Here is a 144,179-nt window from a genome sequence, read left to right as displayed (position 1 = left end):
CAATTCTTGCTCATATAAACCCTCCTCTTTCTCGCTAATTGGACTCCCAGAGCTCCACCCGGGGCCCAGCCATGGATCTCTGCATCCAGATCCCTCAGTCGTTGGATGGGGTTTCTAGCACGACAATTAGGGTGTTTGGCCATCCCATCACCAGAGTAGGTCAGTTCGGGCTGTCTCTCGACCATTGCCAGCAGTCTATAGTGGGGGTATCTTTGTGGATTTTTGTGGGCCTCTCTAGCACTTTGCTTCTTCCTATTCTTTTTTTTTTTTTTTTTTTTTTGGTTTTTTTCGAGACAGGGTTTCTCTGTGTAGCTTTGCGCCTTTCCTGGAACTCGCTTTGGAGACCAGGCTGGCCTCGAACTCACAGAGATCTGCCTGGCTCTGCCTCCCGAGTGCTGGGATTAAAGGCGTGCACCACCACCGCCCGGCTTCTTCCTATTCTCATGCGGTCTTCATTTACCATGGTCTCCTATTCCTTGTTCTCCCTCTCTGTTGTTGATCCAGCTGGGATCTCCTGCTCCCCCAAACTCTCTTTCCCTCGACCCTCGCCCTTCATTACCCCGACTCATGTCCAGGCTGTTCATGCAGATCTCTTCCATTTCTCCATCATTGGGCTTGACATAAGCTGGAGGCATCAGAGAGAAAGGAGCCTCAACTGAGAAAATGCCTCCATAAGATCCAGCTGTAAGGCACTTTCTTAGTTAGTGATCAATGGGGGAGGGCCCAGCTCATGTGAGTGGTGCCATCCCTGGGCTGGTGGTCCTGGGTTCTATAAGAAAGCAGGCTGAAGCTGGCAGTTATGGCACACACTTTTAATCCCAGCACTCAGCAGACAGAAGCATGCTGATCTCTGTGAGTTGGAGGCCAGCCTGGTCTACAAAGTGAGGTCCAGAATAGCCAGGACTGTTACACAGAGAAACCCTGTCAAAAAAAGAAAAGAAGAAAGAAGAAAGGAGAAGAAGAAGAAGAAGAAGAAGAAGAAGAAGAAGAAGAAGAAGAAGAAGAAGAAGAAGAAGAAAGAGAGAAAGAGAGAGGAAGGAAGGAAGGGAGGGAGGGAGGAAGGGAGGAAGGAATGAAAAGAAAAGAAAAGAAAAGAAGAAAGAAAAGAAAAAAGAAGAGAAAGCAGGCTGAGCAAGCCATGTGAAGCAAGCCAGTAAGCCGCACTCCTCCATGGCCCCTGCATCGGCTCCTGCTTCCAGATTTCTGCTCTGCTTGAGTTCCTGTCCTGACATCCTTTGTTGATGAACAGCAATGTGGAAGTATAAACTGAAAAAATCCTTTCCTCCCCAACCTGATTTTGGTTACGGTGTTTTATTGCAGCAGTAGAAACCCTAACTAAGATGACATTTGACATGAACTTCTGGTCTTCACATCACACACACACACACACACACACACACACACACACACACACACACATATATATATATACAGAACATTTGTCCCCTCTATAAGATTAAATAAGACTGAGAATGGATGAACAGAAAGCAGAGAATAACCATCACAACAGAAAATTAGGATCTCTTGCTGTTTCCAGATCTGAGCCATTCCTTAGGTTCAGAATCCACTGCATAAAAAAGAGGTTGGCTTGTCCCATTTAACAAAGTGCTGAAGCATCATGGCAAATATCTTGACATGGTTCATTTAGTTCTTCACCAATGGAAGCCATAGGGTTTTTACAAAGATAACTATATCCTGAGGAAAGAGGCATCTCCATCCTTCCAAGAACTATTGGATTCAAATCAAAGATTATCCAGATTTGTGTGAGTGCCACCAGGTAGGAAGTGGAGTTCTGAGAATGTCTTAGAACTGTAGGGAATCCACGGATGCACACAACTGTGACTGGAAGGGTTGAGGAATTCCTCTTGCACCCATTGTTCCACACAGAATAACAAACGACTCTGTCCACAGGCAATGGCTGCTTGCCTTGTAGACATACATTATGTAGGGGAGGTCACACTCAAAAACGCCATAGAGTTTATCAGAGTGGCTCATGGAAAGCTAAATGTTTAGGGGGATCAGTACACTGCTGTAAATTTAGCCAAGTAGTACCCCCAGCTATCACTGATTTTTCACTAGAGAAAATAAATACATCCCCATATATAGAGAATTTATCTAAATAACCAATATACTTGCCTAGCATGGGTTTGTCCTCAGTACCATAAAACAAACAATCAACCCCCCCCCAAAAAAAAATCACAAAACCAACCAAACAACAAACAAACAAAAACTAAAACAAAACAAAAGAACCTCAGAAGGAGCTGGAATTTTCGACATTGCAGATGTGATGAACGACGTACATATTTGTAGTGTTGTCTCAGGGATGCATTTGTTTCCCCTTTCTGTGTAAGCCTTAAAGATCTAACCTACATAGTGTTGGTGGTAGACCATTACAGTGATCCATTGCATGATAGTGAGGCCAGATGAGAAAGTGGCATATTTTCTGGATGCTTTGGCAAAGTACACATGCTTCAAAGAGTAGGAGATAAAAGCTGCTGCACTGTGACCCACTTAGGAGTCCAGTCAACTGGAACATATGGAATTGTTTTAAGAAGTCTCTGGACCTGTATCTTATGCAACTAAAAAAGAAACATAATGAACTGTGGGGTGCTGACAGGACATCTGTATCAACTCCCTTGCCAAGGACGAGGGTTCATTTGAGAAGAGAAAGCACAAAGAATGTAAGATCTGGAAGATGGGGAGGAGGGCTATGAAATGATGTCTTTTGGACCTGACATGAGCATTCCACTCACGAACCCACTACAACTATTGTTACACGTCCAACATCAAACCACAAAATCTGCTAGCATTCCAGTGGGCAGCACTGATTGGACTCAGTGGGTTATGTAAAAACAAGGAAAAGACAGGAAGGTGGAAGGAGATGTGTTGAGGGAGGAGTGTCAGGGGAAGAGAGGGAAGGGGGGAGGGGTGGATATGTTCAAGATGCATTGTATACACATATGAGATTGTCAAATAATAAAAAAATTTCTAAAAACTTCAACTAAAATAAAATTAAAAAAGAAAAGGAAGACACAATGTTTGGTAGACAGCTCTGGGTTTAAGAAGTAGAATGGCCCATGCTGGAGCATTAGTCTTTTTATGAACTGACATAGAAGAATCCTATGGATTTAATGGAGAGTGAATCATAATATTCACTCCATTAAATCTAAGTTATCATTTTCTTCATATGCTCTGCTTCTAGGTGCTGACCTGAGATGGATGCCTCAGAAGAGGCAGGTTGTTCTGAGCCAGGGGATAGGACACCTGGATCTTAGCTCTGAATTTCTTCCACCTGGGAAATCCAGGCATGTTCTGTTTCCTCTCCGGGCCTCCGTGTTCTCAATTGTAAAACATGGGGTTTGTGCTGGTTCAGCACTTCTTAACCTTCTCCCATCAGATAGCAGACATGACAGATAAGATTTACACGTATGACACACTTCCAAGGGTGTGCACCTTGGCAGCCACGAGAGAGGCTGCATGTTACGTACAATTCCCAGCAGGCAGTCGATAACCCCACCTCTCCCTCTCAGTCAAGAGAAGGTACTGGCGTGCAGAGGATAAAAGTGGGATGCTATGGTAGGGGTCTCCCACCTGCTCTTCTGACTTGTTAAAGCATTGTTCAAATCTGTTGTGCTTGGATGTGCTTTTAGAGATTTACTTTGAGCAGACCTCACAATGGGCATCTCTCGACCCGGTTCAGAATCTGTAGTTTAAACGTTCTTTGGAAGAACGATTTCTGTTTCTAATGTTTGAAGCCCTAAAAATAAGTTCCTCAGAAAGAAATTCTGGAATCTTTGTATAATGTCAGTGTCTCTGTGATACTTGACACAGGAACACTTTGCATAAATGTTTGAGTGGAAGCTAGCTACAGAACTGACAGGCGCTACATCCAGTCATTCGCTCCCTGTGGCTGAGAGCCCGCTGTCCTGCTCTTTTGGAGATTCTAGAGTTCACAGGTGCTGTGATGTGACTTTGTTGAGTGTTTTGGCTTTTTTTTTTTTGTTTTGTTTTTTGTTTTTTTTTCGAGACAGGGTTTCTCTGTGTAGCTTTGCGCCTTTCCTGGAACTCACTCTGTAGCCCAGGCTGGCCTCGAACTCACAGAGATCCGCCTGGCTCTGCCTCCCGAGTGCTGGGATTAAAGGCATGCACCACCACCGCCCGTGTAGTACTTTGAAAAGTTCAGGGTAATAAGGATCAAAGAAGAGAGGGCTTCTGTAATCAAAGTTTGGAGTGATTAAGCCTCCTTAGATTTCTGGGTTACACAGTTTCTCAGGTCTTTTAATCCAACTGGTTGCTAAGGCTGCAAATCTCCAGCAGAGAAATTAAGTTCACAATGTTTTCCCAAGATTTTGAATATGGGACCAATGTGTAAAAGACATGCTTTAGAAAAATTATCCTTACGGTAAACTGCTTCTGTGTGAGTTCAATGGTTCATGAGTAGGTTGAGATAATTCTGTGATTATCTATCTATGCTTGCCTACCCACCAGCAGGAGAATTGCGGCATCTAGTAAATCCTCTCCCTGCCCCTCCTCATTACCTCCTTCCAGATTATTCCAGAAAAGTCAGTGACTGCACCCCTCTGAGGTACTAACAGCTTATTTGTGGGCTTAATAGACCAACTATCAAAAGTTCCATCTTTGGGCCTTCCTTCAAGTAGTAAGGTAGCATGAAGAATTGTGTTAATGAGATTCAATAATTAAGAGAAAACCAGTTATGTTTGTGACCTGAGATGATGCTTTCAAATGTTGCTTAGTCATGGCTGGCAAGATGCCTCAGCAGGCAGAGGCAGTTGCCGCCTATCCTGACCAATGGAGTTTGGTCCCCAGGACCCTCATGGTAGAAGGAAAGAAGCAAAGAGTTGACTCCCAAAAGTTATCCTCTGACCTCCACATTCATGCCATGGCAATTGCCCATGCCCACACCCCCATGCCTACAATACATACATACATACATAAATGTAAATTAAAAATTTAAAAATAAAACAGAATACTGCTTAGAGATAACATTTGAAGAATAAAAGAAAGCACCTCCCATAGTTCCAAGCACCCATTAATACCTTGAAGTTGAGAACCTGGAAAGTAACATAGATGCCCCACTTACTAGGCAGTCAGATCTTTGCTGATATGCCTCCTGCTCAAAGATAACTTTTATGATTGTCCTATTGCAAATAAGCTCCCTGTTACCCTCTGTACCCTAAGTAGGCTTTACGAATTTTAGAATTTGTCACCACTCAGCATCACTCTAGTCTTTTGCTGGTTTTTGTCTGTTTTACCCACTGGAATTTAAGTTCCGTGTAATCAGAGCTTTGTATGTTTTTTTTTTCTAAGCTGTATCCCTACCATCTAGACCAGTGTACACAACATACAGGTCCTTGGTAAAGTATTTTATACAAGGGAGAAGTAAGTGGGTGATCTCAGGGGATTCTAAACGCCCTGTGAGCAAAGTCCTGTTATTATCTCCATTTGGCAGTTGAGGAGACCAGGCCACAACAAGGTTAAGTCACCTGCTCAAGGACATGATGCCCAATTAGGGAGACAGCGCTAATTAGGTTCCTTTTGAATCAGCAAATCTGCCAGTAAAAAGAGACGCAGCCTTGGCCCAGATTCTGGAATTGTCAGAGAAGGCAGAGGGAATCTCAGGCATGGGACCGCAACAGAGAGAGTGAACCACCAAAAAAAAAGCAAAAACCAAAACCAAACAAGCAACCCCCACAAAAAAACCAAACAAAAAAACCAGGGCTGAAAGCCCTGTGGGACATCATCTGGGCACTTGCAGAAAGCCTTGCAGGGTAGGCAGAGTTTGCCAGGGTGGAACTCCTATTTTCAAGCAAGCCTGGTGCTAGCTGCTGACATTTGAATTGTTTATAATCATTCTTTTTCTCCCCTTGCCAGGCCCCTGTTCTCCTTGTCTTTTTGGGTCTGTCTTTCTGCTCCCTGCGGTCATGCTGATTTACTGAGCTCACATCCAAAAGGTGAGCTAGAAGGCAAGACCTAAGACCTAAGTGCAGCATTTATCTTTCATCTTTTCTCAATTCCTGAGGCAGTGTGTGTGTGTGTGTGTGTGTGTGGTTTTGGTTTTGTTTGGGGGCAGCGTGGGGGAGAAGGAGGGCTGGAATAATTACTCCACAGGCATATTCAGAATTAGCTGTAAAGTTCCACATTCTGATGTCCCATCTCTCTGGACATGGATGACCACCAGAAAGAGAAAAGAGTCCCTTGTCTTTCTGTTGATCCAAGTTAAGCACCTAGTGTCCCAGGACCTAGGGGAAGCTTTCTTGAGGTCCCTCTGGTCTCACCCAGCCACTCCTTTATTTATATATTGGTTAAGTGAAGAACACCCACTCTGATTGTGAAATGCCATTCATTGTTTTTAGTGAGTTGCTGTTTAGGTGTGGTCAAGAGGTCTTCATTCTGAGGGCTTCGAAAGTGTTTCACAGCAATACCAATCTTGTAGATGTGCCCCTAAGTAAAACCACTGACCTGAAAATACTCACAATAGGTGAAGTAAGTAATTAAAGAAGGGGCTGTGTTTCATTATACAAATCACACGACATTTACTGTGAGCTAAACCCCCATTAGCCCCTCTATAGTCCCCACACAGAATGACTTAATCGCTAAGAGTAGGTTCCAGGACTGTGGAGCAGAACAGAACATGTCTGTCCTTTACATGCCATTGGGAAACAGAAACTAGATTACATTGGGAAAAGGCAGCTTTCCCAGTCTCTAGTCATTGGAAGCTTGGCTTGGCTTCAGGGCTGGAATTCTGGTTTTCCCCCCAAAACTCCCTAGCACTGGGTTATGCAAATCTTAGGTGTAGCAAGAATTGGGCATGAACTCAATTGCAGGTTTTAGATGGTTTGTGGCTTACCTGTGACTTGGTAGAGCATAGTAATGTTTTCCTCTCACCTGGCTGTTTTCCTCATTTCTCTGGAAAGGAGAAGAGTATAAGTATGGCTTCAGCTTCCCAGGTTTACAGAATTCCAGTGCACATCATGCAAATGGACGCTCAATGTCTTCCCCTAGAGGTGGGTAAAACATCTACTTGATTACCCCATCATAAGGCCAACTCTATATGCATACATACGTATGTTTATATTCCTGCCAAAACTGATGACTACGTCCAGGTCAGATATTCCATGCAGACATTCTTTTCCCAGAACCTGGGAAAAACCTTTCTTCAGCCTCAGTGTCATGAATAATGATAATGACAAGCAATGTCTCACCCAGCGAGCCTCTAAGTGACTTCAAAATGCTAGAACAATTATCTTGACGAAGATGTAAGAACTAGCTTTGTGACCATATAAGTTTATTATATTTAATACGTATTTAGTTGTTGTTGTTGTTGTTGTTTGAAACCAAGTCTTGCTGTGTAGGCCAGGCAGGCCTTGGATTCAGAATCTTCCTTATCAGCCCCTCCACTGCTGGGATGACGGGTAATTTACCACTGTACCCAACCAGAAAATAGGATTTTAGATCCCAGTCTCGGTGTCTGGAGTTGAGGCAAAATGAGGGCATGGTGTTCTTGGCAAGTGATGAGAACGGGTAATGTGTCCCCCACACTCTTCAGCCTAAATAGGTTTGTTTGTTCTTGTAACAGGCCTTTACTTAAAAAGACGGCTGGTTCCCTTAAGAAGTATGTATCCAACTAATCCCCCACATAGATTCTTGGCTTCAGCAAAAACAATGAGTTTGCCATATTCAGCATAAAACTTGATTGCACTTGCCTCCAGGCCTTTGAGCAAGCAGGCCTGCCTTACCTGTGATCATGGCTCTACAGGAATAGTGCCTAGGTAAAGGCCCAACAGTGTTTCAAGCCCCAGGGGGAAAGGAAACAAAAAAATGCTTAGTTTTCATTGAACATTGTGATATATGAACTTAAAAATATGTAGAGACATCAACTCCATTAGTTATTAAATTTAATATTCACAAACATCTCATTATAGTAAAAACAATTTGTGGATGAGTTTTTTTTTTTAACTTAAAATCTCTCATGAGTGCCCAGTGATTGCTGAAAGAAATCATTAGCCAATTATAAAATAATTAAAATAATTTCATTATTTAGAAATATAATTATATAAAAATTGTAACCAATTATGAATCAAAGGAGTTACTAACATAAGATTCATTTCAAAAGCCAAATTAGAAAATATTTTGCCCCAGAGTTATGTTGGATGTGGGTACATTCCAGTATGTTTGGTAAGATTGTGGGTGAAGCTACCCAAGATTCAGGGATCTCCAAGGAGCCCCTGATGGGAGTTGTTTGCCCTTTCTGGAATACTCTCTTGAGTGATTTCTGCCATCTACGTGCTTTCTCTACCTGACATCTGTAGTAGGGAGTCTCCCAAGAACTCTTCTTTAAGTCTACTCTACTTCTCTTCCTCTGTATTTCTTTAGCAATCAGACATAGACTTTGTATTTGCTTATGTTATAGACAACACACATTCTTATCATTTTTTTTTTTTGGAGACCTTTCTTAACTCTATTTTGCATATTTATGTTATATTTCAACTAAAATCAGGGCCTTAAGAAGGAAAGTCTTTATTTATTCCTTGAACAAAACTGTCATATGCCAGCTGCTGAGATTTGGACCAGTCTTCTGAGACATCCAAGGGCTAAGAAAACAGAGAAGTAGAGTGACAGCCGAACAGGGTCCAACTGCCTCCTGGAGGTGACTCTGTCGCTGAGCCTGGCACTGGGCTGGCTCAACATGTTTAGATTAAGTTTACAGGAACATTCTGTGTGTCTGGTGCTATTTTAGCACAGGCACTGTTTAATGCCTTTACAAATATTAGCTCATTTAATTCTAAAAGTGGTCCTCCTGGGAGTTCCTGCTAACCCATTTTACAGCTGAGGATCCTGATGTCCCAGGTCAGTCACAAGGCAAATAAATAACAGGAGCGAGATTTGAGTCCAGTTGAGCTGGCTTCAAAGCCCTCACCTGACTTGTAGAGTCTGGCTGGAGCCATTGAGGTTGGTAGGGAATGCTGCACAGCTGACTGAGGCCGGAAGGAGGATGACCAGCAGAGAAGCCTCACACAGAGGGACTGGATCGATTGCTTTGTATGACATACAAACTTGCTCAACAGACACGTTGCGGGTTCAAGACTGAAAAGGTATTCCAGGCAGAAAGGACGGCCTGTGTCGTAGTCTGTGTAGGCCAAGCAGAAAAATTCTGTCATTTTTCCTAGCAGATGCAGTCACTTATATGATGGGAATTTGGTTTGCTTAGAGAGGATAGACAGAGACAGGACTTGAAAGAGAACCAAGGATGACAGAACACTGTTGATCATGATGAGGTCTTCAGCTTTCGATCAGTTTTGACTTTGGCACGCTGACTGTTCTCTCTCTCTCTCTCTCTCTCCCTCTCTCTCTCTCTTTGTGTGTGTGTGTGTGTGTGTCTGTCTCTCTCTCTCTCTCTCTGTCTCTCTTTCTCTCTCAATTTCTATGTGAGAATTACAAAGGACTATCTTTATAAAGGCAGCTATGTGAATAAATAAATAATGAAACAAAAATTTAAAAATGAGACTTAATTTCCAGGAAATGTTATGCATCCATATGGGAGAAATACAGATGAAAACATTAAAGTGAGAGACCATTGTCACCCTAGGTTTGGCCACGTTCAAAGAGTTGGGAACACACTGGCCTGGACAGTGTTTGGGGACCTAGCTCCTCTCTAACCTTGCTGTGCTGAGAGTAATCAGCACAGCTCCTATGAAAGCTTTTGCTATCAAAATCATGCGTGTTTCTAATACAGCAATCCCACCCCAGGTATACTCAAATATGGAGGTGTCTTTGTGTTTACAAAGATATCCATAGCACAGCATTTTAGTGAAAGATTGAGGGGAAATCTAAAAGTACCTGTTCTTTGAAGCATTATTTTTAGTATTTATTCTGTCTTCATTATGCAGATGTGTCTGTGGGGGTATTTGTATATGGCTGCAGGTACTCACAGAGTCCTAGTTGTGGGATTCACCTGAAGCTAGAGTGACAGGCAATTGTGAACTGCATGGCATGGGTGCCAGGAAGTGAACCTGCATCCTCTGCAAGAGGAGTACACACTCTGAACCACTAAACCATCCCTCTGGCCCCCTAAATGTCCCCATTGGGGAACCGGTGCAGGTCCTCTGCAGTGTATCTGTAACCTGAAATTCTTTGCTGTCTTATAAAAACAAGTCTACCTTATGTACTTCAGACTAGTCGGCTCTCAAAAAAATGATTAAAAAAAAAAAAGAACAATGGGCTGGGTTTGTCACTGTGTATATATGTGTGTGTGTGCATTTAAGGAAGCTATACACATGGGATGAAGCAATTCTTAACCTGTGGGTCACGATCCTTTTGGGGGTCTCCTATCAGATATCCTGCATATCAGATATTTGCACAATGGATTAATAACAGTAGCAAAATTATGCTTATGAAGTGGCATTAGGAAGCTTGAGAACTACTGAGCTAAAGAATGTATTTAATAGGTGAGGGCCCTCCACAGAAGAGGAGGCAGAAAGAGTGTAAGAGCCAGAGGGGATGGAGGACAGCAAAAAAAAAAAACAAAATCCTCTAAAACAACATGACCAAAGCTCATAGGAATTCACAGAGACTGTGGCAGCATGCACAGGTCCTGCATGGGTCTGCACCAGGGACAGAGAGGGACAGAAAGGGAGTGAGCTGGATGGGAGGGGAGGTGGAGAGAAACAGGCAGGCGTAGAGGGCGTAGAGGGCGGGGAAACTATCAGGCTATATTATGTGAGACAAGAATCTATTTTCAGTAAAAGGGAAAACAAAGGCTAGGAGAGTAGTTCAGAGGTAGTGCGCTTGCCTAGTTTGTAGAAAGCACTGCAAAATAAATAAATAAATACATCAATTAATTAATCATTAAATACTTCCGGAAGACTCATTAAACAAAAAACAAAAAGCCAATGACCTCTAGGGTCAGAAACCTTGTCACTGAACAGAGAGGGATAAAGGACATTGACTTATTGTGTAATTTGAGCTTGTTTTTTTTTATTTTAATTTAGTTTTTTTTTGCTGCATATTATCTATCTTTGGTTCTTTTTTCTTTTGTGCTACATGGTCTGGATTGAAATCTCTATTAAAATGGTGGCTAAGCCTCGTTTCACTGTTCTTCCTTCGGTAGGCAGGTCAATCAATCTGTGTCTCACGGATTGAACTGTCCATAAAACTCTCAGAAAAGTTAGCTTCCCACGAGAGGGAGAAGGGCAAAGAGCTTGAACACAGTCTGCAAGACTTACAGGCAGACGTTGGCTTTGGGGAACGGCTGCTTTTGTGTACTGCCTGGTGGCTTTCTGAGTCTCCGGCCTTCCTATGGCACAGGCAGGTGACAGACACAGTGTGTCTCAGGCAAGGTGCTCAGCAGGGCTCCTGGGAAGACTTTTGTTTAAGCACTCTTCAAACACTGGCTGTTTTAGCACTTAAACTCAGAGATGGAGGCTGTGAACCTTCTCCCTGGCCTCCCTTGGTGGTTTGGGTGACAGCCCTGTGTGTGTGTGCTCCTTGACACATTCCAGCACAGAAGTAATTCTTTTTTCCGTTGACCTTCGTCAGTGTGAAGTTCGGGCTTGCTGAAAGGGATGAATTTTTGGCAAGTATGTGATATCAGTCTGCTCTGGTTTAAGAGGCACATGCGTGCTCACTGAAGGACTGGAGGGATGAGTCCAGAACAACCAAGAGCCCCAGAGAACGCACTGTGCTATCAGTCACAGCTAATAAAGGAAACCAAGGGTCAGAGACTGTGTCAACTGACAAGACCAGGCCCTTCTCCTCAGTGCAAACTGCCCGGTTGCTGCCGTGTGGTGTTTTCTCTGCCAGAAGACAACTCCTATCTGAAATGTCGAAGCGACTTCTTGCTGAGCTGGTTCTGGGATTAAGCTGTGTAATTTCATCTCTCTCAGGTGTGGGACACTTGTGTGTACAGTAATATGATTCTGTACCGTCAGGCAAACAGTGTACCTTGGTCAGCACTGTTGGCTGTCGAACCCCTGAATCATGAGCTCGCTCCCAGGCAATCCCTCTGCTGGCCTAAGGCCCTTGTGGTTGCTGCTTCCCCTTCTGCTGGGAGGTGCAGCGCGTTGGCTCCCTGCACATGGTCACGTCACTCAGCACAGTGAAGCTGACGTGTGTCACCAGCCAAGCTGGACCTCAGAAAGGCTTTCCCTTCTAATCCTTTGGAGTCAGCTCCTTGGCACTAAGCAGTTGGTAAAACTACAATGTTTGTAAGGAAGGGGGAGGAGACAAATATTAATAATCTGCATTTGTTTTAGTTGGTAGCTATGTCAGTTGCATTTCTGATGCTTTTCTTTCCTCCTGAATGCTTGCATCTCTGAAGTGCTACGTGTGCTCTAGAATATAACAGTCAAGCTAGAATCGGCAATCCCAACAACGAACATTCATCATGTTCTAAACAAGAGCCATGTACCATTCTTCATACTTCCATAGGCAGTTTATTTATTATTGCCATTGTTGTTGAATACTAGGGATCAGCTTAAGGTCTTAGCCACACTAGGCAAGTGCTATGCAATTGAGCTATAATTTTCAACCCTTTATAAGTATTATTGCCCTTAATACAAGATGCTATCTCATTCCCACTTTACAGAATGGAAAATGAAATATGAGTGAAGTTAAGTAACTTGAATAAGGTATCCATTCAAGCAAGCAGGCAAACAATTAATAATAATAATAATAATAATAATAATAATAATAATAATAATAACATATTCCTATTCTTTATTTTACAGATTGAGGTCATCTGTTCTTAGGTACCAGGACTTCAGTTTCTTTATCATAAAGCTGTATAGACAACCTGAGCCAGATACAACTGCTACTTTTTTCTAGACAAAATCTGAATATCATCAGTTTCTTGGGATTTTACCTGGTGTGTGTGTGTGTGTGTGTGTGTGTGTGTGTGTGTGTGTGTGGTCAAAGAACAAGCTTGTGTATCATGGGTATTTAAGCACTGTGCACCTTTTCCCTCATACTACACCTTGAGCTCTTAGTAGTGTCTACCATATAGTAGGCATGTTCAACAAACATGGTATACCACTGAATGAACAGCAGACTCAGAACAAAATGCAATAACTATGGATTCCTGTGTTCCTCATTCGGCGAAGGCAGTGTAGGCGTATTTTCTGTATATTTAAATTCAAGTAGAGATATGTAGAAGAAACCTATTTTACTGCTTCTAGGGGAGCCAACCAAAAGCCTATACCAGGTAGTAATGTTTGCAAGAGTGCCAAGAGTCCTTGAAATTTCTTTGTATGGTTGCCAAGCTAGTATGTAGACTAACTTAAAATATGTGTATCAAGCTTTAGCAGGGAGAGGGTTGGGGCTTTAAAATCCATCAGCAACATAGCATTACAAGTATGCAAACTAAGCTATCTGCCTGCCGGACAAACACACAAACACGCTAACACCTCTAACCTCTCTGGCCAGCACACACAGCAAGGGAGAGCCCTGTGGTAGATGTGGTCATGTGGATACTTCCTGATGGGGCCTTTTTCTTAGGCAACAGGTGCAGGAGTTAGAGACAGACTTTTATGAGATCCTCAGTTCATAGGACTTTAAGGTGTTGGTTGGTACAGGTTGGGTGAGATCTGGGACCAGCTGGGCACAGTAGAGGGCATGCTGGGACAGATTGAGGATATTAAGATTTTTAAGTCAAATTAGACTATCTCTACTGTCACTGACCAGTTTATAAATCAGAGGAAATGAGTTGACCCTAAAGTTAACCCAAAGGCTAACTTTACAAATATTAGCCCAGAGGCCTCCCTCCCTACATCTCGGAGCAGATTCTGACATCATACTCTATGTCTTTGTAGAGACTGTGACTTCTAGTGACTTCTGTATTTGCATAAGCTAATGCACAGAGTGCTTTTTTCTACACCTGGGACCAGGACAGGGTGACCTGACACTTTAACTGCTCTCTGCTGCCTAACAAAGATCATTATCTGCAGGTGGGGTGTGATACAAAGAAGAGTCTGTCCCACTGACATTGCATGGAGATTGGCATGTTCTGCTTACGTACGGCACACGAGAAAACCACGCTCTGGGAAATAGCTGAGGTGGATCGCTTGTTTGGTAAACCAGCTCATCAAACAGGATGTGGTTTAAATAAATGGTCTAAGCTAAGCTTGAGTTAGTGGTGGCATAGCCAGAAAGCTTTGGCTCCATCTTCACGACGCACTTCTTCAAGGAATGGCTTAGGCATATTCTTTAAGGTGGTATATCTTGTTAGTCCTCTGACATCAGGTCCTCTCTGCTGCTGGGTCCGAGTTGGCTGCTACTTTCTATAATTGTGCTCACTGTTTCCCAAATGGCTCCTGCTGCTGTCCTCATTGCTGCAGTCCAAGGAAAGGCAGGAAGCAGTGAGTTTGTAGCCTTTTAACTCGAGGCAAAGCACTGTTCTTCTACTACAGGGACTGAAAGAGAGTGCTCCTCAAGGTCAAGTTCAGAGTCTCAAGACCTGAGATGTCTGCTCTGTTTAAATGTCCATCTGTGTGGCTGACCACATTGCTCAGCTAAGAGGGTACAGCATCCGAACAACAGCAACAACAAAAATTGAGGCCCTAAATTCTTATCAGGAGAGCCCCCTTTCACTATCCCTCCCCCACTTCTTATCAGAGGGTGCAGAGTGGAAGACTGTAGGTATAGATTGTACAGGCATTGGATGGATGATTCTATAAGACAGAGCATGTTGGATTTTAAAGTTTCCAGACTTTCAACAAGTGTCCCTTAGCAATTATTGGGCTCCTCCCCCGTACTTCATATTCTTTTGATTATTTAGCTGGCTATGACGTTCAACCTTCCACCCCTTTTACAATTCTCATATATTAAAGATTTGTTTCCTTTTTTTTATTTATGTGCTCCCATGTGAATCTGTGTATGTGTATACCTAATGTGTGCAGGTGCCAATGGAAGCCAAAAGAGTCAGATCCTTTGGAGCTACAGATGGTTGTGAGTCACCAGATGTGGATGTTGGAGATGGAACTCTGGTACTCTGCAAGAGCAGAAAGTGCTCTTAACTGCTGAGCCATCTCTCTGGCCCCAGAGATTCCTATATCTTAAACTGAACACATTACTCTTCTGGTTTCCCATATGACCTCTTTCTCCATTTCTGTAACTGATTCCTTAGTAGGCTCCCCACTACACACACCAACTTAGGGTTTCTCTAGATCAGTGGTTATCAAACTGTGGGTTGCAACCCCCTTGGGGGGTTGTCGAATGATCCTTTCACAAGGGTCTCCTAAGACCATCAGAAAACACAGATATTTGCATTATGATTCACAACAGTAGTGAAATTATAGTTATGAATAGCAATGAAAATAATTTTATGGTTGTGGGGGTCACCACAACATGAGGAACTGTACTAAAGGGCCACAGCGTTAGGGAGGCTGAGAACCACTGTTCTGTATCGTTGGAGAAATCATCCTCACTCACAGCCTCAGTCATCTCTTTCCAAATTCTAGAACAACAGACACCCAATTTCTCTTTCTTTCTGCCAAAACACTAGTATCTCGAAGAGTGCCTGACAGATGTTCAATAAATATTACTGAGTGAGCAAGTGCATAAACTCTCAAGTGAATCACTGGTATGCTGACAATTCTCACTCTTGCCCCCACGTCCAGACCCTTACTTCTGGAAGCTGTTAGATAGTGCCCACCATTGGTGTGAGGTGGTACTAAGAATTTAGTAGAACGTTGAAGTTTTCAGTAGTTTTCTGGGCTGCAGCATTAGTTGGGCCCTCTTGTGTACTGGAGTAGCAAGTTGGGGTAAGGTCTTCCTTACTGGGGAATAGCAGCTTGATTTGTCCAATGATATAGATCTGAGATCTTTTGATGGGGAGGGAGGTCCCCAAGAAGCAAGCTGTATGACATTCTTGCTAAGCAGACATCAAAGGAGAATAGTAGGCACATCTGAAACATCTGGTTGCTCATTTGAGGTGACACTATCACCACATTCATTTGGGCAAATGTGTCCTTGTATTGACTGAGCAGGGGAAGTGTAATTCCAGGTCAAGTTTAGACACGGGAGAATAATGAGCCTGCAGCCATGCAGTCTCAGTCCTGTCAGAGCTTCCAGATCTGTCTCTTGGTTGCCTCCTCTTGCTGCTCAGGCAAATTCTTTATATGCCCATAAAACCTGGCTGTGAATATCAAAATTGGAGGCTGTCCTCAGTTCCTAGGGGTGCGGTCCATTGAGGATTTGTGTGGCTTGAAATAATTAATTAAAGGAAGGATTATCAGACAGAGGTTTAGAGACTGCATGGCATCTCCTGGCTGACTCATCCTGTCCACCTAATTGCTTCATACCTGTTCTGTAGTATGTGCCCTGTGTTACAACAATTCCAAGAGCTTCAGCACTCTGTGTCTATGATGTGTCTGTTCTCCATGTTTCTGTAGCATGCTGGTTTGGTCTCAGTGTTCTCAAGGAAGAACATAGCACAGCTTCAGTCCACTTTGGGCTTGCATACCTACACCAAATTGCTCCTCTCATAAACAAAGCCCAGGTTTGCTCATCCTCCATCAGCCAGTTGTAAGAATCCCCCCCCACCCAAGTGGCCGTAAGGAGCTAAGAGAAGGGTGTTGGTGTAACGGTGACCAATGATGTGAAACCCCAGACTATCTGCTTTTTCAGCTTGCTCGTGACCTCTGGACTAGCTCATGACTGACACCATGTATCCACTTCTGGGTGGATATCTAAATGAACCACCACTTGGTGGGTCTGATAAAACTCAGCTCTTAGCAATGAGTATTTCAGATGCATGGGCGCTTGGTAGATTAGGATACACCAAAGAAACAGAAAATAAATAGATAAGTATCTTAATGAATACAGGTGGTACTTAGAATGGCTCTACATAATGACTGTTTAACTTTATGCTGGTATGAAAGTGGATATGCATTTAGTAGCAACTATACTTCAAACTTTGATCTTTCCCCAGACTATTAATAAGTTGTCTGATGCCTTCTTGTGATGTAGGGCAGCAGCACTGAACCACAGAAACCTGCACAATCACGAGAATAAATAACCAATACTAAATTCTATGGTATACTGCATTTGATAAGCAGCGTAAGATATTCAGTACCTTATTAAAAAGCATTCTGTTAGTTGATTTTGCCTAGCTATAGGGCAATGAAAGTGTTTGCAACACATTTCAGTTAGGCTAGGCTAATATATGATGTTCAGCAAGTTAGGGGTATTGAATGCATTTTCAAACTGAAATATTTTTGTCTGTTTATGATGGATTTATCATGCACAATCTCATCACAAGTTAAGAAGCATCTCTGTACACACACACACACACACACACACACACACACACACACAAGAGAGGGAGGGAGGGAAAGGAAGAGAGATGGAGATAAAGGGAGGGAGGGAGAGAGGGTGTGTTTCAGTGAATTGGTCCATACCACTGCAGTCTGGCACACCCCCAGTTTGCAGGCATTAGGCATCAGGTCAGGCTGGAGCAAGCCAGGGAAAGCTGATGCTTCAAGTTGTGGTCCAAAGGCAGTGTGGAAGCAGAGGTCTTGCCTCCTCAAGGGATGTTGGTTGTTTTCTTTAAGTCCTATTGTCCTGTGTCATGGAGGGGAATTTGTTTTACTCAGAGTCTTCTGATTTACATATTAATCAGATTTATACTTTTAGAGTAGCATCTAGACTGATGCTTGACCAAACATCTGACCACCAAAGCTTCCTTGGTGTCTCTTAGGCAGGTTCTTCCTGCCACGGTCCAACAGCACACTTTTTCAAAAGACAAGTAATTCTCCCCTGTAGATAATATGGCCTTGATCAGACGCCTAGGGACCTGCATAGTGACTGTCACTGGGACGAGTTGTAAGCTACACATCACATCGTTTCCCCTTATAAACTCTCAAATATTACGGGACCTTCATTCATCTCTAATGTCAGGGAGCTATTACAGAACTCTTTCTTGCTCTGGGTCCTACTGGAAGCCAGTTGACTCTTAAGACACTCAATATGTGAATCATATCAGGGTCCCCATATGTGAAATATGCTCAGTTCAGAAAAATGAAACTGTAACACTTGCAGAAAAATGGGTGAACCTAGAAATCATTAAGTGAAATATTGCAGACTCAGACAGACGCCACATAGTCCCCTCACGTAAGCAATCTAGACTTAAGGAGAGGCGGGGCGACGATCTAATGAGGGTGGAGGGTGATAGAATTTGTGTGACATAAAGCAGAAGGGAGGATCATTTGAGGTGGGGCGGGGAGAGAACCAGCAGGAGGGGGCTGGTGGAGGGCAGGAGAGGAGGAGGGGATCGAGAAAGAACAAAGTCAACAACACACACTTGGAGCTGACACAAGGAGACCCATCTTTGGTATAGTAACTTAAAAGACTAAACACCAACCACCCACAAAAATAACTACCCCTCAAAACAACAAAACACCCCAAATTAGATTAATGTGTGGAAAATTTCTAAAAATAAAGCCTTTTCAAAAAAAGAGTGAAATAAAATCAGAATATCACTGGAAGCATGAACAGGAACCAATATAAAAAGAGGGGACACTCAGAAGGCAGAGGGGAGATTGGCCAATGAGGAAGAAATGCATAAACAGTATTAAATGAACATATGAAAGGTAAAGAAAACTGCTACTACTGTACTACTGTATAGGGGAAATGAGAGAGCTGTGTGTGTGTGTGTGTGTGTGTGTGTGTGTGTGTGTTTCTCCAGCTCTTGAAACTTGAAGACTGCTGGGATGGGCTGGTGACCAGAGTGTGAACTGAATTCGGGCCTCTATCTTTTGTGTGTGACGTGCCGGTGCTGCTGAGCCTGAGCGGGGAAGGTTTCTGAGGTCTGCAGAGACATCTTCACTTCAATGGCTTCCCCTTTTGCAAGCCAGCGGGTGTGAGCTGCGCAGATTCTCCCACTCTCTGAAGTCTTCCCAGTTCATAGCAACCAAGAGTTAATCACCCTGCTGGAGACATGTGGGCTTCAAGTAGTCCGCTGGATGGTCAGTGCTTCCAGACTCCACAGCAATGAACTCCATGCAGACAGAGGGTTCCAAAGGATGAGTGGGCCACCTGCTTACTTCATGCTTAGGGAGGACATCTACTCCCAGGTTCCGAGCGTGGGTCTACCTTCCCCCACATAATTTATACTGGTCCAAGCCTCCTGTTGCCTGCATTCTTTGTCTTGTTAGTGTCCAGTCCTCCCATTCTCCAGAACTGACTCCCAAGGCTGTCTCTCACTCTTGGTTGTGTGAGGTTGAATCCAGACTTTCTGACTTACGTTGGTTCCCTGTTCTCAGGCCCGCAAGGTAGCTGAGTTTTTTAAACATTAGATTTCCTCTCAAGACAGAAGCAGTCACAGCCCTCTGCATAAGGGAAATCCTCCTCACTGTTTACCTACTCATCGGAGAATTCACTGTTCATCAAGACCCATAGCTGAATTTGATGTTTGTGGGGGTAGTGGATTTGTCCTGTGGGTTGGACGCCGGTCTCCACCAGGGCTTTCTAGTGTATTTTTGGATGACCTGTCAACTTCGCTCCTCGAACAGGGAAGCCTGAAGACTAGAGCTGTGTTGTGATTGACTTTCTTCCTTTTAGCTTGTTGCCCTTCTGGGTTTCTGTGCTGGCTGCTGTCCTAACACTCCTCGTGTCTGGATGCTTCTTCACCAGGTCACCTAGAGGCTGCTTCTAGCCACCCTACCCAGCACTCCCTGCAGCTCTGTTAATGAGATAGGTAACATTACTTAATTCTGCTGAATTTGTTGCCTTATTTCTCAGTCTAATATGTATGAATTGAATAGGAATACTAACAAGCCATTTTTTAATGAGACTTGCCTCATTTCAATATAAGGTCCAGATAGGTATATTTACCAAGACAGCTTTCCAGCACTGATTTGTGTCTTTCTTAGTCCTGCCCCTCAACTTTAATATCCATGTTTCTGTGTCCTCATGTTGTCATGTACATGATTTTTACATGGCTCCCAATCCTATTGGGGTTTAATACATGTACATATTAATGTGATATAAATACTCTAATGTCACATATATTCCTGAAATACTCATGTAAAACAAAAATTCATCTGAAAATTACAAAGCAAATGGGATAGACAGGGTTAAGGAAGACACAAAAACATTATAGACCCATGTGACCAGAACACTAGTACAGATAACAAGCAGGGCTAGCTCTCTCTGTCAGTCATCCACACTGTCAATCATTGCCTTCCTTATAACTCCTTGAGGAGGCACTTCCTCCTTTAGGATGTAGGTGTAGGAGAGCTTTTGCTTCTGAAAGTCTCTACTTTCATCAGATTTTAAAATGCAGCCACGTCTGTAGCTGTCTTAGAGTCTTGATTCTGGGGCAGGTGTCTTCTACGTACCACAGGTAGTTAACAGAGGACTCTGAAGCTGTGGAATCAGCTTTTCTTCTTTGCTACAAAGAATGAATTAATACAGATTTTTTTTCTTAAAAGTTTCTCATATATTTCTAATTCTTTCTTGTTAGTTGCAAGAAATCCTGTTCGATTTCTTCAAAGCAATGTGCCAAACAAAATTCTCTACGAACAACTTAAGGCCCATGTCACACCATCTTACAAATATCATTCTTCTGGTCACAGTTCTGTAACAGAATGCATACAAAAGTCCATTCTCTATGATAGGAAGGTAAGGAAGGCTTTTACTTCATACAGTTGCATGGCATTTGGTTTGCCACGTAACCAAGCACCGAATTAGTTAATGTTTCATAATGGTTAATTAGGCACTAACTAATATTGTCACAGTAGTTATGAGAATGTTGGTAACCATGAAAAGTGAAGTCCTCTTATGAAAGAAGCCATTTCAAAACAAGTTTGAAAAAGAAGCGAACTTGAACACCACTGTTGCCTTAAGAGATTGCAGAGGTAGCTGGGCGGTGGTGGCGCACGCCTTTAATCCCAGCACTCGGGAGGCAGAGCCAGGCGGATCTCTGTGAGTTCGAGGCCAGCCTGGTCTCCAAAGCGAGTTCCAGGAAAGGCGCAAAGCTACACAGAGAAACCCTGTCTCGAAAAACTAAAAAAAAAAAAGAGATTGCAGAGGCGAATCCAAGGGGTCTCCAAATCCAAGTACTGACACGATGTAGTTACAACTCCAGAGCAGAGGACACGACTCCGTCAGTGAAGTGTTTGCCGTACAAGAGGACCTGAGTTCGACCCCCAGAACCCACATTTTGTAGTGTGCTTGGAATCCCAGGACTGGAGAGGTGGAGATAGGCAGATCCCTGGAGCATGCTGGCCAGTCAGCATAGCATATTTAGTAAGTTCCCGGCCCTGTCTCAAAATAAGGCACTTGAATCAGCACAGGGGATGGATCTCTGGTTCCCACACATACTCACACACATGCACTTTAAAAATAATGTCCTTTAAATCCCCTCTTTTCTAGCAATTACTGCTGTTAATTCTATGACAGCATTCACTGGTGATCTTATCACACAATAGAATCCATTAGCTCATTTCAATAAGCATTAATCAATGTCATACACCAGCAGTCAATATGTCTCCTTGAAATATTTCAAAGAACTCCTTCCCTCTTTCTAAATTCCATGGCCTATTTGGTTTTTCTACTTTGCCTCCTTTTCCCCAGAAGTCAGAATTGAACTCCTGCTTTGAGTTGCTGATTGCCCTTCTGCCCCAGAAATGGCATATCTTGCTGATTGTAGCTAACATTCGGAAGCATATTGCTTTGCTTCAGGTAGTTTGATGAGAATGCCACTTAGCATAAGTAGTGACTCTGGCTCATCACACAAAAAGTGTGATTTGAAATAAATGCTTTAGGGGCTGCTGTTAACCTTGAAAGACTCAATGCCACTCACTCCAAGCATTCTTCTTACTTAAGAAGCAAATCACTGCCAATAGTTCTGATATGAAATAAGATGATTTACCTTAAAACAGACCTATAATAATACATCTCTCACCACTCATAACCTTCTTAATGCTATCGCACCTGGAAACTCAAGTTCCTACTTCTTTTCCTTGTTCCCAATTTCCTCCTCTCATTTATATTTAATAAGGGAAATTGTATTCATTGCCGTATTACTTTTTTCTTTTTTCTCTTCTTTTTTTAAACTTTCTAGACACATACCTCTTTTTAAATTCTTTCATTGTTCTGTATGGACTTTTATTTCTTACCTTGTTTTTCAGTAATGTAATAATTTTTTCATACTTTTACAATGACCTTGAGCAGAATCACTTCTCTTTCTTCTACTGGCATTTTCTAAGGGTCTTTGCCCACTCGTTCCAGCCAATCTTCTGTAATGCTCAGCACTTCTTCAGTACGTGGGAGTTGATGTGTGCTATGGTAACCATTGTTAGTGACCAGCCAGCTTTCATCTACTCCGTACCCAGCCTCTGGCTTCAGGTATAAGCATGTGACCCAGGCCTGCAGATTGTAATATTCTTTTCTCTGGCCATGGAGATTGTTCCAAATACTAGATTTCTGACTCAGCTACCAAGGCTCCCTCTTCCCTTCCAGAGATAGAAAATTTGACTGTGGCCAAAGATAATTGGACCAACACACAAAGAGAAGCATAGAAAAAAGAGCCAAGATTTGGAAATCAAGGTTTTGGAGTGTGTGTGTGTGTGTGTGTGTGTGTGTGTGTGTGTGTGTGTGTGTGTAGGGAGTACATGTATATGCATATGTAGAACTGTGGAGGGAAAGCCAGGTGTGATGGCACACACCTTTAATCCAAGCACCCTGGAAGCAGAGGCAGGCAGATCTCTGTGTGTTTGAGGCCAGCCTGCTCACTGTAGTAAGATCCTGTCTCAAAAAGTAAACAGACAAAATCTGTAGGGGGAGATAGGGAAATAGTTGCTTATTTGATAGCATCCTAGAGTTCTAATATTGTCATATTAGTCATCTTTATGAATATCATTTAAATATGTATGCACTTTTACTGAAATGTCACAGAGAGTATGCCTGACCTTTATACAAGTAATGAGAAGAGGCAAGTCAACCTGAATATGTCTCTACGTGTATGCTATCTTGAATAATTAAAAAAAAAACCCACTAATAAAATGCCTGTGCATTTGTTGAGATTTGTTTACTCAGGCTGAGCAAATGCCAGGGAATTGAGAAGCTTAAAACAAATTCCCAGGCCTGTGGTTTACAAGTTTCAAGCAAATTAACCCTCCCAATCCTTTGTAACATGAGTGTTTATGCAAAAACAAAATATTTTTAAATAGTCAACAATGGATGGACTCAAGGTATGAAAACAGATAGAACCCAGCCCTAAGTCACAGAAGTTTGTGTTCATTGGAGGATAGTGATGCCACCTAAACCAGATGATTCTTTTTTTTTTTCAAGCTGGACTTTTTAAAATTAATTTATTGACTTTACATCCTGACCACAGCCTCCCCTCCCCCCTCTCTTCCCACTCCTTCCTCCCCATCCCCAATCCAGGCCTCCCATGGGCATCAACAATATGCAAGCTGCCTTAAGACCAAGCACCTCGTCCAGTATTCAGGCTGGGCAAGGCAATCCAGCATGAGGAATAGGTTCCCAAGAGCCAGCCAAAGCACTAGGGACAGCTAGCTCCTGTTCCCATGCCGGGAGTCCCACATGTAGACCAACCTACACAACTGTCACATATATGCAGAGGGCCTAGGTTGGTTTCATGAAGGCTCCCTGGTTGTTGGTTCAGACTCTGGATCACGTGATTTTTAAAAAGATGGCCTGAGAAGTAAAAGTGCTTGATAAACTATGTGATTTTGTGCAATTATTATTATAGTTATTATTGTATTAAATGATTCATGGTGGCTAATGGGAAGACTCTTAAAAATTAAAGACATCTAACAAAGATATCAGATAAGCTTTATTGGGTCAATAAGATTTTATAACCCTATCCCTCCAAATTTCTTCCTTTGACTTGTAATAGTTTATTGATTTATTTATAATCTCCCCCCTAATTCTGTCCCAACCAAGCATTAAAGACTTTTCCAGTCTATTCCATTAGCCACAATGGCCAATTATGCCATCATCTATAGTGACAATATTTCATTTTGTCTACATAAAAGTTAACATGACATGCATTTTTTTTTCCCTAAGCTCAATTCTCTCACAGTAAAATTTGGAGCAGGTGAGGCTGACATTTTATTTGATTCTTCCTTCTTTCATATTGCTGGAGGGCCAAGAGTCATCTATTCAATATTTATTGGCATCTGCTTTCAAATTTGATTCTTGAGGAAGGTGATGTAGGTTTACCAAGTTCACAGCAATGCCATTTGCACCCAGTCCTGGGCAGGAACATTAGGTGCTGAGGATGTCTCCTGCCATGGTCTTGCCCGCTGTGCACTCTTGGGGGTATTTTTAGGTCAGTTACATCAGACAGATGAGCTTACAGATGGCCATCAAGGCTTTGATCTGGACTCTTTCATTTGACATTAGCTTTGACTTACATATTGCATTTTCTTGGTCTAGAGTATTTTTAGAAAATAATTCAAGCATAAATGAGCAAAAATCATATACATCTACAATCAGTTTTACATTCAAAGCATGAGGAGAAGTATGTATGAACAGGAAAGTTTATGCACAAAGAAAGAGGAGGGGGACAAGTTAGCTAGTGAGTACTAAGTAGAATAGTATTGAATCACTTAACATTTGTGTAAAGGGACTGCGTACCAGGGCTGTATCTCCTTTGCGGTATGCATATTGAAAGCAGTGCATGGAATTAATCCTGAAACCGTGAGTATTTGTGAAACCAATGGGAAAATTGGTGAATGATCTAAAAACACATTAAATAGGCAAATAGTGGTGATGGCTTGATAAACATCTTCAAGGGAGCATAAATGACCATCTGTCAATAGCTCATGCCTATAACCATAGTACTTGTGAAGCTAAAGCGGGAGAAATATGGCTTTTGAGACTAGCCTGGGGTACACAGCAAGATCGCACTTAAGAAAGAGAAAGAGGGGGGGAGGGAGGGAGGGAGAGAGGCAGGTTGGTTGAGGAGGAGATGGTTCAGTCAGTGAAGTGCTTGTCACACAAATGTGAGGGCTTCGACTCGATTCCTAGAACCCAGGTAAAGCCATTGTGGTGGTACACACTCTAATCCCAGCACTGGGAGAAAGAGACAGGCAGATCTGGCTGGCCAACTCAGTGAGCTCCAGGCCAATGAGACACCTTGTCTCAAAAGATCAAGATGGATGGTTCCTAATACACAATATCTAAGGCTGACTCTGGTCACCACGCTCATATACACCTGCTCACTCGTGCACACCCGCATAAACATCCACACTTTCAGACACACAACTGAAAAAGAAAGAAAAAAAAAAGAAAAAAAGAAGGGAAGAGTTGGAGAGGAGAGAGGAAGAGAATTTCATTTGAAATGATAGGAACCTTTATTGCAAAAATAAGTAGGATGAATATGAATAAGTATAAAGTAGGTACTCAGAAGAAGTATATATAAAAAAAGAGAGGTAAGAAGCCACTACATTTATATTGAACAGGTTAAAATCAGTCACACAATTGAATAATAAATGAAAACCCAAAGCACCTTTAGTAAACAGTTTTTGAAGTAGTTAGTTTTGGGAACTGTTAGGTTCATAGTGCCAACATGCTTCTTTGTGAAAACCTATAAAACATTCTGTTGAGTCATAAGTCCCTAGTACCTATGTTTAGAAGCTGAATAAGATTTTAGAGCATATTTGAGTTTACAACTTACAATCACAAAGAACTACTTATTTTAGTGGCCATCACCAAAGCCTGACAACTAGCCCCTTACAGATCCTGATAGTAAAATGGTGCCATGTCCAACTTCTGTTGCTCTGACAAATACCCAAGAGAGCTGGGCATAGTGGTGTACAACTTTAATCCCAGCACCAAGGAGGCAGAGGCAGGTGGATCTTCATGAGTTCCAGGCTAGCCTGGTCTACACAGTGAGTTCCAGGCCAGCCAGGGCCATGTAGTGAAACCCTGTGTCAAACAAACAGAACATACCTGAAAGAGATCAATTTAAAAGAAGGAGAAGTTTCTTTTGGCTCCAGCTTTCCGCAGTTCCCTCCTGTGGTTGGCTGTTTTCAGCACCGTGGGCCTGAGATGAGAATGAACCTCATAGACAGCAGCGAGCAGCAGAGCTGCTCAGCACTTTCTGGACAGGAAGCAGAAAGGAACAAACAGGAAGGACCAGGCCCAGACACCCTTCAAAGACACACTCCATGCAGGCCTCCTACCAAGACTTACCTTACCACCACCTGCCAATTGTTCGTCAAATCTTGAGTCCAGCAATTTATTAATCCATTAATGGAGGCTGGGCCAATGATCCAACCACTTCCCTGAAGCTCCATGTCTGAACACTGACTGCATCAGGGGCCAAGCCCTTAAGGCAGGAGCTCCTTTGGGGGACTCCTCAACCACAACAAAGAGGAAATCAAATTTCTTTTTCTTATTGTTTCATTTTAAAGAGGTTTGATGAGGAAACGTCACTCACTTCTTGAAGTGATACAAATATCCTATCAGCCCACACTGGCAGGAGCTGCTGCTGAGACCCTGGCAGTTTTCTTTCTTGAATGGGAACTATTTACATTGAACATAAGGCAAGTTGTTTCGTAAGATTCAAAACAGTGCAGTAGGATTAAAGGGCTCTAAAATAATTTGAGAAACACACGACAATCTTTTGACTAAAATGTTTGTCTGATTCAATTGGAAGGCGAATGTAGGCACTACCCTTCATTTAATACAACCTGGTTTTCTGTAGAGCGCTCATCAGCTTTGTCTTTCACTGGTCACCAACCTTTGCCATCTTATTTGAAGAGGTAGTGGGAGAATAAGAGCTCAAGGACATGAGGACTGTCACGGGGAAGAATGCCTGTCACCTCCTCGAATCACAGAACACTGCCATGCCGAGCACTGGGAACCAGTCCTCCTGGGCTGTAATTTCATTCATCAAAAATGGGCCCTATTATTTCAAAGTGAAGGGCTAAAATGATGGACATCCACCAGTGCTCCAGTCCCCAAATCAGATTTCCTGGCAATGTGCTGCTGCAGTATAGTTTTCAAGGTTTATCTGAATGTCAATGACCTTGAGGAGAGCTAGGCTAGGGGTCCCTGGGAAGGAAGCTAATATTTGAAGTGCACACCATATATCTGATAGGTATTATGCTAAGATGTTTACATACATCCCTTTGTTTAAATTCTGTATATTTATTTCCTAAGCTTCAATTTCATGTAAGAACAGAGGAATACCTATCTTGAAAGATGATGATCCCAAACTCTTCAGAAACTAGTCTTAAAAAAATAAACTATTCTGTATTCATTGGGACTTACAGAAAGGAAGATAATTAACTCAACACCTACTATGGATCAAGCATTATGTCTTTCATTCATGTTACCTCATCCTTAGTCCCACTTTAAAAATAAGACAAGTGAAATTAGGCAGAAGTGATCCAAGCTATGTTTCCCCAGTGGAGAAATCTCCATCAAGAATTCAGAAAATAGGCAGGCAGTGGTGGTACATGCCTTTAATCCCAGCACTCAGGAGGCAGAGGTAGGCTTGAGTTTGAGGCTGGCCTGGTCTACAGAGGGAGTTCCAGGACAGCCAGGGCTACACAGGGAAATCCTGTCTCAGAAAACGAAACAGAACAAAAAGAATTTAGAAAATATTTAGTGAGTAATTATGATATGGCAGGCATTTTTCTTGCTTATAATGAATAAAATAGATTCTACCTTAAAAAGAATTTTGCCCCAAGTTTCTAGAAAAAAAATGTCTGGAGATGAAGTGAGGTAATGGAGTATAGAGAAGAAAAGTCAATGGTACTGTGGGGTCATGGTAGGTAGGGTTAAGATGCTAGTATTAGCTAGCCAAAGGATGATGCTGAGTTGGAGCGAGAGGATAACTGTCTGGAATGTACAGGAGGGTTGAGGCTAGTGATAAAATAGCACATGTTCAACAGCTAGGCACTCTTTAAAGCTATGCTTGAAGGAGGTTGTCTAGGAGAAAAGAATAGAAGGGAGAGACGATTAAGAACAGAATTCTAATGGTGAGTGAGAGGGCAGTGGGTTGCGGGGGACACACCTCAGGAGCCTAGAGGATTGACTCAAGAGGTAGGTAGGACATCTCAGGCATCTGGCATTGTGGAAGGCTAGAGAAACATCCCCAAGAAGAAGCCACCACTAGTAATTCTGCTAACTAGTAAAATACAGAACGCTGGCCTCAAATTTTGGTAGAATGATGGTTCCATTCTACAAATATTTATTATCAACTATTTACTAAATATTGCTTCAGCAAGCAGGGGTACACGGTGGAACAAAAGTGAAGATTCCTACCTCTAGGGGATTCAAATTCTAGTGGAAGGAAAACACCAAATAATTCAATAACAGCATATTAACTGGTTATAAGCACTTCATAGGAAATCAAAGCAAGGAAGGATAGCCAGGAGGCAGCCCATACTTGTCATCCCAGCACTGGGGAGGCTAAGGAAGGAGGATTGTGAGTTTGAGGCTGGCCTGGGCTCGTGCATTCTAGACCAGCACGGACTACAGAGGAGATAATATTGAAAAAATAAAAACAAAATAAAAGCTAACAAAAAGAAGGAGGTAGAGTTCTACGTGAGGAGAGATAAGATACAGTTCCAAGTATGGCAGCCAGGTGACATTTAAAGACATGAATGAGTAGAGGGGGTCAAGTACATGTGTGGAACAGACATACATAAAGAAGTACATAAGCACATAAAGAAGAAAATATGTAAGTGCCTTGAAAATGCAAAGGTCTCCAGTGATTGGAGAAGGGTGTGTGAAAAGGATCACCAAATGGGTTTAGAGGGGAGTGGGCAAAGTATGTGGAACTGTTGTCCAAAGACAGGGTTTGGAGCAGGAGACCCTAGCTGACTGACCTCCATGATAGCGGGATGATAGGAGCTAGTGTTGATTACTGTTAGACTTCTGGGATGAGAGGCAGAAGCAGGCAGATCTGTTAAGGCATATCTCTGGTACATTGGGTAAAAGAAATCAGTGGGTGCTGAGCCAGGAGCAATGGAGAAGCAGTGAAAGGTTGGACTCAAATACTTCTTGAGTGTGGAGCTGGTGAGATGTGCTGATCAACTCGACATTGTCTGAGACTGGTTAGTTCACCATCAGTGTCAGCCTGAGCAACTGGAAGGAACTGGTGGAAAATCAGGGAATGGGGGCTCATTCTGAATATATCAGGAGGTATAGAGAAATTCCTGGGGCAACATCAGAAGCAAGGGAAGAGTTTGGAGATAGAAAAACAGATGGCTAAAGATGCAAATGTGTGATCTGCTGGGTGCAAGCGATGTTTGAATCCGTGAAAACAGATGAGATCAGTGAGTTGTGAAAAAAGTTGTCCAAGGGATGCTGCAGCGGGCAGCTGAGACTCCAGAGCTGAAGAGGGAGGGGCCAGCACTGTGTGGAGTTTAGCAATCTGAAGGGCTGAGAAGGCCAATGCTGATGGGAAAGCTATCACAGAGTTTAACTGTGTAACTATGGGAGGTTATAATGGCACCTCCAGTCGAGTGGTATAGACAAAAGCCCAGCCAAACTCAAGCCTGGGAGAGAAGAGGGACTGGCCTATGAGAGCACCAGAAATTCTAAAGCAAAAAAGCAAAGAAACCGGGGAGCATCCCAAGCACAGGGGGTATGAGATATTCGTAAGCCCTAACAGGCATCTCATGTACTGAAGGTAGAGAATTAGTAGAGAGCAAAACTGATGATACAGGTGACGGGAAATTGCTCAGCGATGACCTTGAACACACACCAGTGGGAGATCTGGTCTCTGTGGGCATCAGGGCTAGCTTACCTGTACCGTGTGGAACATGCAGGGGCGAAAAGCCTATGGATGTTCTCTCTTGATGGTGTCTTTTCTTTTCAGTAAACTAGCAGTCAAGGTCATTAGCACAGCGTGAGTATGCAGAGACATGTTTGAACTTTGAGAAGAAAGAGCTGTCTGGAAGTGGGTGGTGAATGGATGAGGATAATAAAATTCCCCAGCAGCACCCCAAGTCCACTTGACAGTAACACAGCAGTGTTCCTTCTGCCTTGCTAAGATGCACACACAGAGGATGACTGGAACTATTAGTGAACGTTTGCTGGAGCAAGGAAAAGAAACAGAGATTTGATGTTCAAGGAGTTCATTCATCCTACCCGCAGGCCCAACGATGAGGCAGCAGAAAGCATCACTTCAGCTTCAAGGGCAAGCGTCTTCAAGGCTAGACTGGTTTCATTTACAGCATGGCAGGGAAAACAGCATTCAGAGGGGAGCACACAGGGAGATCCGGCTCTTGGTGAGGCCTGTTTCAAGAGTGGTGGGGGCTGCCTGGTCTGAGTGGGAGAACAGAAGCCAGGCTGAACAGTAGATAGGGGCTATCCCTGGATGAAGGCCGAAGGCAAGGTCGCAAGCATATACCTGTACGTGGTGCATGTGTTTTAAGAATCCTGGCAAAAGCAAAGGCCATGGGAAGGTCAGGGGATGACTATGACGGGTCCAAAGCACAGTGGGAAGATGAGACTTAGATCACCCAGTTGAAGGAAGTGGTAAAGATGGCTACAGCCACAGAGGCTGACTGGCCTGTGCAGTGGAATAATCAGATATTTCTCTCATGGGTTTACCTATTTGCTCTCTCCTGGAGTGAGGTGAGAGTTGGTAATGTTGGAGATCTGGCAAACAGAAGGAAGAGTGGGCAAGGGGACCAGTGATGAGGTTGGAACAATGCTAGGGACTTGTAAGCGGCCTGTTTGTCAGTCTCCAGTACTCACCTGAGATATGTGGTCCTAAGTCTGAGATGACATCACTCAACATGGTTGTTCATTTGTCCCCACCAGGCCTTGTTGTTCAGGTGCAGGTACCATGTAAGTGGCTTAACCAAGACTGAGGTCTTTCCCAGGTGACTCTGACTAAGGTCAAGGGGTTAGGATGCTTCCCGTGAAGTAGTAAAAATACTGGCCCATGCACTCTTCCTTCTTTTTGAAGGAAGGATGTAAAGAAGAATGGGTAGAGACAGAGTCTGGATGTCTGGGTAAGGTGAATGAGTGGATAAAGGACATGATCTGGGATAAATAAGCTGAAGAAGGTGGAAGATGATAACCTAAGAGGTAGGATGATGGTGGTGACCATCTTTTCTCTCATTAGAAGTAGGGCTGGGGTATACCTCAGCAGTAGAGTACTTGCCTAGTCCATTGGAAACCCTGAAATGACTATCATTTAATTTGAATCTTATAACTGATAGCAATGTACAGTAAGTGCTCTATATCATGTTATAGGTTGACTGTCTCTCATTTTATGCTTGGGACCAGCAGTATTTAGATTTGGGGATATTTGCATATACATACAATGAGATATCTTGGGGATGGAAACCAAGGGTAAACACAGACTTCATTTGTTTCACATACAACTTAGATTGGAGGGAATTTCATACAATGCTTTCAATGTGTCTGCTCCTTCACTAGGACCGGCCATGCGGAGTGAGGCGTGGAGTCCATCTGTGACACCATGACTGCACTCAAACTTTTGGACTCTGGCCTTTTAGATTATAGGTACTTAGCCTGGATAGGCAAGTACTACAGTCTGATTATAAGAGAAATCTATATGATTATTTTTATAACAAGTGTGAAGGATACACTACTCTTAATAGTTCATATAAATTTTATGCATCTAATTAAAATAAGAAAGTATTCATTCCACAATTAAGTGGAAAATACCCAGTGAATTCTACTCTTACCAGTGTTTTAAAGATGAAAAAGAATTTTCGAAGAGTGTATACAAAAGGAATGAACTGAAAGGCAAATATTTTGCTGTTACATGCTTTAAAATAAGAGAATACCAAACAAAAAAGTTTTTATTCCGCCTCTCTGCCACCTAAAGCTGTAAGAATATAAGCAAATATTAAATGTGGAAGTGATTAAGTGTGACCATTGGTAGTATTCAGTGACAAATTAGTGGCATCAAGGACATTTTCAACTCATTTAAAAGCAGTCAAGTTTTATTTAAGGCATGATTAGGTTTGTTTTATCCTTGAAGATACTTAGGCATCCACTTGGCTCACACAATTCCATTTTCTCCGACTGGGAGCTGCGTTGGGTCCATTCCCATCTTCTTCATGGAGACAGCAATGTCGAACAGGTAGTCATAACACTCACACCTGCGGAGGAGGAGGAGGCGGAAGGACTGAGTGGGTCAGGAGAGAGCTTCCAGCAGTCCCCAGCACCCCATCTCCCGGCATTAGCTTTGCTGTGTTGCTACATTTGCTACTGAGTTTGTACCAAAATTTCCTACTTTGACCCCAACAATTTTCAGACATGCAAAGGAGTCACACTGAATTGTACAACTACATCATTTACTTCTCGGGAAAGATACTACTCACATGAAGTTATATTTTTTATTATGTGGTATCTATATCTATATCTATATCTAGATATAGATATCGTTTTTTTTTTGAGACAGGGTTTCTCTGTGTCGTTTTGGTGCCTGTCCTGGATCTTGCTCTGTAGACCAGGCTGGCCTCGAACTCACAGAGATCTGGCTGCCTCTGCCTCCTGAGTGCTGGGATTAAAGGCATGTGCCACCACTGCCCAGCATGTGCTATATTTTTTAAATAAAAGTTAAATTATTTAAGATCTGTGACTCTTTTCCTCTGTAGCAAACTTCACAGTGCCTTCCTAAATCAGAGTTGACCTAGTCAACACTTCCTGATGATTCAACAGAGTAAAAATCAGGTCCCTATAAATAACAATGACAGATTGAAGCTGAAACCAGTTGACCAACAAACACATGAAAAACTTGTATTTCATTTTAATCCTAAAGCGTGTTAAGTTCATTTTCACATTTCTGAGTGCGATTTGTACCAACTATTCTCGGATTCAGTCTTACATGGTTTTGGCTCTCTCCCACGTCTCTCCCCACACGTACACCCCATGACGCCTGACGAGCACTGCACAGGAATCTGGGTACTCATTCATGGCGCGAGCCATTCGTTCTTTGAGGTCTTTTTCTTCAGGAGTGTTCTCGACAATGGGTACCACTAACACATCATCATATCTGCAAGACAGAACGAGACATTTGCTTCCACTAAAACTTCAATATTCTATTGCAATTCTTCCTGTTAGTAACCAGTTGGACACTCTAAATTTATATCTAAACAGCACTCCACGTCTTCAACTTCAAAACAGGATGTTGCAAGTTATTCTGTAGATCTTGTATAAACATCTATACCAAGAGATACCTTTGGAATTTGGCAGGCAGCCCTGAGTTTAAAAGGCAGAACTTTGTACAGTATAGCAGAACCTAACAAAGAAACCAAGATCATACAAGCATTTCCTTGAAGCAAAGATAATCAGAACATTTTAAACATGAGATAGGAAATGATACACCTCACACACAGAAGGGTAGAAGAGATGAAACACTGAACTATATATTACATAGTAGGAATATTCCCCAATATAAAAATCACTGTGCTTCATCTCTGCAGAATACCAAAATGTCTTGACAGGCAAACCAATCAATGCAGGTGTGGTTTGTGGCACCAGGATAGAAAGAACCATCTAGCAACAATTACCATCAGGGTTATGAAAATCCTTTCAGAATAATCTCAAACCTGCTGCATTAGAACTTCTGTTTCTACTTTTTTTTCCTCAGTAAATTCATGAGTTAAAGTCAGAATGTAATAATGTTCAAGTAAGCAACTTTACCACAAGTAAAACTAGGTCTGTTCTTGAGGTCACTTGTCACCAGTGACAACTCAGACAAGTGTTCCATTGTACATGGTTTTCCTCACACTGCCTTTTCACCAAAGCAGTGAGTAAACGTAGCAGAAATGCTCAAAGTGTTATCTGAAAGACAGGCTGGGACTAAGCAGCTATCTTGTGATTAACAATTTGGGCAACCATTATTGTAGTAGTATGGACTTGCCCGTGACTCCACTGTAGTTGAGACAGAAGTAATTATACAAAACCGTAGTGTAGAAGGAGTGAATTGCTGGGCTCACATCTTTCCTGAAACTAGCCAGAAGAGCCACAGACTTATTTTCCTATAGCATTCACCACACAGTCAGAAATATATCCAGGTGCAAAATAAGCACAGTGAGACCAGAAAACAAATTCAAAGCATCCATCATTTCACCAACATGACACTGATCCTCACAAGTTAAATACGAAACAGAGCCATGGAAATCCTCTGATTGACTCTCAGTATCCTCTGTACTCTAGCAGAGGCATGCTGCTTCCAAAATGGACGGCAGCTACAGTAACACACGCTCACCTCACCTGGTAAGGAGGGGAGTTCAATGCTGACTTTGTTTTGCTTAGCTCTGTTGCTGAGGACTGAAGCAGGGCCTCTCAAGTTCTCAGCACATACTCGAGTGTTTTATCTTTTGTCCATAATTTTCATAGTGCCGAGGAAGGTGCTAGGCACACAATAAATAGGAAATCAAATGAGATGAACTTTCAGCACACTGGTTTAAACACACCCAACCTGTTCCCTGCAGTCACAGTAAGACACCGCTGTGGTGTCTTTAGTAACAGGAAGCACTTTCCTGTGAAGGGGAGGGGGAACCAGGCCCCATCGGAAACCAGGAAGGGTGAAGGTTCAGAAAAATGCTACCAACTAAAAGCAAGGCTCAGCTTGTACCTGGACACTGGGAACCTGTTTCTTCAAGCCATTCAAGTCTAGATTTATGAATAATGGCTACATTTTTGCAGGCTGGTGGACTTACTTAAATTTAGAAAGAAGGTCATTGTTCTACACTTTTATGTCACCCACATCACAAATTCTGAAATACAGTAATTTATCTAATTAAAATGAATAGGAAGTTTTTATAATCAGGAGCATATTCTAGAAATACATTAAATCAATATAAAATTTAATGGTAGTCCAGTTCAAGCTTCCTGAAGACAAAATGGAAGTGAGATCTTGCTTTCTCAGTGCTGAAAACAGGGGCTACCCTTGCCCATCTTGATAGAAATTCTAGCCAAGACTTCTGTTCATTTTAATGGAGCAAACATTCCATTATTCATATTGCTAATAATTCACCCTGGCTGGGGAAGGGAGGAGGAAGCTGTGTTACTGAGAACGCATCTGAAAGTACATTGTTAAGTAGGGTATTACTGAACACAGATCCCACTGTACCTCATTATAAAAAGATCGTGGCCTGACTTATCAAAGAGAAGAAAAAAATGCAAGCCAAATAATTTAATAATACAATCATACCTGTAATACCCTCCTGAGGTACATTTCCTTATTCCTTTTATCATCTCTTGATGTGTAATTTTAAACTCCCGTCCTGGAAACAGAAGGGTGGCCAGGACAGCAGCCTTAGAGTGGGTATGAATCACTGCGCCTGCTCCTGCAGGATGAAGAGGCAGCTGCTCAGTGAAGAGAACTTAGGTCTTTAAGAGAAAACCAACATCTATACCTACGCACATTATGTATGCATAAGTTTCATTATGGACTTAACATTTCTGCCGTAGGGAAAAAGGGTGGTGGCTAAGAAGTGTCCTAGTCAGTTTCTGTTGCTGTGACGGAATGCTGACCAAAGCCAACCTGGGAAAGGAAAGGGTTTGTGGCATACACGTCCTGGATCACAGTCCACCACTACAGGAAGTCAGGGCAGGAACTCAGCAGGGACCTGGAGACAGGAACTGAAACAGAGGCCAAAGAGGAGTGCTGTTGCCTGCCTGGCTCTCAGGGCTTGCTTAGCCTGCTTCCTTCTACAATCTAGGACCACCTACTCAGCAGGGGCACTATCCACAGGGGGCTTCACCCCCCACATCAGTCATTAATCAAGAAATGTCCCTAGAGACCTGCCTACAGGCCGGTCTGATGGAGGCAATTCCTCAGCTGAAGCTCCTCTTTCCAGGTGACTTTCAAGTTGAGAGGAACTAACAGGAAGTGGAATAACAATGGACCTTCTTCAGAGGCTGATGAGAGAAATGCTTGTAGGTCTTAAGATACTTGTGAGCTGGTAACTAAAGTCATAATGACTATTATTTAGTGAGGTCAACTCTGCAAATGTTCTTTAGACCAACAACTTTCTGCATACCTCTCATGGTGTAAGCATTCATGAAAAGAGGAGTACACTGGCTTTTTTTTAGCTTTTTAGATGCTGGAGGCCCACTTATGTCCTGTTCATTGATGTCACAAACAAACATATCTTCTGGCTATTTAAAGAGAGAGAAAAAGAAAAGAAAGTCTTAAAAATGACAATTAAAATGTCTCTACTTGGCATACTTATACAGTATACTCATGTGCAAACATGTTTAACATTCAAATTAAACATTCATGTTTGATTCCCCAAAATTTTAGGAAAAAAAATGTAAAGTTTTATAATGAATGTGACTAGAAGTGATGGCTCAGTGGTTAAGAGCATTGACAGTTCTTCCAGAGGACCTGGGTTTGGTACCCAGCACCCACATGGCAGCTCTCAAACATCTAACTCCAGTCCTAGGGGACCTGATGCCCTCTTCTGGCTTCCATGGGAACTGCATGCACATGGTACAGATATATTCATGCAGGCAAAACGCTGATACAAACTAATAAAATAAAAAAATAAAGTTTATACTATCAAAAACTTTCTTGAGAGTTAAAAAAAATCAGTTTCTTTTAGAGTTTGAAGGCTAAGATCGGGTGTAGTAACAATTATGGATGTAATGATGCTGCTGTCAGTTCACAGACTTTGGCCTATTTCACATCTACTTTTCCAGGAAACCACATAAAGAAATCAACAGACCCAGATGGATGTTAGAACTTTCTTATCCCTTAAGAAACTTAGTAATGATGTTATTCTTCAAGTTTCAGGAGTGTGTTGACCTAGCTTTTTCTTAGTAATGCCTGCATAGTTCTGATTGCAACTTCTAAATGCCAGGGCTTACCACAGACTACAATATAAACTTTCATTAAGAGAGCAACTGCTCTTTTTTCTTGCAATTGATCAAAGTTTTATGTATTTGGTTAGATTTGGGGTATTATTCTAGCATTGATCTAAAATGCCACTTCTCAAATTTTTGAAAAACAATAAATGAATTTCCTCACTTTAAATTGGAATAGCTTTACAATTGAAAATGTGAATCAGTTGTGTGACCTGAACCTATCAGTAGGACCAGCTCACTGATCTAAAAACGGAGGGATGAGGCGCGCTACTCACCGCTGCCTGCTACAGTTTTCTGAGTGAGATTTTGAAGATTTATTTATTTTTATGTTTGCCTGCATGCATGTACGTACACCATGTGCATACCTGGTACCCTCAGAGGTCAGAAGAGGAGCTTTAGATGCCCTGCAACTGGAGTTACAGGCAGTTGTGAGTCACTGTGTGGGTGAGAACGGAGAACCAAGCCCAGGTCCTCTGCAAAAGCAGTGAGTGCTCTTAACCAGTGAGCCGTCTCTCCAGCCCCGATGAGAGTTTAAAAAACATGCTGGATACGTGGAAGATACTTGCCACCTTAAAAAACATTTCATAATCACTCAACAAATATTTAATAGTTACTTAGCGAATGTTTGTTGATTAGCTATTGAAATGATCACAACAGAACCACCCTTCAAAACTAACCTAACATTTTAGAAGCAATCCCACTTCATGGGATGGCGGTTAAGGAGGGGACAGAGGCTTAGGAAGGATCCTTAGCGTACCTGAATGCGTTCCTTTTGTACGCCTGAGGGAGCAATGTAGATTTCATCGCTGGCAACACAAAATATAGAAATTGGTTTTTGTTTGGCTCAACTTCTGGTTTTGAACAAATAAAGTGTATCCTTGCAGTATAAGCAATAATGTCCTTTATGCACCAAGCCCCAAACGGCTGCTTGGTTGAGTGAAGGAGTTAGGGTGCACAGAATGAGTTCTAAGCGACTTTGAAACACCAGTGGCCTAAGAGAACTCGTGGTAGTTGCTTTTGTCTTTCCTGATTTCACATATATGTATTTCTTTTCACCGGGCAAAAAAAAAAATTATGGTAGCAAGACCACTATCTAGAGGAAAGGTAAATTTGAGTATGTTAATTATTTAGCACTTTTGGCATGAATGAACAGAATTTCAGTATCCTATGTAAAATATAGTTAACTTTAAAATCAGGCAAAATATATGCCTGACTGAGAACTTTTTTTTTTTTTTTTGCATTGTAAAGAATGAGGTTCAAATTTATTGCATGAAGTCATGAAGCTCAGAGCCCTCTGGTGGACAGTTTGCTAAATTACAGCATTAACACTCAGAATTTCCTCTATGATAGGCATGCAAATCTTGAAAATTATTTGGCAATTAAGTGATCACAAAAAGTTAGAGATGAAAGTAGGGTATTGAGTGTGGTTGCATATGCCTATAATCACAGGACTCAGGAGGCTGAGCAGAGAAGATCATGGGTTCAAGACCAGCGTGGGATATGCAGTGAGCAAAATATCTGAAACAAAATAAACACAGGGAGAGAAAGAGAGAGAGAGAGAGAGAGAGAGAGAGAGAGAGAGATGATTTTTGCTATAAGTGTTAGGCTGAGATCTACACCCTGTACCATTTCCCACAAGGTCCTCTATGGTGCTGTCAAATGTGACTTGCAACATAATTCCCAAATCCTCCCCATTCTCTCCACTCATAGAAAGGTACTTCTCCTCACTTATCAGTTTCAGTTCCAGAGCACATTAATGAGCGGCCACAAAACCGGAAACCAAGGGAACATAAGCACCGGGACTCTAGCTTTTACCACACAGGCAGAAATGCACAAAGACAAATATCAAAGCTTCAAAGTGAAAACGAGGATGGCCTATATGAAGCTGTCAAAATGGGCACTACAAAATGTACGGACATGGAACTGACAGGCGGGTCAGGGAAGCGGGAGTCTCTTGGTAAACTAAGGTCTAGATGAATGCCCGATAGGTGAGCAGAACTCAGGAAGCAGTGAGCTCACGCCTCCATTAGGTGTCCCGAAGCTCAGCAGTGCTCAGTCTCTGTTGTATGAACAACAGTGTGGCAGCCCTCCCTCCAGAGCCAGAAGTCCCAGATCCTCGCCAACCTGGGGATCAGAGAAGAGGGTCTAGTTGTGCTAAGTCTGCTTGGACTGTTGTCTCTGGAAATGGGAATTTAGACTCCCGTCAACTTCGAGCAATTCAGAGATGAGCTAAGTAAGTTTTTGACAGCAATACCAACACAGAAAGAGAAATATGGAAAAAATACAAAAGTGACAGCTTCTGTTTTAGGAGATAACACACAAAAGACTGAAGGAAAATGTGTGCTTGATTCTATAAGCCACAAATAGAAAGAACTTGGAAGTTCCAGAGAATGAATTCTGGAGTTTATTTCTCTATGCTCCGTGCTCTTTCACTCTACGGCAAACAAAAGGACAGACAGACAAAAGGACAGACAAATAAGAGTCCCTACCACATCTGTGTTCAGATGTGTCTACTGTTACTCACCCTCTGGTCATTAGAGATCACTGAGATATTATGTCTCAATAGCTCATCTACAATATGTGCTTATCAAATGTGATTCTAACAGCATGCAACAAGCTTAGGCTGGCACATATCAATGAAAATAGGAAATGGTAAATCTAAACATCGCAGACCAAGCCTAAAGGCCATGGCTGCTCAGTGTCCTGGAATTACTTTGATGACTCCTATGTGTGTCTTCACTTTCAATCCCTATGCATGTCCTCGCTGTCATATACATGTGTGTGTATGTATATATGTGTGTGTATACACATACACACACATACACACACACACACACACACACACACACACACACACGCGCAACACACACACATATATCCTTACAGTCATGTAAGCTGGAGTAGTATCAGCCAAATCTTGAAATCTGTCAGTAGTTTTATATTCCCCAGGACTTTATTGTCTGTATGATTCTAGAACATTATCTACTGTATTTATAAGTCTTTTCAAATTTATTTGCACCAAAAGTCAGACACAGAAGACAAAACTATTACCAGAAACATGAAGATGAGTAATGGGGACTCATAAAATCATTTAAATGTTAGGGATAACATTCAGTATTTTACTAAAAAGACCCATTTTAGTCTGTAAGCCCAAACTGAAAGCCAAACCATGCCTTAAAGCTTTGCTTCTTCCCAGTTGTGGCCTCTAGGGGGAGCTCCCTGTCCATTAAAAATAAGGAAAAACTGCACATGATGCAACTTTCCTATAAATTGATTGCAGTGCTATAAAAGCCATGACATATTAAGAGATGTGCCAATAAATGGTTTATGTTGGCCACACACAATCAGTGTGTAGAATAGTAAAGTTTTTCTAGAAAGAGAAGTCCTTTACAATTTCTTGCTTTAAAAAAGTCTCTTTCAAGTTTTCATTTTACTCATTTTAACACACACACACACACACACACACACACACACACAGAGAAATGACTATTTTAGCTCAGTTTGGTAGGAGCTCTGTTATGCACAAAAACCATTCTCTGCACATGAAAATAAACAGTAGTTAACTAAATACATTTAGAACTTGGTTTATTATAAATCATACATCAGTAAAATACAGGCACTCAACTTTTAAATAGAAAAGTGGAACAGGAACAAATTATTAATAGTTTCAGGTACATTGTGAAGCCGACAACTTGAAAACTTAGGTCAAACCACCTGAACGTCTGCACAACGCTGAACTGACACATTAGCAGCTGGGGTGACTGATGGTGAGGTGGGCACAGATGGGCGTGTGGGCCCAGCAGGGAACACGCTGCATCTGGACTCTGAGAGGACCTTCTAGTCACAACTGGACAAACTGTTCACTAAGGTACCTTTTGCTACTTCCCACTATTGAATCAATATTTCATGAATTACATTGTAATTTGAAGCAGATGAAATTACAAAATCATCATCTTGTGGGATGTAATAAAATTCCTTGTGTTTAAAATGTTCTGATTTTATTTTACAATCCATTTACTATTATGAACTGCAGACTCCTTCGGAGATATATGTGTGTGTGTGTGTGTGTGTGTGTGTGTGTGTGTGTGTGTGTATCTACATATATATATGTACACACACATGTATACACATGCATATGTACACACACGTATCATGTGCACACATACTCAACATATAAATGTTTTAATAGCCCAATTCTGCTAAGGAAAAAAGGTGAATTGGAATATAGAAATAAAGCTCCGTCACTCAGTTTAACACTCAGCCTCCAGACAGCAATATTCATATGATATTTCAGGAGGAACACATTAGTCCTACTTCAGGAAGCCTCAGGAGAATGAGGCTTCACCACCTTGAGAGTTATTACCAGCGCTGTGTCTATTCCTCATCTGCTTGAAGACAAGACATCCCTGAATCCAATGAGCATTGGAAAACGATTCCTTCTTTCTATTTTAAATACAGTGCCTCAAAGGAGGAAATATCAGCAGGTGCTATGCCCATTAATCATGATATTTCTGCTTAGAATAGTACATGGCTTGTTTCTGAACTCAGTAAACATGGGTTTTTGAATTTTTAAAGATTAATAATCTATATTTAAGTGACTTCAAAATATGTCTCTGAACTTTTGAAATAAATCTTCGACTGTCTAGAGAACAGTATAAAAGTCCAGAAATATGAACATACTTGCTGGACTGTTACCTATCTTCAGTAATCCAAAGAGAGAGAATCAAATTATTCCAATTAGTAACTGGGATCCAAAAGCTTATTATGCTTATTGCTTCTGCTCCTTGGTTCCATTGGGTTATGCAAACATCCATAGATCATTTAGAAAGTAAACAGCTTCAGTATCACATTAAACTGACTATTAGCTGGGTTTGGACGCGCCATCTGTGGTAAACTGACTATCAGCTAGATTTGGCCATACTGCCCATGGCTTGCTGAAATGGAGAACACCAGAGCTGAACTCAACTGGACACTTACCCATGCTTCAAGCTAATTCCTCCTCCGGTGCCAGTGACCCAGCCCAGATGGTAAAACTGTTTGCAAAGTTCTGGGATCAGGAATCTGGGGTGTTCCTTGTCCTTAAACAGAAGAGAATGACTTTTTAAATAGACTCTTTAAATTGTGTATTCTATCAGGCATTTCTAACAAGAAACCAACTTAAGGACATTCAAGGAAATCTACCTAAGAAAAGAGGTAGTTAAGGAAACAAACACATTCTGCCCTTAACATTTAGAAAAGGGATTGACTTAGTTATTTGGCAACCTGGGATTGGCCAGTGTAGGGATCTATAGTCTAATGCTATGGAACAAGCTGTAAGAATAAGGCAGGGAAATGCCAGGGGTCTATGACACCCGTGTCAAGAGAAAGACAGTGGAACCTAGTTAAAAGGAACATGCTTCAGGCTACACGGGAAAGTTATTCACACAGAACAGCACACTAGAACACCATACATGAGACACTACCCTTGTTATCTATCCAACAGTCTGTGCTGGCTCAGTTTTATTTTCATCTTACAAATGTTCTGTTTTCCAAAATGATTTTAATATCTTCTCTTATTACAATTATAATAAACACCCACTATGAAAACTAAAATCAAGCAAATAACAATAAGCAAATCCTATTCAAAAGCAATCATGATTCTTTTCTATGAAGGCACTTTGTTTAAAGGAGCATATGAATAAAGGCTGAGGCAAACATCAAGCCGCATTTATACGTGTAACTCCAATAATTACCTCTTTAGAAAAACGATGTCATTTATTTCCTCCTATTTTTTTCTTAATAGTTTACATTAATGGAAAGAAAAACAAAGAGAAGTACAATGAACTTCATTTTGGCAGTATGATATATAGCATTACCTTGAAAATAAAGAACTGCGGATTAAGTCATTTTTACAAATATTTCAAAACAAACTGCTGAAGTGGAAAGCAGGATTTCACAGGGGTTGTAAAAGAAATGAGAGTGGGACATCTTGGGAGCAGGGAACCTCAAAGCCAGGATTCTCTTCAAGGCACCTGAAAAAATTCTGGGGACCCGGGGACCCGGAGCTTCAATTCTGATATCTGGACAGGCATTAGAAATCTGAGATATACTTCAGACTTGCACCACACAGAAAATCCCCATAGAAACTCAAGACTCAGTGGGCTGCATTCTCAAGGAAAAGGCAAACAAAAAACCCTTGCTATGGAGAAAGCACAGGGAATAACTGGACGGCTGACCTCGGCCCTGGGTAAAGGGGTTAATCATTCTTGAGGCCAGAGAAAAATCATTCTTTCAACAGACTGGATCCTAAATAGCTAAAATTGTGCTTTCCCAAATTTGCTTCTGATTCTCATTCTCTCTCCCTCTCTTCTCTCTTCTTGCATCTCTCTCTGTGTCTCTGTCTGTCTCTGTCTGTCTCTGTCTCTGTCTCTGTCTCTGTCTCTGTCTCTCTCTCTCTCTCTCTCTCTCTCTCTCTCTCACACACACACACACACACAGATATAGATAGTTTTAGGTAAGTATTACGAATGATTGTTGATGAAGGGGCCTTTAAAACATAAAACCGAGAGCATGGGAGAGAGCCAGACATTTTGTAAAGCTCAGATGAACACAGTCTTAAGAGCTGGCAAGGCTGACAAACTACATTATGTCTAATTCACTGTTTACACGATGCTGGATGTGCTGGCTAGTTTTTATGTTAACTTGACACAGGTTAGAGTCATCTCAGAAGAGGGAACCTCAATTGAGAAAATGTCCCAACCAGACTGGTCTGCGGGCAACACTGTGGCACATTTTCTTACTGACAATTGATGTGGCTCAGCTCACTGTGGATGGTGCTGGCCCTGGGTGGGTGGTCCTGGGTTGTGTAAAGCATGAGGAGCAAACCAGGAAGCAGCATCCTCCACAGTCTCTGCTTCAGCTCCTGCCTCCAGGTTCTTGCGTTGTATTCCTGCCCTGACTTCTCTGGATGATGGACTACATGTTGTAAGCTGAAATTAACTCGTTCCTCCCCGTGATGCTTTTTTCAGGTTTTATCACAGCAAGAGAAACCTTAACTAAGACACTGAGCCTCTCTTTTACTCAGCCATTCAATGAGAACACGTTGAGGAATAAAATGAGATAAAATGAAGATAAAACACATAACACAAAGCTGAAGGGATGGCTCAGCAGTTAAGAGCATGTATTGCTCTTGCAGAGGACCAGACTCAGTTCCTAGCACTCACATCAAGTGGCTCACTACCACCTCTAGCTCCAGCTCCAGTGGGTACTGAAGCCTCTGGCCTGCTTAGGCGCCTGCATGTACACCTATCTATACACATGTGTGTGCGCGCACACACACACACACACACATTTTAAAATAACAAAAACGGGCTGGAGTGAGGGTTCAGAGGTTAAGGCCCATGCCCTCTTGCAGAGGGCTGGAGTTCAGCTCCTAGCACCCACGTCAGGTGGCTCACAAGCTCTTGTTACTCCGGTTCTGGAGGACCCAAAACCCTCTGCTGGAGTCCTTGGGCATTTACACTCATGTGCACATACCACATAGAGCTGAACACATATACACGCATTTAAAAATAAAATTCTAAAGTCTCTACAGTAAAAACACTCCCTACAAAACCGTGTGGCACAATACTTTCTCCCTTCCATTTTATTTACTTTTTTTTTTTTTTTTTTTTTTGTTTTTCGAGACAGGGTTTCTCTGTGTAGCTTTGCGCCTCTCCTGGAACTCACTTGGTAGCCCAGGCTGGCCTCGAACTCACAGAGATCCGCCTGGCTCTGCCTCCCGAGTGCTGGGATTAAAGGCGTGCGCCATCACCGCCCGGCCTTCCTTCCATTTTAAAGAGTTAAAGTTCTTGAACACAAATTAATTGCTTAAAGTTAATAATAAAATGGATTTCTTAACTTTTCTCAAGGAAACTAGCCAAAAATTTCTATGCCCCATATAATTTACTATTTCCTCTTTTTGGGGGGAACATAAATGATATTTTAATTACATATTAAATGCAGCTAATGGGAAGACTCCTGCAGTGTTCCAATCATTAAGACCAAATTTGCGCAACAAATTGCAAACATTACAGAAAACGGTCTATTATTACAGAGCCCCTTCCCTTTTGTCTTTCCCCAGTACTGAAGTATTAGAGCAATTAGCTAGCTTCCCGCTCCAGCATAACGACGATGAGGACGACAGGGCAGCACAGTTCCTGAACCTCTCTCAGCCATTCAGATCAGCAAGACATAATTACAGGGAAGTAATGGAACCCTGGTAAAGACACCTTTGCTGAAGGTGCCGTCACTCAACCTGTGCGGCCCAAGAGTGTGAACATGGAAACGCTGTCTTCCGAACTGGCAAGGGAAGGCTTAGCTGGTGTCCACCGCTCCCTGGATGCCAACAGCACCTGTCAGCTGTCGTCAGAGCTGGCTTTCAGTGAGCACAGTAACTATATGACATGAAGCTAAGGACTCCCCACAATGAACTATTTACAGAAACGCAGCTCTGGTGCAACAGACACAGACTTGGTGACATTCAGAAGATATTACAGGCACTGAAGTGTAAAACGCTTTCGTTCCGCTTTGAAGAAACTTCGCCTTGACTGTCACAGAAACACCTAGGTACGCCCAACAGGGGCTCCACTTATTTCCCCTCCTTGCTTTTCCTTCACCTTAAAACACCAGCATGTATCTGGACCCAGGGTTTCCTGGGAGACTCTGACACCACATAAACTGTCAGGTGAGGGGTGCCATTTGATGGTAAAGCATGCTTATTAGCATAAGCAAGGGCCCAGATGTGATCCAGGGATGCTTTCTGGGTGCTGGTTTCCTTATATGGATCAGTGATTCCTAGACTTCCGGATTTCAACACCAGTTTTCTTTGTTTGTTAGTTGGGGGTGGGGCACACGTGTGGAGGTCAAAGCATCACTTCCTGGAGTCCCTTCTCTCCTTCTATCTCTGCATGGGCTCTGGAGAATGAACTCAGGTCAACAGGCTTAGGCAGCAATTGCTTTACCACTGACTCAGCTCACAGGTCCATGGGTAGTTTTATTAATTTTAAGGAATGACATGTGGTTGCCAAGTAATGACACTAATTATATTTAACTCTCCACTATCACTGTCTTCAGAAAAGAGTGGATTTTAAACATAAAGATAGCGAGGAGAATAATGTCAGAGGAAAGGCTAATCTTTTAAGTTGAATGCAATTAATTGGGGAAAATTCATATTTTCATTGTTCTCGCTTTGTAGTCCCAATAAAAAAATCTCCGCAGGACTAACATTTGGAGGTAGAAGTTACGCTTTTCCTGTTTCATCTCCTTGCCTGTATTTTCTTCTCCTCCAGATCATCCTCCATCCTACCATGAGTACTAAGCTAACACAGCACTTTGATCCTTGAGCTTGGTCCCTCAAATCAACAAATGCTCAAATACCACTTCCTTGAGCCATTACATCCCTTTATGTCCTAATTTACTTTTCAAGTATTTTTTTCACATATTGTTTTATGTAAGTCCCTCAGTTCTAGTCAAACTCCTGTTAGAATCAGTTACAAGATAGCTCTTGGGGATCACTGCACCCTGACAGTCACACTGATGGTGTCTGCCCCCATGGTGCAGGGCTGGCCGATGTGCTAACAGACCACAGCAAAAGTGGCTACTGTGCCACTTCTCAATGAGGCCATAAGATGTGAGGTTTCAGTGCTGGATCTTGGATCTCTCTCTCTCTCTCTCTCTCTCTCTCTCTCTCTCTCTCTCTCTCTCTCGGATCACTGGTTCTTTGCAGAGCCAGCCCATGCAGAAGGCCACCACAGCCTACAGTAGTCACTTGGGAGAGCAGATCTTCCTTGTGCGGTCCATGCTTGTTGTGTCTATTGCTTGGGCAACCGCCTGAACGCTGCCTCATGAGACCCTGATCCAGAACGCAGCTCGGCTGCTCCTAGATTCCCAACCCTGAGCTTCTATGGGACACAATCAGTGCCGTTTTCAGCCGCTAAACTTTGTGGTGGTTTGCTGTATAGCAACAGGTAACTAAGCTATGTTTCTTCTCAGGCAAGAATACAGTTTTCTTCATGCTGTTCCTGCTCATGCTGGATCTCCAGCTGTTGCAACTCTCTCAAACGCTGCTGGTTAGCTTTTACTCAAGCAAAATGCAGCCGCCCTCCCTCCCTCCAGTTCTGTGTGACAGCCGTGCTCTCTGCACTTGTTTCCTGGCATTTATTATGTACTTCACTCCTTCACTCAACAAACCCTGAGTGCTAAATACATGACAGGCCCTGAAGAAAGAAATATAGTAAGATAAGATCCACTCTGAGGAGCTTAATCTAGTAAAGAACTTGACAGTTATGGGAGGGTAATGTATAATACAAAATGGGTGGGGCATACTGGCAGTAGAAGCTAGAGATAGGGAGGAAAGGAGTTAGGAAGGGTGCTTGAGCTCATGAAGGGTGATGTGACTGTGCTGTGCAGGCAGACGGGGAGAACTCAGGAGAGGGGACTGTCTACAAATTAGGTTCTGTGGATGGAGTGGGGAGGCAGGGAATATCTGCCTCTTTGAAACGTTGAAAATTTACTCATGTATATAGGTGTTTGCCTGCATATATGTCTTGCACTACTTGCATGCCTGGTGCCCACAGAGACCAGAAGAGGGCATTGGGTCCACTGGAACCAGACTTACAGATGGTTATAAGCCACATGGGTGCTGGGAATGGAACCCAGGTCCTCTGGAAGAGCAGTCAATGCTGTTAACCACTGAGTCATCTCCCCATCTATTTTTGAGACAGGGTCTCTCTTTCTGAACCTGGAGGCCACTGTTTCAGCTAGCCTAACTGGCCAGCAGGTCCTGGGAATAATCCTTTCATCTTCCCTTCCAGGGCTAGCGTTACAGGAATGTGGCCACCTCATGCAACTTGTACGTGGACGCTGAGGATCCAAATTAGGCTGGCATGCTTCAGTGGCTACTGAGCTCACTGAGCCATCTCCCCAGCCCTCATACCCTGCCTCCAGACACCTGACTACAGTAGTGGAGAAAAGACACTGAAGGGTGGTGAGCATGAAAGCCAAGACCAGAAGGCCATGAAATACTTCAGAGGTGAAATTGCAGAAGTGACACCGGAAATGGATTTGGAAGATTGAAAAACTTAAGAGTGAGGAAGCTAAAGGGCACGCACAGTAGAAAAATGACATCATCCAACTTGTCAATCATTTGAGCCACCCTCATATGCCCCTTAGTAACAAATCTCCCCCAACTCTGGAAAAGGAAGCCTGATAATTGGGTCCTTGAGAATCTTCATGCACAGGAACATCACTCCACTGTAGTGTGTTCTGATCTTTTCTATTGCTTTGCTTCAACATTTCCTGGGGACTTTTGCAAATCAGTGTGGACTTTTATTTCAATTGCTTGAATAAGAAGTGAAGAACCTGGAAATATCTGATCCCGACCTCAAGCACCAGGAGCAACAAGAGATGCACATAAAGGTAAAAGTAGTCACTGTGGGGAGGGGGCTGCTTTTCCCCAGTAGAGACTGCTGGGGAAAACAGAAGTGCTGTTGGCAGTGTAAGGACCCTTTGGAGGGTGACATAATCAGGATGATGGGAGACTAATGAGCATAGGTGTGGCATATTCCCTAACGACATTCAGCTCCTTGGAAGCACAGCAGGGTTCTGGCTGAAGGTTTCATGAGGCCCAAGAGTGTCTGCAAATTTAGTTAGCCTTAATTACCCTAAGGAACATTTTTCAAAATTGTTATTCAGTTATGTGTGTGTGTGTGTGTGTGTGTGTGTGTGTGTGTGTGTGTGTGACACCTGGGTGGTCCGAGGACAACTTGCAGGAATTGGTTCTGTCTTACCATGTGTGTCCTGGAGACAGAACTCAGGTTGTCAGGTTTGGCAGCAAGTACTTTTCCCCACTGAGTCATCTTGCTGCCCCCCTAAGTAACAAATACTTTGAAGAACTGGATTTGGAAGCCAGACCAAAGTGGGTTTCATTTACTTCATTTAGAAGTAAGTGACATTTGCAGGCATAAAATTCTAAAGACTCTTTCAGTAATGTTGCTATGGTGGGGAGTCCTAGACAAGGAAACAGACTGGAAAAGTCAATACAAACAGTTTCCTATTACATGTAGTAGTAATCATTTTTCAGACACTGTAACAAAATACCTGAGATAATTAATGTGAGAAAAGGTTTATTTTGGCCCCATATTCCAGGTTCCAGTCCATGATTAGCTGGGTCTACTACTTAGGCCTTTGCTGGGGTGCAGGGTATTCATGGTAACGGGAACATGGTAGCTCAGATGGCTTACCTAATGGCCAGGAGGAAAAAGAGAGAGAAGGTACAAAGGGTGTACCGTGCCCTTTGGGGTCACATGGCCAATGACACAAGGATCTCGAGCTAGTCCCCACCTTGTACACTTTGTACAGGTGCTTCTACCTCCAAATGGTGTAGACCTAGGGGATAAGCCTTTACCATATAGGCCTCTGGGGACATTCCACATCCAAATGATAGCATATGCTAAGAGGCAGAGTTAGAGGACAAGAAGAGACTGAAGGCATAGGAGAGCTATGGCCTAATAGACAGGTTCTCTTGTGCGGGGGAAGAGATTAGGAGAACAGGGAGGTAATTGCCTTCAACCAGGGGAAGAATGAAGACACATGTAAATATATGATACCATCAACAATAGGAATTGCCAACATTTATTGGGTGCTTATTCTGTGACTGTTAAAACTGTATGGAATAATTCCAACCCTACTATACTAAAAGATGAGCTTGTCTAAGACTATACCAGATACTAATGGCAGAGCCAAGATTTGAATCCAGGCAATACGGCTATAGATCCCCACTCCTTTACTTTTAAATTATACTGTAGATGGAAAAAAGAAATTAAAGTTGAAAAGTTTATATCTAACAGCTTTTCCTGTCATTGCAATTTCAGGGGCAACAGGCCTGGAGCCTGTTGAAGATGATGAAGAGAGACTGTAAGGTTCTGGACTAGCCACCTAAAACAGCACAAAAGGCAGCTCCCCAGAGGGACAGCACCCAGGGCAGGACACTATCATGTGTGTAGATTCACCATTTCAGAGAGCTGACCTAGCCTTCCCTCTTATAAGTTCTCAGCAGCTTGGGGAAGAGATAATCAAGGAAAGGCACTAGTTGCCATATAGTGTAAAGGATACTCAGAGAGGTATGAGAAAGAAAAGCGTGTGTAATGAACAGATAGGGATTGGTCAGGGCAGATATGGCCAGGGGGTAGGCTGAGTGAAGGTTGGCGGAATGCTGAGATCAAGGACAACAGGAGGCAGGGACTCAGATGGCCTTTGGTTGTAGTGTTAGTACAGATCAATCACGGTCACTGCTAGATCTTAGACTAAGTCATGGCCTCCTGCAGCTGCCTCCACCCCCACCTCCTAGTTGCTAGCAGGCCCCTACAGTGACTCTCATCCTCACAGCTATAGTGAAATGACAAGCACTCTGCTGTGATTCTGAAGTCAGAGAGGGACAAATGTTTTCCCTCTCCTCAGTCCAGGAAATCAGAGGCAAACTGACTGCAAACATCTACTACTCATTAACTACATGGGCCTTCTCTCTTTTTCAGAACCCTGTAAGAGGGGGAATTCTGCTGTGTCTCTGTTCTAACTCTGCTGTGCTGCGTGTTGTTAATAACTTTCCTGATTATCTCTGACGCAAAAGAACAATCTGGGTCAGATCCAACGAAATCTAACCTTACAGTCACTATATATAGGAGACCATGATAGATAAGGCAAAATAAAAAAATAAAAGTGATGCCTTCCTGGGTTTTCTCCCCAGGTTTGGCTTTCTAAGGAGTAAGAAACATGTTCTTGGTAAGTTATACCTACTATAGTGTTTTGCTCAATAAACACTGGACAAACTAAGATCACATTTCTTACATTAAGAAAAGCCTTCTATCATTATATCAAAGGGTTCAAACTTGTATCTTGTGGACTATGCTAGCTTGTTTTATGCCCTGCTGGGGAAGACTTCCAAGCAGGTAACATGTAGATAAGTCTTAAAAGATATATAGGCCGGGTGGTGGTAGCAGCCTTTGATCCCAGCACTCAGAAGGCAGAGCCAGGCGGATCTCTGTGAGTTCGAGGCTAGCCTGGTCTACAGTGCAAGATCTAGGACAGGCACCAAAACGACACAGAGAAACCCTGTCTCGAAAAACCAAAATAAAAAAAAAAAAAAAGACATATAAATTAACCATGAGAAAAAGCAGTTAGGTGTCTGTGCAGGCTAGTTTGATGTCAACTTGATAGAAGCTATAGTCATCTGAGAGGAGAAGCCTGCATTGAGAAAATGCTTCCATGAGATCAATGCAGGGCATTTTCTTAGCAATTGATGGGGGAGGGCCCAGCCCATTGTGGGTGGGGCCATCCTTGAACTGATGGTCCTGGGTTCTATAAGAAAGCAGGCTAAGCAAGCCATGAGGAGCAAGCCAATAAGCAGTACCCCTCCATGGCCTCTGCATCAATCAGCTCCTGCCTCCAGGTTCCTGCCCTGTTAGAGTTCCTGTCCTGCCTTCCTCCAATGATGAACAGTGATGTGAAGTGTAAGCCAAATAAACACTTTCCTCCCCAAGTTGCTTTGGTCATGATGTTTCACCACAGTGATAGTATCCCTGACTAGGACATGGACCAAACCAGACTTACAGCAAGTTGTTTCTTTGATCTGTGCAATACTTAGAAACCAAGCAATATTTTTAAATCAAGAGATTTCGTACAAAATGTGACTTTCTAGTTTCCTTCAAAAAAGCAGAATTTAATGATGAGCCCATACCTCCAAACAGCAAGAAAATGCTAGGGACATGTGATAGGATGTCCAGTCAAGGTGGCCTTAGAGTTATCTGTTGGGTTTCCTCAAAATCTGAGTCAATCTAAAATGCTAAGTATTCGTAACATTTTTCATGAATCACAAAAACTACCTTCCTCTTTTTCTGTTTATAAAAAATACTTTCAGCTTCTTTTTTTGTGTGTGGCTACTTTCTGTCTTGGTAAACTCAATCACAGCTCTTGGATCGCAGCTTATCTTGCCAATCTGGCAAAATATTTAGGATGAAAAAAAAATCTGTATGTCTATGATGACCTTCACCAAGATTTACTAATCTGGGGACATAAAACACTTCTGCTATCAAGACATCTTAGCAATGATTCTGATATATTGCTTTTACTTTTCTCGTACACCTGCCTAGGGATGGCCACCAATGACCTGTGTCGTACATGCAAGATCTCCCTCTCAATCTTGCCTAACTTCAAGGTTTTCTTCATGAATTTGGGAAAAGCCACTTATTCAAGAACAGTAATGGTTGACAAATGATCTGCACTAAAAGTTTCCTGTGTTTTATTTTTAATTGAGACCTTTGGCCCGAAGAAAGGCTAATAAAAGGAGGTAATTTCGTGGCTTATCACATAGTATCGAAACTATTTATTCTTCTAGTTCTGTTCTTCACCATTTTCATAGCACGTAGAAGGCATGCCATAAGACTGTGGCATGCTTAACTGAAAGAAAAACCCATGCACCTTGCGGGCTCATTTTTCCTAAAGAAGAATCATTTCCATGATCTCCTTCTTCATAATGTCAAGTAAGACAGGCCGGGACAGTTCAGGTTGAGCAGCCCTACTTAGGGGTAAGGAGGGACCTCGGACTGGCGCGGACTGGGCTGGGGATCAGGCATCCGGAGCGCCTGAAGCGCCACCCCGCGTGCCGTAGACCACTGTCCTTACCTGCACGCCGCATGGCCGCGAGCAACAGTCTCCTTGAGCGTGACAGCCAGACATGGTTCTGACAGTCCGCTCGGTTATCCGCCGCTCGTTCTTTGCAGGCCTAAGCGTACCGCACAAACGCTATTCAGCGGCTGAGCCGGCAGCCTGGGGGCGGAGCAAGAGCGAGAGGCTGGATCTGAGAGCGCCTCGCCTATTGGGAGAACCTGCGCCGGCGCAGACCTGCCAGAGGGCGTGTCCATGAAGGACATGGAGGCGGTGCTAGGAAGGCTGTTCCTCGAGTCCTAAGGTGCGGAGCGCGCATTGTGGGCGGGGCTAGCCCATGCAAGGCGGGGCCTGGGCGGGCCTTGGGACGGTCGATCTATCCGCGCTGCGAGCAGTCCCGGAGAAGGCCGGGAAGATGGCCGCCTCCTGGAGGCTGCGCTGTGACCTACCGCTGCTACGTTACCTCCTGGGCTTCGGCAGCCGTCGAAGCCTGGGCCTGGCTCAGGGTGCTGCTGCGTGGCCTGTCGGCCGTGGAGCGAGCTGGAGGTGGTTTCATGGCACTCAGCTGCTGCAGGGTGAGTGGCTGGCGCTCGCTCAACTTCTCTCTTTAGCTGAGCAATGGGCCTGGATCAGGGGCGTTCTTGTCTGGGGACCTGCTTTGTGAATGTAGGTGCCGAGTCTTCCCTTTCCCGTCAGCCTCCTCCAGGAACGGGTCTTCTGACTTAGCCTATGGCTTGCGTTAAGGGACCAGTCTCAGGCTTGAGAGAGCTTGACTCGGTCCCAGCCACCAGGGCTATATGGCTTCTCTGTGACCTTGCTTGGGAATTTGGATTATTTTGATGTTACCGAGAGGGGATGGATCTGTTTTAAATCACCCTGTTTTAGACCCTTTTCAGTCACAGGTCAGATTCCTTTAGTTTTTTTTATTCATCTCTAACGTAATAAAGCTGCCCATACACTTATTACCCATCCTTATTCATTCAAAAGGCCTGTCCTTATTGGGAAACCTTAAATCTTACTCCGCCTAATGGCTCCTTTGCAACGTACAAGACTTTATAAATACGGAATCACAGACATGACCAGTATGTTTCAAGTAAAACGTATAGCATGAGATTCATAAAATATATATTCATAAAATATAGCCTCTTACATAAAATTACTCTTAAGTAATGATATTGGATTCGGAGATATACCCAGTGTCCTTCCATTATTTAACATACAGTATATAAAATGGCAGGCCTTTCTTATATGTGTGAGTATGGGCTGGGGTTAAGGATGGGGACAGAGAAGACATTTTTAGGGATCGTTAGACATTTAAGTCATCATTCTTAGCACCCTCTGGTGCAATAGGCATTGCCCACACTTTCTAAGCTGTCTGAGGCCCAGAAAACAAAACAAACAAAAACACAGCTTGTACAGTAAAATGGGTGCTTTGGGGTTCCTAAAGAGTGGGTAATGGGGACAATTTACCTAAGTCATTTTTGGTATGTTTAGTAAATGCCCCCTCAGTAGTGATCTTTAACAGTATAATATATAATATTTTCTCTGCCCTGTTCTCATCTTCATTTGTTAAAATTGAACTTCCCTACACTTAGCAGAAACGCTGACTCAGATGGTACTTAGGCATCTGCTCCTTACACTCTTTGTGAATTTTGATGGACCACACTTTTGAGACTTCCTGCCTCAGAACATCATGGAATGTTAAAAGCTTGGAATTGGGGAGGAATGCCTGTGAAGGGTCCTACCCTTGCTTGTGTTTAGGGCCCTGAATGCCCTAAACTCCGTAAAAAGAAAAGAGTATATGTGTTTACACACAAAAACGAATAGTTTCCAAGATTTCCTTACAGTCGATTGCTTCTGCCTTTAGAAATTCACATAGGCAGTTTCCATTTGATAAATCTTGTCATTTTGCCTGTTCCTCACCCACTACCTCCAGACATACACCTTGAGCAACTTGTCTCTAAACATCATCTGTAAGGAAGATACTAAATGAGTAGTTTCTTATCATTGCTACCACTATCAACTTAAAGCACAAATTCATCATCTTATAGAACTGTAAGACTCCAAGAACTATCATACAGTGGAGTCAGAAGAATAAAATGGATGTCATCAGGCTAAAGTCAAGGTGTCTAGCTGGGCCTGTTTTCTTTGGAGGTTCTAGGAGACAATTTGTTCCCTTGTCTTTTTTTAGCTTCGAAGGGCCTCTTAGATTCATGGGCTCCTAGCTCCTGTCTCCCCTCCAGCTCAGTTATGGCTAGTCTAGTATTGATCACGTTTGTATCTCTCTTACCACTTCCTCCTGCCTTCCTTCCATCAGGGGGACAAAGAAGTCTTGTTGCTATGCTGTGCCCACCTGGATAATGGATCTTCTCCCTATCTCAAAATCAGTTGATAACGACCTTAATTCCACATTCATCTTAGTATTTGTAGGTTTTGGACATTATGACAGAGACCTCTGGTAGGGATATTATGCTACATGTGGAGCCCAAATTTATCTACCAGTTCTTACCTATAGGCTTTTGTTAAGTTACTTGAATACACATGAACTATTTTAGGAAATATTTAGGAAAATATTTAAGGGAATGTTTTTTCATCTTTATATGTAAGGAGTTTCTCTATGAGTTGGTGCTAAGAATGATGATGTCTATTGATGCCTAAAAATGTCCTTTCTGTCCCCATCATAAGCCTCAGCCCATACTCACACATGTAAGAAAAGCCTGCCATTTTATATACTGTATGTTAAACACTGGAAGGACAGTGAGTATATCTCTCAGTTTCTCCATGAGTAAAAATTGTACTTTAATAAAACTAAACTGCTTTTTTGGATAATCAAAGACTCTATCAATTAGGTACATTTATTGAACCCATTTCTCTTTAACACACCTATATAGGACTTTAAAATCTGTAAATTTGGAAGTACTCTTGTTTTGTTTTTCCTAAGAGGTATTTGTTGGCTGCCTTTGTGAACTGTGGCACATGCTGTGTATTTAGTCAGTACTTCTTAGAATTTTTTTAATTAATTTCTCCTAATGATCTAAAGCTTTGGCATTATTGCTATTTATTTGGGTAAAACTATAAAAGCTCAGAAAGATGAAGCCATGCCGTTGTATTATTATAAGTGAACTAAACAATGCTCTGTGTATTTGTGTTTAACAGATCCTTTCTTTCATTCTTTCAACTGGCATGCTTTTTGAGAAGGCAGTGTTACTTGTCACTTGCCTGATTGCATAATGGAACAAATGTCTATCAGGTAGTGGGCACGTGGCAGCCTACTTACAAAGTGTGATCTACTGAGGTGAATGCATTCTCGGAATTCTGCCACGTGGCCCATTCAGTCATACTAAGTTCTGGACATGCAATCCTGAATTTGTTTGATATCCTTATTTGTAAGTATTTATAGGCTACTTGGGAGAGAGAAACAATGAAGACAGGATTTCAATGGTCTATGCAGTGAGCCCTAAGAAAGAAGTTTATGATGATGAAGCAAGGAGCAGCTAGAGGAAGAAGTGGCAGTCCTTCTAGCTGAAGGCACAGCAGAAACCCCTAGAAGGCACAGGTAGTGGTTACAGAAGGACACAACATTTGGAGTTTCTCTGTTGCTACCTGTTTAGAATAGATAGGATTTGGGTTAGTGTTTTTTTAGATTACATTTATTCATTTATTTGGGTAGGGATAGGAGTGTAGATGTAACCAACCTTCTTATTAAATAAGAAACACAGAACCAATGCAAAGAAGAAAGCCAAGAGGTCAGAGCTAAGAGCTAAAACCTTACCCTTCCTCCTGCGGTGGTCCTACCTCTCCGAATCAGAGCTACCCCTGTGTTAAAGTCTTTTTATATAGAGTTCCTGTTCTGCCTTCTCATTGGTTGTAAACCCAACCACATGACTGCCTCCTCACGGCCTGTCTGTATAGGCCTCCAGGTTTTCCATGATTGGTATTGATTAAAGGCATGTGTATCCAATAATGGCTGTATCCCTGAACACCCAGAGACTTACCCAGCTCTGCCTACCAAGTGCTGAGATTACAAGAGTACACCACTACTGCCCTGCTTTCCTATGGCTTGCTAATAGCTCTGACCCCCAGGCAACTTTATTTATTAACCTACAAATAACATTTTAATACAAATAAAGTATCACCATATAGGAGTGCCACAGCACATGTGTGGAGGTCAGAGGACAACTTGTGGGACTCGGTCCTCTCCTTCTATCATGTGGGCTCTAGGGACTGAACTCAGGTATTCATATTTGGCTGGAGGTCCCCTTACCTGTTGAGCCATGTCTTCAGCCAGAGACTTGGACTTTACTAAGGTATTTAGCATTACCCCGAGCATGAAGGTGGAATATTGCTTGTGTTTTGCAATCACCTCTGCCTGTTCTTTTCATGTACACTGCAGTACATTGCAGTGATATGTTGAAAACTAAACACCCAAATCCACTTGATAATGATATTTTAGGGTAAAGTCCCTTAGGGAGGGTTAGAATTAGGTGACGCCAGAAGATAATGCCCCCATGATGGATGGCATCAATGTCTTCTTAAAAAGAGGAAGTCAAACCCAAACTCAAGCTACCATACTGTACCAAGCCCAAGCTAGCACTATACCAAACCCAAGCTAGCACTATACCAAACCCAAGCTAGTACTATACCAAACCCAAGCTAGCATGCTATACCAAACCCAAGCTAGCATGCTATACCAAACCCAAGCTAGCACTATACCAAACCCAAGCTAGCATGCTATACCAAACCCAAGCTAGCATGCTATACCAAACCCAAGCTAGCACTATACCAAACCCAAGCTAGCACTATACCAAACCCAAGCTAGCATGCTATACCAAACCCAAGCTAGCATATGATACCAAACCCAAGCTAGCATGCTATACCAAACCCAAGCTAGCACTATACCAAACCCAAGCTAGCATGCTATACCAAACCCAAGCTAGCATATGATACCAAACCCAAGCTAGCATGCTATACCAAACCCAAGCTAGCATATGATACCAAACCCAAGCTAGCATGCTATACCAAACCCAAGCTAGCACTATACCAAACCCAAGCTAGCATGCTATACCAAACCCAAGCTAGCACTATACCAAACCCAAGCTAGCATGCTATACCAAACCCAAGCTAGCATATGATACCAAACCCAAGCTAGCATGCTATACCAAACCCAAGCTAGCATATGATACCAAACCCAAGCTAGCATGCTATACCAAACCCAAGCTAGCACTATACCAAACCCAAGCTAGCATGCTATACCAAACCCAAGCTAGCATATGATACCAAACCCAAGCTAGCATGCTATACCAAACCCAAGCTAGCACTATACCAAACCCAAGCTAGCATGCTATACCAAACCCAAGCTAGCATGCTATACCAAACCCAAGCTAGCACTATACCAAACCCAAGCTAGCACTATACCAAACCCAAGCTAGCATGCTATACCAAACCCAAGCTAGCATATGATACCAAACCCAAGCTAGCATGCTATACCAAACCCAAGCTAGCACTATACCAAACCCAAGCTAGCATGCTATACCAAACCCAAGCTAGCATATGATACCAAACCCAAGCTAGCATGCTATACCAAACCCAAGCTAGCATATGATACCAAACCCAAGCTAGCATGCTATACCAAACCCAAGCTAGCACTATACCAAACCCAAGCTAGCACTATACCAAACCCAAGTTACCATACTATACCAACCCCAAGCTACCATACTGTACCAACCCCAAGCTAGCATGCTATACCAACCCCAAGCTAGCATGCTATACCAACCCCAAGCTAGTATACTATACCAAATCCCCTTGTATTGGATAAACTAGTTCATGAATCAGTCACCAACTTTGAGCTCTTTCTTTTCCACTAAAAACATAAAAATGAGCCCTAGTATGGGCAAAAGATTGTAAGAGCTAGATATCAGGAAAGATTGGGATAAAACAGTATTTTTTTTTTTTTAAGATTTATTTATTTATTATGTATACAGCATGTATGACTGCAGGCCAGAAGAGGGCAGCAGATCTCATTATAGATGGTTGTGAGCCACCATGTGGTTGCTGGGAATTGAACTCAGGATCTCTGGAAGAGCAGTCAGTGCTCTTAACCTCTGAGCCATTTCTCCAGCCCAAAACTGTGTCTTCTGGGCATGAGGGGACCACTGCATTCCTGAAACCTTAGCAGCTGAGGTTCCCTGCAGAATATCTAGGCAAGGTCAAGCCAGTCAACATTCCAACATTAGAGTGTATGTGTGTGTGTGGGGGGGGTCACTTAGGAGCTATGGACAGTTGATGACTGCTAGGTGAGGAGAGTGCTTTTAGGATTTAGTCCTTGGTAGGTTGACCTCAATCAAGTGGATGGCCCCACTCCCATGTGTATATGGGCAGTACAAATTGTACTCCATGGGTTTAAAAAAAAAAGTGTACCTGATATTGGGAGGGGGTAGACAGTGAAGGATGGATTAAGGAGTTAAGAGGGAGGAATAGGGGTGAATATGTTCAAAATACATTGTATGCATATATACAATTCTCAGAATTAATACAAAATATATTTTTTAAGTGAGCCTTGGATAGCAAAGTTTAGGAAGCGGGTTGAGAAGTAATATATTATTTATTGAGAGCATCCTGTATACTGTGCAGTCTTCCCGGTAGTTAGCATGAATTAACTCCTCTGGTGCTCATAGATCCATGGTGTATGCTCTAGTGAAAATCAGTTTCAAACCATCTGCCCAACACCAAGCTACCTATCAAGGGACTGCTGAGTCATAGACAGCAGAGTAGCTCTGGCAGCATGTTCACATTTTAGTCACTGTCTCAATCCTAAGTAAACACTTGTGCATTTTCTTTGTTTTGGGAGTGAGACATGCTTTAATAACTACACTGTGAAATAGTTGTTTAGCAACAGTCCTGATGTAACTATCATTTAACAAAATTTAACATTTTGGATAAATACAATTCTGGACTATATGAGCAGTAGCAGAATTATGCAGCATAGTTTGAAAATGTTTATTTCTTGCTATTATGTTTCTACTTTGCCTTCTTAGTGTTCTCTTAAGCCTTACTTGCCTTTGATAGCAAAATGTGTACACTGCTTTACTCTGACGCATATGTCCATTTCTTTTGCTAAAGTAAGTGGAATGATGATTTCCTTTTCCCGTGTTGAAATCTTGCAAAATAAACTGGGATCCTTGTACAATTTACTTTCTGGTTTAATGTCAAGCAGCCCAGCACAGAGCTCTTCTGGAGCCTTTGGTATTCAGTGTGAGGACATAGATTCTACTGTATGAAATGGTATAATCCTTTCTAGCAGGCTTCTTTAAAATATGCATTGGCTACTTCCTAAAAGTATGTGAAACAGTCAATAAGCTGGTGGTGGAGGCAGGGGGATGGAGGACAGGGAGTTTGGGGCCAGCCTGGAGTACATAGTGAGATTCTCTCTCAAAACCCAGGGGCCAGGATGAATACCACACAGCCCTGGGTTTTTAGTTCCCTGTACTGTGGGGTGGTGCTAGGAACATCAACAGATTGTCTAAAGGCAGTGAGCTCTGTATGACCTGGAGTAGGCAGTATATTTACAGTGTCTGGTGCTTGCTCATTATATTTCTATGACTGCATAAGAACTTTCTTCCATTACAGACATTTCTGGGAGAACTGGCGCTGGCAAGCCAGCATTCAAGGCAGTCTTTGGGGGATTTACTAGCACTGGTTTTGAGAGGTGCACATATCTTTTTGAAAACTGAAACAAAGCTATCCTCCCCCCATTTTTCAGAAAAAAATGCACATTTGCAAAATTTTGTATTTCAAAGGGACCTGGATCCTACCCACAATGTACCCATAAATACCACCTAGCCTGTTTGCAGGGACATCTTGTCTATTTCCTATTGAAAGTAATTGTGTGGCTTTGCAAACATACTAAATAAATCTGAGAACAAGAGAGATGTATATTAATATAGAAATTTCATTTATAAAAAAATGGCTAGGTGATCCATGTATATAAGTGACCACAGTAAAGCCAGTAATTGGAAGTCTTGACTCAGATCTAGATATGGGTTAAGGTCACTCATGCATTTAGGATCATGAGACCACTTGTCCCTAAACATAAATACCTTGTGTTTTCATTTACTCAGACTCTTCCCTCAAGTCTTTCTTTATTATTTAAATGCCTGTCTCCCAAGTCTTTCCATACAATTGAGAGTCCAGATGGGAAATAGTGCTTCCTAAAAACTGGAGGATTTAGTAAGTGACGTTTTTGTGAATTCAAAATGTTGTTTAGAACAAGGTGCTTGTCTCCACTACCTAGAGGGAACCAGATAGGAATACCTCTGACATGCTGTGTCCTATATAGTAAAGCACACAGCCAGCCTCCGGTGACCCCAGGAAGCAGGGAACTGCAGAAGAACTACACTGACTTCATCCTTCTCTTCCTTCAGTTTCCTGACTGTACTGCCCATTGGCTGAACTCAACTGGAGGCCAAGTGCAAGGAAGCCAGTTTATGTAATCTACTCAGTGTAGTGTGGACAAAGACAAATGAAAGACAGCCCCTACATCACTGACTTCTTCACTTCAGCTGTTACATTTCATTTCTCTCATTCTTTTAGTATTTAAACTAGTAATCACTGTATGATATATGTGTAAAAGTGCTTATGTTAAAGAGAGGGATAGTCCAAATATAATGTCTATACCTGGAGAAGTATAGCTTCTGTGGATTGTATCTGTAGAACAGTAACATAGACAGGATTTTACTCTGTAGCCCAGGCTGGCCTTGAACTGAAGATGCCTATCAAATGTTCAGCCAAGATTTAGTCTTTATGTAAAAGTAAGCAAACATATCCATCTTCTATAAAACTTTGCTTCTGTCTTTAATAAATGATAAATTTATAATTTTGTGTATGTGTGAGTACATGTACATGTGGAGTGTAGAGGATAGCCTCAGAGTCATTCCTCAGGATCCTTTTATGTTTGAAACAGGGTCTCATTGGCCTGGAACTTTGAATAGGCTAGACCAGCTGGAATGGCCTTTCAGGGATCTACCTCATTTTCCATAGCTCTATTGCTGGGGTCACAAGTGTGCCTGCCACAGCACCTTGTACCAAGCTCTTTTTTGGGGGGAGGGGCCCCAACCATCTCCCAAATCAAGACATGGAGACTTTTTGTTAATTGTGAATGCTTGGCCTTATCTTAGCTCTTATTTCTTGCTAGCTCTTATAACTTAACCAGTTTCTCTTCATACATTTGTCTGGGGCTTTCTACTTTTCTTTCTATATGTCCAACTCTGTGTCTACCGACTGGCAGCTGCCTGGCTGGCCCTAGGCATCTCCCTCTCCTACCTCTCCCTCCTCTCCTCCCCTCCTCCTCCCTCTCCTTCCCTCTCCCTTCTCTTCTCTCCTCTCCTCTCCTCCCTCTCCTCCTCCCTCTCCTTCCCTCTCCCTTCTCTCCTCTTCTCTCCTCTCCTCTCCTCCTCCTCCCTCTCCTTCCCTCTCCCTTCTCTCCTCTTCTCTCCTCTCCTCCTCCTCCCTCTCCTTCCCTCTCCCTTCTCTCCCTTCTCTCCTCTTCTCTCCTCTCCTCCTCCTCCCTCTCCTACCCTCTCCCTTCTCTCCCTTCTCTCCTCTCCTCTCCTCTCCTCCTCCCTCTCCTACCCTCTCCCTTCTCTCCTCTTCTCTCCTCTCCTCCTCCTACCCTCTCCCTTCTCTCCTCTTCTCTCCTCTCCTCCTCCTACCCTCTCCCTTCTCTCCTCTTCTCTCCTCTCTTCCTCCTACCCTCTCCCTTCTCTCCTCTCCTCCTCCTCCCTCTCCTTCCCTCTCCCTTCTCTCCTCTCCTCTCCTCCTCCTCCCTCTCCTTCCCTCTCCCTTCTCTCCTCTTCTCTCCTCTCCTCTCCTCCCTCTCCTACCCTCTCCCTTCTCTCCTCTTCTTAGATTTCTCTTTTTACTTACGCTTTCTGCCCACCACCTCTGGCTGTCCTTTCTCTGCTTAGCTATTGGCCGTTCGGCTCTTTATTAGACCAATCAGGTGCCTTAGGCAGGCAAAGTGAAACAACAACACATTTTTACATAGTTAAACAAATGCAGCAAAAACCAATGTAGCACACTCCTACACGTTAAACAAAGGCAGCAGAAACAAATGTAACACACCTTTACACAGTTAGCTTAATATTCCATAGCAGCACCTGACTCTTTGTTTTTTATTATTATTATTATTATTATTTCTTTTACTTTTGATATAATTGTGTCATTTTTTCCTTCCTTTTTCTCCCTTCAAATCTTCCCATGTATCCCTCCTTGTCTGTTTCAAAGTCAGTCTCTTTTTTTCATTAATTGTTGTTATCTGCATATATGTGTGTGTATGTATGTATTAATTACTAAATATAACCTGCTTAGTCTGTTTAATGTTACTTGTGTGTGTGTTTTCAAGGCTGACCATTTGGTATTGGATAAGCAATTGACGTGTTCTTTCCAGGGAAGACGATTCCCCTGCCTCAGCATTCCTTGGTTGTCTGTAGTTCTTTGTATATGGTTGAGGCCACATACAAAGAACTTTCCCACAGGTCTTTCCCCTGTCCACTTTGGCATGCTGTTGTCCTTACTCAGTTTCTGTTTAGGCAGTCATGTTGCTGAGACTGTGAGCATAGCTTCTGACATTATTAGGAGATAGTCTCACAGCAAAACACTCCGAGCCTCTGGCTCTTAAAATCTTTCTAATGCCTCTTCTAAAATGTTCTCTGAGCCTTTGATTGGAGAGTTGTTTTGTAGTTGTATGCACTGGGAGTGGGTTCCAAATCTCTGCATTTTGATTGGTTGTGTATTGTGGGGATTTATTAAAGTAACTCCATGTAGTTAAAAAGGAGGTTTATTTTGGGGTAACTTACAGCCAGTAAAGGAGTTGGTTATAGGATCCAGGAGAGATGAGGTGCAGTCCAGCGGTGTTCTCTAGAGAATTCTGCTCAGTCTACCATCCAGCATCCAGGATCACCAGGAACCAAGAGCCCCGGCACATCCGAATCTCAGGTCTTAAGGGCTCCCATCTTGGCCTTACCCCAGGGGCAGGTCATAGGTAGGCATGGCAGTTACCAGAAACCTCACTAGGGGTAGTACTTCCAGGTCAAAGCTGGAACAGCTACCTACTACAGTTGTGGCTTTCTGTAATGGTTTTAGTCTGTTGCAAAGAGAAGTAAGTTCCTTGATGAGGGATGAGAACAAATACATTTTGAAAGGAAAAGTATTGGCTGGGACCCTCAAGACCATGTTATCAGCACAAAGGAGATTTATTTGCCCTAGAGGGACAGGGGACAGGGATAAGGGACAAAGACAGGAGATAGAAGAGGAGGGAGAGGGGGAAGGGAACAAAGGAAAGGGGGCAGGGGTATTTGCCCCAGAGGACAAAGGACTGCCCCTGGATAAAAGGATATAAGGGGAAAGAAACCCTGAGTCAGAATGAGGTGTTTCATTTTTTTGTTTTGTGTTTTGTTTTTTTTCAAGACAGGGTTTCTCTGTGTAGTTTTGGTGCCTGTCCTGGAACTCACTCTGTAGCCCAGGCTGGTCTTGAACTCACAGAGATCCGCCTGGCTCTGCCTCCTGAGTGCTGGGCTTAAAGGCCTACGCCACCACCACCAGGCTGAGGGGTTTAATTTTAATTGAGCATGTTTATTAGATGAGCCAAAGGATTGCTGGATTTCTATACTTTGATAGCTGGACCTTGATAGTCAGCCTCAGGAGTAGGGATTGGCCAAATAAGGGAATGAATCTTGGGGCTAGCTTTAGGAATGTAACCTAATGATTTTTATCAAGGCAGAGGGAACGGCGAGAAGGGCAAGGCCTGCTAGAGCCACATGCTTGAGTGAGCTGGTGTCCCTTCACATTTAGTAAAGTGGTGGTTGTAGGTTCTCCTCCAAGATCCGTGACTTCACTAGCTAGGTTTCCAGTGTCAGGCATGCTTTCCCTCCTGTTGAGTGGTCTAAGTTGAATTAAATCCCAAAGCTGCTGGCTGCCAAGGTCCGGATGCCACTGCTGCTCCCTTAGGATTATTGCGCCATGCTGGCTATTGCTGTGGTTCATAGGTACCATAGCTGATAGGACCTGGTTGCTTCCCTCCTTCAGAAGCTTGCATGGCACCTTTTGGTATTATGAAAGCTAATCCTCAGGGAGGAGGCTTTCAGGCCAGTTCCAGCCTGGGGGCCTCTGGGCTCTGTTTCCTAAGTACATGGTTTCTTCAGCAATAAGGACTTACTTTCCACCTCGGGTGGTGGGGGGGTAGGAGGGATTCAATGGCAGTAGTAATAGTCGGTAAAGTTTTGTCAGTCTCCTAAGAACTCTGACCAACAACTCAAAAGAGGGCTTCTCATCCTGGTGTTGAGTTTTTGTTAGGTGGTGGTCTTTGACTCTTGGAGGGAGTATTGTCAGCCCAGATGAGAAAAGTTCATTTGAGCTAGATAAATATTTTTATACAGACCACAGACTTGCGTGTTTTATAGGGTGGTTGTTTGTTTTTGTTTTGTAGATCAGTTAATAGCATGATTCTGTCCCACCACGATGGTCTTGTACTCACCCTCTGAAGTGTAAGCATGCCTTCAACTAAATGCTTTTTTTTTTATTTACAAGTTGCCTTGGTCATTGTGTGTCTCCTAGTCATAGAAAAGTAACTAAGATACCTAGCTGTTGTGAATAGAGCAGCAATAACGCAGCTGAGCAAGTATCTGTGGAAGAGGATGTTGAGCCCTTTGGGCATATGCCAAGGAGTGATAAAGCTGGGTTATGTGGTAGATTTAATATGTTTCTCTGCCGATACAGTAAGCCAAATCAAGCAGAATTGAAAAAGTATAACAGGTTTATTGAGAGCAACTCCTGGGTGCGTTCTTTGGTCCCAGAGATCAGGGCCAGAGGAGTCTGCCCCCAAACAAAAGCAGGGAGATTTTATGGGTTGTAGGCAAGGGTTGATGATGTGTCTGCCACAAGCTGTATTTGTGCCCCAAGTATGGTCAAAAGCTGAGTACTTTAGGCTTTTTGGCACCCTTTCCTTTGGAGACTGAGTGGGCGGGGTTTGGAGAGAGAAAAGAAGAGAAGAGAAGAGAAGGGGAGGGAGGGAGGAATGGGGCTTTCCGGATTGTGTAGGGGTGAGCTGAAGGTTCCAAGTGAACAGGGACGATAAACATTTTTCGATATTTCTTAGCCTTTTATTTTTATTTTGAGAATTCTCTGCTCAGTCCCAGGCCCATTTTTGAAATGGGTCATTTTTGTATTATTATTTGGGTTTTGTTTTTTTGTTTTGGTTTGGTTTTTTTTTAGTTCTTTATATATTCTGGATGTTAATCCTCTGTCAGATGTATACCTGGCAAAAATTCTCTCCCATTGTGTGAGCTTCCTCTTCACCTGATGATTGCTTCTTCAGTTGTGCAGAAGCTTTTTAGTTTTATGAAATTCCATTTGTCAGTTGTTGGCCTTAATCCTTGAAAAAATGGAATTCTATTCAGGAAGTCCATTCCTACACCTATATAATGTAGGATAGTGATGTAAACGGAGTCGGAGTCTTTCTGTTCCAACACCTGTTCCCAAATACCCAGCAGCCACTTCCCAAATTACCACACAGAGGCTTATGTTAATTATAAATGATCGGTCGATAGCTCAGGCTTATTACTAACTAGTTCTTACATTTTAAGTTAACCCATATTCCTTGCTTATGCTCTGCCATGTGGTGGTACCTTTATTAGCATGGCACATTCATCTCCTGATCTCTCTGCATATGGCTGACACCACCCTTCTCCTTCACAGCATTCTTAGTTTGGTCATCCCACCTATACTTCCTGCCTGGCTACTGGCCAGTCAGCATTTTATAAACTAATTCAAGTGACAAATCTTTACAGTGTACAAGAAGATTATTCCACAGCATACTGCCTATTCTTCTAGCAATTTCAGTGTTTCAGGTTTCATAGTTAGGTCTTTGGTCTGTTTGGAGTTGGATTTTGTTCAAAGTGATAGATATGGGTCTAATTTCATTCTTCTACGTATGGACATCCTGTTTTCCCAGCACCATTGTTGGAGATACTTTCTTTTCCCCAGCTTCTGTTTTTGGTCTCTTTGTCACATATTAAGTGGCTGGAGTTACATATATTCATGTGGGCCTTCAACATTGCTCTACATCTCTCTTTGTATGCTGGTATGTTGTTTTTATTACTATAGCTCTATAATATATTGTTTTTATTACTATGGCTCTGTAGCATATATTAAGATTGGAATGGTAATCCCTCCAGCATTGTTCTTTTTGTTCAGGATTGTTTTGTCTATTGGGGTCTTCTGTGCTTCCATATGAATTTTAGGGGAGTTTTCTTCTATTTCTGTGAAGGATGAGATGGATATTTTGATGGGGATTGTATTGAATCTATAAATAGCTTTTGGTAAAATGGTCATCTTCACAATATTAATTCTGCCAATCCATGAGCATGAGATGTCTTTCCATTTTCTAGTGGTTTTTTATTGCTTTCTTTCTTTAGAGGCTTAAGTTTTCATTATAGAGGTCCATCATTTCCTTGGTTAGGCTTATTCCTATTTTATTTTCTTTGAGGCTCTTGTAAATGGGAATGTGTCCATGATCTATTTCTCTGTGTGTTAGTGGTGTATAGAAAAGCTATTGATGTGTGCAAGCTGATTCTGTATCCTGCTACCTTGCTGAATTTATCATTTCTAGAAGTTTTATGGTAGAAGTTTTGAGATCTCTAATGTATAATGTCATCTGCAGATAGGGATAGTTTGACTTCTTCTTTCCCTATTTCTATCCCTTTAATTTCTTTCTCTTACCTTATTGCTCCAGCCAGTACTTCAAGCATAATATTGAAAAGGAGTGGAGAGAATGATATCCCTGTTTCATTCCTGACTTAAGTAGAATTGCTTCAAACGTTTTTCTGTTTAGGATGATGTTGGCTGTGGCTTTCTCATACATAGTTTTTATTATGTTGAGATATATCCCCTCTAGTCCTAAATTCTCTAAGAATTTTATCATGAAAGCATTTTGTCAAAGGCTTTTTCTGTTGTCTATTGAAGTGATCATGTGATTTTTGTCTTTAAGTCCATTTGTGTGGTTTATTACATTCATTTACGTACATATATTGTCTTCCCTGTATTTCAGGAATAAAGCCAATCTTACCATGATGGATGGTCTTTTTATGTATGTCTATATTCTATTTGCAAGCATATTATCAAGCATTTTTGAGTCTCTGTTCATCAGGGATATTAGCCTCTAGTTCCTTTTTGTTGCTGTGTCTTTACCTGGTTCTGATATTGGAATGACACTGGCTTCATAGCAGCTTGAGTGTGCTCTTTCTGTTGCTCAGGTTTTGAATAGTTTAGGAAGGCCTGGCTGTAGATCTTCTTTGACTGTCTGGTAGAATTCCGCTGTGAATCCATCTGGCTCTGGTTGTTGTTGTTTTTACCAGAAGGCTTTTTATTACTAGGTCAATCTCCCCATTTGTTATGGGTCTGTTAGGTTGTTGACTTCTTGGTATAATTTTGGTGGTTTGGCTGAATCTAGAAATTTATCCATATCTTTTAGGTTTTCCAGCTTGTTGGAGTACAGGTTTTTAAAGTGGTCCCTTGAAATACTATGAACAATTTTTTGTGTCTGTTGTAATGTTTCCCTGTTCATTTATGATTCTTCATGTAGCTGTCATTACCATTTGGCTTTTAGCTCTGGTAGCCAGTAGTATGATAGCATTGAAGGTAAATTTGTCAGTGATTTTAGTGAGAGATACAGTTAGCATAGAGATGAAATAGAGCAGATACAGAAGATAATGTACCTTCGCTGACAGAGTAGGGCTGGATGTTGGGGACAGTGAAAAAGGCACCCGCGACTCCATCTGTAGGATATTTCAGTACACTTAGCCAACTCTCTGGATACCTTTGGGATCCATCTTCTAAGTGCCTGTCCAAAATATGCTGCCTGTCAATAATACATAGTTGAGACTTAGTCTTCTCCAGGGCCCATTGTAAAGACTTTACATGTATAACCTCATTTCTTTATAGAAATCTGTATTGTGATTTACAAAAGGGGAGACTGGGGTACAGAATAGTCAACTTACAGGTGAATGAGCTGCAATTTGACCCAGCTAGTTTAGTCCTACTCTCTATTTCTTGTTGCCTTTAAAAGTTAAATATTTTATTAATGTGTATATACTTGTTAATAAGAAAACATTTCACTTAGTACAGTAATACACACTATGTTATACCGATAGAGGCTTGTAACCCTCGAGTAGATCTCTACCCCATGGCCCCCACTTCTCCAGTGTCATCTTCCTTCAAAGCCACAGGTTTGACTCTAAGCTCTCTTCTGGCATTCTCCTCTTAGCGTTGTAGACATTGTCTGTAGATGATTTCTGCTCAGGAGAGTCCTCTCTTTTCGCTCTAGTTATTTTGTATTCTCAGTTTATTTCATAGACACTGCTTGTACTAAACATATACTGTGTGCCCCAGAGGACATGATCCATCCCATATATTAACAGCTTGTTACCGTTGTTTTGCATTTCCTGCAGGAATTGCTGTCCTGCAAAAATTTTTGACTCCATAAAAGTACATCAGCTAATGTTTTGGTTAACTGTAATTTTTCATTTCTGTGTATCCTAAGCCAGGTAGGTTGACCTAAATTCCAAAGGCCCCTTCTTAGAGAAAGGATTCTCTGGTGTGCTGTTGAGTGGGGATGGGGCAGTTACCTAGCTCTGGGCTGAGACACCTGGGCACCCAACTCTTCCCTGTTCACGGACTGCTCCCTGACTTAAGATGCAGCTCTGTGGGGTCCTTTTAGTTGATGTTTAGGCAACTCTTTACTTTTCTACTTCCAAAGTTGTCTTCCATTGTTCTCCATTTTCTTATTGGTTTCTGTTTGCAATATGACAAAAACAAGGACATTTTTCCTCAGTGTTGGATAAGTTTTGGGGGAGGCAGTGAAATTCTATAAATATATTCCAAAACTCATTTTAAAAGAACAATGAAAAGTACCTGTAATAACACTACTGACTAGAACTGAGTAGCTGTTGTCATGTAGAGGACCTTGTTTTAGTCCTCGCTTCTGTGCAGAATAGATAGCAGCTGGACAGCATGGATTACTGTTGTCTTTGGAATGTTTGTTAGCATGCCAGGCAAGCCCCGCAGCAGCTGTCTTCATACATACTGGTGTATATTTGTTTCTGTCACAGGCTGTAGATGTCTCAGTCTGTTCTTCCAGCACCACAGCAGAGTAGTGAGGCACAAAGAAAGCTGGCAAGCGGTCATTTATTTTGAAGTGACACCAGAATTGCCTTTATTCACTGCTGCAGTCTTCCTGTTCTGTTCCCCGCGTGCTGGTTTAAATCACGTCCTTTGCGCTGCTGTACTTCATTACGCCTGCAGATGGCAGGATCGCTTTATTTGTACAGCAGTTTTGAAGATGCATTTTATCAGTGAGCTCTTTGTCTATTCATTTCATGGTTTTTGTGTGCTTAGGTAACAGTCCAATAAATGGGCTGGAGTGTGCCACTTGGCTGGACCATATGTAAACTGCCCAGTGTCCTTAATTACTTCATTATTGTAATGGAACATCATAAATCTGCTTCACATTAATACCACAAAGCAATTTGTATTTTACAAGTTTGTTATATTAGTTTCTCTGTTAATCCAGTGACCTATTAGAATTCCTGTATATATTATAAATTTAAGTCTTCAATGTAATTGATTTTGCTGAAATACCAATTTTGTTGCCAGGATAAAAATATACATTAGGAAAAATAAATTAGAATCAGATTATTATGCCACATTTAAAATTAAAGTCAGAATTTTGCTGAAGGAAAATTGGCAGAACAGATTCGAAGAACTAAAGAAATTTCTTCAGTTTGGTGATAAATTGTTTGTACAGCTCATATTGTACATCAAGCAACAGCATTCCGAATGGTTGTCATTTATTGTGTGGTTCTTATGAGACAGACAGTAAAATAGTTTAATAGTTTGTGAGACATTTACTCTTAAAAGTTAGTGTTTCAAAATAAAACACTAGAAACATATATAGAATACCCAGAGGTCATGGGGATCTTGCTATGTCCAGCATGGAATATCTGAGGGGAAAATTCTACGTACACTATGCTCTTACGTCTGTTAACTTTATTCCCCTAAGACAAAATTCCATCTATTACAGCTACAGCTCCATCAGACATTCAGGGCAGGAATAAATGTAGATACACCAAGCTTTTTGTCCATCTACTTTATTCCTCTGGGATAAAATCCTATCTACATACCTTCAGTTCTGTACTCAAACCTAGTTCCTTTCTGTTTAATTCTCTCTATATTTATCTGCTATTCCCTCTAAATTCTATTTTAATTCTCTCATCTTAGTTCTGACCCATCTAGGTTCTCATCCATCTAGTTCCTTCCCATCTCAGCTCCTCTCCCATCTCCTCCTTTCTCATCTTGTTCTTCCCCATCTGACTCTTCCTCATCTCCCATCTTGTTCCTTTAGTCCTCTCTTCTCGCCCTTCAATCTAGTTCTTCCCATCTAGTCTGTTCCTCTGCAGTTCTTACCCATCTAGTTCTGTTCTCTTTTCTCTGTCTTGTCCTCAAGTTCTCTAGTCAAAATCCTCCTTCTCCCTCTCAGTTCTCTGACTCTCTCAGTTCTCCCCAAGTCTCTCAGGAATCCAGTTATAAACCTGAGCAATAGTGATCCATCCTCTGACCGAGCAAGGTCACCAGCTTGAATTCTATGGGGTCATAAGATAGGTAAGAATTTTCCTCAGGCAGTGACCGTCAGGCTTTCTTTTACAACCCAAAATGGGAGTGGTAAAAGAGGAGGTCAACTGAGTGCTAATGACCTGTTAGTATATCAAAATGGGGATCTATGTGCTCAGTCTACATTCCTAGAAGTGGTTAGGTAAGAAGTTAGGGGTCTATTAGTAAGATTGTATAAGAAAGGAGGGTCTCACCCTAAATTGCACAAGAAATAAAGCTATTCACCTGACCTAGGAGACAGGTGTTGTTTCGTTTGGCCTTGGATGCTTGATAGGTATTTTAGATAAATACACTGTTAGGAGTTCTTGGAAGCACACAAGAAAATCATTTTAGAAACCAGCTAACAAACATACACACACACACACACACACACACACACACACATATATATATATATGTATATATATATGTATGTATGTATATATATAAACTAAAATATCACCAAGACTTCTTAAGCCATGACTTGACCTTTGGAGAAGTCCTTGACTTTTCCATGTAGTAGCTTTTGTGATAGTAGCTGAATTCCATTACGTTTTCCTGGGGCTTGCAGCAAACATACAACAATGCAATCATCTTAATGTTTTTAGTGTTTTATAGCTTTGTATATTGGCTCACTTGCCAACCAGTTAGAAATAGTCTAACTGGTTTATAAAAAGGAACAAGCGTTGAACTGCTACAAAAGGTTAAATTCTAACAAAATATTACATGTGATTAGGTATTATTTTAAATAAATGTGTATAACCAGTTGAGCACAAACCTGGCTTCCTCTATCTTCGTATTTCCTCTCTTCTCACTGATAGTTAGACACGTTGGTATTAGTAGGAAACAGTCGGTAGACAGGAGCAGTGAAATGAACTGGTTCCTGGAATGCAGAAGGGGGCCGTACATCTTGTCTCATGAGTATTTGAAAATGGAGTAGCATAGGTGCAGGTTAATCCCACTCCAGGGAGCTGAAGAAGCATATACTGTTTTCATAGTGCTGACAGCAGGCACAAAGGGAGGTAGTGGTTACGTGGAGGCCTGATACTAAAGCCTGGTTTATTATTGTGTACTTACTTTCCCCGTCAGGAAAAAAAATTGTTTGTGAAAGATGTATAAAATGTTCCAATCCAAAGAGGATCTGTTAGGATGAAGTATGCATTCTTGTTAATAAATTCATGTGAATGGTTTAAAATGGCATTTCTAACAGGAAAGTCTGCAGACAGACTGGTTAGAATTGGAGCGTTTGGCACATCTGTAGTGAGCCAGCACGGTTAGTCAGGAGACAGCACTGAGTGATGGCAACATCCAGATACCTCTGTTTGCTTCTGGTCACTTCCTGACAGGAGGATAGTGATCTACTGCAGGAGTTTTACATTTTATTGTCATTATTCAGAGAAGCACTTCCAGGTCCCCCTTAAGGGGACTGTGTGAAGAATGGTTAGGGTTGTTTTCTTTTTACTTTTAAAATAAAATTTTGGAGTTCTTGATGTTGTACTTTGGAAAATAATGCTTAATAAATGCAGACATTTCAGAATATAGTTTCTAATGTCAGGAGTAATGGGAATGTGAAGGTCTCTTGGGTGAGAGATTACTGTAGGAGATAATAATATGAATTGATCATATCATGGCATCTGAACCAAGTGTGAAAATGCTGGAGAGTCCGTTTGGAGAGAACTGGTTTAATATTTGTCATAAATTGGGATCCGATTGTGGGAGCACTGTCCTTTTTTCACCAGTCTGAAGTGGAACTCTGTTGGGCAGATTAATATATGTATGACCATGACATCCTGTTCCTCTATGCCAGGCTTGACCTTTTGAATAAGAGCAATGTATTGGGACTTGGTTTTGAAGCTATGCTTTGTAGAGACGCTTGCTTCTTACCATGGTGCCCTTTAGAAGTAAGGGTGCTTTTGCCTTCCTATTTTCCAAGCACTTTTGTCCCTGAGTTTAAAAAATGAATGTTGAGAGTTGAGCTTGATAAACATTCTTTAGGTAGATGTCTTCATTTGTTTAGTATGCTGTGGAAAAGGTAATCAACACCCAGCATAATCTGTGATTATACTTCAAAATGTGTTTCATGGATTAAGTTTTGAACACTTGTTGAAATTTTCGTAACTACGAGTATACAATCATTACAATTTGGAATTAGACCTGTATTACTAATACTTCAGTAGGTTAGCATCTACACACATGCGTGTGTGTGTGTGTGTGTGTGTGTGTGTGTGTGTGTGTGTGTGTTTTCTCTTTTTGGTTTTTCGAGACAGGGTTTCTCTGTGTAGCTTTGCGCCTTTCCTGGAACTCGCTTTGGAGACCAGGCTGGCCTCGAACTCACAGAGATCCGCCTGGCTCTGCCTCCCGAGTGCTGGGATTAAAGGCGTGCGCCACCACCGCCCGGCTGTGTTTTCTCTAAGTAGACTCCTACTTCCAGTTGATTTCAGACTTTGGTGGTCTCTTAAGATATTGAGGGGGTACATAGGCCTTTGCATTACTTCTGCCTATCTAGAATCCTAATGTGCTGCTTTTAGTGCGCAGAGGCTTGCTTTACTAAGAAAAAGACGTTTAGAGCTGTTTTTTAGCTATAATTTCCATCTCAACTAGGGTTCAGTTGGGAATTAAATGAAATTACTGGTGATAGTGAATGAAAGCCAGAGTAGATAGGAGTTGAATGGTATATGTTCTCCAGGTTCTTTTCAAATAACAATGCTTTAATAATAAATTTAGAGTTAGGAGACCCATTGAATCTGTTTCCCCCCTCATATTTTATTATTATTATTATTATTATTATTATTATTATTATTTTACTTTATTTTGTGCATATGGGCGTTCTAACTGCATGTATGTTTGTGTACCCACTTGTATGCCTGGAGCCACGAGGCCAGAAGAGGTCATCAAATCCTGGAACGAGATAGAGTTACAGATGGTTATAAGCTGTCATTTGGGTTCTGGGACTGAAACCCAAGTCCTGGGAGAACAGCAAGTTCTTTTAACCACTCAGCTAGCTCTCCAGCCAATATTTATATCCGTCCTAATACACTTGAGATTAGCTGCTCTCTGCTGCATTTGAAACACTCCTTATCAGTTGTAAAAGTGCTTTCTTCATGCCGCAGTTCTTTGTGCCCAAGGTAAAGGTATATTAGGGTTTTTGTTAGACTTAGGAAGAGTGTTCCTGTGGAGTTGATAGGTCTGGTTTGCTGTGGTTGATTTCTTGGTGACTAGACCACTTGATGGTACTACTACCTTGGTGACTAGGTAACCACTACCAGTGGTTAAATGATGAGTTGCATTTAAGGGGCATTAAGGGACACAGTGACACAAAGTGCCATAGCATAGTAGGGGCCAGCCTTGAGTTAGGCAGGAAGACTTTCACATAAGTTGTAATGTAAAAGTCACATGCTCTTCCAATGAGGTCTAAACAATGAAGACTCTTGGGAAGGGTACTGGGTGATTATGTAGTGTCTCCTTTAGATGCCTAAGGAGAAAGTAGTTCCTTAGCTGTGTTTTCCTGAGGGTCTCATGGGTCAAGAGTGCATTTTTAGATCACCTGTTGGGATCTGAGGTCTGCTTAGGCTTTCCTGCCCAATCACTCTTGACAAGGCCGATGTTCCTGCTCATTCCTACTGGCAACAACAGATGCAGATTGAATAGCATAGGATTAGAAGAAATTAAAACAACCAGGTTCTTAATGTCTGGTCTCGATTATTATTTTGTAGGACCTTAGAACCCTGTCTTGATTTTGTTTCATGTCTTTTGGTCATGAAAAAGGAGCTGAACATATTCTAAATATTTAAGTATTTATTAAACAAACCTAAGGTTTTGTTTTTTCCATAGTTACTTTTCAATAGACTGTGAGGTACGTGTGTGTGTGTGTGTGTGTGTGTGTGTGTGTGTGTGTGTATACTTTGGTTAATCTTTTCTGTCTTCAATTTCAGCGGATCCTATTAAGATCCTAATGCCATCGCTGTCTCCTACAATGGAACAAGGGAACATTGTGAAATGGCTGAAAAAGGAAGGTGAGCAACATGTTCCTAAGTCTTCCCAGCTTGCTTATTTGATCCTGCTGTTCCTGTTACGCCACGTTTTGATGTAATTCGTGATATAAAGGAAGCAGATGTGTTTCTTTGCTGGTTGGTGTAAATTTATGTAAATAAAACCTTCCCATATTGGTGTATCAGAGTTTTCTGGGTTAAACCGTGTCTTTTCACTTTCACATAATGGCGAATGTTTCAAGGCTTTCCCTTTCAACGTGTAGTCCTTTTCGTGGCTTTTGGTTTTAGAATCGTTATCATTCTGCTTAATTTATAGCTTATTATACTTTTATGTGTCTGCATGTTTTCCTGGAACTAGAAAGTTAGAAGGTGCTTCATTAGAAAGAACAAATAAATAAGAATATAAGGAAAACTCTTAAACAGAGGCAACAGTGGAGGAGTATGGTTCGCTAATCCCTGGGCCCTAAGGCTCTGTAATTAAAACTGTGATAGGTGCTTCAAACAGACTAGTGGAACTGAGTAGAAAATGGGGCAGTAAATACTCAGAGATGTTTTGTTTGAAAAGCACACAATAATGGATTCATTTGTATTGTGTCAAGACTAAATTACCTATAAGTCAGATACCATATAAAAATAAAGACATTCGTTGCAAGTACTAGGGGAAAGCTTGATAGACTCCTCTACAGCTGGTAGTGTTGTAAATTCCCGTCCTCTCAGAATCCATAGGCAAGAATGGGAGCAAGTGTCAAATTTGCTGAAAAAAAATTTTTTTTTTGTAGGGCTTGAGAAAATGTTTAGCAGTTAAGAGCACTGGCTCTTCTTCCAGGGGAAGAGCTTAGGTTTGAGCCCCAGCACCCACATGGCAGCTCACAGCTGTCTGTAACTCCAGTTCCAGGGAATCCAGTACTTTCTTCTGGCCTCCATGGGAACCAGGAACACAAGTGGTACACATGCATATGTTCAGACAAAACATTCATACACATACAACAAAACAATAATAATAATAACAATAATAATAATGTGTTTGTATAATAGAAAACATGGTAAGCCAAATAAAAAGAATCTAGTGACAAATTGAAAAAAAATATTTGCAGCTTGTATCATGAAGTATGAATACTCCTAAAAATTCAATAAATGAACAGGTGGGTTACAGATAAAAGGTTCCAAATTGCTCTTAAATGTGTATCAAAAGATGTTTAATCTGTGTACTGGTAAAGTAAGCAAATAAGTGCTACTGAAATATCATGTTTCATTGTTAGAAACAGAAATGTAGAAGTTTGGCGTTTGATCTGTGGATGGGATGGTGGAAGCGGGTGTTCTCAGATACTCAGAGTGCGAAATAGTCTAAATGCCGAGAATCCGCAATGTCTACAAAGATCACGTTTATAGTTCCTCTTTGGCCCAGCCACTCTGACTCCAGGGACTTATCTAGGTGTTGCACTGGTAAAATAAGACAAAACATACCACATGTGAGGCTGTATTACAGCCCTGTTGACAATAACAGAGTGGAGGCAGCCCAAGTGGTGGTCAGGATGAGAGCTGTTGGTTGACTTCTGCAATGTCTGTATCTGTATCAAGAAGTGAACGGTACCCCTTTAATGTTGTGGAGTGATGGTCAGTGATGGTAGCAGGGGAGAGATGAGGGTAGTGTGATTCATCAAAAAGAGGAAGGGCAGTGCCCAGGCTCCTGCGGCCGAGGACTGTGGGTAGGGTCGGTGGTGGAGCACTGCCCAGCAGGTGAGAGGCAGGCCCTGGACTCAGCACCCAGGAAAGGGAAGAGAAAGGCGTGAAAACAGCAAGTGGTTGTGATGGAGAGGACAGGGAGGTGGGGGAGACAGAAAGGCCGAAAGCCAGATGTCTCTGAATAGAGCTTTCTTTTCCCCCTTGACTTGGAAATAGATGTATTTTACATGATCTTAAACCAAAATTAAAATGTGGAAGAGCCCTAATGTTCAGTCAAATTGAAACAGGTGAACCTGATCGTATATCTGGTTACGGCTAGGGCTAGTTTAAATGTCAATAAATACCTACTAAACTCTAGCTATAGGAACTCCAAAAGCAGTCCTGAGGATGAGTAGTCACAGTGTGATGGTTAGATTGGTGGTGTGAATGTCAGGCTCATTTATGTGTTTTACAGAATAAATCAAAGGGGTCGTTGAGGTCGTGGATCTGGGAACCTGGACTTTGGTGTGGGTCACAGACAGATGAACAGTAGCAGAGGTTAAAGAAAGACCCAGGGACAGTAATTTTCAAGGCCTTTCCTGGAAATGTGTAGAAACAAGGACCAACCTAGAAGTCCTGAGTACTACCTAAAAGCAGTACGCTTTAGTCTCTCAAGTCCCAGGCCCATTGAAGTGAGTGAAGCTTCGTTGTGCGTGGCCACTGCTAGAGCAGGAAGTATGCCTGTGAACCTAGAACACCCTGTCAATCAAAAACTTAAAGAGGGCATTTTATAGACTTCAGGAGCCAAAGGTGGGGTAGTTTAAGGATCAATAAAGAAGATAAACAGTGTTTGAGTGTACGCTAAGTATATTTGAACCCTAAGTTCTCAGTAATACTAAAACCAAATAGTAATTGAAAAACTCCAGAGGATTCTAGAAGTTAACTAACTCATTTTAAAACTAATAATAAATGGAAAGACTCAACTATCCCTTCCCATCTTTCCTCCAAACTGTAGCTGAAGGTAACACATAATTGATAAGAAGAAATGTCTCATTGTTGGCATACCTTAGCTGTTAAAAAAGTCATCTTAATATCAGTGTGTCACTTTTAGAGTCTGTTGTGAAATAATAGAGATAGCTAGTGATTGTTGGTGGTTGCTAGCATCAGGACAAGAAAGGCAGCCGGGTAGTCTATGCTTCCTGGTGTTAATATACCCCACCTGGCATGAGGAAGTCCTGCCAGAAAAGTGAACTGAGTGTGCTTAATCTAAACCTGCCATGTTCAGGATGCCAGTGAGAAGTGGAACTTGTTTCATGACACCATGAGGAGTGGTCAACAAGCCACAGACTAGGGAATGCTATAGGCCAGTTTCTTAAACACATATATTGGTTGTAGTATTAAGGCAATTCTACGTAGTTAAAAGGGAGGTTTATTTTATAGGGTAGCTTACAAGTAAAGGGATAGGTTACAGGGTCTGGGAAAGGTGTAGTGCAGTCCGATGGTGTTCTCTGGAGAACTGCTCGGTCTACTTCCAGCGTCCAGGGTCCAGGAACCAAGAGAGCTGGCACATCCGGATCTAGGGTCTTAAGGGCTCCTCTCTTGGCCCCTCATAGGTGTGACAGTTACCTGAAGCCTCACTGGGGGTAGTACTTCCAGGTCAAAGCTGGAACAACTACCCACTACATCTCCCCCTTTTGTCTAATAGAAAGTTCTAACCTAATACAAAACTATATACAATAGGAATGATTATCAAATATTGTCCAGGAGGAATAAGGGATAATGACCTAGACAAGATGGAACTACAACCAACACGAACAGTATCAAAGAAGAGATATTAAAATCCAGAGAGGTCTAGCATTCGGAATGTCACCTCTGCCACTGATGACAAGTGTGGAGACCAGGAAGAGAGCGGACAGGTGTTTAGTTGAGAGGTCTGTCCGAGTCCAGCAGAATTCAGGTCCCAGAGAAGAGGTGTGGAGTCCGAGAGAACAAGGAGAAGACTGACGGGCTCTGAGAGAGAATCGGGATGGCTGCCTGTTCCCTGAAGAAAAGGCTACACCTTTTATACTCTGTAATTGCACAAAGGATTAAGTGGGAGGAAGAGGGCATGTCAGCTGGGGTGTGGCTTGTGGTCTGGGATTGAGGAAGCTGCATTGACCTTGACAAGCTAATAGGCACCAGTTTTATGGTAATGGAAGGGCCACAAATTCCTCTTGCCAGAGATAAGAATGACTCCCTTTTAGCAAGCAGGAACCCACTTCAAGCCCCTGAGGGAAGGAGACTTTTGTCTATATGCCTGACCTTGGGAAAAAGACTTTCTCTGGGAACCAGACACTCCATTATAGAATATTGCATGGGGGGGGGGGGTGTGTGTGACTTAGTTTATCTATATAGCTAAAGCTTAAAAGTGAGCAAAGATGAGGCTAGACAAATATTACTTATGAACCAGAGTAGACCTTAGGAATTTATAAGTCTTGATTATCAAATATACCTTATTTATCAAGCATCTTTTCTAAATTTTCTAGCAGCTTGATGTTGACTAATATGAGAGTAGGCAGGGTTATCATCCTATTTGGTTTCCATGGTGACGGGGACTTTTTACAAAGAATTATTTTGTTTAAAGAAGCTGCCATTTTATACATTTTCATCCTTCAAAGTCTATGCAAAGAGAGTTGTGTTTCACAAAGTTGAAATGCTGGAACTTTTGAAGCAGCAGTGGTTGATGTCCGATTCACGCCAGAAATGAGCTTGCCAAATGAGCTTGGTGGTTTAGGACAGGACTGCCTTTCTTAGAAAATATCTGGGTACTAGGGAAACGCAAGAAGATGCATGACAGAATGGGCCTCATTGCAGAAGTTTGGTCATATAGATCAGGCTGGAATGTCAGTAGGGATATGGTATATTATGGCTGACAGGTCTTGGATACTACATTTGACTGGTAGCATTTCTTAGCTTCTTTTCCGTTGTGGGGAATATGTTTGTGTGTTAGTATGTTTTCTTTCCTGGTTCTGAGTCATTTGGGCAACTGCTGTAAGCAGTTAATTTGTGAGCATTTGGGTAGAGCCCAAAGCCTGGAATGTAACTGGAACGCTTTACAGATGAGCTCGTCCCTCTAGAATAAATGGACTTAAGAAAAAGTGAGAAGCTCCCAAGAGTCCATCCAGAGCAGGAAACAGAAAGTAGAGCCATGTGCCCTCTTGGGCCTGAGCTGTGGCCCTGGAACTGCTGAGAAGGGGACAGAGATTTGAGCTGATTGAGAGGGTAGGAAGAAGGAAACCGGGGTTAAGTTCAGGCTTGGATGTGGTTGCTGTTGAGATCCTTGTCAGACATTGAAGGCAGGATGCTCAGCATGTTATAGGAAGTGAAGTTTGAGCACAAGGTGTGGGCTGGTGACAGAAGTGTGAGTCATTAGCATGTGGGCAGAGTTTAGTGCTGTGTGACACCGTGGTTGTTGCTGGGTTGGCAGTCTGTGTGGAATAAGAATGCCCATTCCCTTGAAAGGTTTCTCTCATGGGCTAACCATGTGAGGTCTTGGGGTTCAAAATTACCGTACTCGGGACTTTGTGAGAACTCACTGGCCCAAGCAAAGCGTCCTCAACTTTAATACCTTTGAATTATCTGGCCAAAGCCATCCTGGTAGGACACAGCCTGTAATCCACGAAGGATTTCAAGGTCAAGTCTCGTTTGCTGAGAACTCAATCCCAAACTTACTGATGTGCTCATCGTAATCATCGAGGAGTGAAATCAGTAAGCATAGCCAGCAGCAAGGCTACAGCTCCACGATCTGCCACCAGTTGGAGTTACTAAGCTCAAAATATATGAATTTGAATTTATTAAACATCTAAGAGAAGGAATTTAAAATGGCAATAGAGACACCATGCAAAAACATCAGGCAGAGAAAGACCAAATGGAAGTTCTAGTCATGAAAACTGTTGCCCATAAATTAGAAAATAACGTTGAAGGTTGGGTGAGTGTGTGGTAAGTCATAACTGAACAGAGGATTTGTAAACTGAAGAACAAGAGTTCCGTGCCACACAAGGCTGTAAAGCAGTAGAGATTAGGAAGAGAAGGCTAAAAGGAGACACATCCAGTAGGGCTAAAGGAGAGGATGGAAGCTGAAACTAGTCAAAGGAACATCTGGCAGATGTTTGCGAGTCATGTAAGCCAAGCCAGTGCTTCACTGAAGCACTTTGAGAACTGGCCCTGCATGGCTGCCGCTGTCTTTTAGAATAATTATCGGCGGCTGAGAAAGTTCCACATTTATAAGTAATGTGATCCATGGGAGGCTACTTTAGCTTTCTTCCCCTCGTGACTTAGAGCTTTGTCTGTTTCCATATTCATTACTGCCGGGTGTTGGCAACCCTAAATAACGATTCAGAAAGATGAAGTTCCTTCACACATGAGAATTCCCAGGCCCGTAGATGTGAGTGTTGCAGCTCACTGGCAGTGTGATGAGGAGCTCCCAGTGGAGCTGGGCATTGTGATCAGGTGTCAGGATGAGTGCAGTTCGGCCATCTGCTCTGCTTTTCCAGCAGTGCACTCCGTCCGTGGATGACAGGCAGTGATGTATTTTAATCTTCTGGAGCATATTTCCCTGCTGTTCGCTCTTAAAATTCTGTATTAAGCCAGCTTGGGGTGGGGGGAGTGTTTAGTAATATATTGGAAGTAATTGAGATCATTCTCAATCCTTGTTTCTTGGTAATTCAGGAATCCTTTAGAGATTGTTGCCTCTATGATCTAATGTGCTGAGTGCAATACATCTATAATAGCTTAGTTAATTCATTTTGTGTTGAAAACAAATTTATATTCTGACAGATGGTTTTTATTCACTGTTTTGTTTGATAGTGAGATCTTTATTGATGATAGTCATTATGACTTAAACAATTACTTTAGAATTTAAAACATGTAAGAAGGTTGAAATTTCAAGGAAAGACTAGATAATGATCTGATACCCTGTAAACAGAATGTGATCTTCATAAGCTTTAAGGGTTCCTACAAGTCTGAGACTTTGTAATTCTAGTCATGTCTGACAGTGCTGCTATGAATGAGTACATATGTGTTAGAAGCTAGAGGGTGCAGCAAGATGAATTCTGCCCCAAGAGTCACGTCTGTCCACTGTGCTGTCCACTGTGCTGTCCATTCTGAGTTACTGGAATGAAATCTTGGCTTCAGAATTCTAATAGAACTCATCTTCGTTTCATTTTCTAAGTTACAGAAAAGTAAGAGAAGAACATATAAGTTAGTTCCATCTTTTGAGTGAGTGAGTCAGAATAGTTTTGTATTTTATATTATAACATTTAATTTCAGTCTGAGAATGGAGTAAAAATACCATACAATTAGAGAAGGTGCTTTGAAAATGTTAGTCTGTATCCACGTTTCCAGTCTATTGAAAGATGAGTTGAGCTGTATTCAAAGTTTCCTTATTGAAAGTTTTCTATGTGGGGTATGTTTCAGTGTTTTGTGTTTTTTTTTTTTTTTTTTTTTTTTTTGTAAAGTGTAAAGTGAGCGTAGTTTATTTTTCCTCAGTTGAAAAATCAAGTGTATTTTAAAGATTCTTGTTTCCCACTTTGTGTAAAAGTCTGTTTTCTGCTCTGACGTGAACCTCTGTGGAACAAAACCAAATTCAGATAATGGTGCAAAGGTCAGGGCCCTGCCTGGATGGCACAGGCAGAGGGAATGAGTGGGGAATATGATTCTTCCGAATTCACTCTTATACCCTTCCTTACCTCCTGTGACTGAGAACTGTGACTGTGTTACACCACTGTTGTGTAAATCATAGATGATCTGTAACTAGTGTCATGTTCCTGGGTAAAACTCAGAAGCAGTGGTTCTGAAGGATGCCGTGTCTGAAGGAAGCTGGAGTCATCCAGAGTGAATTGTACTGTAGCAGAGACCTTGGCTTATTTTTGTGATGCTAAAGTAGAAAATTTGAAAGTGGAATTCCACAATAACCCTTGTTCAGCACAGCACTATTTTGACAGTTTTATCGAGGAAATAGTTTACATTACCATACAGTCATCGATTTTCGGCACACAATTCCATAAAGATATGGATGATGTGACTGTCACCACAGTTCAGTTGTAGAGCGTCTCTCACTCCAAAGACACCTGCTGTCTGATGGTACCACTTCCTTCCCAGCCCCAGCTCTTGCCAACCTGATTGTCCTGTCTTTAAACTTTTGCCTTTTCTCGACATTTCTTTTAGAACATAGGAGAAAATGGGCTTTTAATTGGCTTCTTTTATCCGCCTGGTGGTCGCCGTGACTCGCTGTAGCACTAAAGAGCACGTTCGCCTTGATCTGCTTACAGATCTGACTTACTGGCTGTACGGAGAACAGCCGGCTGCCCTCTGCACACATCTGTGAAATGGGTGTCTAGTCTGCATTTTTAACAGAGCAAAATTGTTTTGTAGGAGGCAGGGGATTGTGCTTGTTAATAAAATAAACATCACCGTTAACTGTGTTTATGACATATTTAAGAGAGAGGGACGTCTCTGTGGACCTCATCCTCAGTTCTGTCAGCTACCCATCCGGACAAAGGACCAGGATGATGCCTGCTGGCTTCGGTGCCGGGGAGCGGCTCCCGGGCGGGCCTCTGCTCTTGGCCCCTCCTGGGGCCCGCACTCTCGTTCCGGGCCCGCTCCACCTCCAACACGGACATGGACCGGGAGATGTACAGGAAGCAGAGGAGCTGCCATCTTCTGCAGCCAGCCATGTGGTGCTGAGAACCCGCCTGTGAGCCTCAGCCAAGAGTGACCACTAGGACATAAACTGCCGGGTGGAACTGGACCCTTTGTTGTAGCCAATGCTTTCTTAGTGCCTTCCATTCTTGTGTGTGTGCCCTATACATGAATGTTTGCTGAATGATACGTTTAAATGACAGACTATGGAATAAGGAGGGAGGCTGCTTCTTGATTATTAATGGCTTATTAGCTAGAACTATATCTGCAACTTTATTTTTAATAGGAAATGTTGCAAAATGTTATTTAAAGGTGTATGTGAAGTGTTAACATTAAACTTCTGGGTCCATGATTTTTTTTTCCCCCAATAGCTACACATTCAAAAATCTTCTTGAAAGTTGAAGAGATAAGTAACTTGTGGAGATGATTTGTGTCTGGGATGGCAGAGGCTCCTCGTTATTACTGTGGCAGGCAGCGCGATGCTGATCAGACTGGAGCCCTGGGTTTGGATCTTTGGGACTCATTACTCAGTCTCAAATGTCCTGCATGCACACACAGTGACTGTTACTAGAGTTTCAGGCTCGTGATCATTACAGGCAGTGTTTCCTCATGTAATCATTCTGTTTTAAACTCCTCTGTGGTTCAACAACTGACTGGTTTTTCTATGTCCTGCTCTGTTGATCACATGCTCCCTCAACTCTCTCAGCGCTTGTGTTGCTGACAGTCTGTTATGTTAATAGAGAGAGGTGTGGCTTTAAAAAGAAAGAAAGGAATGTCTTTTTCAGATGTTACAGACTTGCTGCAAATCAAATGTTATAAACAAGTAAATGTAAAGGACTATTTAATATTTTCCATATGAGGAACCAATGATTTTGGAAGTGACTGCAGTGCTTTCCTTAAACTATTTTGGTCTAAAGTTAAGTGGGGGAGCACTGGCCTGAGACTTGGGGAATGAGATGGGGTAGAAAACACAAAATAAATTCTATTATGAAGAAGCATTTGACTAGTAACTAGGAGAAAGTATCAGCAGTAGTGAAGCATTTTCTGAGGCAGTTTGTGATTCTTTTCAAGTTAGCAAAGAAATTCAGAAACAGCAGAAGTGAATCAGCTGATGACTGAGAAACTTACATGCCAAAGTAAATTTGTGCATGGTTCTTTAAAAGTTGTTGGTGTTTAAATGAGAGTGAAAACTAGTACAACATTATCTTGTTTTTCTTTATGGCCAGAGTTTATTGTCTGTGCATCCAGGAAACATTTGAAAAATTGCCTGCTCTAGGCACTTCTCCCATTGCTCCAACAGAAACACTGGGGTGGGGACCCACGGAAGTAGAGCATCTCTGACTTTTAAAGCATCTGTGATTAAGAAGAGAGAGATGCGCACGGGGGAGGTGGGGACACTGCTCTCCCTGCTGCCATACACTGCTCTTTGGGCTGCTCCTGTCTTCCTCCAGTCTGGTCTCCACATGCCCCCTTGTTCTGTTTGCCGGGTGCCTGGGGTGCCTGGGGTGCCGTGCTCTCCCCCAGGGCTCTGAGTGTGCACCTTTGCCTGGCTCGCTGCCCCTTCCCCCTGATCACTCTTTCAGACTCCTTCAGGCTGAGGAGCTGTCCTCTTAATCTAGGAAGCTTCTCTTCCCTTCCAGAAACTGAGTTAGATGACACTCCTGACTAGTCCCAGAGCATTCTGACTTCCTGCCCTGCCGCCTTCTCCAGTTGACTTTTCGCTAGGTGTACAGGGAGCTTCTTGAGGCCAGAAGTTCAAACAAACCAACCAACCTGCTCATTTTCCACTACAGCATCCTCAGTGGACAAACACGTTTTTCAGTAAATATTTGTTGACCAGAAGCTTCCCATTGGAGCTAGACGAGGTAGGGACCTTTTAGGTGTTCAGTAGATACCATCTAACAGCTAAGTTTACTTCATTAAAATACTTACTATTGGTAGTCCTGAGCATCTGTAACTGAGGTAAAAACGTCTGGTTGTTCATTCTCGTATACAGTTAAGTTTCCGTACATTGAATTTTCATGGCATGTTTATTAATGCTTTAGGTTTTTCTTTTCTATTCTCCTCTGTGTTGGCCAGTTATATCTCTGCTGCATACAGCTGGGGACTATGTGTGAGTAGGTATGTTTATATATCTCATATTTTTCTGTCCCTGTATTTTCATTCAGCTTTGGTTTGGGTCTGTGTCTTATAAGCCACATTTGCAAAGATTTTAGTTTTGTGTTCATTTTGATAATCTGCTCATAACAGATGGTTTTAATTCATTATACTTATTGTGATTACTCATATACTGGGCTAATTTCTGTAATTTTGTAGACATTTCTGTTTTTGTTCTCTTTATTTCTTATATGTCCAATTTCTACTAGACAGTCATTTTGTTGTTTTCTGTTTTTCCTGAGTTTTGAATGTTATAGATTTTATTTGTATTTTTAAATCCCTAAATTTTGCCAATTGAATCTAGAGTTAATTCAGTTTAGTTTTCTTCTAACTGTACCGAAGTTGTGAGCACAGTTAGCACTCACTAAACCTTCCCCTCACCTATCCTGTTATCTTTTGGAGTTTGTTTTCACGTTTTAAAATCCTCAAGCACTACATTTTGACTAGGAAATGAGTATTAACGCCTCCGGTGGTAGCTTGTTTCTTGTGTCCATCTGTCCTGTTCATGTCCGTCTGCCCTGTTTGTGACTGCTTTTCTTGACCTACATTTTATAAGAGCTCTTTAAAGTAATTGCTATTAGTAAATTTTCCTACACTTTTGTACCTAAAAATACTTTACAGTTCATTCTTAACTTATGGTTTGGCTGCGTCTGAGATTCCAGACAATTTTTTTCTTCAACGTGAATGTTACTTCGTTGTCCTCTGACTCTTGCAGCTGCTGAAGTGTGCTCTCAGTCTGTCATTCCATTGAGGTAATCTGTTTTTTCCTCTGATAGCTTTTTAAAATGTTTTTTCTATTGTTCACAGTGTGCAGTCTCTCTGGTTATCAAATGTGGATTCATGTTTATACAATCTAATAATCTTGCTCCCTGCTGAATTTTTCATCAAAGTAAAGCATGTATAATATTGAAGCCCATTTAATTTTTATGCATACATATTCCCTTGTGCGGAGCCTCCGTCCAAGCCACAAGACCCCTTTATGTGCCCGTTCTAGTCAGCGCAGCCGTTCCGATTCCGCATGCTGACACCTGTCTAGTGTTGGGAACATACATCTCGCAGTGGTCTCGTCACAGCTGTTCTCAGCTGTCCCTCTAGCCACTGTCCCCGAAACTCGTGAGAGAACACCGTCCTCAGGCTGTCACTCACCTGCTTCCTCCTCCTTCAGTTCTGTCTGCTGGTCTCAGTGCATTCGGAGCCTCCTTCATTACCATGCTTTTGCTGGGTCTCATCAGTGCCTTAGTTCAGTGGCTCCACTTCTTCCCACAGTTTTTAATTGGTTTTTTTCTTGACACTGTTTTGTTTCATTTCTGTAATTTTTAAAAAATTCCTTGTGTTTACAATGGCTATTTTATCTCAAAATATTTATTTGGAAATATTTGCTACAGTAGCTTTTCTAAAATTCAGTTTCTGTTCCAATTATTTATTGTGTATTTTGTTTTCATAACATTAGGTTTCTTAATGTGTTTTAGGACCTTGGTTTGTGATTTGCTTTTGAGTGGACAGTTTTTTTGTTGTTCCCATGTCTTCCCTCCTGCCTGTTCCCTGCCCTGGATTTGTTCATGTTTTGTCTTCAGGGGTAGCTTTCCACAGCTCATGGTGTTGAGAGATGTTTCAGCCCTCCCATTTCCTAACCTTCAGCTCCTGAAGAAGCCATAGTCTGTCAGCAAGCCTTGACTGGTCATTCTGTCGCCCCACAGCATCTCTTCCCTGCTTCTCAGCCCAGAAACCTGCCAGTCCGCAGTGGTGGCTCCTGGCCACCTTTTGAGTTTCATTTCGTTTCTGTTGCATAGAAATGGTCTTAGTTGGCTTCACTGATGTATTTTATTTTCTGTTTATGCTTCTTATGCTTTATTCACTTGTGCTGGGTAGTGCTGTCAGGGTTTCTGAATTTGCCCTACAGTGTTAACCAAAAGCTGTTATAAATGATAACACTTCTCTCTTAATGGAATAGTCAAATTGTGCTTTAAAAAAAAGAAGGGCACCTGAGAGGCGGAAGGATCAGGAATCCAAGGCTTATCCTTGTCTACTCAAGCTTAGGATGGATTACATGAGACTTCATTTCAAAAAACAAAAATAAAAATAGAGAGACATGGAACCTTTATCTACCCCAGAGAAAAAATGCTTCTCTTATTATCTCTATAAGTATGAATTCATTTTTAATATTTGGTCTATCTTTAGTCATTTTTATTATAGCAGATATTATAGAGTTTTTAGAAGACATAAGACATCCGCAGGCATGTACAAACACACACTGAGAACTACTTGTGTTTCTATAATACAGAACACTTTGTTATCAATTCATGTTGTACACATGTTCATAGTAATTTTCATATGTAAAAGAACAAAACAGAGCTGGTGAGATGACTCGGCAGGTTAAGGCACTTGCCTCCGAGCCTGATGACCAGAGTTTGGTCCATGATTGAAAGAGAGTACCAACTCCCACAAGTTATCTTCTGACTTCCACACAGGAGCCATGGATTGCATGCTCACACACACACACACACACACACACACACACACACACACACACACACACACATCCCCCAAATAATAAATGATAAATAAAATGTAATTTAAAAATTTTTTCAAAAAGCAGAGCAGCAGAACAAACCTAGTCTTGTTTTTTAGGTGAAGCTGTGAGTGCCGGAGACTCCTTATGTGAAATTGAGACGGACAAGGCTGTGGTCACATTAGATGCAAGTGACGATGGCATCCTAGCCAAAATAGTGGTAAGACGTGATCTTTCTTTATGTAACCCTTTTAAAAAGTCCCTCCTGTTTGTCCTCTTATCTACTGTGTGATACATCTTTAATTCGCATTTGCTTGTTTTAGTGCCAAAACTTAGTAGTAATTGCCTTTTCCCCCTAGTTTTGTGTGGTTTTTTGTTTTCATTTTTTGTTATTTTGTTTTTGTTTTTTTTTATTTTGTCATGTGTATGATGCTTTTAGGCTAGAATTTTAGACCATTTATACAAAAGCAGGTAACGTGATTGGCTCAAAGCTGTGTGGGGGTAAAGCGTGGCTGTTGGGCTGCGCCACGTGCTCACTGTAGAGCCCATCGGCGGCGCACTGTCCCTAGAGCAGACAGTGGTGTTGCTGTAGCGCTGAGACTGTGGGCCACAGTCACTGCCAAGTTGATAGTAATTGAAAGGTGCTGCTGGTTCTACATGACGTGTAATGAGCAGCAAATTCATTTTGTTGGTGTCTTTCTTTTAGAATGTGGAGACGATCTGAGTCATGTAGTAGTGAGGAAGATTAAGTAGGAAAATACGCCAGTGTTCACTACAGAATCCAGTAATGCTGCCACTGTTTACTTGGCTCTTGGTAACCGTTAGTCCCATGTCGGATTGGTTGATTTTTTCTACCACTTGAATTGCACAAGCAAGCTGCCCCTCTGTTGGCTGTCCTTTGTGAAGGGGTGTTTGGATCTGAGACCCTGGCTTGTCTCTAGGTGACGCTTAGGTCTAACCCTGCTTTTGTCTAGTCTGTCCACATACACAGTACTTTAGGATTTTATACTCTAGTTTGGTATAGACCTTCTTTCTGTCACTTGTGTTTCCTACTATAAAATGATCTTGTTGGTGTTTAGTTTTTCTAGCCTTTGATGTTTTATTCTTAACACTGTAGTATTTCCAACATCCATTTCTTGCCATGTATGTTATCAGCAGCCCAGTTAAAACACACGGATGAACAACAGTTAATGCACTGGAAGGAAATGTGAGTTGAAGGGTAAATTTTTTCTGTCTTTTTAACTGGAAAAATCCATACCAAAAGTAGTTGGCTTAGTAATTTTATGGTATTTTGCAAAAGAAAAAGATTGCTTGATTTACCATATGCCTCAAACTCAACTACATTTTCTTGTCTGTGCCTTTGGCAGCCTGTTCTTGGCAGCAACTCTGGATTGTTGGGCTGTGTAAGTCTCCCACAATAATAGCATTTTCCACTAACTGCTCAGTAATGCATTTCAAATTGCTAGCCATTCCAGCGGGTCAGTGGTGTCCGTCCTTCCGGTTCTAATGCCCTGAAAAGAGGTGAGAAATGGATACAGTTGATGGCTGTTTTAGTGACTGCTGTTTTCCCACTAGAGGAAAGAATGAATATAGATTTTAGGCCTCTGTGACTTTAGTATTATCGTAATGCTTTCTGAGTAATGGAAAGAGGAAGCATATACTGCGGCCGGCATGCAGTTTTACCAGGCAAACGGGAGCAGAAGCCACTAAGGTGGTATTTCTAGTCCTATTTTCCTTCCATCCTTCTCTGGCCAAGCAAGAGCTCTGTCTTTGCTTTTCATTGTGCAATAATCCTCATGTTAGGAAACGTAATAAAATGATTTGCTAGGAAGATGTGCAACAGGTTTTTATTTTCAGAGTCAGGTGGTTAAATCGTTGAGCTTATTAAAGACGGGGTGCTGTTAAATACATCCTGCAACTGTTACCACGACAGCAGTAGTGTAGTAGGATACACAGTTTGGGGACAATTACAAAGTATAACTTGTTCACTCTTGGTAATGTAATTCCTTGGTCACTGGGATTGTGTTCTCCTGTCACACAATTTTATCTTTGTAAGCAGTGTTATAGTTTTTGTATCCAAATTCCATTGAAATGTAGAATATTTATTATATTTTAATTAGAACCAGAAGATGCTTAAATGCCCCTAATAGTTCATTAAGAATAAATACTGTTGGTGTGAATAATTCTGTGGTCTAGTTCCAATTTATTTCATTTAGTACAAGGGCTTTTAAATTTCCTTTGAATCAAAGAAAGTTGTGCAGAAATTTTTAATTATTATACAGGTAGAATCAGTTTGTTAGCTTAGTCTTCATTTAGTATTCAGCAGATTGGGCTTAGAATTACATATTGAGAGGGTTTATTAGAAGTTCTCTGATCCTGCTTTCACAGTGTTTAGTTTTCTATGGCAAATATTACATATATGTATATAATCCAATATATAATTAAACTTTCTAACTTTTTGAAATAAAAAATATGTGTTCTGTGTGTATACTTGTATGTGTTCACGCATGAGCACTTGCTTTGATGCTCGTGTGGCAGTCAGAGGACAACTTGTGAAAGTCGGGTCTCTCCATCTGCCACGTGGGTTCTGGGGATCGAACTTAGAGCACAAGCTTAGTTGTGTCTCCACTCAGCCGTCTCACTGATTCACTGATAATTTTCCATAGCAGTGGATCTTTATTTGAGATGTGTGTGTGTGTGTGTGTGTGTGTGTGTGTGTGTGTGTGTGTGTGTGCGCGTGCGCGCGCGCGCACATTAAATACCTTGTGGGCTGGAGGGAGCAACACCACCAGCAGCTGCGGTGGTGCAGACAGGAGGATCAGACATTCAAGGTCACAGCTACCTACATAGCTTGTTAGACGCCATGCTAGGTGGGCTCTATGAAACCCTGTCTTAACACAAAGTTCCATGAATAGTAAAGCACTTAAGAAAAGACTTGCATATCTGGATATTAAAAAGAACTGAACAGTTACAGCACTATTCTATTCTACAGTGCCAACTGTTTCTCTAAAGCCACGGCATTGCTATTTTCTAAGACTGAATTTTTCAGTTCAGCTTTGTAATTTTACCCCTTGCTTTCATTAAATTGCCCACAATTGCCTCCATAGATACATATTAGAATTTGAAGGCTTATGCTTAGAATTTGAACCTGTATAACCTTGAGTTAATCCCTGTAGACCATGATATTTATATTTATGAAAGTGCTCTCTCAAAGCTCAGAGAAAATTAATCTACCAAATGGAGGCTGCTCTCAGTTCTAATCTTTTTCATATTGAAATTGGTAAGTGATGCATTTTGAGGGTGTTCTTCATGAGTTAAAAAGTAAGTCAGTTATGTCCACTGTATAGATACTGCACCAACTTGAGATGAAAGGCAGCAGCATTGAGCAGAAGGTTGTGATTTAACTAATGGACATGGTGCTGATCTAAGTCATGCTGTCTGTGGTCAGTTCATTTAAATCCTAGCTGTGGCATCCTGAGCAAGTTGTAACCTTGGACCTCAGGTTCCTGATCTGTTTATTGGAATACTAATTTACTTCCTGGATTGTCAGATGCATTGGACGCATCAATAGAACCTTGTCCGGCCCTGGGAAGGCAGGCAACTATTTACTTGGACTTAGTGTCTCTTCTACATTGTAGCTGTCATTTTCTGCATTGTAACTGTCATTGATGTGTTTTGCTTACCCTTTCATACTTCTTATATTGCTTCCTTTTAAGTTGAAGTTCAGTGTGCATGTAAACTAAGAAGGTAATACTGAAAAGTAAGAGCTATTTAAAACTGTGTAGAGACCTGAATTAATATATCGGTAATGAGACTCAACTCCTCTGCACTAGCTGCTGTTTGAACTTCAGTAATCAGTTCAATTTTAAGAGAATAAAAATATTTAAATAATTACTTAGTGCGCTGGTTATTTTCTAATGCCAAAATTAAAAAGATAGCATTTATTGTTAGCTTTTGTTGTATTTGTGTTTCATAAGGGACAGTGGGTCTAAGTAGCTCAGGTTGCCCTCTGATTCCCTGTGTAGCTGAGTATCTCTTGATCTCCAGATTCTCCTGCGCCCACCTCTGGAATGCTGGGTTACGTGTGTGTCACCACACCTGCCTTTACTAGTGTCTTTGATGAAGTGGACTCTCAGACACCCTTTCAGCTGGGAGTCCTGTTGTAGACACTTTGTCTACATCTCAGCATCCTGCCCTTTGAGTCTGCTAGTAAGCCTACCCGAGCTGGGTTTAGCATATTTACCATACTTAGTGTCAGCTTACGGGAGCATCTCTGGTTTAAAAAAAAAAAAAAATCCTGTAGGAGCTAGCTAGGCTGAGGGGTGCAATTCATCCTCTATTAAATATTATCAGGAGGCAATTTGTCTCTTATTACAGTCCTGAATATGTGCTGACTTATTAGGCATGATTTCATCCTTACCAAATGTACTTTGTAGTTTAATATTGATCCTTGTTGAGTATATTTGTTTTAAAAATTAATAACTTGAAGGTAAACACAGAAATTATAATTATACTTTTACTGTTTTTGTGAAATGTCGGGCACTGTTCTAAATCCTTTATATCTGAACTTCTTTATCCCTCCTAACAAACAAATCTGTGCCATAGCTACTGCTGCTGTCTTCACTTGACAGATCAAGAAACAGGCATGGTGAAATAATCATTACTGTGCTCACATAGCCAGTTAGTACTAGCTATTGTAGCAAAGCCAGTGTTGAAACCCAGGAAGCTATCTATACACAAGGGAGGTAAGACAGTTGACCCGAACAGACTCAAGATTCAGGATCTTTTTACCAGCTGTGAGTAGAACAGAGAGTGAAAATACTTCATTTAGTATTAAAGCACATTGGCATAAGAGCAGTGAAGGGTTTTGATTGAGTAAGACAGTAAGGACATCTTGGATGCTTATTGTCCTCAGACTTGAGTGTTTTGCTGGAGCAACAAGCTAGGAGAGGGGAAGGAGGGAAGGCCTGATAGGTTTCTAAGTGCAGTTTTGCAGACGATGTTTATGCTTCTGTTACTGTGTCTGAACAAGCTCTGACTGTTTGCTAAATACAGCAGAAGCAAATGTCTGCACCAAACTAGCATGTGTGAAGGGAATAGGCAATGTCTTAAATTCATTTCAAGATTTTAATGACATTAAGTAGAACTATTATGACCACTCTTTAACTTCTATTAGTCAGGCTGTAGGGTGGTATATGATCTGTCCTTTTCCATTATATGCTTCATTGTGTCATTTTTTTAAGTGAGGAAAAAGTGTGAGTACTCTAAGTTTTGTTTGGTATTTTGATGTAGTTGGTTACTAACTGATGGTGAAAGTGTTGTCATTGTCGCGGGGTGTGTGTGGAATAATTAACGTGGATGCTTTGTAGTAAGTGAAACAGAACAAACAAACAAAAAAACCAAACCCCCTTCCAAAGAACCCCCCCCCCCCAAAAAAAAAAACAAAAAAAAAAAGCCAAGATTCAAATGCAGAACAGTTTTGGGGAAAGCTTTCACTTTGAAAATCTAAGTAGATTTCTGAAGGGTGACTTGAACAACATCCTGAATCTGAAACTGACTTCCATAGGCACCAGGAAGACATACATGTAGGCAAAACTCATAAACTAGTGTAAATAAATCTATAAAAATAAAAAGTGCTAAAGGAAATTAATAGTCAATGGAAATAACATGTTTTGGTGTATGACAAACAGCTAAGCAACTAAGTTTAAAATAATTTTTTTTAGTATTTTCCAAAGCTTATAAATACCTCTTTATTTATTTGGTTTTTTTGCTCCAATCTTATACATATATGAAAGTCTTAGCTAAACCTTTGTTCCCATTTTCTCCACTGGTAATTACTAAGCTTGTAAAGCTTCCTAGCTCACAGAATTTATACTTATTTTAAATTTAAGGATAGTGTACTTACTAATAAACATCAAAATTAGTGTTACTTTGAAATGTCACACATTCCACAAGTCATGCTTTTGATGGTAATTGTTACATCAGTGAACGTCTTCCAGCCTGTCATACTATTCATGAAACCGATCTGTAATGAACATTAGTAGTTGAGAGGGAAGAAGAGGAAATCTTAAAGGAATAGAGCATTGTCTCCCACTACCAAAACTAGTCAATAGTGTCATCTTTTACTAAATAAATTGTTGTTGACATGTTTAAAGTATTTTTGTCTTTAAAACATCTTTATCTTATTTAGATTTTTAGTTGACAGATACTATCTGAATATTAGCTCATTAGTTAGGACACCACTATATCACTGATGCACTTATGAAAAGCTCATGAGATATTTTCTGGGTTTTTAAGTCGATATTCCAAGAAAGACATAAGTAATAGGGAAAGATATAAACTATCCTTAAATTAACCACAATTGTTAACTATCTTTATCTGCATAATAGGATATTTTCTCCCCACAGACTAAATTTACTGAGAAAATTTTACTTAAAATTATATCCTAGTAGATAGGACTAATTTGTTTAAGTTAACCCCTTATGAGCTCTTAAAATTCTGAAAGCGTTGTAGAAACTACTGGAGATAATTGACATCTGTAACCACAGCCTCAAGGATGGTAATGAATAGACATGAAGTGAGGAGAAGCTCTGGTTTTGAAGGCTGCCAGCAGAGGGAGCTATTCTGGGTCTTGCTCATTTCTAAAGGCAGCATTAGTACTTGGAAGAGGAGGAGGAGTGAGCGGGGTGCAGGAGGCAGAAGGTAGCAGTTGGAAGAGGAACCCCATCTTGTTCTGGTCTTTCTTGCAAGTGTAGAATTAGTGACTTTGTGTGATCCTGGATCTTTCCATTTCCGACCATAATTTAAAAAAAAAAATACAGGTTGAAGAAGGAGCTAAAAATATAAAGCTGGGTTCACTCATTGGCTTGATGGTTGAAGAAGGAGAAGATTGGAAACTTGTGGAAATTCCCAAAGACATCGGTGCTCCACCTCCAGTTTCCAAGCCAGCAGTGCCTCCTCAGCCCTCTCCACAACCACAGATTTCGAGCCCTGCTAGGAAGGAGCACACAGTAGGGACAGCACGGTGAGTGTGTTTATTTGAACATGTATGTTCAATAAAACATGATTGTTGTAATGTAAAAAAAAGTTATGATTGTTTTGGGGTTTGAAGTCAGTATCCTGTTCAAAGCATTTTCATTGGGATTTGCTGGCCTTTCACTTTTTCTCTTAGGACAATGAAATGTAACTGATTATTTTACATCCTTCTTCATTCAATAAATGTTAGTGAATACCTGTTTTGTTTGGGCCCTCTAAAAGCCTTGCTTGCCTAGTGTTGAATAAAATCGTCTGTATCCTAATTGAACCTGAATTAAGTTCTAAAATTGCAGAATGACACTCATGAGACCAAGCTTCATTTTTGTGTTCCCATTCACAGAATTCTAATTACTAAAATGTGAATTCTAGTCTCCAGAGTACAATTGATACAAGATGGGATTGTCATTTTAACATGTGTTCCTGTTCAAACAGTTCCGTATTTGAGATTCTGACAGGGATCCGTTTTCCCCAACCATTCTGTGATAGTACAGGTGCTTGTGAACATTGTCTCCGCCTCACCAGTGCCAGAGTTGCAGATCCGCACCTCTACACCCGGCTTTGATGTGGGTACTGGGGATCTAAACTCAGGTGCTCATGCACCAGCTCCAATATTACTGTTGACAAAGCATACTGTGAGAACTGTGATAATTTGATCAAAGAGTACTGTGTACAATGATCGGATCTGGGTAATCAGTAAGGATTTTTTAGTTCCTTTTACCACAGAGTGTTCTGATTTCCATGCCTGGCCTCCCTGTCTTTTCAACTCTCTGACTTGTGACAGTCAGAGCCGTGTCACCTGTGTTGTGCTTCCTGGTCTTCTCTCCATTGCAGAGATAACACTGTGTGTGTGCTCTGTCTTGCTAAGACTAGCCATGATTAGACATTAGCCAAGAATCTGCCATGACCTGTCGAAACCACCTGACCCATGGAAGTACACAATATTGACCACACGGTAGCTTTTCAAAATTGCTTTGCAGTCAATCAGTTTTGTTTTACAGAAAATGATCTTAAATTTCAGTGTCTTGAAAAAACTAATAAAGACTTGGTAGCATAAGACCCTTTCACCTGGGTCTATTTCTCCACAATCCTAGGGAGCATCACAGTTGCCCCCCTCTATTTGCTCCTTTTAAGCCATCTGACCCAGCTTGTTTTACTTCTTTGTCTGAGTACATAGACATTTACAGTAGCTACTTTGCTTAAAGGAGAGTCTACACTTATCAGCTATAGGACCGTGTGTACCTCAGTTCTTTGTCTGTAAAAATCAGTGGCGTTTTCTGCTGGAGTGTTCATGTTTATACTAAGAACTTGAAGACATACATCAAAGGTACAATGCAGTAATAGCAGAACAGTCTAATTAGAAGCGGGAGAAGGGCTTAGAGCTACTTCTTCCATTGGTGAGGTGGCTGGTAGACACATGAAAATGGACTCTACCATTATGTGGCACCACTGCACACCCCTCGAGATATCTGCTTTCAGAAGCCCCAGAGTATAGCAAGTGCATGTGGAGAAACAAGAGCCCTTGAACATAGGCGAGTGAGAATGTAAAGTCAAAAGGTTGCCATGAAAAAACGGCATGGCAAGTCCTCAGAAAAATCACAAGTAGGATTTCTCTGTCATCCAGCAACGTCTAATACTCTGGGATCTGTATACAGAAGAATCAAAAGCAGAGATTCAGTGTTCTTGAATCTGTGTTCATGTATTCCTCACAGTAGTAGAAACAACTCATACTTCTAAAATGCTATGTATATGGACAAACATTTAGCCTGGAAAGGAATGATAATCTGATACATACTAACTAGTACACAGATTAAGTCATTAAACAAACCAGCCACAAAAGCACAAACACTGTATTTTTCCATTTCCATTCCTAAAGACTCCATTGGGAGGGACAGTAGAACAGTGGTTGCCGGGGCCAGAGGATGAAGAGTTACTGTTGAGTGGGTGCAGAGTTGGCATTTGGGAAGAGGAGAGAATCCAGTGATAGATGGCCTTGGTGGCTGCACAGCAATGTACGTGCTCTCAAAGCTACTCCATTATATACGGAAAGTGCTTGGAGTAGAAAGTTAGCTTATAGTTGTACTGTGCTAAGTGTAGGAAGGAGCACCATGGGTTGGTTCCCTATTGGTATCTGTGATGCAGAGTCATATGACATGTAATCAGTCAAATTGGATGTTCTTTATCCTAGTGAACATTTACCCTTATTTAAAGATTATTTAGAATTGGTAACTCCTTTCTGCTTTCTTAAAGTATCTTGACAATAAAATAGATTGATGTAATTTATGTGACTGTGACTGACCAGCTATGAGCTTCAGGGTTAAGATTTCACTTTCCTAATTATCAGCAAAACTGTTGACATTTGGATCTCTTTGAATCAATATAAGTGTTAATTAGTTTCATTCATCTTCATTTTTTTTCATTCTTAGATTCCGCTTAAGTCCAGCTGCCCGCAACATTCTGGAAAAATATTCATTGGATGCCAGCCAGGGCACAGCCACAGGCCCTCGAGGGATCTTCACTAAAGAGTATGTGTGTGCTTGTGCGTCCTCAGTCCCTTCACTTGCCTTTTCTGAAAAGATTTTTAAAGAGCTTATTCTGTGTTGAAATTTAAAACAAGGTACACTGTTCTTTCGTGGTTTTAATTCCTTTTGTTAGTGTAAATTATAGTCTATGCAAAGATTGTTTTCTGAATAATTGCACCATTATTAAGAAATAGGTCTAATTTAGTAACTAAGCCACATCCTTAGAACTGGTGATAATGCAGAAAACGAGAGCTCAGAGCAGAGAAACATCCTGCAAGTGGCATAAAATCGCCAATCACATTTCCATTGCCTGGATATGGAAGTAGACTTTTAATTTATTTTTTTTTTTTATTTTTTTTTTTATTTTTTTTTTTTTTTTGGTTTTTCGAGACAGGGTTTCTCTGTGTAGCTTTGCGCCTTTCCTGGAACTCACTTGGTAGTCCAGGCTGGCCTCGAACTCACAGAGATCCGCCTGGCTCTGCCTCCCGAGTGCTGGGATTAAAGGCGTGCGCCACCAGCGCCCGGCTGGAAGTAGACTTTTAAAATAGTTTAATTCCTAGCCCCTCAGACTATTTACTTTTTCCAGAGCTGTCTCCATCTGCAGTTATTTCTCTTTGGGGATTTCCTTTTCTCTTTCATTGATCTGTCTGTGAGTTAATACCATTTTAATTATAAATGTTTTGTCGTATACTTTAAAATCTGATAGACATATCAGATTTCCCTTGTTCATTTTTTTTCGACAAAGTAGCTTTATTGGTATATCCTCTTTGTGAATGTAAAGCAGCTCTTAGGGTTCTTCAGATGGAGGAGAACATGGTCATTTATGAAATGTGTTGAATTAGCTTAGTAAGAACTGACCTCTTTATGTGGACGACTTCCTATTCAAGAAATTGGTGCATCTTTGTTTAAAACTGTCTATTAAGAGTCTGTTAATACAGATGAGCCTTTCTCTACAGATGTGTGCACCTTTGTTGGTGGCAGTCCCTGAATATTTGAGACTGAATTCATGTTTTTAGAAGTGTGTTTATTCTAGGCTTAGCTAATATTGATTGGAAATGATGATGTTGGCTAGAATTTTTATAAATTTAGGTAGAACGAATAGAAATAAATGGTGGTTCTGGCCCGGGAAGCTGGTCTGTTTTTCACTAGTTTATATCTTAATTTTGTTAGTCACCTACCAGTCTGTACCTTAGTAGAACTCTGCAAAAATGGAAAAAACAATAATTTTCATAATAAGACGTTTTCCTGCTCTGTTATCTGAGGGATAGGATAAAGGGTCTGTTTAATTCATTAACCACTGAAGATTTGAAAAAATGCAAAATAATTATAGCTATAACCTGAGAAGGCTCAGCATGGCAAGTTCGTGCAGTATAAATTGCAACAGATAAGGGCCTCTGAGGCAATGGGATCAGTTAAGGTAAGGCTCATCAAGTAATATAGGCAGGAGATAATGAATACTGCCCTTAACGTGGTTGGAAGTCATGCAGGAGCCATCTAGAGTGTGCATCTGGGATCCTGGTCTGGGTAGTGGAAATCCTGGCTCCAGAAGTAGATTGAATAAGGGCTTTGAAGAAGCGTTTGCCTTAGCAGAGTGCCTGATGTCTAAGCTTATTGTCAGCACTGAGAAGCCTTCCAGGGATCAAGAGCCTGTGATGAAGATGAAGGAGATAGTTTGAGTAGATCATAAAGCGGTGCTTGTCATCCAGATCAGCAGCAGCAGCATCTTTTAGAAGACTAAATATCTGTGGTGGGATATTGGGAAATGGTGCACAAGTCAAGGAATGTAGGTCTGAGGAAAGGTTCCTGAACTTGGTGACTAGGTGCCCTTTGGGAAAGCAGCTTCGTGGTAGGGCAGCAGGGGCACAAAGACCTGGGACTTTCTGCTCTTATTTTCCTGAGTCAGGGTTTCACTACATAGACTGGGCTGCCTTTGAACAAGAACAGCCTTTCTCCTGCATGCCAGGTGTGAGTGCCACTATGCTTAATGCATACACAAGGATTTCAAGAACTGGTGTAAACTCTGTTAGTACAGTTAGCTTCTTGATGCTCTAAGGGAACAGTGTTAAGAGCTGTGCTTACAATGCTTTTGCCTTCTTTCTCCCACCATTTCCCAGTTCTTTCCCCAGCCTTTATGCCTTCTCTACCAGAAGGAAGTCAACTTGAGTCTTCTCAGGATGAACCTTTACAGATTTCATGAAAAAAAGTGATCCTTAGGGCATGCACTATGGAGGGTTTTTGCTTCTGTATGCTATTTGACATTAAGGTGGAGTTTAGAGAGAGACATTGCGCCAGTGTCTCATTTCAGAAGAAATGCTCTCTTCTGAAACAGTTGTAAAGCTCCAGGCTTTGGCCTGAGCTTCCCCCAGTATGTCTAACAACACGCTCTGGAAATGATGAGTGCCATCTCCTGTCTGCTCCTCCTTAGCTGAGAATGCAGGGCAAGTGGTATGGCAGCGGTTCTGGCCAGTAAGGAGCACCTCAGAGCCATTGTGTCTGTGGAGAAGAGCAGAGGCTCAGAGCTGGCTTTTAATTCCATGTGAAAACAGAGGTAGTTCTCCAGGTATGTGTTTGTGCAGAAGCACGGAGTCATCAACCAGCCTGCCTGTAAGGACTCTTTCGAGACAAGTGCCAGGCTACAGTCAGAGGCTCGTGAGCAGTGTTAGTCTTTGCCTTAATATCTTTGGTGTGTCTAACTATTAGATCAGAATTGGACTTAATGTTTTTGTTCATGTCAACCACAGCATCAGAACTTGGCGTGTTGGCAGTTGTCTGGTTTTAAGTAACAGTCTTTAAAATTAGTTGATGACGCACCAGAGTTAACTACCTTCTGAGGGGTGGGAAAGCTTCTACTTGAGCTAATTTCCGAAGTAATTCATTTGTTTTCTCCTGTTTTAGCGTTCTTAATGCCTAGTGAATGCTTCCAGTTGAATCTGATTAATTGTTTTAATGGGCAGAAATCATTAAAATCATCTCTGCGTTATAGAAACTAAATTGTTGGCTGTTACTAAACAATAATTAATATTTACACTTCATGAGCTATATAATTGTAAAATCAATAATAAAAAATTATTGCAAATCTCTGGTCAGAATTATTTTCTACTTATTTTTTTTTTATGATTAATGGTTCCTCTTCACTTTTATTCCTCACCAAGTACTGTTTTACCCAGTAATCTTAATTACTTCAGAGTAAAACCAAATCATGTCTTCCTTGATAAATCAGTCATGCCCACGGGAAATAGGGCTGTGTCAGGTTAACATCCCACTCTCGTTTTTAGATTGATGAGTCAGGTACTGGTCTGTTAGATTTTTACCAGCTCCTTGGGTTTGTTTTCATCTGATGGCTGACAAAGGTAAAAATCTGGGTAAGAAAATGTGTCTGCTATTTGGGGATAATACAGACTATAACGTTGGACTGTAACTTATAAGCGCTCTAGAAAAGGAAATTCCTTTCATGGAGGCATCGTTCTGGGTCAGTGGGTCCTATTTTATATCAGTGCTTACATTTTCATCTAGTCCTTGGGCTCATGACATCAGTCTCCAGGAATTGTGTCAGCTGTCATTGACCTTGACACAATTTGAAATTGGGTTATAAATATTATGGGTAAAAATTGATTTCCAAGTAGAAGTAAACTGGTTAAAAGCCATAAAGGTCCACAAATCACTCCTGGGGACACTTGTCCCTTCACTGCCTCTGCCACTCTGTCACCAGCCATTCCTCTGTGACTGTGTCTGGTGAGTTAGGGCCCTTGTCCGAATTAGGCATATCCTAATTCCTTGTTCAATCCCAGCAGTCTACCCATTGTGGATTAATACCTCGCTAGTCTGTTCTTAGGAGACAGCTCTGCTTTCACTTTATTTCATTTGCATAGCATGTCCACTGCTTTTAGAGAGGTAGAAGACACACACAGACTTTGTAGCTCTCTCTGAACCTGGGCGTACCCAAGTGTTCCCAAGCCTGGCTGTACTCAGCTGCCTACCTCTTCACCTTGCTCACTACATTTCTATTCTGGTCTTCCGTCTCTTCAAAAGCTCATCTTGGAAGCCACATAGACACCCTTCTCCCAGTCCTTTAACCTGCCCACCTACACCATCCTGCAAAGGTCCAATCTGCCCAGGCCTCCCCCAGTTCTCTGTTTCAAAATAACCAGTCTTCTCACTCACTGTCTCATTACTCTGCTTTATTCCTTCTTAAGGATGCGTTACCATTGCTATGGTTTGTTCATGTGACTGATGGATAACTCCTCTGGAGAATAAAACTTTGTGGGAAGAGTTTTGTCTAACGACATTTTCTCCCAGCACCTGGAATGAGTGGGTGCTTGAGACAGACTGAGTTAGATACTGAGTTTAACTGTTTTGAGTCCACATGTGTCTAAATGAGGAGTAGTACCTCGCCCACCTGGTTGATGTGAGTGGCATAACATAAGCGACACATGTGACACTTGGAGGGCTCACCTTTCTCCTCCTCCCCCACTCTTTCAGTGTTAGGAATCCAGAATGATGTAGCATTTCAATTGCTTTGTCAGTTGGAGCTCTCATCTAAAATATTCCAAGAACACCTGCACAGGGACTGGGGCCACCCACAGTCGGCTGGGCCCTCCTCTTATCAATTAACAATCAAGAGAGTCCCCCCCCCCCCCCAGACATGCCCACGGGCCAGTCCGACCTGGGCAGTCCTTTAATTAAGACTCCCTTCTCAGATGACTAGGCTGTGTCAAGTTGACTGCTAACTATAACCTAGCAAACTGAACTGAGGACTTCACATATCTTAGAGTCTTAATTATATCCCTTTGTAAACAAATGCACCTTTGTTTTACAAAGTAGTCCAAAAGACAGGTCTGTAAGTAGCTTAGTTTTTCCATTCTAAGTGATACTAATTTAGGAAGTATTCTAATGAAAGCCGTTGGCATTATGAACTTGGCACTTTCTGAATGCCATGTGACAGTTATCTCATGAACATAAAGTAAAATATGTTTTAATTACTGCATTGCTCATCTAACTAGTGACACTTGTTTTCCAATAAAAGACAAGTTTACTTTTTAATACAAATTACTATCTTTACACAATACTGAGGGGTTATGTACACTCTGGGATCAAATAGATAGACCTGTCACAGATTCTACTTACTATGCTGCCATAAGATGCTAAGTTAAGCAAGAGGGTTTGGGGGGGAAATAATTATCTCAGATATGCCCACTGGTTCTAATTATTATAAATTCAAATTATTAATTGGGTTTTGAAAATGTATAACTACCCATTGGATACCTAATAAGAATCAGAAGACCATCTAGGCCAGCGGTTCTCAACCTTCCTAACACTGGGACCCTTTAATACAGTCCCTCATGTTGTAGTGACCTCCCCCAACCATAAAATAATTTTGTTGCTATTTCATAACTGTAATTTTGCTACTGTTATGAATCGTAATGTAAATATCTGATATGCAACGTCAAAGGAGTCGCATCCTGCAGGTTGAGAACTCCTGGTTTAGGGAAAGGCTTGCTTAGATTTTGTAGTATTTGTTTGTTTTTAGTGTTTATCTTCCTTTCACACCTCAGCACTGTTTTCTAAGACTGTCTGTATTCCTTCCTGTTTCATGATTGTCCAGTTTCCTCTCATTTCCAGAGATGCACTCAAATTAGTTGAGCTGAAACAGATGGGCAAGATTACTGAGTCCAGACCAGCCGCAGCTCCTCCGTCCACTGTCTCAGCATCTGTGCCTCCTCAAGCCACAGCTGGGCCATCTTACCCTCGGCCAATGTTCCCACCAGTATCCATCCCTGGGCAACCTAATGCAGCGGTGAGGTCTTCTCAGTAAGATTCTATTGTTTAGATACATTAGAAAGAAAATAAAAATGGGTACTGTGTGCTTATAAGTACTTTTTATCAATCCATTTAAACAGTAGCTTAAAGTTGTAAACATAGAGAGTACCCCAAGTGGTTTTCTTGTAGATTTCGTGGCACAAACAGAATTGTTTGTTTGGCACTGTCTCCCAAGTAGAACTGTGATTCCGTTCCATTTTCCCATGAGTTGTAACCCCTCAGTACAGTACATGTGTGCTGTAATCATGGCATTTTTCCTTGGAAGTAAGACTAATTCACAGCTCCTGTTTATGGGTATATTTGTTTTTTGTTGAGGGAATGAAGAGCTATTTAGAATTACCATACAACACAGTCCACTTTCTTCCTCTGAGACAAGCAGTGTCAAGATTGTTTTTCTTCTGTTTATCCCATTTTTCTTCTCTGTCCCTTTAAAATCAGGGTCGTAAATGCACATTGCTCCCACTGACAGAGAAGATTGTTTATTATCATACTTGGCAAGAACGGAGGACTGACTTTCATGGGCAACATTTTTTATGCACATTAACATTGTACTGTCTGTACAAAAATTTGCTAGTGTCAGATCTTCCTTAAAGTGGCTGTAGTAGGTTATTCAAGGTAGGAAGGTACGTCTTTAAGATGCTCACAGAATATAGAGACCATGTATTCTATGTGATCAGAACACTTTGCTAACAGAAACTGCCCTTAAAATATCATTTGTAAAAAGAAAAATAAATTATTGTTTTTTTTATTATCCTTTGGTGGCTATAATTCCATTTTAGAATAGAATAAGGATGAGGAAGGGATTAAACATAACTGGATGCCCATGCCTTTACAAGAAAATTTATATTAAAATTACAGGAAGATTTTTATTATCTCATTTATATTTTATATTTTGAATTTCTAGGAAATAAGATACTCATTATTTTTAAATCACAAAAATGCATGTTCTATAACTGATTATTCATTATGTAGTGTGTTGCCTTTTTCTGCAATATGCCATTTTTATAAGACTTGCCTATAGTCAGTATTTGTAACAAAAATTGCCTACAGACTGTCTGGATGGATAGGTAGATATTTCTTTCTGTATTCTCTCATACTCAACATACCTGTGTGTATGTGCACATATATGCATTGTATATATGTATATAGTGGTGTGTTCCTCCCATACTCAACATGTTTGTACATACTTGTGTGTATACACATGGTACATATGTACATGGTGATGATGGATTGGTTTATTTCTAGCTATCTTAAACATGGTAATACAAGATGTCTTATTCATAACTGAAATTTAAATTTTGCTATGTTTTGTTGCTATTTTGGTTGTATAAACTCAAGCCAAATACTTAGATTTCTTATATTCCCCCTTTATACAAATAATTTTAATAGTACTTTCCTTAAATTAATCTTTTGTATCATAAATTATTAGGTCTCCAGGATTTCAGATAGGTAGTTTTTTTTTTTTTTTTTTCTTTCATTCTACTTATGTTTTGGGGACAAATTGCCTTTTTTTTTTTTTTTTTTTTAATTGCAGGGCACATTCACTGAAATTCCTGCCAGCAATATTCGAAGAGTTATTGCCAAGAGGTTAACTGAATCAAAAAGTACTGTGCCTCATGCCTATGCTACTGCTGACTGTGACCTTGGAGCAGTTTTAAAAGTTAGACGAGATCTGGTCAAAGGTTAGTAAAGTTGAATTGCCTTAACGCAAAATGCATGCTAATCTGATGATCATCAAGTCCTTATAAAATGCACCTTGTGTATCTTTTAATTATTCCATAACCCAATTGCACTGGCTTATTTTAGCACAGAGATGAGGGGGAGCAATGTTTTCTCCTGCATAAAATAGATTGGGTGCATAATACTGAATTAGTCACAGATTATTACTCTGCACAATAAGGATTTTTGTTCTTCCATGCTTTCATTCTACAATCTCCTTGGTGATGTTCCCATCCTGTTGTTCAGTTCACACACATCCTACAGTCTGCCACACTAAGAGCCCTGCCAGTACTAATACGGTGCCACTTCTGGCCAGTGGTTGTTTTCGTAAGTAAAAATAAGCTTAATATTTTTGTCTCCCTTGAGTTACTTTTTTTTGTAAGGACAGATGAATGACTTGCTTGCTCAGGCTAAATGCTTGTCTTAATTTTGAATACCTTTTGATAGTACTAGCTGAACAAACAAAGATCTTAATAAAACCCTTAACTGATTTAAGAATGCCGATGTAAGAGTGCCATAGGTGGTAAGTTTTCGACTTCACATAGGTGCTACCCTTCTTTATGGAATTTTTAATTGTATTTTCAAAACATGTTTTCTGATATTAAATTGAACTGTCTCTGAGCACGTTTCAAAATAAAGTTCCAGAGAGGTGTGGATTGTTAGCATGAAGATTTTATCTCAACCTTCCCAGACCATTTGCTTTTTCTCTCCTTATTCCACTGGCTAAGGTTTTTGGTACCATGACAAATGTCAGTCGTATAGGCATTTATTCTTTATATGTTCCTGTGTTTTGGGTGGGGAGAAGCATTCAATCTTTAACATTTACAGTAAGTTTTTTATAGATCGTTTTCAGGTTGAGGAAATTCCCATTCTCTGTATTCTGAGAATTTTAAGCATGAGTGGATGCCGAACTTTTGTCAAAAAGTTTTTGGTCATCTTTTGAGAGAACTTTTCCCTTTTGGTTAAGATGCCAAACTACATTGGTTGAACTTCAGTTATTGAATCAACCCAATATCCCCCACTCAAAGCTTCTTCATGTACTAGCTGATCTTATTAACGTTTTGTTAAGAGTCTTTACATCGGCTGGGTGTTAGTGGCACTCAGGAGGCTGGGACAAGAGGACTGAAAGTTCCAAGATGGTCTGTCTATGTATAACTATATTCATATTTGTTATATAATTACACACATGCCCATAAGAAATACTGCCCTTCCGCTTTTCTTTCCTTGGGCTTGTTTGTGTTCCCAAGGTTTGTCTTCAGCTCGTGTAGAAAAGTTGGAAAATGTTCCTCCTTTTCTTTATGGAAGTGTTTGGTAGAATGGGATTCTCTTTTTAATGTTGATAGAATTTAAGAGTGAAACTGTGTACATCTGGGATTTTAATTGGTACTTAGGGTTTGTTTGGGTTTTTTGTTGGTTTGTTTATTTGGTATTTTTAGGTAAGTTCTTTTTGCAGCCCGTGGAGATTCATGATCGTCCTATCTCTAGCTCTCCAATGCTAGGTTATAGGTGAGCATTACCAACTTCAGTTTCTTAACTATGTGTTTAGTAACTATCATCAGTACTTGAAATTTCCCATAGTAAGAAACTGAAAATGAAAATAGTTGACCTTTGCACACATTGGATCTGAGAAGCCTATAGCTTTGGAGATAGAAGCATCTTATGTGAAGCTAGATATACAGTCCAGAAGCTCTGAACATGAAAGTTAGAAATGGAATGGGGGGGATGTAGCTAGAGTTTTCCTGCCTGGCCCACAGTCAGGACAAATCTCTCTCACCTGCCAGTCCCACAGCCACTCAAACCCGACCAAGTAAACACAGAGACTTATATTGCTTACAAACTGTATGGCCATGGCAGGCTTCTTGCTAACTGTTCTTACAGCTTAAATTAATCCATTTCCATTAATCTATACCTTGCCACATGGCTCGTGGCTTACCGGCATCTTCACATGCTGTTTCTCATCATGGCGGCTGGCAGTGTCTCTCTGACTCAGCCTTCCACTTCTCAGCTTTATTCTCCTCCTTGTCCCGCCTACACTTCCTGCCTAGCCAATGGCCAATCAGTGTTTTATTTATTGACTAATCAGCAACACATTTGCCATACAGAACATCCCACAGCACTTCCCCCCCCCTTTTTTTTTTTTTCAAAAAGGAAGGTTTTAACCTTAACAAAGTAAAATTACATGCTGTGGGATGGTCTGTATGTCAAATGTGTTGCTGATTGGTCAATGAATAAATCACTGATTGGCCCATGGCCAGGCAGGAAGTATAGGCGGGACTAACAGAGGAAAACTGAGAGAACAGGAAGCTGAGTGGGGAGACACTGCCAGCCGCCATCAGGATAAGGAAGATGTAAAGTACCGGTAAGCCACAAGCCACGTGGCAAGGTATAGATTAATAGAAATGGATTAATTTAAGCTGTAAGAACAGTTAGCAAGAAGCCTGCCACGGCCATACAGTTTGAAACCAATATACGTCTCTGTGTTTACTTGATCGGGTTTGAGCGGCTTGGGACTGGCGGGTGAGAGAGATTTGTCCTGACTGTGGGCCAGGCAGGAAAACTCTAGCAACAATTACATACAATTTGGGAATTTGGGCGTAGCTTCTCTTACTACTTCCTGCTGGAGGGGGGCGCTGTATCTTATGGGGACACAAAGAAAATTTTAGGATCATGGAGTAGTCCGTGAGGCTGTATCGTCTGAGCCAGTTGCCTTCAAACCATTCTGGATGTTGGATTATCTGGGCCATGGTGTCATCAGAGACCTTTCAGGTGGTCTTGGCTGGTCAAACCTGATGTATCTTAATCTGGAACAAATCCATAGCCTCTGGCTTTCTGTGGGAACAAAAGCAGAGTCTCCTTTCCAAAGCGACATATCCTTATATCCAAATTTTGAAGTCAAGGTATCTTTAAAGTATACATATTGGTTTAACTCAGCTTCCTTTATAATCAAATATCTCTCTGCAGTTAAGAATCCCAAAGACAGGCTGGAGAGATGGCTCAGAGGTTAAGAGCACTGACTGCACTTCCAGAGGTCCTGAGTTCAATTCCCAGCAACCACATGGTGGCTCACAACCATCTGTAATGAGATCTGGCGCCCTCTTCTGTATACATAATAAATAAATAAATTTAAAAAAAAAAAAAGAATCCCAAAGACGACACAATCCAGATTCTCTGTGTAATATTCATCTTTACGTGGCTTATTTTCTATATTAATTTTATTGTCTCTTTAAAGACTTTCTTTTTTTAAAACTATGTATTTGTTTATATAACTGTATATATCACCTTTTTTTTCCTCTTTCAAGCCTACGTTTACACACATTTTAAACTTTTACATCTGAATCTGTCTTATTGTGAATCTATTGCCTTAAACTGCAGCAGCTGTGGCTGCTGGCTCCGCCCACCTCAGCTTCCCATCATGGCTACGTTTACCACCAGCTCTGGGAGCTATCGTGGGTCTATGCTTTTATCCAAGCAGCACGTAGCCCAGAAACCTCTTTTTTTTTGTATTGTGCTAGCAAAGTCTAAATCCACCATGCAGCTTAATGTGCCACTTGCAGAGGCCTCATTCCTGCCATATGCAGGTCAAGTGCACATGCCAGGAACCCACAAGTAGCTCAAACTGGCAGCTGCCGCTCATTTGAGAGAGACAATTAGGAAGCTGTTTTTAGCTCCGTTTTAGAATCTTTTTTCTCAGTTTTTAGGTGGAAACTCTTGCCACCACGTTGGACGCCATTTGTAGCTAGAGTTTTCCTGCCTGGCCCACAGTCAGGACAAATCTCTCTCACCTGCCAGTCCCACAGCCACTCAAACCCGACCAAGTAAACACAGAGACTTATATTGCTTACAAACTGTATGGCCATGGCAGGCTTCTTGCTAACTGTTCTTACAGCTTAAATTAATCCATTTCCATTAATCTATACCTTGCCACATGGCTCGTGGCTTACCGGCATCTTCACATGCTGTTTCTCATCATGGCGGCTGGCAGTGTCTCTCTGACTCAGCCTTCCACTTCTCAGCTTTATTCTCCTCCTTGTCCCGCCTACACTTCCTGCCTAGCCAATGGCCAATCAGTGTTTTATTTATTGACTAATCAGCAACACATTTGCCATACAGAACATCCCACAGCAGGGGGAGTTATCATATGAGGACATCAGAACCATGGAACTGGAAGTTCCTGTCTGGGACATAAGAACATTGAGATGAGGGACTAAGAGGAAATGAGTAGTCAAGAGGAGAAAACCAGGAGAATCTGAGCAGCCAGGGAAGCCAGTAGTGCAGGTGCTGAAGGTGAAGAAAGTGATAATGTGCTGCAGTACGATGAGGACTGCATTCTAGGTGAGGGCTTAGGGGGTGTCATTTCATTGACTGGGGCTTCTGGCTGTAGGAATCTGGATTGTCACTGTATGCTTGTGAGCAGCTGACAGGGCTAGGTGAGGTCAACAGAGTGAGTTCCTAATATGACTGCCATCCATTTGAATTTGTATAGACCAAATCCTTAGCCTGTGGTTATCCTTATGTCTCCAAATACTGGCAATGCACTTAGATTTCTACTCCTAGAGGAGATTTTTAACAAACCAAACAGAATGTCTATATATTTCTAGATATGTGACTAGAAGACTGCTGTGGAGGATACTTACTGCATGGTTTCACAGTGTGAGGGCTGCTGCAGTTTGTCTAAGCTCTATCTAAAATCTCCCAAATACTTTTGTAGTGAGCTGTTGTTCGCATAGAACTCCATGATGGCGCAGTAACAGGATACATGTTTCTTGCCATATATTCGCTAGATCTTGACCATGAAGTCTTTCTACAAATTCTTGAAAGAAAGGGGTATGCTTTACCTCTCAGGTGCCATCATACCCATTGGCAGTAGCAAAGGGAAAAGTCAAACATTTGGTTATGATCAGTGACATGAGAAGGGAGGGGACTCAGCTTTGTCCTTAAATTATTATGTATACTGCAAGGAAATTTGGCCACATAGATTTACCATAAATTCACAGAGATCCTCAGCATTTGCACTAGGACCAGTGCCAGCATCACTTCATCTTTGGCAGTTGCTGTATCCTATGGTATAGAGTTAAAAAGCAGCTCCCATTTAAGCCCCTGTTTAATGCTTAAAGGAGCTTGTCTTAAATTCTCTTTGTCATACACCTTGTTAGTAAAAAAGGAAATGTTAGACGCCCTTTATAAATACAGTCATCTATTTAATGTACTTACATACACTGTTTTCTAATATTATCAATATAGTATAAAATGTGCATAGAATAAAGACATTTGAAAATGAGAAAAACCTCTGCACAAGTACAGAGATTGTTTGCCCTTGAGTGGCGTGCTAGTTGGGCCTTTTATTTGATTGTAGTTGCAATGTGTTCTTCAAGTTCTTGTGCATGATTTCTGAATAGCTTCACAAAATGGTAAGCAAGGCTTAGAGGTGAACGTTTTGATGGGGAAGAATATTGAAAATAGAATGCAAGGTCCTGAGCCTAGTGAGCACAGTTTTCTGCTAAGCTGTACCTCCAGCCCTAGAAGTGAGCTTTTGTATCTGTGACTTAAACTGTGTGTAGGACTTCGTGTAATACACATTTTGCTAAAGCAAGGAATCCTGTTTCACAAAGCAAATACAGATCTGGTGTATTTTCATCACTGTGTGCCAGACATGTCCATAATCTACAAGTTTGAAATCATAAGAGTCAGTGTTACAAATACTGGTTTGAATATGCCAATTTTTCTTTCAGATGACATTAAAGTCTCAGTGAATGACTTTATCATCAGAGCAGCAGCTGTTACTCTTAAAGTAAGTGGCCACAGCAAACTAACTGTGGCTTCTAAATGTCTCTTGGCTTAGAGTGTATGTAATTTTATTGCTAAAAATATCCTGTTGTTTAATTTTGTTTGCTTTACAGGTAAAGACACTGCGAATCAAAAGGACTCCCAAAGTAATTATAGCAGAATAAAGACGATTTATTCAGTAAATGCTAATTTGTCCCCTGTTGTACTAAGTGCAGAGTAAGTCTGAGCAGTGACGATGAGTGACAGCGTAAACACAAGCCTTCATGGTTTGTTTCTGCAGTTGTTACTTTACAGAGTTCTGTTCTGGTTTAAGTCTGATTACCCAGGGCCTTGCCCATGCATGCAGGTGCTCTGCCTCTGCGCTGTCTTGTCACTCCAGCCCTGTCAGGACTTTATGAAGTGAGTTCTGGCTCTTTTCTTATCCTTACCTATACTCATTTCAGGTCATTAGAAGGGCTTTTAGTTTTAGAGTTTTATGGAATTCACCAGTAAAAATCACCAAATCTAGTTGATTTTAATGAGACCTTGGTGCTTTCTCATTTACCTTCATAGTTATTGCTTGCCTGATTTTCAGCCTTCTCTTCATTTTTGAAGCATGTATTTTCCCAGAAAGTTGCCCACCTTGTGTAGTTTCCCAACCGTGTTAGTCTGGAGCCTCTGACTGCTCTGATTCTTCAGTGTTGATGTTGTCTGAGATGTTCTTAAATGCCCTTGCTTGTATTGTTGCAGACTTGTGTTCCCATTTACTTTGTTTTATTATGTGTGTCTTCCCTTTCTTAGGTCTGTGTTATAAAACTTGAGTGTGGAATTAATTTTAATAATTTGTAAAAAGGGTTAAGATTATGAATATTGTTTTGAATCCAATTTAGAAGCTCTGATCTTCTACAAGAGCAGTATAAGCTCTCAACCTGAACCGTCTCTCTGGCCCCTTGTTTTTTATAGTTTGTATGATCTTTTGAGGAATTAGGATGTTGTTTTTTACTGTTTTAACATTGTAGCATTGTTGTGAATGAACAATACAGAGACCATCTAAGAATGATTGACATACTGTGTAGAGACATAGAGGGAGAAAGTCATCCTGGCAGAGTGGCACAATCACAGTGAGACAGGCAGAGTGGAGGCAGACTGCTCTTCTGTTGGTAAACGACACACCTGGACCTGTGGGCCTTACTCTGCAGAAAGCAGAGAATTCCCGAGAAGAGAAGCTGCCTTTTGATTTCAGTATTCAGCACCATTTTCTTCCTCTGATACTTGGTAACATCAATACACACCTGCCAGGCATTTAGTCATTTTATATATTCTTTTCATCCTTCAGAGTAGTTCTCTTTATGTTAAATCTGTACCTGTGCATCTGTAATGTCTATCTCCTGTTTGTGATGCTCAGGAAATTGCTTTTAAATAGAGGACTCACTACTTTTAATATGTACTACAGACTTGTGCTAAAAAGATGAGTTTTCATGACAAAGGAAAGTAGTTGAATATTACTACTGTTTTCTGCTGCATTGTCTCCCTCAAGGTCATGTTGGTCATGTAGTTTAAAACATGTATATCATCAGAATTGTCTCAGTCATACTGCCGAAAAGTGTTTGTTCTTCCCAGACATGAGCAGTAATCAATGGTGATCCAAGCCGTTTTTTCCAAACCAAAGTTTTATGTAGTCACATGTGCAATAATGTAAGTCATATTTCTCTGACCACTTTAATCCCAAACTGCTTCCTTCATAGCATGTTTTCTTTCTACTTGCAGCAAATGCCTGGGGTTAATGTCAGCTGGGATGGAGAAGGCCCAAAGCAGCTGCCCTCTGTTGACATTTCAGTGGCTGTGGCAACAGATAAAGGTTTAATTACACCAATCATAAAGGATGCCGCTGCTAAGGGTGTACAGGAGATCGCTGACTCTGTAAAGGTCTGTGTCCAGAAGACTGTGCTCTCAAACTGTTGACTATACATTCATCTTAGCACCTGCTGAGAGCCTTTTTTTTAATGTGTCTGTATGTCAGGGGAGGATATGTCCATGTGTGAGTACAGGTGTCCTCAGGCCAGAAGGTGTCCAGATGCCCTTGGGGCTGGAGTTGTAGGCAGTTGTGACTGTGGGTGCTTGGCAATGAATCCTAGTCCTCTGCAAGAGCAGTGCACACTACTAACCGTGGAGCCATGTCTCAGCCTCCTTCCGAGATTCGTGACGTGATCAGATTGCACTGTGGCTTTTGTGGGGAGGAGTGGTGATCTCAAGTGTTTCTCTTACATATTTAGGTTTTCAGTTTTTATCAAGGTGTTACCTATTTTAGGAAATTTAACATTTAAAAATTCTAAAAGTTATATATAGCTAAATTAGAGGTCAGCTTCATTCATGTTCTGGACAAAACCTTAACTTTTCAAAGTCCAAAATTAAATCTTAAAGATTGTCTTAGTTGGGGTTTCTACTGCTGTGACAAAACACTATGAGCAAAAAGCAAGTTGAGGAGGAAAGAGTTTATTCCACTTGCATTTCCACAGCACTCTTCATCCCTGAAGGAAGTTAGGATCCTGGAAACAGGAGCTGGTGTAGAAGCCATGGAGGAGTGCTGCTTACTGGCTTGCTCAGCCTGCTTTCTTAAAGAACCCGGGACCACCAACCCAGGGATGGCACCACCCACAATGGGCCCCCTGCCATCAATTACTAATTAAGAAAATGCCTTAGAGCCAGGTCTTATGGAGACATTTTCTCAGTTAAGGTTTCCTCCTTTCCGATTACTGTAGTTTGTGTGTCAAGTTAGCATAGACTAGCCAGCACAACAGTGTTAGTTCAGGTAGATTTTAAAGTTGTAAATTAAGACCACTGAAACCAAAGCAAAGATACTTTAGTTTTTCTTGAATCTCTTGAAAAGAAAGTTTTAAAGTCCAATATGAAGGAATTTTTGTCACTAAAGCATACCACATTCCAAAGTAGAGATGCATACAGGTCAACTCTGACAGCCACAGTAATTCCCAAGGGTGTTCCTTGGCAGAAGTATCATGGGTCTTGAAGTGTTCACATTGAAACTTTGATACTCATTTGATTGATTGTTTTCATTTTTCCTATAGCAAGGATGTATTTTATACTGATTGGTACAACAGGTTATGTAATAGATAAAAGGCAGAGGATAAGACTTCCTTGGGGAGCTCACGGTTCTATTTGCCCAAAGTAAACATTGCAAGTTGGTCTGTTTTCAAGCATAAAGCTATAAAAAATTATCTTACTTAGAGTTTTAGAATTATACATAAAGATGAATTTAGTGGGTCTAACATTTTAGTTCTTCATTCTTTGAAAAGATTTGCAACATATATCTATATGAATTAAAATATAACTATATTTTTTAATTGAAAGGTTGTACTAGTTAGGTCAGTTCAAAAGTCAAAGTTAATAGACTGATTTTCCAGGATATAACATAAGTTGTTTCTTATTGCCCACAAGGGATACATTCTAAGACCCCCTCATAGATGCCCCAAACCTGTCTACATGTACTTTTCCCTGTACATGCAGACCTGTGCAAAACTTAATTTATGAATAGGGCACAGTATGGGGTTAGCAATAACACTAAAGTAGAACAGTTATAACGGTATCATGTAATAAAATTGCCAGCATCATTACTCTTGCCCGTTGGAAACATTTTAAGTACAATATGAATTAGGTGAACATGAACACTGTAGTAATCACTGTGGTGATGCCAGGAGACTTGATCTGGTGGAGAGAGCTGCTCAAGTGTCATCTGGGCAGGTAGTATATACACATGAGGATGCTGGACCAGAGAGGCCGCGTATGCATTGTGTAGCTCCATTCTCTCAGCATGCTACTCAGAACAGCATGTAATACCAAAATTACTATTCATATCTAGAATTTTCCATTAAATATTTTCAGCCTGTAAGTTGACCACAGGGTAACTGAAAGTGCCACAAAGTGAAGCTACAGGTAACTGAAAGTTCCTGTTCATGAACTTTATTTATCAAGGATTGTTAGCACTATTAAGAAACATGTACTTCAGTGTTGTGAAGGTGAAATGAGATTAAGTGTTGAAATAACATTTTTAAAATGCTAGGTGGAAGTCACTGATCTGTAGAGCTGGAATTCCCCCATCTTTATGTGCATTACACTTTAACTATTACAGGTTTCATTGGTTCTGAGCAATTTGGCAATTGTTACTACTGTAATACCACATTATTAAAATAGCTATGCTAGCATTCTCTGGTCCTTGCATTTGAAAGAACCTTAGCTTCAGAGATGAGGAAGTAGTCCCAGCACCTTTCATGTTTGCCGAGTACTGGCGGAAGAAGGCACAGCTGCTCCAGCCCAGGTCAGCATGCCACTCTTGATCTGATGGGAGCCAGGCACTAAACTAGGTGTTGTGCTTAATCTCATTAGTCATGATGACTCAGCTGCAGCTCTTCTGGTAATAAATGCACTTACTCGCCTATGCTTTCATGTGGAATTTTGACTCGTTACCCTCCAGGGAAGGTAGGCAAGCCAAGTTCCAGTTTTGGAAGAATGTCACTTTACAGTTGCTATTTTGTTGCTGTTTATATGAAGATTTTATATTGTGTCTTGTTCAAAAATATAATGCGTTTGTGTTTGAACAGAAAAAATTTAAAATGATTTTAATTCTAGAAGTAAAATCATTTTGTGACTATGTAGACTAATATGACTGTCTCTTAAGTGAATGCTTTGCAATCTTGTTATAGAATTCTAAAGGTGTATAATTAACTGTGACAAGAATGACTGTAATATCAGCAGCTGGCATTCTGTGTGTCAGCTTTTTTTTTTTTCCTTTTTGAAAGGGTTCTCTCTACTTAGCCCTGGCTTTCTGTCTTGGAACTCGTTTTATAGACCAGGCTGGCCTTGGACTCACTGAGATCCACCTACTTCTGCCTTCATCCCAAGTGTTAGGACTGAAGTTGTGTACCACAATGCTAGTCCTGTAAGCTTTTCTTACATATTAATTCTCTTCAGTTCTCTTTAAAGACATCCTATCAAGGACAAAATAATAATTTCATGAGGTTGATAAACTGATAAGGAAAACACTTAAATAATTTGTGTAAGCCCCTGTGCTGTTAAGTGATGGATCTCTCACTCAACCCTGTCTGTCAGCTGGGCCCTAGAGTAATGTGCTACCAACAGGCAAGCTTTACATTTTCCACCAAATTGTTTGGCCATTGAGCAATTAGAGGCCATTGTTCCTCTAAACAGTAATATTTTCTTAACAAACAAACAAAAACATATTCCATATTAAAGAGATGAACAGATGGAAATCCCTGAAGAATCAGCAGTTACCTCCCCCCCACCACACACACACACACACACACACACACACACACACACACACACACACACACACGGCAGTAACCTGATGGCTACATAGAAGAAAAGAAATGTAGCTATGCAGCTACAGTGTTCTGGCTGTTAGACCAATCATGTAGCTCAGGATAGAGATGCTGAGACAGAAAGTTCAGAACAGAGAGGCTTGAGTTACCAGTCATCCACCAAAGAAGCAGTAAAGGCTATGAAGGAATGTGTGATCAGAGCTCCGTGGCTCTTTGCCTGGGCAGGCGGGAGCCATCTTTTTGAGGGGTCCCTGGATCTTGGGCAGATTGGCCCAGGACTCATGCTGGCAATGTACAGCTTCTCCTGGACCCTCGCTTGCCTGGCTCCTTCTCAGTTTGTATCAGTTCCAGTGCTACTTCACAGGCCTTCTGTAGCATCCACAGCTTGTACATTTCCCTGTCCTGTGTTCCATGACCCCGTTGCCAAACTATTTCAAAGTAATGTGTTCATTTGTTGACCGTTCTTTGTTCTCTGCCATCTGATGTCAACTACCTTGTTCATCACCATAGATCCAATTCTTGGGAAGTGCTCGGAATCCACTAGTTAGTTGTTCAATGAATTTGTATTTTTAATAAAACTTGCTGATAATTTTTCAAGGGCCTGTGTATCCCTATAAACCCATCTGTGGTCCTCTGGCTAAGTAAACCGGTGCTACTTACTCACTTCTTGACCCTTATTCACCCCTAAGATGTCAGTGTGGGGTTAAAGGCAAGTTCCAGCCAAATTCAGATGTGCAGAATATCATTACTACATCATTTGTATGTGTTTTATAGAGAGTTACTATATTACATATATATTATAATGTAGTTAATATTACTATATATAGTTATATATAGTAGCAAACCCTAGGTCCTGTACTCTGCTTATTTCTTCATTAAAAGGCAAAGGCAGGCTTATCCTTTTAATTGACGAGACATGTACATTATTAGAATTTCTCCAAAATTTATGAGATTGACAAGAATGCCAGCTTTAATATTTTTGTAGTACAAGAAAAAAGCTTTATAGGCAGCATGTAAAGTGTTGTGTATAGAAGGCATGGGACCATTGCCCAGTGTTGGTACTTGAGAGCTCGAAAGCTTTTCAAGGAGCATTGTTGAGGTTTGACTTCTCCAATTGTCTGTGTAAGCATCTACCACTTGCCTTGAACCCGAGAGTCCGGTTGTCTGTTTAAACATCTACTACTTGCCTTGAACCCGAGAGTAGACCCTGTACGAATATTCCCAGGGACACAATTACCTAGAGCGTGATTTTGTTGTTGTGCTCTGTTCTTTTCTCAGGTTCTGTCGAAGAAGGCAAGAGATGGAAAATTGTTGCCTGAGGAGTACCAAGGAGGCTCTTTTAGGTAAGATTCCAACTCTGAATTATCAGTAGCATCAAGCAGATAGAATAAGACTTACTCAGTCCGTGTCAGCCATTTTTGTGTGTTTGTTTAAGACGTTTTAAAAATATAGGCTCAATATCATATACTTTAAATAGCAGGCATGTGAAAGTATTACTCAGGATAGTTAGGCACAGCTAGAGGGACCTGTCGGTTGTGAAATAAACATTCTTTTTATTAGCTGTTAGCATCATAAAATGATGCTCAAGTTCTCCAACTTTTGTTTTTAGTTACTTTATAAGCAAGGTAGAGTTATAAACCTCAGCCATTTCCTTTCTCGTGATTTATTATTATTATCATCTAAATAATGAACCTGTGATAGTTTTTCATTACCAGCTCTACCTTTAAGTGTCACTAACATAAAACATACTGAATGTAGCCTGTATATTTTGTAATATGAAGAACTATGATACCACCCAAAAAAAGATACAGAACACATCTTCATATGTTGCTTTTTATTCTTCCTAATGTCATCTCTTTCTATTTTGGGGGGATGGGGGGTCTGACAAGTTCTAAAAGTGCTATAATGGCTGTCATCCCTCTTTCAAAGGTGATGTCATTGTGAAGGTGGTCATGGCTTCATTTTGCTGCTTTATCGTTATGTAAATACAAAGCACATAAATAGTACTCTGTAGGAGCACGGTAATCTTTCCGTCTAGCCCTTTGCCGTTGTGTTGACGAGTGTTCCACTGTGACTGCTGTTTGAAGCAGTCGTTCGTTCGTTCACTGCTGTAGTGTGTGGTGGCCACTGGGTCAGTGCAGCCATGTCACTCTCGTTCCCATAGGTGTTAAAGTTCTTTCCAGACCATGCACATGCTTCCCGTTGTCTTAGGGTGCATATTTTTGTTGTGTGGTCCTGAAAGTAGAATTCCTGGATTAAAAGCTTTGATAGCTTCTGTCAAAGAGTTTTCCAAAATGGCTATACAGCTCTGCACTTCTCTTATCATTGCATGGAGTCCTAGTGCTCTGTGTTCTTGACAGCGTTTTAATGTTAGGCTTTAAATGTTGCCATTTCTTGGGGGGTTTTAGTGGTGCTTTTGGGATCAGGAACATGCCAATGAATAGTGATGAACACTTTCTTTTTCATCAATTATTTGGTTGCCTGGTAGTTCATCAGATGAAGTCATTAAAGTCTTACATCTGCTTTTTAAAACCAATTTGTAGGACTTAACACAGGCAGATGTACAGTCTCTGTAGGATGCATGTACAGGTCAGGTGGCTTCAGATCCTTCTTCCTTGCCTCTGACTCTCCTGGTGATGTTTTAAATTTGCCCGTGTTTTGCATCATGGTTGGTGCCATATGTCTCCTGTCAGGAACTTTGGTCTTTCCAGTGAAGTGCCTTCAGGTTGTCATTGGGAGGCAATGCCATTCTCTTTTCACGGGAAGCTAGATCATAGTCCATCAGGTATTAGAGTTCCACGTGGGTTAAAGTAGGAGTCAAGGATCTTTCTTTCCCGTAAACACATGAGATCAACCCAGGATTGCATACTGAAAGCTATCTCCCGTAGCACTGGGAAGGAGACTTGAGTGTCCTATTCAGCTTCCATGTCGTGTTCTCATTGTTTGCCTGGCTCTTGCTCAGTTAGCATTAAAACACTACTGTCATATGCTTGGAAAGGAAACCCTCCAGTTTTGTTCACACTCATGATTATCTTTTCTGGCTCCTCATAGCCCAACAAATTTTAGGGTCCCTCTGTCATTTTTCAGACAGATACGCAGCATATGCCTAGCTGAGATTTTGACTGGGGGTCTGCATTAAATTTGGCGATTCAGCCAGTATTGGGTTTTTCTGCATGCTTTGATTTCTTTCATTTGTTTTATTCTTTTCTCTGTAGAGGTCATAGATCTTCATTAAATCTACTACCCAATATGCTTTATTATTGTGGCATTATGCTAAATGATATTATTTTCAAATTTCATAGTTAAATATTAATAACTTACATATCATATAATGATATTGGCCTTTTGCCTGGCAACATAAATTCACTTAGTAATCTTGTTTCTGTGTTGAGTTTTAGCTCTTCTGTGTAGACCATCAGTGCAGCTGTAAATCCTAACAGCTGAATTCCTTCCGTCACTAGTCCCACTTCACATTTCTTTTCCTTGCAGTATGTCACTGATTAGGACCTTTAGTTGAGTACTGACTGTACGAGAATAATTATGATATTTGTGTGTCTGCTGATGGACATACTCTTTGTCCTTAAGTAGCATGGTCTAAGGCTCAGTAGCAAACTACAGGTATTTAATAAAGGACAAATATGTGTAGCTAGAGTTTTCCTGCCTGGCCCACAGTCAGGACAAACTCTCTCACCCGCCAGTCCCACAGCCACTCAGACCCGACCAAGTAAACACAGAGACTTATATTGCTTACAAACTGTATGGCCGTGCCAGGCTTCTTGCTAACTGTTCTTATATCTTAAATTAATCCATTTCCATTAATCTATACCTTGCCACATGGCTCGTGGCTTACTGGCATCTTCACATGCTGTTTCTCATCGTGGCAGCTGGCAGTGTCTCTCTGACTCAGCCTTCCACTTCCCAGCTTTTTCTCCTCCTTGTCCCGCCTATACTTCCTGCCTGGCCACTGACCAATCAGTGATTTATTTATTGACCAATCAGCAACACATTTGACATACAGACCATCCCACAGCAAATATGTATTTGGGACCACGCTACCTTCAGCAGTTTTTCTCTCCCTCTCCAGTATTTCCAACTTGGGGATGTTCGGCATCGATGAGTTCGCCGCTGTCATCAACCCTCCCCAGGCCTGTATTTTGGCAGTTGGGAGATTCCGACCAGTACTGAAGCTCGCAGAGGATGAAGAGGGGAACCCCCAGCTGCGGCAGCACCAGCTTATAACTGTCACAATGTCAAGTGACAGCCGAGTGGTTGATGACGAACTGGCTACCAGGTTTCTTGAAAGTTTCAAAGCAAACCTAGAGAATCCCATGCGACTTGCGTAGCCTTCAAAGACCATTTACTGAGTAGTTGTTAACGAGATATGCAATTGAGTGTGAGTATGAAGTAGATGAAATGCTTACTGCTTATTTATATAAGGCAAAAGCCTGGGCCTGAGCTGTGTTCCTTTTCCCTGTACATTTATTATAGAAATGTGTGATGATAAGTTGTGACTAATAAAGAACATTTGCTTAGTCAGATCCATTTTTAACCTCTGGTGCTGTACAGGAGGGTATTAAACTGATGTAAATCACATCCATGTTTGGTTCATTGAAATTTGGGGATAATTGTAAATGTATGATATTGTATAATTTAAAAAATAGATAGAACTCTACCTTAATCATGTTGAAGTTATAAATGACCTTCAAAGAGATGTCCGGCCATATTGGGACCTCTTTTTTTTATAAGCAGTGCTCTTGATATACTGGAACAATTTAATATGTACAGTTAGTTTATTCTGGATTAGTAAATAAGGATTACATTTTATTAGGGGTTGTGACAACATTATTAAACTTTTGTGTATATAAGGCCAAGTGTCTTAGCTATATATTTCCAGTCTTCTTTTTCACTTCTGTGACACTGTGAACTTTTAAAGAATAAAATAAAAATGAAGAAAGAAGAAGAAGAACAAGAGAGTTGTTTGTGCAGAGACCATACCTCATAAAAGTTAGGGGAGCGACTGGGTTTGCATCTGTCACCTCGAGCATTTGAGAGACTGAAGAAGGAGGGTAGCTCTGAGTCCGAGCTGGCTGGGCTACAGTGGGACTCCATCTCACAGACAGTACTGGGAGGATTTTTCCTTGAAAAGCTGCAGTTGATCTAAACTTCAGCAGTAAGCTCTTCCTGCTGACTTGGAATAAATGGAAATAAATTGTGTTCTCTCTTACTGCACATTGAAAATTTGTATTGTTTTAAATACAAAATGTTGTTTGTTAAGGCATTGTAATCAACTTTGTATTGTACAGTCAAATGTGAGAAATAAAAAAAATTCTAGTTTAATATGACATGCAAAATAGAAAAGTAGCTGATAAGCTCAGCGTGGTGGTTTACACCTATAATCTTGAGAGACCAAGGCTGAAGGATTCCCATAAGTTCAAGGCTAGCCTGAGCTACAGAGTAAGACCCTGTCTCAAAAGAGGCTAGAAGACCTAGGAAGCAGAACAGAGGGAAATAGCCTTCTTTTATTCCATCTGTTGAACCAAATTGTCCCTCATTATCATTAATGTTAGAACAGCTTCTCTCTGTTGGCAACTCTGGCAAGATAACAATATTTAAATTGGATGGTAATGAATGGTAATTTAATTCACCAGTCACAGAAAGGCTCTCCTTAGTGTCAGTTGACATAAATCCACCAGAAGAAAGACTATACAGTACAAGTTGTATTAAGTGTGACATGATGAACTATAGCCCTAACAAAAGAACCTTCAAAAATAATTAGTGCCCCAGTATATCACTTGCTAAGAAAATACTTAATTCAGCTATTCAGTTTTAAGAAGCCATTTTAAAGTGTACTCTTCAAAACTTTTCTCAAATTAACTTAAAATTATTACCAAATACCATTTTCAAAATAACTTTTAGGGGTTGCATTACTTTCAAGGTCAGTTTGGCTGAAAGTCTTTAAATATTGTGTGAGTATGGACATGGGCTCCCTGGTGTGTTTGTAGAAGGCAGAGAACAACCTGGGGTGTGGATTCTTGCTTTCCACCTTGTTTGATACATGATCTCCTGTTCACTGCTGTGTACACCAGGCTAGCTGACATGCTTGCTCCTGGCAGTTTTCTTGTCTCTGTCTCCCATCCCCCTGTGAGAACAGGTAGGGTTATTGTGTCTGGCTTTCACATGGGTTCTGAGGAGCCAAACCCAGGTCATAAGGTTGGCATGGCAAGTACTTTACTCTCTGAGCCCTCTCCTCAGCCTCCTCTCTAATTTTTACACCCGAGGACTAGAGCATGAGACAGCCATAGATAACCCTTTACTTGCACTCTGTCTTTTGTGGACGGATTTCATTCTCAGTAGCGCCTCCATTTCCTGTAGATGCTAAGGACATTGGTCCCCGCCTAGCTTGCACAGAGGCACTGTTTCAACTGAAGCCATTTTAGTTCATGGGCGACACAACCTGGTTGCCTCCCATGGTTTGATCTCTTTAATAATTAGGTAATAATTGGCTCAGATGCTTGCCCCTTTTGATCAAAAATAATTTCTCTAATATCTCTGAAACAATTGGGCTCCTGTAAGGAAATTGTCATTTATGGAAAGAATCCTGTCTATCGTAGCATGAGATCAAAGGATGATTTTGATATGAGGGAATGTGTACATGGTCTGAACTGTGTGTGCATCAGCAAGCCCCTCCCACACCACACTCCTGTTGATAGCAGGCAGATATACTGAGGGGCAAAAAAATGGTGTATACCTTGTCACTTTTTTTTTCCTAAACAAGGGAAACACCCTAACCATAGAAAAAATTCTGAGGGAAAAACAACATCCATTTTAGCTGATGTTTAGTTGAGAAAGTATCAATGAATATTTACCTTCTCTAATCAAAACGGGCTGTTCCCCCGAATTGTACTTTCTACTTAGTAGGTAAGGATAATACAGTTTGCCCGGTATTTTGTGTTGCATTAAAATCACCTGGATGCTGCTGGCCAGACTTGAATGAAACGTTTCCAGGTAATGTATAAACACTGTTATAAGTGTTTACATAATAACAAGTAGAACTTCAATTTTTCCTTTTTCCCCCTTGTTTTGTTTTTGTATGTTTGTATGTATGTATGTATGTATTTGTTAATTTATTTTTGCTCTTTGAATCTAACTTTACTATTAATTGTTTAAGCAAACCATATGGGCTTATCTGGAAAATAAGCCTTGTTTTCTCCCCTTTCTCTGAAAGGTAGGTGGTGCTGTGAGTTAATATATTGTCATTTGAGTAGGGGAGAAATCATCTGACTTTCGATCTTAGCTTTCAAATTCTGTTCTCATGACAAGTTGTATCATGATGGGCTTGGGCTCCCTTTACAAAGTGAAGAAATGAATGACCTGTGATGCAGATTAAAAAATAATACCACTTTAACCGGTGCTATGAACGGGAAACACTAGATTTCTGCAGAAGGGAGGAATGATACAGAATGACTTTGAGATAAGTCTGACCATGATGCCAAGTAGGTTACAACAGAGGATGCTGGTCTGCAGGAAACAGCTGGAAGATTTGTGCTAACTGAAGCATGACTGAATCTGGATCAGCTTTACCTCCGGGTTTTTAGAGAAGAGGGAAAAGGAAGCGTGTCCACCATGTCAGGTCTCTGTGTATATTATGAACACAAGGTAGGTGTACCCTCTCCAAGACGGTGCCACAAGCAGAGTGGAATTCCCTTCTAAGACACAGTTCCTGGGGCTCAACATTGCCAGTGCTAACCCTGGACCATCTCTTAGGCACCCTTATTGAAATGTGCAAAGGTCATGTGCAATGAACCTGGGAAGTTAACCAGCTTCTCGTGTTAGTTTATTTCTTTGATCATATAGCTTATTTTTACATTTTTTAAAAGTCATTTCTCTGGTTTTCAAAGGAGTCCAAGCCACCTTTTTCTTCCTAAGAAAGTGAGTGTTGTCAAAGCTCCTTGATTTAAACTACACCATAGAAGACATAAATTTAGGGGAAATGTAGACTTCTGTTAAGAGAAACTATTACACAATCAGTCGAGATTTTTTTCACATGTAAATATATTTTAAATTTTTTATTTGTTTATGATATTCTCCTTTGCTCCTGTCACAGACAGGTAGGTCTTGGCTGTTGTAGCCAAATGATATGTTAGTTATGGCCTTTATAAAGCATAAAGTGTATAAACATAAGGTGTTAAATTCTTTTTTTTTTTTTTGGTGTTAAATTCTTATTTGTATGTTACACTTAAACTTTTTGCAAGGTCTCACTATATAGCTCTGGCTGTCCTAGAACTCGCTTTGTAGACCAGGCTGGCCTTGGGATTAAAGGTGTGCACCATAAACATCTGACTCACACTTAAACTTTGTCTCCATGGCTCATCAGTCCACTTGGGAGAGAATGTTCTTTTCCAGGAAGCTATAGGATGCAGCTTGGTAGTCACCCTTCCCAACGCCATAGCTTCAGCTCTGTGGGACCATCCATTTCAAAGTACGGATTCAAGTTTGCATGCTTGCATCAAGAGTATTTTAAGCCTCGGTTCAGCCTGGCTTGAAATCACTAGACTTTTGGCAGTAAGCTATTCTGTGCCTTAATTCTTATCTATGGGGGGCAGGAAAGCTCATTCGTGTGACAGCTGTTGATCTGATGTCATCTCTTCAGCTCTGTGTGGGAGTGTATCCTGCTCTGCAGCAGGCCTCCTTCATAGTCTCAGTTTACGCACACAGACTTGAGATTACATGAACTGATCTCAGATGAGCTAGGCCTGAGATTGAGCCTGTGTCTGTGTGGTACAAAGATTAAAGTGTTACTCAGCCTCCTGAGTTCTGACTCTGGCTGAGCTAGTTCTACTGAAGCTCTCCAGCGGTCACTTCATGTGCTTCCTATATCACCACTCAGCTCATATTTTCTCTGTAGTTCTTTCTGTGTCTTGGTAAGATTGCACAAGAAGTACTGAGGGATTTTTTTTGTTTTGTTTTCATTAAAAATACTCCTATGAAGTACTGTAATAAGTATCATGACTTAAATATATCTCCCAATGAAAACCTTAGAAAAACCAAAGCTTAAAATTTGAAGGGCTTCAACTCTTGGGCATATACCCAAAGGATGCTCCATCCTACCACACTTGCTCCACTATGTTCATAGCAGCTTTATAGATAGCCAGAAACTGGAAACAACCTAGCTGTCCCTCAACCAAAGAATGGATAGAGAAAATGTGGTACATTTACACAATGAAGTATTACTCAGCTGTTAAAAACAAACAAAAAAACTAGAAAGTGAGGTAACTCGGACCCAGAAAGACACACATGCTATGTACTCATAAGTGGATGTTAGCTGTTAAGGAAAGGATAATCACGCTATAATCCACAGACCCAGAGAGGAGAAGTAACAAGGAGGGCTCTGGGGGGGGGGTGCATGGATCTCCTTGGGATGGGGAAATAGAATCGATTTGGAGAGTGGACTGGGGGCAGGTGGGGGTGGGAACAGGATGGATCAGTCACTGGGTGGGGAGGGATGGAGGGAGGAAGTACTAGGAGAGATGACTGGAATTGAGAGGGAATGTGGAAATCTAGTGCAGTGGAAATCCCCTGGAATCTCAAGGGTGACCCTAGTAAAGACTTCTAGTAATAGAGATACAGAGCCTGAGCTGACCATCTTCTGTAAGCAGGCAAGGTTTCCAGTGGTGGGACAGGGACATCAACCTAGTCACAAAACCTTTGACCTACAACTGCCTGTTTGCAAGGTGTACTGAGGTAATGGTGGCATAGAACTTGTGGGAATGACCAACCAATGACTGGTCCAACTTGAGGCCCACTCCATGAGAGGGAGCCCATGCCTGATATTGCCTGGATAGCCCAGAGATGTAGGATAGAACCAAACACAACTAACAGAGAGAGAGAGAGAAAAGAAAAGAAAAAAAGTCAATGAAATTATTCCTAGTCCAATTGTCATCAGAGAGGTATCCAGCAACTGATGGGAACAGATTCAGATAACTACACCCAAACATGAGGCAGAGCTCAGAGGCAGAAGAAGGAGAGGAAGGATTATAGGAGCCAGAGGGGTCAAGGACACCAGGAGGACACAACCCACTGAATCAACTAAACAGAGCTCATAGGGGTTCACAGAGACCAAAGTGACAATCAGGAAGTCTGTATGGGTCTGAGCTAGGTCATAATATACATTATGGTTGTATAGCTTGGTGTTCTTGTGGAACTCCTAATAGTGGAAGTAGGGGACTCTGACTCTTTTGCCTGCTCTTGGGACCCTTTTCCTCCTATTGGGTTGCTTCGTATAGCCTTGATATGAGAGTTTGTGCCTAGTCTCATTGCATCTTGTTATGTTATATTCGGTTGATATCCATGGGAGGCCTACTTTTTCTTGAAGGGAAATGGAGGAGGAGTGGATTGGGGGAGGATGTAGGAGGAGTGGAGGGGGGAAGTGGTTAGGATATAATGTAAGAGAGAAGAATAAATTTTAAAAAATATATTATCCTCCCCCAAAACTTTTTAAGGGCTTAATGCCTCTAGGGATAAAAATATGATATAGATGAGCCAAGTGCAGTGACATTTGCGTGTAGTCCTAGGTACTGAGGATGGAGATGCAGGCATTAGAGGCCAACCTGAGCAACAAGATGAGAGTAAAACAAGAACTCAGCCAGGTGTGATGGCACCCAGCCCTTGGGAAGGGGCAGCAAGAGCATCAGGACTTGAAGGCCAACCTGGGCTCTATAGTACCATCCTGTTGTTTTTCCAAAAAGAAAAAGAATTTTCAAAAAATTCAATAAAGAGCACCTTAGTTTTTAATCTGGTCCGTGTTCAGAACCCAAAATAGTTCCCTTGGTTTCCATCCCCGTTGCTCCTGTCTTCTATATGAATAACTGTCCATGGACCTCCAATCAGTCAAAGGTCAATAGCTGAGGACAGTTCATTAGTTTACCCAGACCAGCTATGTGGATAGGCACCAAATAAGTAAGCAAGCCTCCAGGACACAAGTGAGGGCAGGAGGCCTGAAGCACATGGTATTTGTATTGGCAGAACATCAGTTGGTGATCACTAGGCCAAGCTAGGGCTGCCACTTTCAGCCCTGCAGAGCCAGGATAACTTTCTCTATTAAGGAGCCATGCAGCAGCTGGATTCTGCAGTCATCCCTCAGCAGAAGGGTGTCTTCCACTGAAGAAATTTAGCTTCATGTTTATTGTAAGGAAAAATGCCAGAAAATACACTTTGGAATTATAAAACAGGCAGAATTTAAGAGTACATTTGAGGCTGAGTGACATTGATATAGCACAAGAGAGAAAAGTCATTAATTTGGAGTGGGATATAATGGCAAGATGATTATAAATCTATCACATTATAGATGTGATGGTTCGTTTTAATTGTCAAATAGACTATCTAGAATTACCTGGGAAGGGAGTCTCAAAGAGGGGTTGTCCAGATTTGGTTGGCCTGTGGGCATGCCTATGAGGGATTTTTGTAGTTGGTTCATTGAGGTGGGAAGATTTATTCTAAATGTGGCCTACAACCTTTATGAGTTGGGTGCTAAACAGAATGCCAAAGAGCAAGCTGGCCATTAGCATGCATTAGTTCCGTGCTCTTTGCTCTTAACAGTGGATGTCACCTGTGGTGGTTTGAACAAGAATAACCCCCATATTTGAATACTTAGTCACCAGGGCATGGAACTCTTTGCTAGGATTAGAAGGATTAGGAGGTGTGACCTTGTTGGAAGAAGTGTGTCACTGGGGGTAGGCTTTAAGGTTTCAAAAATCTCACAATCTCAACATACCACCTACTCCCACCATTAATGACAATGGATTAAACTTCAACAACTGTAAGCAAGTCCCTAGTTCAGTACTTTCTTTCATAAGAATTGCCTTGATCATGGTATCTGTGGTAGTTTGAATGGAAGTGGCTCCATAATCTCATAGGGAGTAGCATTATTAGGAGATATGGCTTTGTCGGAATGGGTATGACCTGGTTGGAGGAAGTGTGTCACCATGGGGGTGGGCTTTGAGGTTTCCTATGCTCAGGATACCACTCAGTGTCTCAGTTGACTTCCTACTGCTTCTGGTGAAGATGTAGCACTCTCAGCTCCAGCACCACATCTGCCTGCACACCGCCATACTCCCCATCATGATGATAATGGACTGAACCTCTGAAACTGTAAGCAAGTCACCCCAATTAAATGTCTTCTTTATAAGAGTTGCTGTGGTCATGGTGTCTCTTCACAGCAATAGAAACCCTAACTAAGACAGTGTCTTTTCACAGCAATAGGACACTGACTAAGACATCATCTGACTAGCTCTTCAAAGCTTCCTCTGATATGACATTCCTGCCATAATGAACTATAACCATGGGCCAAATAACACTTAAATTGTTTTGGTCAGAATATTTTATTATAGCAACACGAAGACAATAAGGCAACCTACTATTGGGGGCAAAACAAATCAATGTCATTTATTTCAATACAGTATGACCTGACATTTGTCAAACTATAAGTAAAATGTGAATGTTGGAAGATATTCTTCATTCAGCACCTGTGAATATCTGTGTGCCTGGCTACCAGCCCTTACCTGCAGTCAGCTTAAACAGTAAGTGGCCTTTATGCTCCTAGCAAGTTCTATAATCAGAGCATGTGTGCAACTGAGAAGGTTCTGTAGAGGACGTGACAGTTGAGGCAGATTTTTAAATTACTGGTTACAATAACCTCACCGCCTCCGTTTTTCTTGTTTCTCTAATTTTAGTAATCAAGTATACCAGTTTGTTTTCCAAGACCTTGTCTTTGTACCTGTTCAATAGCTTAAATTCCAGGGGGAAAATGTGTTATGCCTCGCCAGCTACAATGAAAATATTCTGGCCAGATCAGGGGTGTAAAGAAAGGTAGCTTCATTTAGGAATAAACACTCGTTCTTTGTTTAATTGAAATGTGTTTTTACTTTCTCCACACTCCTGCCTCTTCTCCAGCCTCTACATTGTTTGGGGTATCTTGTGTAGGCAATTATATTTTTAAGAATCTCTATTCCTGTTGTTTTGTTCTCAAGGGTCAGTGTGATAAACTTTTGTTCTTTCTGAGACTGATTCACTAAGTAGCCGAAGGCCTCCTCCTCGGGGTGCTGGGGTTATAGTAACACCCCAGCTTACATTTGTTTTCAGGTTTTTCATCTCAGAGCAAATTTGTCTAAGCGAACAAAAATTAAGGTTTTGGGGTTTGGGGTTGGTTTTGTTTGTTTGTTTTTACATTTATTTATTCATTGTATATATATATATATATATATATATATATATATATATATATATACACAGTATTGACTCATCAGTCCCCACCACAGCAAGGAGCATAGTATTACCTATTACCAGCATGTCACAAAAGGGAAGTAACTTATTCAAGGCACAGCTTACAATGACAGGATTTAAGCCCATAGCCTGGCCCTAGAGCCTCACAGCAGTCTTCTTCCTAAAGCATAGAACTGTTAGAAAATTCTGGGGTTTGGACTAGCACGTGAACAAGATTTTTTATGAATAGGGCAATGCTTCTCTCTTGATAAAGTAGAAACAGTACATTGAATTTCCCAGTAGCTTCTCCTGTGGCAATATATTCACTAATGATGTGCTTCTTTAACATTCTCCCCATTGAAAGGGAGAAAGTTGGTAAGACTTACTAATTGTTAAGTGGGCTGGAGAGATAGCTCAGTGGTAAGAGCACTTTCTTATCTTGTAGAGGTGCAGGTTTGGTTCCCTGCACCCACGTGATGGCTCCAACCATCTATAATTCCAGTTCCAGGGGACCTGATTTCCTCCTCTAGCATTTAAGGCACACGTGTAGCATAAAATAATAATATACACACACATACATACATGCATACAGGCAAAACACTCATAATTTTTTTTTAACATTTCAAAGTTTGGGTTGGGCTTGGAGAGATGGCCCAATGGTTAAGAGCACTGACTACTCTTTCAGAGGACCTGGGTTCAATTCCCAGCACCCACATGGCAGCTCACACCTTTCTGTAACTTCAGTTCCAGGGTATCCAATTCCCCCACATTGACATACATGCAGGCAAAACCCCAATGTACATAAAAATAAAATAAATAAAGTTTAGGGTCAATCAAAAAAGCACCATCTCTTTTTATTTAAGAGATAAATTAATGGGCAGTGGCCAAAGGGGTTTTTTTTTAGTTTTTTGTTTGTTTGTTTTGTTTTTTTTAGTTTTGCTCAGCAAAAGCATGTTACAGAAAAAGAAGTACATTTAAAAACTAAGCTGGGCATTGTGTGTACACCTTTAATCTCAGCACTTGGGAGGCAGAGGTAGGTAGATCTCTGTAAGTTTGAGACCAACCTGGTCTACATAGTGAGTTCCAGGACAGCTAGGGCTACACAGTTATATCCTGTGTTGATAATAATAATAATAATAATAATAATAATAATAATAATAATAATAAAAAATATCTTTGTGGTTGAAAGTATATACTTTAATGCAAATATCAGAGTTTCATAGATACATATACATCTCCACTTCCCTCCAATTGTTTTGCAAGTTTCTTCATAGATTTTCACATAAGCACAAGGTGTAAGTGCAAGGCTCTTTGCAGTGTTCCAGGCTACTTAGATTGCTCTGACTCCCCCTCCCCAGGACCCCACATGTTGTCAGCTCATCTTCAACAAACACTCCTTTTCTAAGGACTGGGAGACTTCTGTTGGAGCAACTCTGCCCAGAGTTAAAATTGTGTGTGTGTGTGTGTGTGTGTGTGTGTGTGTGTGTGTGTGTGTTTAAGGTAAAGCACTGTTTGATAAGGTGGACCTGTATTATGCACCCCAGATTTTTGAAGCCGTTTTCTCTTTACTAGTGGATTGATATGTGGATATTTAAAGTGGTAACATCAGTTTATATCTTCCTGGGATGCTAGAAAAGTCTTTTTTGTAATATTATTTTAAAAATTTGACAGCAGACTCCTTTTCATCTGTAGCAGTTTTGTTTTGTTTTTCATAAATGAAAATGTTTGCTTCCTTTAGCCCAAGGATGGCTTTTTAATCAGAGGTTTTTACACTAGTGCTCAGACAGTAGCAGAATATCCTGCAGACGTGTGGATGCAGACACTCAGGTGTGTACATCTAAGGCCAGCATCAGGCAGCTTCCGTGGCTCTCCCCTGAGCTTTTTAAAACAGTCACTCACTGACCCTTGTTGTTTCAGCTGGAGGGTCTGACCAATGAACTCCAAGGGATCTGACTGTCTCCACAAGCCCCCAGGGTTGGGGTTACGGACTTGCACAACCACACCTGCACTCTACTAGAGTGCTGTGGTCTGAAGGCAGGGCCTCAGGCTTGCTCAGTAAACACTTGACCCACTGAGCCCTTTCCTCAGCTCTTACTTAAAAAGGAGGAGGGCGGGGGAAGATTACAAAGGAGAAAGTAAGAAGGAAAACGAGATGCACCAAATGGAAAAATGCTCATGAAAAATATTGAACATGCAATTTTTTTCTGTTACTGTGAACATATAAACAATTGAGTAGGCACATGGATAAGGACTAAGAATAATGTGGTCAGTCAGCGATTGATTAGAGGCAGCACTAGCTATTCAAACACCGAAGTTTGCCTGCATTCTTTCTCCTCCAACGCAAGGAACTCTTTATAGTTATTGTTGGCTATTGGCATTTGCCTCCAGTTATCAAAAAAGTAATAGGATTTTTAAAATTTCTATACTTCTTTGCCTGGTGGTTGGATTTTATTTTACTTTCACAAAAATATTTTCAAATTCCAAGCAATTAAGGTTTTTAAATAAATGTAGGGGCTGGAGAGGTGTCTCAGTAGTGAAAAATGCATAGGACTCTTTCAGAAGACCTGAGTTCAGTTCCTAGCACCCACATTGGGCAGCTCACAACTGCCTGTGACTCCAGCTCTGGGGGGATCCGAAGCTCTGTTCTGGCCCCAAAGGTCACCTGTACTCATGTGAACATACTTACACAGAGATACAAACATACACATAGAAGGTAAACTATTTTTTAAATAAAAACCTAACGTGTTGGAAACTGTGCTATTCACCTGCGCTCCGTTCATTGGAAGATGGGGAGTTCACTTTTCTGAAGCAGAAACAAGTTGAAGATTTGACAGGTGTTCAGACTCCTTCGTTCTCTCTGTGGATCCCTCTACTCCACAGCCCTCCAGCAGCCAGCATCGATTGTCTGTTGTGGTATTGTGTTCCCCGAAATATTGTGCACCCTAATAAACTTATCTGGGGTCAGAGACAGAACAGCCACAATATTAAACATAGAGGATAGGCAGTGGTAGCACACGCCTTTAATCCCAGCACTTGGGAGGCAGAGCTAGGCAGAAATCCATGTGTTCAAGGATACAGCCAAGCATGGTGACTCACGCTTTTAATCCCAGAAAGCGAGCCTTTAATCCCAGGGAGTGATGGTAGAAGGCAGAAAGATATATAAGGCGTGAGGACCAGGAACTAGCAGCATTTGGCTGGTTAAACTTTCAGGCTTCTAGCAGCACAGTTCAGGTGAGAGCCATTGGGATGAGGACACAGAAGCTTCCAGTCTGAGGAAACAAGACCAGCTGAGAAGTTGGTCAGGTGAGGTTAGCTGTGGCTTGTTCTGTCTCTCTGACCATCCAGCATTTCACCCCAAGAACTGGCTGCAGGTTTGATTTTATTAATAAGACTCTCTAAGATTCCTGCTACAGTCTGTAGTAGTGACTCTTCTCACTGCTGCAACAAAATGTCTGACAAGAGCACCCTGGGAACGGAAGGGGTTGTTTTGGCTCATGGTTTTAAGGTGGTGGTGAGGAAGTCATAGCCGTGGGAGCAGAAAGCAGTTGTTCACATTGCATCTGTAGTCCTGAAGCAGAGAGATGGATGCTCAGCTTTCTTCTCTGTGTTTAGCACCGGCCCCCAGCCCATAGAATGGTGGCACTCCCAAATGGGGGCGGATCCAGGGGAGAATATTCATTAGACTTTAGTGCCAACACTGCCATCTCTTAGGATTAACTATCCATTTTTTCCACATGGGGTGTGTGGCCAGATCAACCCAAAGCCATCCTTGTTTGACAGACAGCCTCAGTAAGGAGGGCCGGATTTGCAGATTAAGTTGTCTACTTTGAGTCTTAGGGAAAACTTAGCCTTTTGATGTAATGTTTTGTGTTTTTCTTGGTGGAGAGTTGAGGTGAGGGTGTAGATCTAGAGGATAGAGCGGCCCAGGCAGCCAGAGACTTGTTTCGCTTCTTGGCTTGGTGGTCTGGTGCCAAGTGTGTAGCAAGCAGCTCTCTAGGGAAGAAAGACGCTGACAGTAGAATTTACAAAGAGCAGAGTGAGCAATTCTCTTTCCTGGATATTTTACATTGGTCATCCTCACAGGACGCTTCCCTGGTTTTATAGAACTCAGGTTCAGAACTCAGCCCACCTAGGGTTCCATCTGCTGAGTGACTGTGCAGGCATGTCAGTTAGTCAGTGCCTTCATATGAAGCAAGAAAGACTGATAGAGTTCTCCTTATCAATGAAGAGAGTACTCTTCTGAATTAGACAATCAAGAAAATTTCCTCAAATGTTGTCATCTTCAAGTTTAAGCTACAGCATTTAGTTGCCTCGCCATTTTCTTAAATCCAGAGGCACTCAACATTTCAAACCCTGATGTACTCCCTCTATTGGCTCATGTCTGTAGTATGAATGTCTGGCTCCAAGCTCCCAACATGGAATTATTGAATGTATAATTGGGGAAATCATTTAGTATTAGCATACAAGCAAAGATCCAATAGATGTAAAACTGCTCAAGAACACAGGTAATATTGAATTATTAAAATGTGAACTTCGAGTATTTTTTTTTATGATTTGCTTAATCCTAAACTCGTATCATTTAACTTTTGATAATAACTTTGTTTAACAACCAGCTTCCCCATGGTGCTGGGGAAAAGAGAAGACAGGATTTGCTTCCGTGTTGTTCTCTTTAGCATAGAACTTCAGAACCTCCTCTCTGCAAGTAAGTCTGAGGTGAGTGTTGTGGATAGCTTTGGAGTCCCAGCGTTAGGGCATGACCTCTTGTTGGGTTATGGGTTGACTGCTTTAAATCTGAGGAAGCCCATGTGGTCACTGTCTCTTGGGGTGATCGGAGCCTGGAGGGCTGGATCCATTTGCTCCCAGGCAGAACGGAGGTCAACGACTGTTATTTACTTGGTTCTGTATCCGTTGAGTGTATTTTTCCCCATTTTGTATCTTAATACATTCTTGATTCCCTTTTAACAGCCTCTCATGGCTTCGCTTACAGGTGAGACATGGAACTACCTTTCAAAACAAAAACCAAGCTCTGTAGGGAGTCATGTTGGGCAACCACATTTAGGAACAGAGTCTTCTAGTCACATCCTATCACCATGGTGCACTGAGGGGGGATTTGAGGGAGGGGCTTTGTTAGTGATAGGCTCTTTCTTCTTCTGGTCTTGTTTACATGTACTGGCTCCCTTGGGACACCATGGAATAGGAGTGGAAAGGGAATGACCTGGAAAGGGTTCTTTTAGCACACCCTGGGACTCATCTGCCTATTTCTATTACAGTTGGCACAGGGTGTGTTTGTTAGCACCACTGTTATCCTATAGAAGTAATATATGTATCAATCCAATTTCAGTTCCTAACCAGAAGTTAGGGGTAGAGGCCACCAAGGAAGCAGAACTGAATGTGAAGGGCTTCGGGCTGCTTAGCTGGAACCGTGAGATCGTTGGCTGAGGCTGGTTAATGACTCATGGGGAAGTTTTCTCTATCAGCAGCCCACATTTGTGTGTCATTGTTTAATAATGCTCAAGGGCAAAGCATGATTGGCTCTTGTGATGGTGTGGTGCTTGTTCAACAAATGAAAAAGAATGGTGGTTTCTATAATTGTTTACAACGAATACATGGCCACCTAGAGTCAGAAGGTATAAAATAAAGATAATGTTTGTTTTTGTTTTTTTCAAGAGAGTATTTTTATTATGAAAAAATACAGTGACAGTTTCTTAGAGACTACCCTTTAGATAGTTTTCAATGTTGCTTAAAAAAATCCTCTTGCATGGGGTTGGGCTTGATGGCCCATGCTGTTGATTCCAGCATTTGAGAGGGAGGCAGGTGGATCTCTATTAGTTTGAGACAAGTATGTTCTACATAGAGAGTTCTAGGACAGCCAGGGCTACATAAACCCTGTCTCAAAAAGAAATACTCTTGGGTGTTTTCAGAAATGTACCTGCTACACTAGACCTATAATCAACACATAGCATCTCAAATCTGTCTCCTAATTATAATATATAAACTGTGGCTCCATGGGAGGATCTGGGCTGTATGATAGCCTGTGAGTGAATTCATTTTCTGGGGAAATGATTCAGTTAGAAATGTGAGGACTTGATTTCAATTTTCCAGCACTCATGTAAAAAAGCTGAGCACAGCTGTACATACATCTTTGATTCAAGAGCTGGGAAGTGAATCTCAAGAGCTCTGAGAGCTCACTGGCCAATCATTGGAGCTGAATTGAGCTCCAAGTTTAACGTGAGACTCTATCTCAAAAAGTATGCGGAAGAGCAATAGACGAGGACAGCCAATGTTGACCTCTGGCCACAAATGTATACCCACCCACTCCACACACATGCAAACAAAAGGGGGGGGGGAGTATATGACAAATAGTAACAAAACAAAGCAACTTCTTAGGCTGAGAGGTCCCTGGACAGTGTGACTGAACTGGTAATTTTCAAAGTGCTTTTGTGGTCCCCATGATACATCCTTGCTAGTGAAGTCACTGATGAAACCTGAAGTATCTTAACTTGAGTGAGAGTTTTAAATTCCTTTTCAATCCCTGAAAAACCTATTATGAAATATATATGTGAGGGTGAAGATTAAAGATGGATCTCTTTGCTGGGGAGCAGGGAGACCAGACAAGAGGACTATACAACCCTAAATTCTGTTACTGTTAATTAATTTGACATTTATTTTTTATTTTATTTATTTGACATTTGTTTTATTTATTTATATAAATGTTAATTAACATTTCTCAGGGAAAAATAAAGAGACTAATAGTTAGGGGAACACATAAAAATAATATATGAGGGACTGCTAGGAGTCTGCCTGAGTGATTGCCACAGCCTATGATAAGCCTTAAGCACTTAGGTGCCCCTGAGCTCTGCTGCAGTTACAAGTCACAGTAGAATGTGATTAGAGCATGGCTTGAGGTTATTGGGGTTTTTTTTCTTTTCTTTTTGTAGTGAGTTTCCATTTAAAAGCATCCTTAACTCGGTGACTGCAGGATCTGAAAGGGAGAATGTCTAATGACAAGTCTTGAGCATACAGAAGAGGTAGGAAGGAAAAGCTAGTGACTGGTTTTATGAAGTTGCCACTGTGTTCATGCTTAGGCAGTTGAATCGATTTCTTTTCACTTCAGCTTCTTCAGTTTAGAAATGCTGTAATATTCTGCACAATGATGCTGTCATGGAACAGGTATGGTGATTCTTGTATCATGTCTCCCATACCTTCCCTAGTGTCTTACATTTGATCTGTCCCACACATCAGCCCATCTGAAAGTATCAGTTACAGTGTTCTCCATCATCTGGGTCCTTCATGCCATGACCTTGTACAAATGATCTTGTCCCAGGAAACTTCCAGGGTGGACACTGCCCTTTGACCTCCCTTAGATGATGGGACTTAACAAGCACAGATCTTGCTTTTCCTTGTGACAGAATCTCATGGAGCTCCCCAGTCTGGCTTCAGACTTCCTATGTAGCCAAAACTGACCTTGATTTTCTGACTCTCCTTCCTCCTCCTCCCAGGTACTGGGATTACAGGTATACACCACCATGCCAGGTAAACATAGCTCCTCGAGAGCTTGACGGTCAGTGCTGTCTCCTGAGTTTCTTCACGAATTGGCATCAAGTTTCAACCAATCTGCTCAGACTCTCCCTATACTAGGATGTTGCTACTGAGGCCAAGAAGCAATGTAAGACAGAATGTAAGATACTGTATCAATGTAAGATAATGTATGGCAGGGACTCCCAATCTTCCTTTAGTGCAGGGATTTGGTCCTTTTCGGCCACATACCATGCATTCTAGTCTGCTTTCTGTTGCTGTGATAAACACCATGACCAAAAGCAACTTGGAAAAGGAATGGTCTTATTTCAACTCTACAGTTTACAGTCCATCATGAAGAGAAGTCAGGACAGGAACTCAAGGCAGGAACTGAAGCAGAAGCCATGGTAGAGAGCTGCCCATTGACCTGCTCCTCATGTCTTGCTCAGCCTGCCTTCTTATACCTCCCAGGACTACCTGTCTAAGGATGGTACTGCCCCCCCACCCAGTAGCTGGATCCTCCCACATCAATCAATAATCAAGAAACACCCTTTAAGTATATTCATAGGACAATGATGGAGGTTCCCTCTTCCCAGATGACTAGTTTGTACCAAAAAATTGACAAAATTAACCAGCACACCATGCTATGATAGATCTCCAGTGTGTTTCTCCCTTTGGCTAGCTCCTTTCTACTTTAAGATAAACTTCAAATTTCTTTGGTCAAAGGGTAAAACCCTTCATGATCTGGCTTTGACACTTACTTACGACCCTCGGCTGCACTCATGTTAGCCCATCCATTACTTGCACCTGTGCCCCAGCCCCAGGACTTCTACCTTTAGGTCCAGGTCAATTATGACCCCTTTTGGCTTTAGGGTGTTTTTTTCTGGCATCTTTCAGGTGGGACCAGACTCTCCTCTACATCTGTGACTAACTACCATGCTTACCTTTCTTTAGAGCAGTTGTGGCTATGTTTAAGCATGACCTGTGTGTGTGTGTGTGTGTGTGTGTGTGTGTGTGTGTGTGTGTTGTGCACATGTAAATGCACATGTTTATGTGTGCACATATGCATACAGGTGCATGTTTGTGGATGTGGAGGTCAGAGGTCAACACTTTATTTTTTTAAACAGGGTCCTACTGGACCTGGAATTTATTGATTGATTAGGTGGCTGACTGGCCAGTGAACTCAGTGATCCACCTGTCTCCGCCTCCCATAGCACTGTGATCACAGATGTGTTTTGTATTACAGATGCCTGGCTTATATGTGGGTGCTGGGATTCAGACCCAGATCCTTATTCTTGCGTGGCAAGCACTTACTGACTGAGCCATTTTCCCACCCTCATAGCCTCTCTTGTGTACCATGTGAGCTTCCTGAGAACACATCATGATTCATCATTCAGCATTTCCAGCACCCCGTGAATACCCGGAATGTGGTAGCTCCTGAATTGGGGTTTAAGTGAAATCTCTCACATTACTCTGTATTAAAATTAATGACCAAGAACTTGGATGGGCATTGTCTTTAAACCCCACTCCAAGAGAAAGGAGAACATTAAGAGTGCCCACTGGCCCGTGAGAGAGAAGACAGACAAGAAAACAGACCTCTTTTTTCTTGTGAAGGCTGAGTGCTAGGAATCTGACCAGGAGTGACTCAGCTGTGAAAAAGGACAAACAGACAGGAAGTGTTCAAAGAAAAGCTACCATCAAACCAACAGAAAGGGAGTGCAGTCTTCAGAGAGAAACCATGGCCTGCCAATGCATCCAGCCCCAGAACAAATAAATCCACATAAAGAAGACATTATATGAAAAAAGAATTTGTTTTTTTAGGCTCAGAAGCTAGGAGGGATGGTTCATAACTTTTGGATTGCAAAATAAAGTCAGAAAATCAATGGCATAGTAGCAAAGAATGTACAGCTTATTATGGAATGCATGGTGGTTCAGTCAGTATAATAGTATATGGTTGGTAGGATCAAAGAAAATATTAATATCTGGAATTCTTTCTGAGTTTTCAGCAGTATGTGCCAGTGCCTACCAGCACCCTGGGCACTGGTGGCACTGCCTTGCTGTTTTTCCCAAAGATGGTGTTGACTTATATATGCAACCTTATGCTAGGTTGCATAAGGGCAACAGCAACTGGAGTTTATATGGTGTTGTGCCCAGCAGCTCCACCCTGATGCCAAAGGATTAATGATGAAAAAGCCCATGGGTATAGAACTGAATGACACTGAGCATTGTTTTTACAAAACTCCTCAATGGTAATGTGAGAATGGCAAAGAAGTCCCATTCAGGATGTGATCCTCATTGTCATGGACTCAGAATCCAGACAGCATTACAACTTCTCATCATTACCCTTTTGAAGGGCTTAGCAAGTCACTTTCCAAGCAGAGCTGTGTTTAGTTTGCAGATTCTCAATGGGCCTGGTTTTACAATGAGCAAGAGTGTTGTTCTTCCTCTGCCAAGATCCTGCTCTGCTGGGATCAGGCTCAGTGAAAGGTGCTTGCTTCAGGTTGGTGGTCAGGACAGTGGCTGTCTTGAGAACCCCCTGGAGAGCATTTTTTTTTCTAATTTCTTCTGGGTCATTCTCTCTTCCTCATCTGGTATATTCCCTCATCCAGTATCATCTGAGTATTTCCCACCTCAGAGCACCTCAGTACACAGATAGGTCAGTAGTTGACAAAGACATCCCAAGCTGATCATGTTGTCATTGAACGCAAGCCATCCCAGTCTGTACCATTTCTCCAAAGAGCTTGTGGTTCTCGATGGTTCTGTTGTGCCCTGGATAATGTGAGGGAATCTGCTAAGAGGAGAGAGGGAAACTGTAGCCTTGGTCGTGTTCTCTGGTTGCTAAACTGATTCTCACACAGTTCTCTAACCTTCTAAGTATGCAATGTCAAGAGCTTTATTCTGGGATATGCTAATTATTTTGTGTATTTGGTGGTTAGACATACATAGTCCAGCTCCAGCTAGATATGACACAGGTCATTAGTCTCTATGCCTTTTTCCTCATCTAAAGTGTAGAGGTCATAACTGTGATGTCTACTTCATGGAGTTATTGAGGACATTAAATGAATCAATGCATGTAAAGTGTTTAAGTGTTAAGTAGTATCATTTTAAAGCCCTTTTGACATCCACAAGTTCTCATATTGTCACACTTACAGGAAGGTGCAGAGCCTAGAGACACAGCTAGAAGAAGCATGATGGCTCAGTTGACCAGCTGCTCGTTTTTAAAGACAAGACAACTAAAGTACACGGGAGAGAGGTCTTTTTTCAATGTCATTTGGCCGGTAGGAACAGAGGGAAACTATCTCATACAGACAACTTACCACCTGCAGCAACCTTTCAGCAGTGCATGGTTGTTGGGCAATGCAGAGATGGTTTCTGTAGACAAACATCCCTACTTCCTATGTTAGTCCAGCTTGCATATGTTTTATCAGTGGGTATAATTGAAGGACTTTAAGAATATAATATGGGTCAGTCATGGTACCTCACATCTATAATATCAGCACTTGAGAAGCTGAGACAAGGGGATTACTGAGAGAGCTAGACCAAAATGGACTACATAGTGAGTTCTACTCCAGCCTGAAATACATAGTGAATTCTAGGCCAGTCTGGGTTACAAAATGAGATCCTTTCTCAAAACAAAATACAGTAGAGCAAAACAAAAACTTTTATTACCAAATATGAAAGCATTCAGGAGGCTGAGGCACAAGGATCATGAGTTCAAATTCAGCCTGGGAAATGGAGAGAGACTCTGTCTCAAAAACAGCAGCAACCCTGTATTACTATGGTACTTAGAATGTAATTGGCCCCCATAAGCTCATAGGAAGTGGAACTATTAGGAAGTGTGGCTTTGTGGCAATAGGTGTGGCCTTGTTGGAGGAAGTGTGTCACTGTGGGGGTGGGCTTTGAGATCTCCTATGCTTAAGCTATGCCCAGTATCACAGTTCACTTCCTGTTGCCTGTGGTTAAGATGTAGGACTCTCAGCTCCCTCTCCAGCACAGCAATAGAAACTCTAACTAAGAAAGAGACTGGTACCAGGGACTGGGATATTGCTGTGATAGGCTGGACCATGTTTTTGTTTGGAGGAATATGGACTGTGGGACTGTGGATTAGGAAAGCAGTTTAGTGTTTTAAGTGGGGTATAATGAGCCAGCCTGGGAGGAACATGGAAGACAGTGGTGCTGAAGGTTATTTGAACTGGGGGGGGGGGGGGCTGACTGAAGAGGAGAAGAATGTAAGTATGTGGCCTAGATATCATTCTTGTGATATTTTGGTGAAGAATATAGCTGCTTTTTACCATTGTCAAAAAAGTCTGCCTGAGGTTAAAGTAAAGATTTTGGAATTAGTTCCATTGGCAGAGGAAATCCCAAAACAGCCTGGTACTGACTCTGTCATGTGGTTATTAGTGGTAACTCTAATGAAGATTTATAATGAAAAGGAATAAGCTGGGAAAGGAAAAACACAAAATGTACAATTTGAAAAGAAAGAGAGCACCAGGAAGTGGAATGGAGCTAAATCCTGTGTTCAAGGAGTTAAACAGGTTAAGAAATGGAATAAATGGAGTAGTGACCCAACCAGCTAAAATTCCAACTTGTGGAAAGGGATTAAATAAAAACTGAGAGCTACATGTGGTGGTGCATACCTTTAACCCCAATACCCAGGAGGCAGAGGCAGGAAGATCTTTGAATTTGAGGCCAGTGTCTGGTCTACAGGGCAAGTTCCAGAACAGCCAAGCTTAGGCAGTAAAGGAAATTGTTATTGGTTGGTTTTTACTCTTTTTTGGGGGGTGGGGGACATTCCACCCAGCTCCCAAATAAATCATACACGGAGGCTTATTTTTAACTATGAATACCCGGCATTAGCTTGGCTTAGTTTCTAGCCAGCTTTTCTTAAATTATTCTGTCTACCTTTTGCCTCTGGGCTTTTCCCATTCTCTGACTTCTGTAAATCTTACTCTTACTCTGTGGCTTGCTGTGTAGCTGGGTGGCTGGTCCCTGGAGTCCTCCTCCTTCTCTGGCTACTTCTACCTGATCCCAGTTTTCTCCTTCTATATATTCTCTCTGCCTGCCAGCCCCGCCTATCCTTTCTCCTGCCTCACCATTGGCCGTTCAGCTCTTTATTAGACCATCAGGTGTTTTACACAGGCACGGTAACACAGCTTCACAGAGTTAAGCAAATGAAACATAAACAAAAATAATACACCTTAAAATAATATTCCCCAACAGGAAACCATCGAAAACCGAAAGTTGGTGAAGATGTAATTGAACAAGGGGGCCATGTTCCAGCCCCAGCAAGCAGCAGAACTTGGCAGTTTTGGTCACATGGCTCTAGCTTTAGAGTCAAGGATAGAAGACAAGGGCTATGGAATATTCCTCCACAACTAAGGAAAGCCAATGAGGCCAGGCATATGTCAGGGGTGTCCCTGAATCGAGGTTCAGAGAAGCCATTGTATGAAGCTGTGAAGGAGAAGCCTCTATTGCCCTGGAGACCCCAAGGAGTTAGAGATGCCAAGGAAGCCTCCTAACAGGAAGTGGAAACAGCTCGAGAGAAAAAAGTATATTGCAGTCATGCAAACCTGAAAGGAGTTAAAGATTTGAAGAGTGTTTTCATATCAGACACAGAGATGCAGAGTTTGGAGTTTGTTCAGATGATTTTCAGTCCTGCTTTGGTCCAATATTTCCTCACAATGCTCCCTTCACTACATTGTGAAATGGTAGTGTATATCCTGTGCCACTATATGTTGGAAGTATGTGATCTGTTTTTTGATTTTGATTTTATAAAGGGATTACAGTTAAGAGATTTCATGAATTTCAGAAGAGACTTTGAACTTTGGACTTTAAAACATTTGTTGAGACTGTGATAGATCATGGGGACTTTGAAAGTTGGACTAAATGCATTTTGCATTATGATATTGTCACAAGCTTAAGATGACCAGGGAGTGGAATGTGGTAGTTTGGATGTAATTGTCCCCGATAAGCTCATAGGGATTGGTGCTAATAAGAAGTGTGGCTTTGTTGCAATAGGTATGGCCTTATTGGAGGAAATGTGTCATTTTGGGGATGGGCTTTGAGGTCTCCCTTGTTCAAGGTATGCCCAGTATCACAGTTCACTTCCTGTTGCCTGTGGTCAAGATATAGAAGTCTCAGCTCCCTCCCTAGCACCATGTCTGCCTGCATACCTCCATGTCCCACCATGATGATAATGGACTAAACCTCTGAAACTGTAAGCCACTCCAATTAAATGATTTCCTTTATAAGATGTACTGTGATGTGTTATGGAATATTTGTTTAACTATGCAAAGATGTGTTGCATTTGTTTAATTATGTAAAGATGTGTTGCTGTTTTACCTTGCTTGCCTAAGGCACCTGATTGGTCTAATAAGAATCTGAATGACCAATAGCAAGGGAGGAGGTATAGGCAGGACTTGTGGGCAGGGAGAGTAAGTAGGGGGAGGAATTTAAGCTCAAGGGTGAAAGAAAAGTGACAGGGAGACTCGAGGGCCAGAAAGACAGACACAGAGGAAGCAGAAAAGTAGGACATACAGAATGAAAGAAAGGTAAAAAGAAAAACATAGATGAATAGAAACAGGTTAAATTAAGTTAAAAGAACTAGTGGGACAAGCATAAGCTGAGGCTGAGCATTCATAATTAATAATAAGTCTCCACATCTTTATTTGGGAGCTGGTTGGTGGCCCAAAGGAAAGTGGTCCGACTACAGTGGTCATAGTGTGTCTTCACAGCAATAGAAGCCCTAACTAACACAATTACCAACTTGCAAGTCCATGAATTTCAAAGGATAAAATTTTAGATAACCAGTGGCCAGCACCGCCATGCTGCCTTTACTTTGATGGTGGCTGGTGGGTGGATAGTAACCCAGGGAGACTTCCTAGGAGGAGGAAGATGTATTCACCATCTCAGATAGAACAATGATAATAGAAAGGTCTGGAAAGGAGAATATTGATGTGTTTGTAGAGTGCTTGCTGAGCACATTAAAAGCCCCAAGCTTGATCCATATTTCAGCGTA

At 41.5% G+C, this 144,179-nt stretch overlaps 2 protein-coding genes across 3 annotated transcripts; one reads left to right on the top strand and one right to left on the bottom strand.

The window, feature by feature from the left end:
* Window positions 1-31,913: 31,913 nt before the first annotated feature.
* Apip (APAF1 interacting protein) lies at window positions 31,914-52,685 on the bottom strand. 2 transcript variants are annotated; one of them, XM_052726053.1, is made up of 7 exons: window positions 52,510-52,685; window positions 41,791-41,891; window positions 37,571-37,619; window positions 35,988-36,105; window positions 35,156-35,291; window positions 32,822-32,989; window positions 31,914-32,093 (listed from the first exon to the last, which is right to left on the bottom strand). In XM_052726053.1, the coding sequence occupies exons 1-7, from the start codon at window positions 52,561-52,563 to the stop codon at window positions 31,994-31,996; spliced, it is 726 nt and encodes a 241-aa protein (XP_052582013.1). In that variant the 5' UTR covers window positions 52,564-52,685; the 3' UTR covers window positions 31,914-31,993. The 2 variants fall into 2 exon arrangements, with proteins under 2 accessions (XP_052582013.1, XP_052582014.1); XM_052726054.1 differs by lacking the exons at window positions 37,571-37,619; window positions 52,510-52,685.
* A 170-nt stretch (window positions 52,686-52,855) lies between these two features.
* Pdhx (pyruvate dehydrogenase complex component X) lies at window positions 52,856-121,618 on the top strand. The gene is made up of 11 exons (XM_052726052.1): window positions 52,856-53,066; window positions 75,120-75,200; window positions 88,302-88,402; window positions 95,004-95,206; window positions 97,641-97,739; window positions 103,356-103,530; window positions 105,088-105,235; window positions 111,002-111,060; window positions 112,803-112,961; window positions 117,668-117,732; window positions 120,474-121,618. Exons 1-11 carry the CDS (start codon window positions 52,907-52,909, stop codon window positions 120,730-120,732), a joined length of 1,509 nt encoding a protein of 502 aa, XP_052582012.1. The 5' UTR covers window positions 52,856-52,906; the 3' UTR covers window positions 120,733-121,618.
* Window positions 121,619-144,179: the final 22,561 nt, after the last annotated feature.

This window comes from Peromyscus californicus, unplaced genomic scaffold (assembly GCF_007827085.1).
Source record: "Peromyscus californicus insignis strain IS unplaced genomic scaffold, ASM782708v3 Scaffold_7__1_contigs__length_154581171, whole genome shotgun sequence".
NCBI classification, from domain to species: Eukaryota; Metazoa; Chordata; class Mammalia; order Rodentia; family Cricetidae; genus Peromyscus; species Peromyscus californicus.
Note: the sequence above shows the minus strand (reverse complement) of the source record. Positions and strands in the feature narration are given on the sequence as shown.

What these genes read in the sequence shown, in the direction of transcription:
- Apip (XM_052726053.1), bottom strand. Translation starts at nt 52,563, where the DNA reads ATGTCTGGCTGTCACGCTCAAGGAGACTGTTGCTCGCGGCCATGCGGC. An exon ending in GAATGCTTACACCATGAGAG is followed by an intron (nt 35,292 to 35,987) that starts GTATGCAGAAAG and finishes TTCATCCTGCAG; the next exon opens with GAGCAGGCGCAGTGATTCAT. An exon ending in ACCTCAGGAGGGTATTACAG is followed by an intron (nt 32,990 to 35,155) that starts GTATGATTGTAT and finishes TCTGTCTTGCAG; the next exon opens with ATATGATGATGTGTTAGTGG.
- Pdhx (XM_052726052.1), top strand. Translation starts at nt 52,907, where the DNA reads ATGGCCGCCTCCTGGAGGCTGCGCTGTGACCTACCGCTGCTACGTTAC. An exon ending in TGGCACTCAGCTGCTGCAGG is followed by an intron (nt 53,067 to 75,119) that starts GTGAGTGGCTGG and finishes CTTCAATTTCAG; the next exon opens with CGGATCCTATTAAGATCCTA. An exon ending in CAGCAGCTGTTACTCTTAAA is followed by an intron (nt 111,061 to 112,802) that starts GTAAGTGGCCAC and finishes TTCTACTTGCAG; the next exon opens with CAAATGCCTGGGGTTAATGT.